Below are 128008 nucleotides of genomic sequence, written 5' to 3'. Positions count from 1 at the left end.
TTTTTTTTTTTTTACATGATTGTGTGTTTCAAACATTTTTTATATTCATTATATCTACTAGACCCCTATTCGGACATATTTCTGTAAGGTACAGGTCTACGATTTAAAAAAAAAAATTTCATGAAAACCTGTAACGCTTTTGGTACCGAAATCTAGACATCAGTGTAACGCTCAGGTGGTTAATTAGCACTTTAACATTCATAATATTGTGTGATGAGATGGCATATTATAAACAAAAAAATGTTCCAAATCTCTGCAACTAGGCCTTTTAAGACTAATGAATATTGATTACAATAATATACATTCAAACCAAAATTTTATTTAACATCATTAAAACAGACATCAATTATAGCTTTTAAAAATGTGAAGCAAATATTGTCAACCATTCCTGTCTGGGTAACCTCAACAAAATGTTACCCTGTTGGTTTGACGTGTTTCGCGGAGTGTATCCGCTTCTTCTGGAACAGAAAAGACAGGACAAGAACATCTAAAAACAAAATATTAAACATTTCACTAACACTCATCTAATTGTACCAATTCTGAACCATTCGGCATCAAAAATGTACTTTCTTTGTAATTTGGATGTACCAGATACAAGCAGCACATAGGACCCACCTAGCAGGTGAGGATAGTCGGGGACAGCGACTTTAGGGCCATTTTTTAATCAGCAATTATTTCCAATATCTAATATTAGAAAAATTGGAGAACTGACTCTTTTATTACAATGTATATGCTTTATATGAATAATTATTAAATCTAATAATTTATGCAGACAGCTGGAGAGAGGAGGCGTGCACATCACTCCCTCTCCCACATCGAGTCAATCACTGGCTACCATTTCATATACAGGGGAAAGAAAGAAAAAAAACACAGATAGGGTGCATTTAAAAAAACACCCCTTCTATGCTTGATTAAATCAGCAGCGCCACCAATAAGTCTTACAGTATGGTGAGAGGAGGAAACTAGTCTCTTCATACAAAGCAGCAACAACTTATACAATTATGGTTTTTTTTTGTTTCCTCACCACAGTGCCATCCTTTCCTATTTGAAGCGCTACTGCTGCTACCACTGCATTTATTCTGATTAGGAATTAATTTTTTAAGGAAAAAACTAGCTTAACCTTTTAGTTCAATTAAAACTGAAGTATGTATACAGGCAAGTAAACATCCATTATAGGATAAAAACAGCCCCTAGGATTTTGCTGGGTATTTAATTGAGGCACAAAAGTTGCTCATAACAAGAAGCTCATCAAAAATTATTTAAATTTATAAGGAATTTCTGATGACCATAATTGCACATCCACATAGGAAAGGACATTTGTACAGAAAATATAAATAATCAACAATTTTTTAAACAATAAATTATTTCAATTTTCTTTTTTCTGTATATAATTTAAGGATCTGTTATCTCTCAAGACACATAGTTTATTCATATTAATTAAAGCATTCATAAAGCTTTTTATACCAAGAACTTAATATTACATCAATTATATCTATTGGCATATATCGGTATAAATGTTTCTCACATGAAGACATATTCAATCATATTATATAAAAAAAAAAGGGGGGGGGGAGAAGACCGTTTGGTACACTTACATTTCTCTGTTACTGTAAAATAAATCCAGGTATTTTAGTGTTTGATACCTGCTCCTATTTAACAAAGAAGACTGTTTGGTACAGTGAAATTTCTGTCCTACTTTAAAATAAATTCAGATATTTCAGTTTTTTATACCTGTTCCTATTTACCAAAGAAGACTGTTTGGTATAGTGAAATTTCAATGCTACTGTAAAATAAATACAGGTATTTCACTGTTTGATACCTGTTCCTATTTACCAAAGAAGACCGTTTGGTACAGTGACATTTCTGTGCTACTTTAAAATAAATACAGATATTGCAGTGTTTGATACCTGTTCCTATTTCCCAAAGAAGACTGTTTGGTACAGTTAAACTTCTTTGCTACTGTAAAATAAATCCAGATATTTTAGGGTTTGATACCTGTTCCTATTTACCAAAGAGGACTGTTTGGTATAGTTAAATTTCTGTGTTACTGTAAAATATATACAGATATTTTAGTGTTTGATACCTGTTCCCATTTACCAAAGAACACCGTTTGGTACAGTGAAATTTCTGTGTTACTGTAAAGTAAATACAGATATTTTAGTGTCTGATACTTGTTCCAATTTACCAAAGAAGACTGTTTGGTATAGTAAAATTTCTGTCCTACTTTAAAATAAATACAGATATTTCAGTCTTTGATACCTGTTCTTATTTACCAAAGACTGTTTGGTACAGTGAAATTTCTGTGCTACTGTAAAAAAAATACAGATGTTTCAGTGTTTGATACTGGTTCCTATTTACCAAAGAAGACTGTTTGGTACAGTTACATTTCTGGGCTTGTTTAAAGTAAATACAGATATTTCAGTGTTTGATACCTGTTCCTATTATCAAAGAAGACTGTTTGGTACAGTTAAATTTTTGTGCTACTGTAAAAAAAATACAGGTATTTTAGTGTTTGATACCTGTTCCTATTTGCCAAAGAAGACTGTTTGGTACAGTGTCATTTCAGGCCTACTGAAAAATAAGTACAGATATTTTAGTGTTTGATACCTATTTACCAAAGAAGACTGTTTGGTACAGTGTAATTTCAGGCCTACTTAAAATAAATACAGATTTTTCAGTGTTTGATACCTGTTCCTATTTACCAAAGAAGACTGGTACAGTGAAAGTTCTGGCCTACTTTAAATACAGGATATATATATATTTTTTATCTACGTTAGCAATTTATTTGGAAATGGACAAATATACAGTATTGTATAAAATGTTCAATAGTTGAAACAGTTATATTAAAGAAACCAAAGTAGCTATAATTTTTATAATGATACATTTTAACAGACTTTGCTAAAACCCAAAAATAGAGTAGAGGCACATTGACTTTTTCTGTGCTTTTCCCCCACATAAAAAATTTACTAATAAAGTAATGAATCCCACCAGTAAGCTGATACATGAGAGAATCAATTTATTATATTCTTCTTTGGTTCTCAAAACAAAGAGGAGAAAGTGTGTAATGTGCTACGATCATGGCTTTGTTTTCTCCTATTTCACAAGGAATCCATGGCTCGTAACATCATATTCTTTTAAAGCCTTTCCTCTTCTATTTTGCTGTAGGAAATAAAACTTCTGATGTTCTTTGGGAAGCTCAGAGCATAAGTTCTCAGTCACAGCTAAAGCATCTACTTTTGCTAGGCGAGGAGCATTAGGATAGCCATCAACTAACAATGTAAAATCAGCGAGCATGCCATCCAAAATAGCTTGAAGCAAATCTAGGAGGTGCGATACTTCCAGAGCCAACACTTTCAGCAAAGTAGCAGACAATGGACGGTCAGAACACATATTAGGATTTTGCTCGATCAATGTGTGTTTGATATTCAAGGAATTTACTTGTGCAGGCAGCATATTTAGATACAGAGTCAAACATTCCTTCACAGTGGATGTTCGATGAGGAATAAAACCACCAGTCTCCATGGAAAACAAGTACACATCACCCACCTGTGTATCAAAATTAATTCAAAAACACGCCATATTGGTGTGACAAAATATCTCCTAGCCAACGACAGTCCTGGGTGACCTTTGGGATTCCTTTGTCTTCAAGCACCACTTGGAGACCATTTTTAAAGACCCCTGGTCTCATGGTGAGGATGTCAAAGAGGTAAACATGATTTCTTGTGCCCACCTGCAGCCAACACAGTTTCCCATAGCGACATATGTTCAGGCCAGAAACTCCCAAGCTCAAGACCTTTTGGTGCTGGAGATGCAGAATCTTTCTTCTGTTGTCTCTCTTTCAACCTCTTGGCCTCTTGAGACTTCTACTGGTTCCACATTTAAAACATTTTGCCCAAAAATAGCCTTGCTCCTCCCACAGCTACACCAGTCCTCAAATCTGTCACGGCTTCACAAGGCCAAGTGGTGGACCCACTGTGTCACCAACCCTGTGGGTGGAGACATGCACGGGGCGCAGGGTCTAAGCAGTAGCTTGGTCTTCTCCAGAGCCTATAGAGGTGAGGATGTTGTGCGGCAAGCTACTGCCAGTTTGCGGCCCCGTGCCGCATGCTGGAACCAAAACATAGTGCAAAAAGGAAATATAAGAGTAGTCAGACAAGCCAAAAGGTCAGGGCAGGCAGCGAACAAGGTTGGCCAGGAAACAGTCAAGAGGTTAGGGCAGGCAGCGAACAAGAGTAGTCAGGAAAGAAGCCGGGGTCAGTACATGAAGAATCTGGAACAGGAGAAACAAACAACAGGAACCTGGAAGCAGAGCCAAAGGAACTCCTTGTTCAGGCAACTTTCTGTTGCCAGGTCACTTCCTTAAGAAGGGAATGTCAGGTGATGGGCGTGGATTAAGTAAGCCACAGACATCAGTCCCACCAGCAGAAGGAATGCTGTTGCTGAGATAATCTCAGGTGTTATTCAGATGTTTGCCAGCAAAGGGAATGCATCTGCAGAATACTCTGATTCTCTGAGGCAAGGGAGCAGCTGACAGAGAATCATCTGACTTGGAACAGGAAGTTTGCAGAGTGTTGGATTCAGAGGCAGAGATAGTGCTGGCAGTTGGGAACTGCAAGGAGGGTGAGCAAAAAGGAGGCACAGATGACCTGGACCTTGCGGGGATCCGTGACAAAACCCTTGTCTTTAATCAGGAGAACAGTGTGATCTGCATGAACACCAAGTAAAACTCCTTGAAATCTTCCATTAATGGTTTTAATTTTGATAGTCTTACCAATAATACAGCTCAGAAAACGTTCACCAGAATTGGACTCCATGTAGTAATGGTAATGAAATTAATGCAAATAAATGTCAGCCTTCTGCAACTTCTGTTGTGTGAGTTAGACAGGATTGCAAACATCAGGGAGCCCCAATACAGATATTTTAATGTTTGATACCTGTTCCTATTTCTGTACCAAAGAAGACCGTTTGGTACAGTGAAAATTCCTACTATAAAATTATTACAGATATTTTAGTTACATAGTTACATAGTAGGTTAGGTTGAAAAAAGACATAAGTCCATCAAGTTTAACCACTAGGGAAATAAACATATCCCAGATATAAAACCAATATAAGACATAGTTGGTCCAGAGGAAGGCAAACAAAAAACCCTGGTACAATTTGCATCAACAGGGGAAAAAAAATTCCTTCCTGATTCCATGAGGCAATCGGATGTTCCCTGAATCAATAGTCACTGTTATTTTTACTTTAAAGCCTTAATACCCAGTTATATTCTGTGCTTCTAGAAAAAGATCCAGCTTTTTCTTAAAGCAATCTATAGTAGTTGCTGAAACTACTTCCTGAGGGAGCAGATTCCACGTTTTCACAGACCTTACAGTGAAGAATCCCTTCCTTATCCGGAGCCTAAACTTCTTTTCCTCCAGACGCAAAGAGTGGCCTCTTGTTCTTTGTAATGATCTCGAAGTGAATAATGGGGAAGAGAGTTCTCTATATGGACTGTTTATATATTTATCACAGGATGATCATATCCCCCCTTAAACGTCTCTTCTCAAGAGAGAATAGATTCAGTTCAGCTAATCTCTCCTCATAGCTGAGCTCCTCCATTCCTTTTATTAATTTAGTTGCCGTTCTCTGCACTCTCTCCAATTCGACAATGTCCTTTTTGTGAACTGGTGACCAAAACTGGGTTGCATATTCCAGATGTGGTCTGACCAATGCTTTGTACAGGGGCAGGATAATGTCTCCATCTCTGCAGTCTATTCCTCTATTAATACAATAAAGTACTTTACTACCTCTAGATATTGCAGCTTGGCATTGCATGCTGTTATTAAGTCTATGATCTACCTGAACCCCCAGATCCTTTTCCATTTCTGACCTCCCCAAATGTATTCCCCCTGGGCAGTATGAAGCATGCATGTTGTTAGCTCCCAAGTGCAAAATTTTATATGTATCTATATTAAATGTCATTTGCCACTTGACTGCCCAAACAAACAGTACATCCAGGTCTGCTTGTAGATTATAGACATCCTGTATGGACTTAATTCCATTACATTAGTGTGTCATCTGTAAACGGTAAATGGTACTTTTAATCCCAAACCCTATATCATTTATAAAGATGTTAAACAGTAAAGGTCCCAACACTGAACCCTGGGGTACACCACTAATAACCTTGGACCATTCAGAGTATGAATCATTAATTACAACTCTCTGGATGCAATCTTTCGGCCAGTTCTCTATCCATTTACAGATTGACTTTTCTAAACCTATTAACCCTAACTTGCATATTAACCTTCTGTGGGGTACAGTGTCAAATGTTTTAGCAAAGTCCAAGTACACTATATCAACTGATATTCTACTGTCTACCTGTTTACCTACTTCCTCAAAATAAGAGAGTAAATTTGTTTGACAACTTCTGTCTTTCTTGAAGCCATGCTGACTATCACTTATAATATTATTTTCTAGCAGAAATTCCTCTATGTGGCTCTATATCAGACTCTCTAGGACCTTTCCAACTATGCACGTTTAAACTAACAGGTCTGTAGTTACCTGGTAATGACTTTGCTCCCTTTTTGAAGATAGGAACCACATTGGCCTTACGCCAATCCATCCGTACCTTTGCCAGTGACTAAAGAGTCTCTAAAAATTAGAAATGGCTTTGAAATAACTGAGATCAGCTCTTTGAGAACACGTGGATGTAATCCATCAGGTCCTGGTGCTTTGTCAACCTAATTTTTTCCAGCTGTTTCTCAATCATATCATTTCTGAACCATTGTGACTCATTTAAGGCAGTGACATTGCCAATATGAATCTGGACTTGAGCTCTGCTATTTTCCTTCGTGTACACAGAGCTAAAACAAGTGTTTAGTAAATCTGCCTTGTCTTTATCCCCAGTTACCAACTCAGCGACATCATTTGAGGGGCCTACATGCTGAGATCTGATCTTTTTGCTGTTAATATATTTGAAAAATGTTTTGGGGTTTGCCTTACTTTCCTTTGCAATCTGTCTTTCATTTTGAGGTTTTGCACATTTTATCTCCTTTTTACATCTTTTGTTATATTCTTTATAGGTTTCAAATGATGAAGGTGATCCTTCATTTTTATATTTTTGAAATGCCCTTTTCTTGTTCCTTATGGCTTTTTTAACATCAGCTGTAAGCCACATAGGTTTTAATTTTAGCCTCTTAACCTTATTACCCATTGGAATATATTTTTCAGTTTTCTTTTGTAGAACAGACTTGAAACATTCCCATTTCTCTTCTGTGTTCTTTGAGGACAATATTGTCTCCCAGTCCAAGTCACAGAGAGTTTGATAGCTGTTCCTATTTACCATAGAAGATTGTTTGCTACAGGTAAATTTCTGTGCTACTGAAAAATGTATACAGATATTTTAGTGTTTGATACCTGTTCCTATTTACCATAGAAGATTGTTTGCTACAGGTAAATTTCTGTGCTACTGAAAAATGTATACAGATATTTTAGTGTTTGATACCTGTTCCTATTTACCATAGAAGATTGGTACAGTGAAATTTCTGACGATGGACTACACCCAGCTCCAGATGCCAGTTACCAATGTGGTCCCCGCTCCTTCTCAGGGCCCACTGCCTCCTCCTGCTGCTGCTGCCACCTGTCAGTACTCTATTCACAAGAATTGTTTTACACACTTCTGGGTGGCATTGACGATGCACTACATCCAGCTCTCCATGACACTTAACAATGCAGTATCCCTGGCGATAGCTGACCAGAGGCCACACACTGCTACCGCTCTCACTGACCCACGCCCTGTCTCTGGTCCTCCATCCTTTTGCCTAATGTCACCGTGCTACTTCTCTACAACTTTATGGGTGGCATTCCTAACACATGTCATCCAGGTCATGATGCCAGCTATCCATTTGGTCTCTTGCTGTTTTGACGGCAGAGACTGCTGCTAGAGGGTTGAGTTCACACATAGAACCACCCTTTCGCAATGTCATAATGTTTATGCTGCCTTCTGTACCCTGTCCATCACACAAAAATCCTATTTGCCTGCTGTCACTTTACCTGCCATTTTCTGTAAAACTACAAGGTCTTTTGGAACTTTCTCTTATCTTTTCCTAATTTTCTCTCTATTTTTCCACACAAACCTAGCAAATTTGGTGGTTCTAACATGTATAGGGGCTTTGCTATTAATGTTTACAGTCGGCCCATTGACTTTAATAAAATTCGCTTAATTGGTTTGCCCAAATTTCGCTGACCCATCAGAAGTTTGAGGAAATTTTTACAAGACTGTCAGAGGCCTTCTCGCTCATCCCTACTGAGCATGACTTTTCAAAAACTGTACTTTGGTAAGGGGCAGTGGCTCCTTTCAGTTTAGTTTTAAAGAAGGACCGTATTTGCATAAACCTCAATGTTTCTGAATGTGGGAGTGAGTGTTTTTTTCTGTAGTGTGGTAGTGTTCATTATATTCCTTCCATCCAAGGGCTGTAGAGTCGGTAGATAAATCCTTCCACTCTGACTCTCCGACTCCTTAGTTTCTGGTACCTCCGACTCTCCAACTTCTCTGTATTTACAGGGTTTCTCATTTTATCTTCACACTTTTGTATTCAAACTTCACACTTTTGCAACCAAACTTCACAAAAAAATTTAGACCCCCCTAATTATTCATAAATCAAAAAATGTATTATAAAATTAAATATAGCACAATGTTTTTTTACCATAAAAGGTTTTCTCAAGAAACATTATTAAAAATATATGAAAATAAATTGATGATTTGTCAATTATTATGTTTTTTACTTTATATAAATTTAAAATATCTTTATTTCAGGGATTTATACTAAGTATTAAAATAACAATATTATTTATCTTTTTCTCTTCAAAGTTATTAGCTTTATATTTAGTATTGCACTTACCCTTATGGCCAGAGAAAAAAAGTAATGCAGAACGTCAAATACCACTCTTTGACAGATATCTCAATGAAAGTGATGCCTCCCAGATAGCAATGGTTTTGGGTTGTAATCATACAACCATAACTAAAATTATTTGGACCTATGAATCTTTCAGTAGATTGGAAAAATTACCAAGAGGAGGTCTGAGAAATTCAAAGTTTGATGAAGCCCATAAGGAGGGACATTAGCACAAGTTAATGTCCCAAGATTGCGAGATAAGGGAAATGAAGGATCAATTATTTGCCAAATTTTGAATTAATGTATCTTTTTCAACATTAGATAGATACATTGATAAATTCCAATGGTCATTAAATAGAACTTCTTTATTTCCTGTAAGGCTCAATAATCCCACTCTCTTCAAAAAAGGCTTAGCTATGCTAACAAAATCCTTGATCTCATTGCTAAGGAAGATGGAAAAAACATCTACTTTCTTGATGAAGTAGGATTTAACATCTCAATGAGAACCAAAAGTGGAAGATCTCCTATTGGGCAATTTGTTGTGGAAGAAATAAAAATGGGACCCTCCACTTTAAGTCACAAGCACGAGCATTTAATCAAGAAGCATTCCTCAATTTTATTGATGAGGTTTTGAATGTTTTTAGTGAAAAGACTGCATGTCATCCAAATTATGGATAATTTCCCCTTTCCTAAAACTAGCCAGGTAAAGAGCTTGGTTGAAAGTAAGGGACAACAAGTCTTAGTTTTACCACTATACTCTCCATTCCTGTTGAGAACATGTTCTCTAAATGGAAAGAAGTAGTAAGAAGAAATAGGCTAATTAATTTGCTTGCTTTATTGGATTTAGTGTATTTTTAACAATAAGCGAGCAGGATTGCTCAAATTAATATACACAAATGTTTAGCTTTTTGCCTAAATACCTAAGAGGAGAAAGAATTAATGATTATTGAATCATTTAATTAATTATTACATATTTTTATTAAATGTTTCTTGAGAAAAACTTTTATGATAAAAGTACTGTGTTATAATAATTTTATAATAAATGTATTCATTTATGAATAATTAGGGGGTCTACATTTTTTTGTAAAGTTTGGTTGCAATACTGTAAAGTTTGAGTGCAAAAGAATTTTTTGACAAGAGTGAAATTTTTTTGTGAAGTTTGAATGCAAAAGTGTGAAGATAAAATGAGAAAACTTGTAATATGGTAATGTATTTTCCATGTGGATTGAAGGAAGGCAACATACACACCATTTAACCACATGACTGCTGGCTAGAAATCTGATGCTGTACTGTATTAGCCACTTTAAACAAAACAAGGTTTTATTTATTGTATTTATCACGTGGCTATAAAGTAGTAGCAAAGTATGCATAAAAATCAGGAATAGGAACTTTACCAGTTTAAAAATATGAACCACATTCTTTGGTAGTTTTAAAACAAAAACAAAGCTTAACTACATGAACAAAAACAAAAGCTTGAAAACCTAAAATAGTTTATATACAAAACTTGCAATATAGTTGTAGAGTAGAATAGCTGTTAAATCCAATCTAAAACTAACTCAACGTAGTGTAGTTCTAAGAAACAGAATTGCTACTGCCAGATCCTCTTTCATAGAAGCTTTTAAATCTGATTTGATTATTTGTAGAGCTGAACATATTCTTTAAACACTGACTTAAGTGGGTGGCATTGCTGTTATGGTTCTAGCCACATCAATAATAATCTCAGGATAAAAAAGGATGGCTTCTTCTGCAGTCAGTTTCAATGAGCGATCATACTTTTGTACTTCTTTTAATTCTTTAAAAAACTCCTTCTGGAATCTCTTAATTTGGACATTTTCTGGTTGTTTATCTTTCACGCATATGCAATGTCGTTTTACTATTGAAAGTTCCATTTTGTAGGAATCAAAGGCTAATTTTTCATTTGAAGTTACTAGTGCTTATAGCTTCATCCAGTGGTGGTGTTTCCGGTAGTAATCCCTTCATGTGAACTACTACATCATAGAGGGTTTTTTTTGCAGTATCAGTCCGGTCATCGCTCAGCAAAATTTGGCTCATTGGATTAACATAATAGCAGCTAACAAGATTTGATTATCTAGTTAGGGATTCTCTCTTTTCTTCATTGAAGATACAATGCCATCAGCTGTTAACCCTCCACTTTTGTTCAGGCAATATATCAAGCTCTTCCATTTCAAGAAGAATTTACCGGGTGTTAAATCTTCAGATTACAAACTCTTGTTGACAGTAAAGGGGTTAAAAAGTAGATTTTCCAGTGCTTTTACTTGTGTCCACTTGCTTTCAGTTAATAAAACACTTTCATTGTCCAGTTCTTAAAGCAAGTCTTTTAGTTCAAGCAGACGCTTTACCATCAAATAAGTGCTTCCCCAGCATGTTGTTTGATCCAAATTGGCTCCTTTTCTGCACCTCTTTTCAAAGAGGCATCTGTTTTAGGGGCCCTGGCTGCAACGTGTGTCAATTTGCAAATTAAAGTAGCTGCATGGCGATCTTTCAATCCATCTCTTATTGCAAGTTGCAGAGTATGAACAGCTCATGCATGTTGAATAGTAGTACACTTATGCTTCTTCAACATTGTTATCCAAAATGTCACTATTCTCTTCGCTTTCACTTTCTCCAATATTTGCAGAATTGTCCTTTAATATCTGTCTGTCACTTTCTTCATCTACTTTATTCATTTTCTCAATTGTGCTCAACATATTAGAAGCATTATCTGTCACAATACATAGAATCTGTTCCTTTTTAATTTCAAAATCTTCTAGAACATCCTCCACTAACTTCTGAAGATAGTCACTGGTGTGATGTGCCTGGGTGTCCTTTACTCCCAAGGTTTGCATTGTTTTATTATTTTCATCAACAAATCTAACATTAATAGCAAAATAATTGACTCTGTGACGTGTGCATGCATCCATTTTTATGAAGACAAAATGTCCCTTCAGACCTTTTCGTAGTTCTTCCATTTTACATTTGGCCTCTTTAATTATAAGTTTCCTTATACTTTCTATTTCCAGTGAAACACCAAGTGTTTCAGCCATTTCTCCTTTTAGGCCTAAAAAGGCTGGCTGTGAAAAGAAGGATAGTGGTACACCAGTGGTACTACCATTTCAGTAATGTGGTTTTTGAATTTTTCTGGTGTCATTGAGAATCTTCTTAGTTGTGTTTGGTCTCCAGTAGATTTCTGAACATTTTTTATCCCAGAAGTAAATGGAATATTTTCATTGATATCTTTCCCATTCACAACTTCTAACACTTTAGGATGAAAATTCTGCAGGTGTCTTTTCAAATTTGATGCTCTTGTAGGTGCTAATTTTTGCATTACATTGTTTTTCACCACCATCTTCAAGAATACATTGACACACATAATGTTTTTCACCATCATCACATGATAATGTAAAGTGCTCGTAAACAGCAGACTTTATCGTGTTTGTTGACAGACATTTTGCCATTGGAAATGGGGTGCCGCTTTTATTAAAATAAAAATATAAAATATGTTATACTAACTAGCATATTCTTTGATTTAAATACAAACATACACATAGTCCTTCACTATTGCAAACATACATACAACACGACACTATACACTCAAATAAGCTATAGCCCTGCACTAAACTTAGACATATATACTGTACACACAACACAGAGTCCCACATTTTACTCAGAAACATACACACAATATGCACTATACACTATACACTATTCATACATTCCTGCATCATACATACAAACATACACATAGTCCTGCAGTTTTATCCAGAAACATGCACACAACCTTCAATCATAGTACACACAAGCAGCCATGCAGATTTAAAATAAACATGAACACTTACAGTTGAATCCAAAAAGCTGTTCCTCCAGGTTCTTCTAGGCTCTTTTAGCAGACAGAGGAGGTTCAGCTGACGCTGCTGCCTTTATCTTTGTTTGCTGATCTTCTGCTGAAGACAGGGCAGTTGGAGGCTCCAGGGCCAGGGGGGGCCCTAACTAACTTCCTAGTATTTGGTTGGTGTGCAACCTGAACACACATCAGGCCATGACACTCACCTACACATATGTCATTACACTTGTTTACACTCAAATGAACTTGTTAAACACATTATATCTGAAATAAAATGAAAACACTTTTTGTAATGTACATAATCCAGATTACAATAATGTGAATGTCAGGTTGTATAATAGCTCAGCTGAACTTCACACTAGTAGAAATACAACTATTCATTGGGCTTTATTCTTACATCGGAGAAGTACCTAATTATGACTATTGTTTGTGAAGTAGGTCATTTGAACTTGCTATATTTTTTTTTTTATCATAATTTAATTTTATCAGGAGTCAGAGTTGGCACATTTTCATCAACTCCCAGGTACCCAAAATTGTCTCTGACTCCAACTCCACAGCCCTGCTTCCATCCTAGAGATCTCCAATGCTATATAATCCCTACACATAAGGACACATATTTGCTATTCTCTTTTCGAGCGGAATCCACATTAACCCCCCAAGCGGTATTCCCAAGTGTGACTTGGGGTGGATTTTACATGCTAAAACTGGTAATCCCCAGTCACACTCAGGGTTGGTAAAAACATAAAATAAAACACTTACCTTGTTCCGTACCTTGGTGTCCCCTGGCGTCCTGCTGGTCCCTGCAGGTCCTCGGGACGTGTCCTCCTTCTTCAATCCTCAGCCGACAACTGCAGAGACGTTCGCCAGGGTTTCCCGGTGACGTTGTTGCATGCGTCGGTGCGGGCGGGAGGATTGGCGGGAAATTCAAATAATTTTGTATTGGATTCAATACAAAATAGCTGTATTGAGTCCAATACAAAGAAATCTTGATACAATATATATATAATTATAATATTATATATATTATACATGCTACTGTACAGTTATACAGTTATAGATAGATAGATAGATAGATAGATAGATAGATAGATAGATAGATAGAAGGTTAGAAGCTAGAAGGTTAGACGCTAGAAAGTTAGAAGCTAGAAGGCTAGAAAGCTAGATAGATAGATAGTCAGTCAGTGTGTTACATACACGCAGCCAGAGGCAGGGTCCCCTCCCTGACTGCGTGCACAGTATCACACAGACGCAGTGTATACTGCATTATATAGTTTGTATACTGTGCTGCATATTACAAGCGTCACCACTGAAGAAAAGTGCTGCATACAACACAGCGCACTTGCATTTTGTGTGTCAACCCCCCCCCCAATAAAAAAATTGACCTATAAATATATCATATACATAAATAAAAAAATTTGTACAATGTCTGGCTAAAGAGGAAAGGGCAGCTTTGGCAGGGGTGCTAGCAAGCAAACCAGTATGAGTTTGTTTTTAGCTGCAGACCCAAGAACAAGAAGCGCTGCTGTTGGTGCTGCTGCCCTCCCAGTAAGTGACATTAGATGCCGGACACTAATGCCGTCCACACTTCTTCTCAGAGCCCACCGTCTCCTCCTCCTCTTGTTGTAAATGATGCTGCCACCTGCCCTCACTACCCAACTGTAGATGCCAGATACGAATGCAGTCCACATTTTGTCTCCGAGCTCCTCCTCCTGCTGTAAATGATGCTGCTGCCTGCCCAGTACCTGACTTTAAATGCCAGACACTAATGCCGTCCAGACTCCATACTCTGTCTCACGGCCCACGGCCTGTTCCTCCTGCTGTGAATGAAGCTGCAACCTGCCCAGTACCTGACTTTAGATGCCAGAAACGAATGCTATCCACACTCCGTCTCAGAGCCCACAGCCTCCTCCTCCTGCTGTAAATGATGCTGCCGCCTGCCCACTATCTGACTTTAGATGCCGGAAACTAATGCCGTCCACACTCCTTCTCACAGCCCACCGCCTCCTCCTCCCAGTCCCCAGCTCTAAATGCCAGACTGGACTCCAGCTCAACAGGGTCTTCTTTCCCCGCTGATTCTTCCATGCACAATCTCTTTCATGTGGTTTCGCTATATAGTAGGTAAGTACAGATTGAAATCTCCCTCATTCCTATTCCTGAAATCGAGTATGAAGATACGGAACATGTTTGTTTTCATTCAATCATTCAGGAAACTGGTAACGAACGCACGCGTCGAGTTATAGTTTGGTCTGAACATCTGGATCCAGAAGTTACATTCGACGTCGCTGTAGAAAATGTGAATTCCCAGTCTCAGATTTTCTTTTTTACAGATGAATATGACGACCTTTATATTCAGGTGTCACCAACTCTATTCTTCTTCGTAGAAAATATAGGGGTAGATAGATAGAAAGATCTGCTGGCTGGTTCCCTCCATGGTCATCCATTACCTCATCCTAATCAGGTAAGTACTGAATTATTTACATTATGCCCTGCAAAGCTAAATATTAGTTAAGCTGCTACACACGTCAAATTTTTTTGCCCGATAATCGGCATCGGCCAGATATCGGGCAAGAATCTGGCGTGTGTACAGCCCAGGTCGTTCATCGTCCGTGGATCCGCTCCATAGAGCAGAACGGTGCTGTATGTACAGCACTCATTCATGCATCTTGCGGTTCTTATCGTTGGAAAGGATTGTGAAAGATCCTTTCCAACAACAAGAATTGCACGTGTATATGACCTTAGTCCACTTTTGTCAGAGGGAAGGAGGCTGCTCACTTATGTACTCAATTATGAAATGACAAATAATTTTCATTCATAATGGATATGTACACTAGTGAGATGCACACATACAGAGAAAAAACGCACTTACGTTTCAACCTGCTCTCCAGGGTTAAAAATGCCACCCACTCAAATCAGCTGGCTCATCGGAAGTATAGGAAGAGCAGGAAGAGGCTCTGAGACGGAGCGGGGACCGCATTGGTAACTGGCATCCAGAGTTGGGAACTGCAGGAGGCATCAGTTAAAGCATGAGGAGGAGGCGTTGGGCCCTGAGAAGGAGCAAGGACGGCATTTAAGGTTGAGGCCATCACCCATATGGACAGTGTCGAAGCTGTAGCTATCGGAGACATGAATGGATCAACGAGATTACAATCCGTACCAACTATGTAGCAAAACCACATGAAAGGGAATGGGATTGGCGGAATCAATGGGGCAAGAAGATCCTGTTGAGCTTGAGTCTAGTCTGGCATCTAGAACTGGGTACTGGGTAGTGGGCAGGTGGAAGCAGTAAGAGCAGGAGGAGTAACACAGCCATACACACTATGTCTCATGGCCTGCCGCTGCCTCCTCATGCTATTACTGCTGCTGCCTGCCCACTGCCCAGTACCCAGCTCTAGATGCCCAGATTGTCTTTCATGAAAATGTATTTTACATTGTAGGCCTGTAATTCTTAGGCATAACTCACCCAAAAATGTCCAAACAAGGGTCTGAGTATAATAAAGTACGAAACACAAAATGATGTAAAAATTAAAAATTGAATTTATTAATAAACTTTAAATAAAAAACACAAATATCTGTTAAAACAAGGGTGCATAAATAAATCAAATGTTCTGAAACCAGTAATATAACTGTACAGTAGCATATATATATATATATATATATATATATATGTATATATACATATATATAATGATTACTTTGTATTGTATAATTTGAAATTCCTGCCACGCCCCTCGCAGGCACGGACATCACCAAAACTGCTGGGGGACCAATCAGAGGAAGAGGACACGGCCAGAGGATGAGATTGGATGGGCAGGACACAGAAGGATGCCAGGAAGACCAGGTAAGTCTTTTTTCTTTGTTTTTTATCGCTATCAGCTGTTTTTTGTACCCCAAGCCACACTCAGAAGGTTAAAATGATGGCTGTACCGCTTTTAGATATATAAATCCAGACAGAAATGAACCACCCAGGAGGTTAAATCGATGTTAGTCTCCGAGTGAGGCCATCTTTTTCCCCTCCGTTTCTCCAAAAATGTATGATAACATTTACAATTTTTTAACAACTATAGCCTTAAAAAGTAAACTCTTCATCAATTGAAGATTATTAATTCAAATATTGAATTAAAAATATTATAACCAATGCCTCAGGTTTTAAGAAACCCAAATGGAAGCAACACTTCAAGCTTTAACCTCCCTGGCGGTATGATTATTTTAGTATTTTTAAATGTCAAATCGGTACATTTTAAATTTCCCACCGGTCCCGCTCCTTAGTGCACGCCACTTGCACACACATCGCATGCCCGCCTGGCATCTGCATCCCATGGCCTTGCACCCCGTTCACATGCTGGGGATGCGAGGCCAGGGGACACAGATGCTGGGCATCACCAAGGGGACACCGAGGATGCCATGGGCTCATGGGGACCAGGTAAGCCTTGGGTAAGTGTGGCTTCGGGGTAAATGAAATTTACCCCGAATCACATTGGGATTACCTCGAGGGAGGTAAAAGACAAAAATGTTTGACTAACATATAAAGACACTGTGATTTCAACCATAATTGAAACAGTAGTATTCAGTTATCAAAAAACATCTGTTTTAAAGAACCTGATATGAATAACTGAATTTCCCAAAAATTAGAAGTGCAGAAATCCCCATCAGTAATAGTGCAATTTTAGCAATAAACAAAATATAATATCATTGTTATTGAATCTTGGTATAAGAAGGGCAATGTATTGTATGAATGTAGCAACAAGAGGCCTAATAATAAATCAAACTAAATATGTAATCAAGGCTATAAAAGATATATATGAAAAAGGGAAAAAAAAGATTTAACATGATTTACTTCCTTGCAGAACATCTTCAGAAGAAATTGGTGAGTGTGTTCAATCTCAAACCAGAACACTGGTGTGAATAGGAAACTTCAGGAACTTTTCCTGCGACTTTTAGATGAATCGGAAGCCTGTGTCCAGATAGCAAATAAAAGGGGCAGCAGCACCCTCTACTGGTGAATGACATGAGGACTCAGTGGAGATGAGGCCTATTTCTGAGAGCAGCCTTTCTCCTTCATTAAATGTGGAAAAAGCATAGAATTTATTTTGAAAGTAGAATCACAATTTGAATGGTTAAGCCCAGCTGTGTTTCAGGAGCTGTTGTATTAGCGGTTTGAATGAACTCTTTTGAATTGTGAGTGGCGACAGATCAGTTAGGATCCGTCTATAGACATATCTAAAAGCTTTCTGACCACTTTCATGAAGGCTTCCTTTGTTTGAAAAAAAGACGGTTGCACAATTACATCTTTAGGTGATCTGTCAGATCGGAGAAGTGTATTGCATCAAACCCAAGACAAGGACCATCATAATATGGCAGAAAACCTTTCATAAAGCCTTTCACAGTGGCATCTAATTCTTTGATATATTCAGGAAGGCCCCTAATCCGAAAAATGCCCCTCCTTGTTCTATTTTCCAGGTCTTCTATTTTGCTCAGGGCTATTTCTAAACAGTCCTCTAATGATGAATCCTTTTCCTGAGGTAGGCTAAAAACCCTGGGTAAAGAATCGGTATCCTTGATAGATGTAGGGGATAAAGCACCATCTCTTTGACTACTATGTATTGGAAATATGTCAGACACAGCTGTGGCATCAGAAGTAGAAAGCTGCTTACCTCCTGAATGTAACTTTTTAGTAGCATGTGACTTCATAGCTGTGGGGGATCTGTGCCCCCCTGTTTCCCAATACCTGGCTGGGGAATCTTTATGTAACCCTTCAGAGTCCTGCTGTGCTGCTGAAGACAGAGAGAAGTGCTCTGTACCTGCAGGGGATCGATATTTCCACTTCCTTGAGTTGGGATGCAGTGGATTGACTTGCTCCTAGTTGCTTGCTGGCTGAGAAGGCTGCTGCTGCCATCTTTGATTCAGCAGGACCCGACTTAACAAGATGATCTCGGGCAATAGAGGATGCCTTGCTCGGCATCTAAGAGGTGAGGAACTGCAGGGATATGAGAGAGACTGTGTGGCCGTGGATTGCTTAGAAATGCTGATGATGCCATGAAAAGGAGGAGAGGCTTAGCAACAAGTGTGCATCAGCCGCCCACCCATGTGCACTCCCTGTTTACTGGTTTGAATGTTAGCACTTATGGTCACATTTTGTGCCCTAGGTTTTTATGCAAGTTTTCAGATAAAAGTAGTGTAAAATCAATCTCCTGCTGGTCCCAGATCAGTTATCCCTCTCTCGTGGTCTCCGCTTTACAGCGCTGGGAGAGCGAGTAACAACACCATGCAAGTATGTAGTTAAATCACTCTCAAAGCTTTATTATAACATAGCGATTTATATAATCAAAACAATGGGTGGAGCATACTTGGCAGGTAGTAAAAAACAGAATATGTCATAGTTTTGTTGAGCACAGAATGTTTCAAGATTAGGGGGAGGCAGAGTTTCAAGGTAAGGGTGGAAGAAGATGTTAGTATACTGATAAGGAGGGTACAGCTATTTTTGACACAACTCAATTATCTACAAAATATAGCAAAAACACAAAAGTAATTTAACTTCAGGCTTCAGTAAAATTCCACTCCTTACATTTCCCTCCTTTTAACCTTTAACAAAGGATAACTAGGCCTCATATCTTTGTTCCTTTACATACAAATAAACAGTTTCAGGTTCTTGGGCATACATAACTCGAGAAAGATGAATGATTTTTGATTTGCATATTGACAATATTATGATTTTTTTCCGGGGAATCATAGGTTTGACAGTTATTACAAAAGTTATACGGGTCATGAGATAAACGTATATCACTTTTAGTAGCCTCAGTGTCATTTTAGATATTGCTAAAGACTCTGAGAAGTATGCTGACTGGAGTGCTGGATCGGCTGTGCCTTTTTTACTCTATCCAGGTGGGTCATCCACTGGTCAGCATGGCTGTTCCAGTGATCACTTGCCCCGTGACCGGGGGTCCAAAGGGCAGATCCAAGGATTTGTGCTTGTGCAGAGCTTTAACCAACACTACGTCTCTGGGCTTCAATGGGTGCTTAGGTTGATCTGTAGGGAGAGGAAAAGAAAGAGACATCTCCATAGTTGCTGTTCAATTTATCAATAAGTTTAGCTACATATTGGTCCTGAATTTGTTGTAAGTCCCCCGGTAGATAGTGGATAATAAAATTAAAGGGTCTCTAGCCCAGGGGGTGGGAAAAGGTCTTCCCATTAAAATTTCATATAGTGATTGCTTATTAACTGGGTTGGGTGTCTTTCTTATTTCTGCTAGTACGGCTGGCACTTGTGAAATGTTCCTCCAGTTGCTTTTCTAAGTTTGTCTTTCAGTGTCCTATTTGACCTTTTTACTACTCCAGCACTCTGGGGGTGATATGGGATGTGGAACTTCCATTCTATGTTCATCATTTTTAAAATTTCCTGTCTGACTTTAGAAGTGAATGGAGTGCGATTGTCTGAGCTTATGCTCACTGTGCATCCAAATCTGGGAATGATCTCCTTGCATAGTATGTTAGTTACTGTCCTTGCATTTTCTTTCCTGACTACAAAAGCTTCTACCCATGTGCTGGATCTATCTGTAAATACTAACATTATCCGGCATCCATTGGAAACCTTTGGCATGTTTGTGAAATCAATTTGTAATTCTTGAAAATGAAAGGTAACAAATGTTCATGTTGTCCTGTTTTCTTTCTTTGAACATTATTTCTGGCACGTTAGACAGCGGAAAAGTATGGAAGTATGGCCTGTGTATGTTCCTTTAAATTTTGGGCACAAAATCGCTTGTTTATTTCTTGTGATGTGGTTTTATTGCTTTTGTTTCCTATACCATGGTTTTGAAAAACAATGAGGGATACTGCTATTTGGGGCAGCCCTACTATCCCTCCTTTTGACCAGATTCCAAGGGAATCTAAGGTCAAACCTTCCTTTTCCCAGAATTCAATGTCCTGTGAGGTGGCGAAGGACTGTAATTGTGTTAGAAGTGTGTAGGTTTCAGTGGAAGCTGGGGTGGCAAGCAGAAGTGTATCAGGGGGCTAGTGGTGGATGTGGTGGACCAAGCAGCGGCTTTGGCATGAAAATCTGCTAGTCTGTTGTCTCTGGCATCAAAGAAATTGGAAGAAGTGTGTGCTTGACATTTGACAATGGCTATTTGGTTGGGGAGGTGAATGGCTTGTAAAAGTTTCGAGTGCTGAATGGGTTTTCCGTCAGCTGTGGTAAAACCTCTTCCCTGCCAAATGGCTGAAGTGGATGCCGAGCTAAACAATAGTTATGCAAGAAAATAGAGAGATATTGGCTCTTTACGGCAAATAAAGGTCTAACATAGCTTAAATTCACTAAAGTATTTTTTTAGAAACAACATTGGTAAAAAGGCCTTCTGACGCGTTTCGCCCTGACGGGCTTCCTCAGGGGATTACTGAGACCTTGGTATATTGACCTCAGGGGTGAAAAAATGAGAGAGTAAATCTTCAGTGTACTGCAGCCAAAGAGTAAGGAGAAGAAAATTTGGCACGATTAAAAATTTTGGACGGGTATTTGATTAAAGTGATGATAATTGTCGATCAACTATTAATAGACAGAAGTGACATCACCAGTGTCTTGAATTTTTTGATTAATTGCGTTTAAAAGTGGCTAATTGATTGTGGAGATGGGGAAAGGGGGATATGGTTTATAATATCTGTAGTTTGCAATGAGAATAAACTGGCTGAGATTTTGTTCTTCAATTCAAATTAGAATCTTCAAGGAAAACCTATAGACCATGAATGATCTAGGAAATGCTTCCCAGTGTTTAGGAAGATCCCATATGGATTGAGATAAGATGTTATACAGGAGAGTTTAAGGAAGAGCTGGTGGCAGCCATCCAAACCACAGGATACTGGTGATGTTACTTCTATCTACTATCAGTTGATCGACAGTTATCATCACTTTAATCAAATAACCGTCCAAAATTTTCAATCGTGCCAAATTTTCTTCGCCTTACTCTTTGGTTGAAGTACACTGAAAATTTACTCTCTCATTTTTTGCTGCACTCTTATTTTTTTTTTATTTTTTAAAAAGGGTGTTGCACTTAAAAAAAACACAAAAAAACAGAATTGGGTTGTCTACCATTTTGTGTAAAGTGAAAATTCTGAGTTTAGGTACTCATTAAATTGGACAGCGCTGAGAATAAAGTGGGAAACTTTTTGTTGTTTGTTGGAATTCTTGTATCAGCTTTAATGTGACCAATTTTCTTTGCACAAGAACAGTAAACGAATGTGTGATATTCAAAACAAGTTTTTAATAAAGTTTGCAATTTTATTCAAATTGTCCCCTGACAGAACCACAGTGTAAATGCCATACTGAACTGTACCAGCCACAATTTTCACAGCTTGGTAGATGCTCCTAAAACTTTATGCTGTTATACTTACAACTCATTACCCATGAGGGCTTGAACATTCATTGACCTAATGACCACCAAAGCACAAGTTGTACCTCTTGTTGGTTTTGCTCAACCAGATCATTAAGGAAACAAGCCTTTGCTTTTTTTTTACTTTATTTGGCACTATCAAGGACCCACTGCAGGATTCAGCTGTTGTTACCACAATAAAAGCCCTGTCAGAGAAACGGTATTTAAAAATTTTTAAACCCACTTCACAACCTCATATCCCCTAAATTCCCATGTGTCTGAGGCAAATCTGTAGGTTTTAATGGGAATCTGCTAAAGCTGGGTGGGGAGGATTCCCAATTCTGGGAACCACATTTTTCTAAGGCCCAGAAGCCTATTTAGCACACCATGCTAAGCAGAAGATTACTGTAGGTTAGACTGGCTGTGAGTCAGTCTGTCCGTTGCTGCAAGAGAAGAAAATATTTTTTCTACTAGCCAGGAGACTATATTTTGTTCATGGACTTTTGTTATTGTTCACAACGACCCCTACAAGAGAACACTGTTTTATTTTTGTGTATTTTCTTTTGAAATATGGGCAGATGCCCTAAAGCAAAGTTGTGTGTGGAGTTGTCTCTGTGCATATGCCTCAGAATATTTTCAAACAAAATGTAAGCCCTTCCATCATACACATAAGCCAATAGTATTAGACTACATTGTCCCTTAGCATATATGTTTTAAATTGCCACTTGTACTAAAGAATCTGCTTATATATATAAGTGGAAGGCAGTTTCTGAGAATTAGAAAAATGAAGTAATCAGGAGGTGCTAACACATGGCTATGGTGAAAGTGGTGAGCAGTGGGACAATTGCAGGTACTGGAAAGGTTTACTTTCATAGCATCAAAGGACATCTGCATGCGGTTGTAAATGATATCTGAGAGACTTTTAACATATTTTACTTGAAATTAGGTAACGCTGCTTTGTTGTGACACCTGGGAGTGAATTAGAGTTGCTTGGGTATCAAGTAAAGTTGTCTTTCATGTTCTAAGAGTAGAGCACATTGTTTAAGCTACTTATACAGATACTTGTGAGTATTTCTTTGGCTATAAGCATTTGCCATTCTTGATGTGTCAGGCATCCCTGTTCTATATAATCCAGGTGGAAGAGTAAAGTCTAGTGTAGTTGTCTGTAGGTTCTTCTGACAGCCATTTAGGGCATTGTATGTGTCTAGAGTGGGGGATTTGTTAAACTGATACGTTTTTGCCCTTGGCTTTGTAATTTGCCAAGAGTGTGTGGCAGCATATTCTTAAAGACATGTCTGCCCTATACCAGCGGTCACCAACCAGTGCTCTGGTTCGTGAGAAAATTTTGGTGGTCCACGGCTCTGGCCGGTGCGTTCCCCAGCGAGGTCAGAAGGACCCTGCTGGAGGGGCACACCAGCCAGAGCCGCAGACCATGTTCCCCGAACGAATCGCAGGCTCGGGGTGGTGGGTGGGATGTGTCTCTGGGCGGGTTCTGGCATCATGATGTCACTCTGGGGGAAGTGTCTTTCTGACACATGGCTCCCCACATATGCGCAGTCCAGAGTCCATGAAATTAGTGGTCCATAACAACCAAAAGTTTGGCGACCACTGCCCTATACAATACATGTTAACTTCTGTACGACAGCAGACCACCAGATGATGGTGCTGTGTCCTCATGTAAAGTGTGTCTCTTGCCAAATGAGACACAGCATGAGGACACAGCACAATGTACTGGTGGCAACCATTAATGCACAAAAGGGGATTTAAGATCAAGTGACCCATCCTAACCAACTCAAAAGTACAAAATCCTTTTACCTGTTAAAGGAGGGAAACAGATATACAGACTTATCCTAGTTAAATAACACACTATGGAAGTATTTATTCACTTAAATTTTGTTCCAAGTTCAAATTCCCTCCTGCCCTCCTCCTCCCTCCCTACTTTTGTTACCCCCTCTTTTCTCTGTTTACTTCATCCTTTGACTTCTTCCTTACCCAAATCTCCCCCCCCCAATTGATTTTGGGCTGCTGTCCACACTGTACAATAACCTTGATGGCTTGAATGGTTGTTGTGCTTTCAGGCGTATGGCTAGGCTACCGCTGCATTGAAGTAAGAAATATTAGGTCCTACATTTGAGGACTGCAGTATTTCAAAGAACTTGACAACCTAATACACCATAAATGCCCCCTTAACATAAAGGAATTTATGATATGCCTTCACTTTACTGTGAAAATAGGTACTGAATAGCAACTATACCACTGCCTGGTGTGGCACCTACATTTTGTAATTATTTTCATGTTGAACATGTACCCTTTCCTCTTATGTTATTTATATTTTCTTTCTTTGTGCTGTATGTGTTTTGGCTTTTTCATTGTAAACTGAAATTTACATAAATAAAAGTTTAAAAAAAAAATTACCAGTCCGTTCCACCAAAATTCCAGCAGAAAGTTTTTTTTCAGCGCGACAGCCAGCTCCAAACTTGTCATGTGAACTAGTCTTATTGAGAACAATGGTGTTTACATTGAGGTAGTACTTTGGTATGGAAGGAAAGACTGCTTCTGAAATTGGCTGCTACCTGTAATCACTGTGCCTGGATCCCCTTCCAACCAGCATGCTTTAAACCTCCTCCTGTGTCATTGTTTGTATCTGTCCATCATTTGCAACTTCTATTTGTACAGCTCTGGGTATTATGCTGGCACTTTAAAAATACAGTTTAACCCCTCTAGCGGTCGAATTCTCTCCGCGTTTCCATCCAAAATGCGTAACAATTTTTTGCATATAAATTTATTTTACATTTTAGGCCCATAATTCTTAGGCATATTTCACCTGAAATATGTCCAATATTTAATAAATTTATTATTAAATTTTAAATAAAAAAACACAAAAATCTGTTAAAAAAAATAGTGAAACGTAATATAACTGTACAGTAGCATGTTTATATATATATAAATTATATCAAGATTTTTTTGTATTGGACTCAATACAGCTATTTTGTATTGAATCCAATACAAAATTATTTTAATTTCCCGCCGCTCCTCCTGCCCGCACCGACATCACCGGGAAACCCCGGATAATGTCTCTGCAGTCGCCGGGAGAGTATTGAAGAGGGAGGATGCCCCCCCGAGGACCTGCGGGCACCAGTGTTTTTTTTTTAAATTTTAAGCGACCCCGAATATGACTCGGGATTACAGCTAGGGGGGTTAATACTAACCTTCCTACCATTACACCTTCATGCCAGTCCCCTCCCTTGCCAAACCCCCTATCCACACAACCCTTCTCTAATTTGCCAGTGCCAACTGTATTTGATGCACACTTTAGTGCTCTCTATCCCTGCAGTGATGAATATTTTTTTTTTTTTTTCAATGATTATTTTTTTTTCACTTTTTTTCAAATATTCAGTACAAAAATACAAAACGATATGATACACAAAACATACAGTACAAAGGGATCACATAAGACAAGTCATGTCCGGACTCCATACAATCCAAGGTGTGGGGAAGGGTGGTAAAAGAAAAAAAGGGGTGGGGGAGAGACACGAGGCCTAGGGGGACACATCATTCAGGGTTCTCTGTCACCAGCCAGTACCCTTGACCTCTTGAAACCAGTTTTCAAAGAGTAAGAAGTGTGACATTAAACCCCTTGGGTAGATAGTATGACATCCATAGATCCCATATCCTCTGGAAATTTTTCATTTTGTCATGTACCCTGGCCACCCTATTTTCTTGTACAAAAAAAACACTATCTTTTTTTTCACCTGTGCCAATGTAGGCGTGCTGGACCACCATGCCCGAGTAAGCAATTTGAACTGGTATCAGGTACAATTTTGGGGGCACAAAAGCAGCAACGCTTGAATTGGATCCTTTTTAATGCCCCTGTCAAGTATGGTGTATATCTGATAGACCCCTGTCTAAAATCATTTGATCCTTGGGCATTGCCACCAGATGTGTAACATGATGCCGACTGTGCTGCAGCCTCGAAAACACGTATTAGGTGTAAACTTAGCGATTCTAGTCTGCACCATGTACTATCCTAGAAGTAGCTTATAATTAGTCTCATTGAAAATCACTATAGTGGAACCATAGGCTGCTTGTTGCCACTGGGCCTCGTCTGACGAACGGCCTATATGAGATTCCCACCTGGAAGCATATGGCAAAGAATGTGTATACCCAGTAGATATCAGTGTCTGGTATACCACAAATAATGTGCCCTTGCCAGCGGGTCTCGATCACATATCAGCTAAAACCTGTGGCTCCTAAGGGGGTTTTAGTATGCTTAAGGTTTCTCCAATATAGTGGCAATATTGCAATTAGCAGAATATTTCTAAAGCTGGTATTTCGTATTTGTTCCTCAGAGAGGACCAAGAGTGTACCCCATTCATTGTTGTCATGCTTCGGATCATGTGGAATCCCTTAGAGCAGTGTTTTTCAACCTCTTTTGAACCACTGCACATTTTTTAAATTAAAAAAATCCTGCGGCACACCACAAATCAAAATGTTACAAAATGACACTCTGTAGCTAATTCTCTTGTCTCTAACAATAAACAAGGCAATTAAGCTACCTATTTCCACCCACTGACATGGAAGAGTATTACATTACTCTGCCAGTCACTACAGCACAGACACTCGACAATGGTATTTGGATAATTTCCCACGGTACACCTGAAGATCTCTCACGGCACACTAGTTGAAAACCATTCCCTTAGAGCCACTATACATCGTCAAACCCTGGTCTAAAAGCTGGGTTTTTGGTTAGAGTTGCCATAGGGATATGTGGAAAGGGCAGTACACCTGTTCTTTTCGCTCCATCCTGTACCCAGAGGGCATGTTTCAGAATAGAATTTTGGATATGTTCCCGCAGCCCTGAAGGGGTACAAAAAATTGTGTATCTGTTGCTATAGACATTATCTCTGATGCAATGTCCACCCATAACAGCTTCCTTTCTCCTGCATGGTATGCTGATAGTGGGGCTATTTGTGCTGCCTGGTAAGACCTCCTTATACTTGGGACTGCTATCCCGCCTTGTGGTTTAAATATATATTATATTCTTTTCGCAACTCCTGACCTGGATTTTTCCAATGCAAATTTCAAAAAAAAACTTTCTGCAGGACATCTAACAAGGAGGATGGAACTGCTACAGGAAGTACCCGGAAAATATACCCTTGGCAACGCTGTCATTTTGAGAGCCGCGATCCTGCCAAACTAGGAGATTTGATATTTGTCCACGTTGCCAACGTTATGATTGTTGTGCGTAGCAGAGAAGTATAATTCACTCTGCACAATTGAGTTGTACGTGGCAGATGGGTATATCCCCAGGTAAGGCACATAGCGGCTCCCAATGATGCGGGTTATTTTCCTTTTTTTGTTGTACAAGGGGACCAGGCAGGGATATATTAAGTGCCCAGTATTTACTGTGGTTGACATACAGCCCAGTTACTTTTGCAAATTGGTCCTAAATTGTAGACAAATTTGGTAGGGAAATTACAGGGTTAATAACAAACAATGACATCATCTGCAAACAATGATATTTTATGGCGAAATCCTGCTGCCTTTATGCCCTTCACATATGGACATTTCCTAAAATAGCGCTAATGGATTAATGGCCCAGGGCAAAAAGGAGAGGGGACAATAGACATCCCTGCCTGGTCCCCCTTAAAATCACCCACTTGTCGCTGTGGCATAAAGCCCGCCTGGTCCAACAACAGAAGATATACCAATTTTATTTCCCCACACCAATATTGTTGCTAAAAACCTAACATCCAAATTGAGCATATCGGGCATGACATATGGTCTGCATTGGGTTTAGGTAACATACAAATGCGTGCAGTAAGAGTGTCAGCTCCTATCCTATCCCCTTCCAGCAGCTGGTTGAAAAAAAATGGCCAATTGGGAGGCTAAAATATGTACAAATTTTTTGTAACAAGAGGCTGTAAAGCCATCTAGCCTAGGGCGCCTATTCAATTTTAAATTGCATTTGGCTCTATCTCCTCAGGTGTAATTTTTTTCCCATTGTTTCTAGCACCTCTTCTGGAAGAGAAGGTAGCTGAAGATTAGACAGAAACATTTGTATGTGTTTTGGTGTTGCAGTATCATCGATGGCATAAAGATTATGCAGACAAGTTTGGAATTCCTCCAAATTTTTTTGGGGGTTGATAGTAGGGCATTCAATATGTTAAACGATAGGGTTTATGGGCCTTGGCCATGTGCCGAAGGCAGTTCGCTAGCATAGTGTCTGTATTTGTTACCAACCCAGCGGAGGTACTTTTGCGCTTGGTTGTTCAGAGTTCCAATTCTGTCCTGACAACTTCCAATTGCTTACGTATAGCAGCTGAAGGGGTGCGTTTTGCCTGTTCAGTAAGTGTTTGGAAAAGGAGCTCCAGTTCCCCAGTTTTGCCTTTCTCATTTTCTTTTTTGCGGGACGCCTGTTGAATGAGTATGTCTGATTAGCGTTACAGAGTGTACTAGTAAATACGTAAAAAATAATCCCTCAACTGGTCTTGCATTAGGGTGAGTACATCTGGATTGCTCAAAAGAGAATCATTGAGTGTCCATTTGTTAACTTTGGGCTTATCACACACCGAGGAGAGAACGAGAAACACTGCATCATGGTCCGATCATGAAATTTGTAGAAGTTTGCACTCCAAGGAGGGAGGGAAGTGAAAACAGAAATGTGATCGATCCTAAACCATACCTTATGAGGATGTGAATAGTGGGTATATTCTTGTTGCCTGGGATGTATTTCCCTCAGTCAATAGGATTGTGATTTCACATAGTTTTAGGGAAAACTCCCTGGGCCTAATCTAGCTGCACTATATTAGGGGGAGATGAAACATGTTTCCTATCCAAATTAGGGTGCACTACCATATTGGAATCACCACACATTATCACAGCACCCTTCTGACACTTTTGTAGTTCAATCAGTATTTTGTGGATAAAAGACAATTGCTTACTGTTGGGGGCATAATAGGAGTCTAATGTCACTGGGGAGTCATTTAAAACACCCACTAAAATTATGTAATGCTCTTCTGGGTCTTTGATTTCTAAATCGCAAGTGAACGGTAAATTACGCTTAATACTGTTCAAGACTCCTTTTTGTTTGGTTGGCCCGTTAGTCATGTGTATATGTGGATAATGGTAACTGAAATATTTAGGGTATGAGTTTGTAGAGAAATGCGTTTCCTGCAGGGATATAATGTCTGAATGTTTGGTTTAGACAGCTTTAAATGTGTTTGATCTCTTTGCAGTTGAGTTTAAACTGTGCACATTAAGACTGAGAATGTTAACTGACATTTTAAAGTTTTAAAGGTGGCCAAAGAATTGGGCAGTGGGGTCAGCTCAACCCCAGGGCCCCAGTCTCCGGATCAAAAGGATAGAATTGCAAGGGCTGATTTGGTCAGGTAAAGATACACAAGGGTAAACGAATAAACTTTGTACGAACTTTGGTACAGCAGATAGTACTAAAATAAAGAAAAAGGCCATAGTTGCGATGGAGAGAACAAAGACCTGTCCATGAGTGAAGATCGAGCACTCTTGTTTTGAAAACATTGCATCCTGACATATCAGATAAATCTGATATATTAGATCTATGCTATTGTAACCATATCTCCTAATAAGGATGTGCCTAAACAGACACTTACTTATCTATCTTAAGGCAACCACAAACTAAGGCACCTAAACTGTGTGAGCATAAGGCCATGTAAAAACCTGGGAAATGGGTTCCCTTTACCAGTCCTGAAGAATATGCCCCGCAAGCGGTAGGAGGAATAATGCATGTCTAATGTGTGTCATCACCAGTGTCCTGGCTCAGGGGACTCCAGGTGATAAAAAAACAAAAAAACAAAACAAAACAAAGACAACCACTAGGTCCTGGTGGAATGTGGGTGGCCCCTACTGATAATCTGTGTCCATGTGCACAAGGCTGGACTATGACATCCACAAAATATGGATGTAATTGGTTTATGTATATGGGATGCCATCTCTCATATGTTTATATAGCCATGCTGCACTAAGTTTGACCATTTTGTTTGTTTCCCTCCCTTCTTTCCTTTTGTTTGCCCCATTGTTATGCTAAACTATAAAAGAAAAAAAAGAGGTAAATATGGATCAGAGTAACATTTTGTATGTCAGTGTATGTTTTCTTTGCTGTTGTTCTTAAATGTAAAAAAAATACTCTTTGTATTGTATTTTATTACTACCTTGACAATAAAAAAGAAATTAAAAAAAGTGTAAGGAAAAAGTCTGTTAGTGAACCAGTCTAAAACTTGACAAAGTCCACAACTTGATTGGCAAATTCCTCGGGAGTGGCTCCTTGGTACCTAATGGCGGGACCCTGCACGGTTCCTCCTCCTTGAACATCCTGGAACATGAGCGGGTCATTGCTGACCTCTGATGCACTCTCCTGGATGCGGAAGTAGCTTGAACGGAAAACCCCATCTGTAGCATATACCCTTGATCCTGACATTAGAACTGCGGGATCTGTTTTTCAGATCCTGCAACTTGTAGTACAATGTTTAAATCTCTGACTTTAGTTTCCAAATACTGTATCTTCCTCGTGCCCCTCCAGCACAGAGGTTGTATCATGTAGCTTCCCATCCACTTGGGTAGTACGGTGATATAGCTCCGTGACATCCTTAGAGAAATGATCCACCAGTCTGATACTAATTATTCAGAGCTGTGTGTAATATTTGCTGCAGCCTATGTAGAAGAGCAGGTGTCTAGCTGCTCTCTCTGTTCTGTGTCTGGGGATGATAGCAGAGCAGGAGAGCCTTGTAGAGGGGGATCTGTCTCACCTAATGGAGGATCCGCGCCCTCGCTGCCATCTTGGAGGGCGCACGCTGTAACGCGGATTTCCTCTCTGCTTGGTTGGTTCCCTTCTTCTGGGACTATGCGGGTTCCCATCAGCACTATCCGGTTTCCGGAGGCTAGAGGCGGAGGCGGGGGGGATCCCGATTGCTGTGCGGGCTGTAATCACCTAGGTGGTGCGAAGACCGATCAGGCTGCGACCATCACCTAACTCTGCACATGCGCACTCCTTTCTAATTTGTTAATTGTTAATTTGTCTAAGGTGGACTCCTTTCTAATTTGTTTAGATAATTGGAACATTTTTTGCTTAGTAATTTGTAAGTAAGGTGTTGATGTGCATATTCTTAGTACACGTTATTGGAACAAAAAATAAATTAGGATTATAGCATAAATATTGAATTTTTTTAATGTGTGATCAACTAGATAGGTGTAGGTATCGGGATTACTGTGTGTAGAGACATCCCTGTGTGAATATCAGTTTACAATAGAACTATATCCGAGCATTATTAATTTGCAATAGTGAATCAGCCTCACCCCGTGATGGGGTTTAGGGTCCCTGTTTAATAGGCTGTATAATAATACTGATTGAAGAGACAGGGTAAAATCTAGTAGAAAGAAAAAGAATTCCCTTTTTGTACTACATGTAATACACGGACATTATAGCTAGTCCTATAAAAACTTATTAGGAAAACAAATCGGTACTTTCGGATCGGATTTTCTTCTGATACCATATGGGTCATTGGTGATCCCACGGGGGCTAGTTTAGCATAATAGGAGTCCGCAACTGGCCAATCGGGAGCAGGATGCAGGGAGACGTGGGAGGAATAGGAATTAGTATGAGGGAGGGAAGAGGGAAGGAGCTAGCGTGTCTCTACTACTGCAGACAGAGTTGCAGATAACCGGGGGACAGAGAAGCAAGCACTAAAAGAAACTCCCCACACAGGTAAAACCCAACCGAGCTATATGTAAACATGGAGCAGCCGTGTTCTCTAATGGCGAAATGCATGCTGTCAGCCCTTCTGTACCTGGGATCGTTGTAGTGCACCCTTGTTTTTTTTTCTCTTAAGATTTGAAGGTGTTAGAATTGGGGTGGTGGGGCCATATTGCAGATCTTTTGAGCTGAAAGTGTTAATCACACGGGGCGTGTTCTGGCTCTGCGGTTTTGCCCTCCCTTTTAACATCTCAAACAAGTTTTTGCTGTGCACAAATTCTGCAGCATCAGCGCCCTTTTATATACCCTTCCCCCATCTGTTTTCTGAAGGCGATCCAGCGCCAATAAATTATTAATCATAGGCAGGCATTAAACACACTAAGCACTTTTAGCTGTATGCCGTTGTTGTCAAATTATTTTATGGAATCAAAACTTGAAAGAGATCCGACATCCTGAATATATAGCACGGACCGCTTAGTTGTGGGACATAAAAAAAAATGTAAGGAGAGCATGGTTGGGCTGAAATCCACACTGCAGTTCCGCATTTCCATACAAATGTGCATTTTAGTTCATCTGTATTACAGTCCAGAAAGTCTACCTGCAGTGCCTCTGCCGCATAGGTCCTCCTAGGAGCAGCACTGGCTGCTCTACTATACCTTTTCTATTGCTTCTAACATCCCTGCAATGTGTTTAAGATGACTTTCAAAAGTCGAGGATTCCTTTTTTTTTCTTTACCAGTGGTTTTCTTCTGTATTAGGCATTGTAATAAGACACTTATGGCATTAGGTTTTGAAGGGTGCTAAGAATTTTTGAATTCGTTGAATTGGAGTGATTCCAGTTTCATTTTTCGCAGAGAATACCATTGGTAGACAGTATAAATGTCTTTTAAACTCATTTTTAGGCTGGGTCTACATGATGTGGTAGTTCATATACCCATACTTGTGTACACCGTTCATCAATTAAACATTAACGCAGAGCTAGTTGAAGCCTATAGCACAAACTGACAGCACTACATTACAGTCCAGATTGATATTGAAAGGAAATGGTTATTGCATCACTAGGTTTACCTTGGAGAAATTCAAAATTAAATTGGTTTCCCCCACTACTTGCAAAACCCTATTACATTTTAGGTACTAACATTACTAGTACCCTTTTATTAAAAATCTTTGCGGATGTCCAATTATTAGCTTGTTCTTCAGGTTTAGATTATTTTCATAGACACACTGGATTATATTTGTGGGCCATAAAAAATGTATTATATTTTAAAAAATAAAAAATATTTTTTTTAGACAATATAATACAATATCCATGCTGATCTTTAGCTTTTTTTTCCACCTTACATGTATGCTAGTTTCTCATGCATAGATGCTGTTGATCATTCACAGTAAATGTCTTTAATCTATGTGACATACAAAATTGTAATGAAGTGAGAAATAAAATGATAAATGTTGTGTTTTACTTCCTAATGCAATACTATGCATCCATAAACCCTACAGTCTATTGGCAGAATAGGTTTGTAAATTTCATGCATAAAGGGAGGCAAAATTTCACACTAAAACATTATTTAAGATTTTACTAAACATTATTACTAATCTTTATTTAAAAAGCATCTTCATTATGCATTTGTACTTTTATCTGAGGCCTACAATTAACTACCAAGCAAGGCTTAGCTCTTGTGCTTTCATTCATCTTTGCTTTGAATTTGTCCTAGGCCACTGTTTTATATTTAACCCCCCACCCATCTGTCACAACACAATTATATTTCCTAATAGCCATGGTTGCAACCTTTTTTTTTTTTTTTTTACCTGTTGTCTACATATGAGCCTCAGAACCTATGTGTTGCAGTGCTGAAATTGGCATCCTGCTTAGAAGTCAGAAAACAAACGGGGTTTCTGCCATAGGAGGTTCAGAGATTTTTTTTTTTATCCTTTTTTTAGGCTGGGTCTACATGGACTTTTTTTTTTTTTTTTTTAATGCATGTAAACGTTCCTTTATATGCTTTTTTTATGCATTTTTTATTAGCTTTTTAAACAGTTTTTAAACAGTCCGTGTAGACTAAGCCTTAGCTTTAGCTTTCACACAAGCTTAAAAAAAAAAAAATCAACGTATGTTGCTGACTCCTTCTGAAGGTAAGCATTGTCTGCTAGTGTTGGGAGTTGGACTGGCCTTGGACTGACATTACATGGTGTATGCTTTTTTTCTTGGTCATCGAAGCCAAGAAAAACCAGGCAACTAATTTTTGTGAAAATTTATAAATGTAAATTAATTCTTAGGAATAAAATTTTCTGATTGATTGTGATCACATATTTTAAGTATACGAGCCACTGCCATGCTAGCTGTCTTCTTTCCATCTATAGGAATACATTAGTTTTTGTAGCTAGAATCCCAGCACTGGTAGGGTGTATGGAATCTACCCCCTAAGCTTACCATAGCCATTAAGCTTCCCATCCCCTGACCTAAACCTGCCCTCTAAAATGACAGCCTGAGCACCTATTGATAATAGGACTTTAAAGGCCACTCACTATACATATAACAAAATCTACTTTATTATAAACAATTAAAATCGTACAAAAATAACATTCAGTAAAACACAGGACATACCAGCGGATGTACCATTGGGGTGTCCTACAAGAGGTTGCACCCACTCATGTCTATACGCTTTTCGCGGATATATCCGCTTCTTCAGGAGAGTGGAGATCTGGTTTTGGTATGTAGCAACTTGGAACCAAAGCTGAAAAAAACATGAGGTATCTGGTATATAGCTGGTACACCTTACATATTATAACACAAGGGCGTCACAAACTGGGTACAGATGATCAAAGTTTTTAAGGACTTCAACCAAATTCCTATCGATTTAATACAGTTAGAAGTTTTTCTTATGCAATAAAATCCTCTGGGTACTTGCTGTTCATAGTGTCTTGGCCTCCCATGTGCTTGCTTTCATTCTCATAGGGAGATTTCCTGTCGGCATAGACGAAGCAGCTGGAAACAGCTGATCATCCATTTCCGGGTGCTTCCTATATGCTGACAGGAAAAGAACAGCATGTACCTAGAGGATTTTATTAAATAAGAAAAACTTCTAAGTGTACTACATCAGACATTAAAGTGGGTGCAACCTTTTGGAGAACACCCCAATAGGACATCTGCTGTAATGTCCTGTGTTTTACTTGATTTTATGATTTTTGTACAATTTTAACTGTTTATAATGAAGTGCATTTTATTATATGTATAGTGAGTGGCCTTTAAAGTCCCATTATCAATAGGTGCTCTTTCACCCCAGAACTTTCTATCTCTAAAATGACAGTATAGATATGATAGCCATTTAGCTCAGCCATTTTTAGGAAACCAGTCTCAATTTCTCAAGTCCACAACTGGTTACTGTTAATAGAAGCAATAGTTAGGAAAGTTAGCAAATCTGTTTCTGTTGGTCCTGATTAGGAGGAGCGAAATCAGCATCTGACGGAACCTCTCTTATCCTATTGGGAAGAATGTTCCTGTTTTGTGGTGTGTTTGGCAATGCTTCTGCCTAAACTTATGACTTTAAGGTTTATGCTGACCAATACCTAAAGTGTAAGGATAGGATAAAAAAGGCTAAATTTTAATTTTTTTTTGCAATGTGACATTTACTAATTTCATAATTGGAGAAACGTCCTGAGCAATATTAATAGCTTATGATTGCACATTACAGAAAATCAGGAGCAGTTCACCCCTTTGCTTCATTTTCTCTCTCCTTCTGTCATCACTGAGGCAGATAGGCTACCAGTCATGCCCCTTCTTCTACTAGTAATAAGGTGCATACACACGTTCAATTCTTGTTGTTGGAAAGGATCTTTTATGATCCTTTCCAACGATAAGAACCGCACGATGCATGAACATACAGCACGGTTCTGCTCTATGAAGAGGGGAAGGGGAGAGCAACAGAGTGGCACCCTGCTGCACGCTCTCCCCCTTTCCCTTGCATTAGGGTCGCTCATCGTCCGTGGATCCGCCAGGATGGATCCACGGAAGATGAACGTCGGGGGCTGTACACATGCCAGATTCTCGCCCAATATGCGATTTATCAGGCGAGAAAAATTTGACGTGTGTATGTAGCTTTAGTGTTACTGTACACATTTTATTACAGCAGGCTGAAACAAGGAAATTGTATTGTGTTTTAATGAATTCTGTATTTAATATCTACCTGGAGTTTAGTTTTAACCCCTAAAATTTATACTTTATCATCCTAAAAATGAGTAGCATATCACCTTGGTCCCACACCAAATGCTGAGATCATAACTTGAGTATTAATGCAAAGATGTTTGCATCACTGAGCATGAATCACAGTGCAGTCTATTGATAGGAAAAACAATAAATATTGATGTAACACTTGAACTGCCTTTTAAATGAAATCAATATAGCCACTACTGCATATTTGTGTAGCTTTCTCTTCTGTTCACGGTTTTATATAATATACTGTGATTGCACCTCAACCAGTTTTGTATTACTTTACCATGTATTTCCCTTAATAAAAAGGAAAACTAAAAAATACAAATTACTGGGAAAATTATAAGCCTATCTAATCTGTTTTTCCCATAGTCCTATAATGTCACAAAATGTAACCAGTGAAGTTCATTCATTTTAGATTTGGATTTTGACGTACTTGTTTCTTCCTTTGCTTATATGATCATGCTAAGTGTTTTTTTTATTTACTGGTAGGTCTGGGACATTCTGCCATAGTCTTCACAGTAAGACACACATGATAAAACTTTAAATCTTCAAAATGTTTTTGTGCAATCTGAGTAAAATTTCTAGGGAGTTTATCCTACTCACTCTAACTAAAAAAAATAGTTTGGGCTATACATACACCTTTACAAGACAAGTGAACCTATATCGGCGTACGATGACACTTCCGGTGCACCTTCATTCTGCAATGTGTTTGGTGTATTTGCATCCAAAAAATGAAACCTGAGACTCTGTGCTTTCTGGAGGAGTTCCTTTACTGACAGCAAGAGCTGAGCCTCTACCATCTGCTTTTACTTGGGGAAACAACCTCCAGTGTTGAGTTCCTCTTTAAGACTAAACTGTATTTATGAAATGTAAAGTGGTTGTGTTTAGGCAGAGAGGCCCTTTTAATTGTTCTAATGTTTTTAATTGAAACAATTCATTAGTTACTAGTGTATTTATGCATGTGCCCTCTATGATGAAAAACAATTACTTAGATTGCAGTAGCATTCTAGTTGCTGGTCTCATATGTTTGAGCTCATTGCACTAATAGACTGAAACCTTGTGCATGCAGTTATTTACATCTCAATGTCTGCTCAGCCTGATGTCAACCAGTATGTAGTATAGTCCACCAAGAACATCCCAATACTGTGTAACTCTTGGGGGGGATATAATGGATACTTGAATGGGCACAATTTTTAGGTTACTGCTAAAATGTTTTAATTGTAAGCTCAAGCTAGTTGCTTCTTTGCAATAACTTTTTATTTATTCATCACATTGTAGTCCTGCTCTTCTAGACAGAATGTGTTACAGATCAATTTTTAACAACTGTCATTTATAGAAGTAGTTGTTGATAAACAGAAAATAGATTTTGACTATTCTCTGTAAACCGTAGAGATGGTTGTGCATGAAAATCCCAGCATATCAGTAGTAGCCTAAATATTTTGACCAGCCTGCCTTGCACCAACAACCATGACATGTTTAAAGTCACCTAAACCACCTTTTTTCCTTCATACTGTTATCCATTTGAAAATCATCAGGCTGTCTTGACAATGTCTCTATGCCCAAATGTCGTTGTCATGTATTTGGTTGATTAGATAACACAGGTCAACATGCAATTTTCATCATATATAAGTTAATGTGGGCTTTGTGGTATTTTTGATGCGGATTTCAAATCTGTTTGCAGTTTTTCTCTAGCACGTTTTTGTTATGCAGCTAATTATATATTGTGTGAAAAATATGGTATAAAGAGCCTTAACATATTACAACATTTATTGACCATTTTCTTTTTTTAAGATTAGAGACCGCACTAACAGTGATTGATTTTATTTGTCATCATGCCTAGAAATTCCCTAAATGATCAAGACAGTTTCTGTTACGTGTGTGGTTCATTCACGACAAAAGCACAATGTCGCCTAATTACCACAGAACTTAAAAAGATATACAAATTATATTTCGGCTGTCCACTTGGTGACCAGGATAAATCTTGGGCTCCACATGTCATCTGTACTAGGTGTTTCAACGGACTGCGTGACTGGCTAAATTGGTATAAAGCAGAAATGCTATTTGCAATTCCGATGGTGTGGAGAGAACCGCGAGACCATCTAATCGACTGCTATTTTCCGAATCAACAAAAGTAGATTCTCAGATAAAACCAAGCACACAATTGTATATCCCAGCCTCGATTCTGCAATTAGGCCTGTTCCCAATGATGATTCATTGTCCGTTCCGATACTGCCACATGATGGACTTGTTTCTGTAGAAGGTGATGAAGGAATGTGCTGGAGCTGCAGCCAGTTACAACCCCGAATCATCTGATCCTGACTACTTGGCCGATGAAGATTCAGAATCAGAGACCTTTACACAAGCAGAGCTGAATGATCTTTTTCGTGATCTAAATCTCACCAAAGACGAAGCAGAAATTCTTGCTTCAAGGCTTAAACAGAAGCACTTGCTTGCAAAGGGTGTAACTGTAACTCACTACAGAAAAAATCATAACTTCACAATGTTCCTCACTAGGGATGGCTTACTGTGCTACTGTCATGATATAAATGCACTCAGTTAGTTTGTCACAAGAGCATGTTCCATCTGAATGGCGTATCTTCATTGATTCCTCTAAAAGATCCTTGAAAGCAGTCTTGCTGCATAATGGTAATTCCAAACCAAGTTTACTGATTGCCCATTCTGTTAACCTAAAGGAGTCCTATGACAACATGAAGTTACTACTTAAAGCAATCCAGTATAAAACACACAAGTGGAACATCTGTGGGGGGTCATTGGCTTCCTGATGCAAGGAGGATTCACAAAATATTTCTGTTTCCTATGTCTGTGGGACAGCCCATCTACGGGAGACCTTTAAGTCAAGCGTGATTGGCTAACGAGATACCTATAGGCCCAGAACAAGCAGTGTCAAGTTTCTGCCTCTGGTTGATAAAATATTTCTGCCACCTCCCCATATCAAGTTAAAAGGAAGGAGTTCAGAATCTGCTTGATTCATACCAGAAACTGGGTTGTCTTATGTCAATAAAAATATATTTCTTGCACTCACATCTAGAATTCTTCCCGGAAAATCTTGGTATAGTGAGTGACGAACAAGGAGAACGTTTTTACCAAGACATTCAGGTAATGGGGCACCACTACCAAGGTTTCTGGAATGAAAGTATGATGGCTGACTACTGCTCGATGCGGTACCGTGACAATCCAGACAGAGTACACAAGAAAATCATACTCTAAGCATTTCTGAAGAAACAATGGTAACTGACTGACACTGTTCAGTTGATCTATACTACAGTGTGCCTTATTTTACTTCACACTGAAGATGTATTAATATTCACTTCATGGGTGCTTACGTTTTAGTACAAAATACATGCACGTACAATGTTATCTATAAAAGTACTCATAACTCAGGAACTGTACGTGGGGAAAAATGATCTGATTTAGAAAACTTTGCAGTGGTTTCTGATGATTATCAAAACTATTTTTTTGTTGAACTGTGTGATTATCCTAAAATGCAGTTGAACAGATGTGACCAATAAAGTAGCTGGTGAGTGTACACACACACAAACTCTAATATTCATTACATTTTGTTTAAATCATAGGCAATCTGCAGAAATCTTAGCATTTGTTACTGATGTCATATCTTCTAATCCAATTTTTTGGAAAATCCTAGCACAAATGAGGGTTTCATAAAAAGAAGGCAGATCTGTGGGTGGTGACAGTGGTTTTGAGTTAATGGTGGTGCACATTAAGGTACATTTTGGTTAGTGTTTCATTATTAAAAATCCAAATATAACTGTGTGTCCTTTTTTACACACACATATAGCATTTAAATTACTTTTGGTTACACAAGGTCATGTGTTCAAGGCTGTACAGCATTTAGAAGGTTGTGAAAATTGGAGCCTTGATTAAAATCTTAAATGTATATGTGCAAAACAGGAGGCATGTGGATGATTAAAAATAGGATAGATACAAATAAATGAAAAATCAATGGGAGAGGACCTAATGATGCTTGTTGTCCATCAAACAATAAATTATTTGGGCTCTGTATAGCTGCTGAAGCTGTTAATGTTTTTTGTATGAAAGGTAAAATATGGGAAATTCCCATTCAGGACATGAGAAGACTCTATCAAAGTGAGGAGAAAATAGGTAAGGATGGAGTTCAATTTCACTTTTTATTTCTTTAGCTTTTTTTTTTTTTATATATAGTTCAAAATGGGATGTTTCGCTTATGGTCCTTATTATTTTGTTTCTTACATTGTGCATGTAATTTGGACTGTATGTGTACTAATCTGCATCGCCACTGTTATTATTATTATACAAGTTAAGGTTCATAAGACTTTGCAGAAGAGCATATAATTTAACCATGTTTGTTTTTTTAAGATCAGCCTGAATAATGCTTTGATCAGTCATGCATTTTTCATTTGGCTTGTATTGTAGAAAACCTATTGCAAAGAATACGAGACTAATTTGCATCAAATTTTAGGCATTTCACTAAACAAAGCAAATCTGGCCTAACATTTTAAATTGAGGAATGTTATGTATAGTCTTTTTTTTCATGCAGATACCACTATTACATTGCTTGGTAGAAAAAAAAATTCTGTAGCACTCTAATTACAACTTTTTGGCCGGTGTTATTTTTTCTTAAGGAACTTCATGCTGTAATTTAAAAGCAGCTTCTATGTTTATTAAACATGACCATGATATTTTTTTCTACTCTTAAATTTTGTCATTGATTTTACCAGAATACTCCACAGAGCTTAAAAGTACTATCAAAGAAGAGGGAAAGGGGGCAGAGTACAAGAAACAAGTAGGTGACTTATGATTAGCAATGACAAATGAATCCCCCATTCACAGTTGCCAAATTAGACCAAAAAAGCCATCTGTGATTTGGTGTCTTGAGGGTGTCTGCAGTAAATAGTGGTATCCTATCCATTGCTTGTTTTCATCAAAGCAAATGTGTTGCTTACTGGGTGGTGGGCATTTAAAACATTTGAGACCTGGAAAAACCTGAAATATAGGCAAGCTGTGTTTCAATTGAAGCTTGCTAATGATATACTACCAAGATGTAACACATTAACACATTTTCTTTTCATTTAGGTCATATTAGTATTATTAGTTAACATAGACTTTCTCCAATTTAGCGAAGCATTCAAACAATTATTTTTTCTAATATAAAAGGCAAAAAAGGTATAAATTACACTGGGGAATAATTTTGAACAAATTTTTAAACAACCCTGATTCATTTTGTTATATCTGTGGCAGTTTCACCATTTCCAGTCAAAAGGCGATCAGCACATTTCTAGAGCAAGCCTATTTGGCATATTTCAAAAAGGTAAACTTGGTGATCAAGATAAGTCTTGGGCCTCTCATAAGGTGTGCAAACAGTATGTCAAGAGTTTAAGGATGTGGACAAAGGGAACACGTGATAAGACGTCATTTGGTATACCTATGTTTTGGCGAGAGCCAGGAGATCATTTCAGTGACTGTTACTTTTGTATAGTGAAAACTTCAGGATATACCAAGAAAAATAAATGTAACCGAGTATCCTAGTCTACCATCGGCAATATACAGTGGCTCATTCAGATGAAATCCCAGTACCGCTTTTCGTTACACCACACTCTTTTGAAGAACATGATTATGATGATGAAGAGTTTGAAATTGAAGAGGATTCTGTTCCAAAGGAAATTATCAGCATGAGTTGAGTGATTTGGCACGTGATTTTGGACTGTTTTTAACTACCCAGGAACTAAGACAATGGCCAGTGTTTGACCAGTACTGACCAATAATCAACCCTTAAACCAGTAAACCAGTATTTTACCTTATAAGGTAATACTGTTGGTGATACATAATTGATATTAAATAAACTTGTGCTAACCCAACATTCCACTCCCCGGCTCACCAACGTCATAATGAAACACCAACAGTATACAAAGGCAGAACTTCCACCGTTGAATCAGTACACTTAGTTATAAAACAGAAAAAGAAACCAACACAAATATTTAGCATAACAATTACTATATACCATAAAACATGTAATATAGCTTCACTTTAACCCCTAACCCTGAAGAATCAAATGACAGGTTTTAACCAGGATTAGCAATTTGGCCATTTTAGATTTCAGTCACTCTTTTCTTCTTCCATTATATTTCCGGAGTATATTTGATCCATGTCCTGTTCAAAAGTTCCTCTGGTGGTACTTGAATGGCAATAAATGGCATAGTTCTAGATGACAATGGACTATGAGTACATATCCAGCAGTCTGTATTATTCATCAGCTGGGCATAATGATGATGCATATACAATAATTAATTTTCAAGAGTGTGCAGTATAAGACGTTGATAATCAGAATCCACTCCAGGTCATAGTGATACCAATTAGAGCCACCAAGATTGGAACTAGCCTGTGGGAAGGAAAACAAACAGGGTGAACATCAACATCCCTGAGTTTTACATTAGTATTAGCTTTTACTAGTACTAGAACTTTTACAAATACTTCATCTTTCTTCTTATGTTCCCTCCCCTATCTGCTATACTGGATTTTATCCATATCCATGCAAATAATCACATAACATTAAAAAATGTTTTGGGTCAAGTCACTGTCACATCAGTCAGGCAATAGGTCATAGTCACATCGTTTTTTTATGTATGCATGATAGAATACAGTGGTCCAGTTTATACAAACTTACAGTTTTTCTCCCACAATGGACCCCCAAAATGTCTACCTTGTCCTTTAACTGAGTTCACTTTTTAACAATAAAAACCTAGTTCAGAAAATACTTTGTCGTCCCTGACCTAACAAGTGAAGCAATGGTGTACTACCCCCCACCACCCACTGATTTAACAAAACAGAGGGTTGTGACACAACCCAAACCCAATCTATCAATGTATTTGTGGGGGTCAGCTCTTTTTTTTGTTTGAGCAGGTCATTATAACTTCAGTCCAGATGAACTTGCGGCATTTTCAGTCTTCATGTCCACTGCATGTATTTCAGCATATCGGCTAAACCCTCCCTCTCAATCTGATAAAACATTGTCTCTGTGGAGGGTTGAAAAGCAGTAGTAGTCCAAATTTGTCCATAGCTCAACCATCAGTGTATCACACAATTATTTATTCATCAGCTATCAAATGCTCCCAATCCGAAGCCTCTTGGCAAAGTTTCCCATCAATCATGATCACAGGTGCTTCCAGTTCAACAGGTGCAGTCACCAGTCCTGCTAATTGTTGATTCAAAATGGTTGATTCCTGAGCAGAAAGACCACCACTTTAACTTAACTCTGTCCGTAGCTGTTCCAGATAAGAAATTGGTGGAAGCTTTTCTAGATCTTTAGCAACCAATCTATGACAAATCATTGGGCTGTGTGGGCAACCTTGTAATAATCCAATTGTGGCATGTTGTCTTCCACCCCAAGTAAACACAAATTGATCCTGAGACTCTCCATCAATGGTGTTTTGGAAAGAAAACGTTTGATAAATCAAGTACCATATGCTACTCCCCCACTGTCTGAGCAACAGTCTCTGTGAGTGTCACCATATCCAAATCAGCAGCAGCCAAAAGATAGACCATTTTTTTAAAACCCTTGATAGTGGTCATTTTGTAGTATCCATCTAGTTTATTTACTGGAAAAACGGGAGCAATAAAGAACTGACTGATGGTCTGAATGCCCCTGCTTCCAACAGGGCCTGGATAGTCTCTGTAATTTTCTTAAGTACCCCGATATTGCTTCAAATAAACTGGGTGCTTCAGGGGTAGAATGTACACTGATGTCCATTTAGCATGATCCCTCTCAATGGGTTTGACTACAAACACAGAGAAGCAACAGACTGAAGTGCCAAACACATACATCCCTGTCATTGTATGGATAGTCTGGCCCTGTAAGATATCCATTTCTGTTATGTTGTTTGGCAATTCAGATGTAAATATGTTGGCATTAAAGAGGGGCCATTCTGGGTCTGGGTGGCTGTAACTTCCCTCTATCCTTCAGTTGTTTCAGCGCTTGAACAGATCAGTAGTAGGGATCCCATCAATGTCTGCTTTGGGAACACCACTGTTACAATCACAACATCACAAAAAAAAAAACGGTTTTCTGTTCATTTTAAACCTCCATATGAAATCTCCCTTATCTGTCCTTTTTATTGGTCTTTGCTTATGTCCTGGTCCTTTTTCAATCTCCTCTAAATGACCCATTAATGCTGCTGCTTTTTTGCACATTCCACCGCCTCCCATCCAAAGCACTTAATACTGTAAATAGTGCAGGGCGTAAATGTTGTGGCGCTGTTCTAAGAATTTTCTGTCTCATTAAAGGAGTAAATCAGGACATGTCTGGCCCCACTCAGGTGGTAGATACCCCTTAACATCCATCTAAAGGAAGGGGATCCCTAACCAATCCTGTAATACACCCAGCCTCTCGTACTCTCTGAATTCCCCCACTTCTTCCCATTTTCCTCTTGAAATCAATGCTCTAACATGAAACTTAGCCCCCTCTCTTGTAAGAGGCTGTTTTCTCTTCACAGCATTAACTACATACTTTGAAAACTGTGAAACAACTTCTTCTTTTGGCGTATCAGTATCACGCAAACACATTCTCATTAGAGATGATTGCTCTGTAACAACCTGCCAATATCTCTCTTTTCTCTGTCTTAGCTTGGAGCGCCTGAAAACTGCCATCCTACCTGCGCAGCGGCCTTCTGCTCCTTTTTGTCATACTGAGACATCTAATTCCCTCACCGACTGGCAGGGATCTGCCAATCAGATTGGTGCAACATATTTTTTACACTCGCGAGCAATTGGGTTCCACTGTCCAGATGTGGACACCCAACTTGGTAGTGGACTCGCACTCTGATCATCTTGCAACTTTCTTTTATCCCAGCTAAACAACTTCTGCATTTTATTCTGATTGCACTATGACTTACAATACAAAAACCAAAATAATAAATTAAATTTGAAGTGTACAAAGAGAGATAACACAGAGATTTGCAAGTACAATGTAAAGATTATACTATTTAATAATAAAGACAGATAGATAAAACAATGCAGCAACATAGATTTAGATCTAACAAAAATACTTAGCTGCGGAAGTGAGTTGCATTTATCCAAGGAGTCCCCTAAATTAATGGCTTGGCAGATGATCAATAAACATGTTACATACAGTTAGTTCTGGTCAAGACTAGTTAATTAGGTTTGGCACTGTGGTTTTTAACTACCCAGGAACTGAAACAATGGCCAGTGTTTGACCAGTACTGACCAATGATCATTCCTTAAACCAGTATTTTAACTTATAAGGATACCAGTTAAAGGATATGCTGCATTCCTTTAGGATGACCTCATATATGGTATACTGTTGTTGGTGAGACATAATTGACATTAAATAAACTTGTGCTAACCCAACACTCTTTTTTAAATTCTCTGGCTTCCATTTCACCTTCAAATCAACGTCAAGCTTTTGTGCTACGCTTTAAAATCCCTCCACAGTTTTTGCCCCACTTACCTTTCTGACCTGCTAGAAAAATTCACCCCTAGCCAATCTCTTCACTTCTCCAATGACCTACTAATGACTTCCTCACTCATAACCTGCTCCCATGCACAGCTCCAAGATTTTTCTAGAGCTGCCCCGACTGTCTGGAATGGTCTTCCAAGTCATATTCGACTTGCTCATTTAATAGAGCACTTAAAACCCATGTTTTCAAACTTGCCTACCCGTCTTCTTCTGTCTCCTAAAACCCTCACTACATACCCACCATTGCATATCCCCCTCCTAGTGTGTGTTGCTTCCCCCCCCCCCTCTTAGATTGTAAGCTTCTGGGCAGGGTCCTCTCCTCCTCCTGTGTAACTGTCATTTACAACCCCCTATTTAATGTACAGCACTGCGTAATATGTTGGTGCTATATAAATACTGTTTATTAATATTATTAATAATAATCTTTTTAGTTGAACAGTTTCTCCTGTACTTGGAACCTGTTTTTTCCAGGATTCCTCTTATCTGTGCTTTAGAGAGGCAATTATCTATTGGTACAAACTATTTAAAGCCTTCTTTTAAATCCCAGTATGTTACTAGGAGAGTTAGAGTAGATCAGTGGACTAAGTTTCAAACAGTGGAGGACTCCAGGTAGGCTGCCATCTAATTTGGAAACCTTTATTAGATTTGCCTTCCTGTTTACATTCCAGTTAGACCTAAACCTGGCCACAGGCATAGGGTCAAAAATGTAAATGGATCAGTAGTATTTTTTTATGTCTGCAACAATACCATGCATTAGCAGCTGACTGTCCTTGGGCTGCGTTCACACCAGAAATCAGTGTGTACCCAAAATGCAACATACTTGCCACAACTGAGCATATTTGCACAAATAATGATATTGTTCTGGATTTACATATGGTAATGTGTCCAATGTAAAAAGATTAATTTAATTATTTTTTTCAGCCAAAGTCAAAGAGATTTTTTTAATATTAGATACTTTGCCATATGCAAATTCAGTTATCTAGTTATAGTGACATTTTTTGCAAATGTGCTTGGTTGTGGCAAGTTTTTAAAACTGTTGCATTTTGGATAAGTGTTGATTACTTGATTTCTGTGTGAACCAGGGCAAAGAACAGCTTCAAATGTCTGATAACCTTGCTGACTTGATCCTAACAGTTATGACCTTATATTTTTGGCCAGGTTTAGGTATATTTATTGCTGCAACTTACTTAGTATAAAGCATACATTTATGGGTAAGGTTCTTGAATTTTAAATAAATTGTAAAACAAGGAATTGGGTAGGGTTGCCTGTGCTGACAGTCTACATCCCCTCCCTCTTCCCATCTTCTTGTTTTCTTGTCCATGTTGTCCATCTGGCTTGTCCATATTCTGGCTTGATAGGATTTCACTCTCAAAAAAACAATTATTATTCACTCATTATAAAAGCAATTCTCTGTTTTATCAAACAGATAGAGGTAAAAGGTTGTGCCTTTTCTAATAATTTTTAACTTATTTTATTGCAGAGGCTAACCATCCTTGTCTTTTTGAATCTCTGAACATTTAGCTTATGATTTTGCATATGTGTCATTGCATTAAACAAGAATAAGTAAATATATTTTATACCTTGATGTCAGCAATGTGTATAGAAATTGTGTGTTTATTAGTACATGATGTTCTATTTGTAAATAATGTCTTTGTAATGCTACTGACCTGATTTTAGAAAACAAAACCTCCTCCTTTTTACCTGATTAGGGAGTGAACAGCACACATAGTTACAAAGATACATAGTAAGCCAGGTTGAAAAAAGACATACCGTATTTTTCGGACCATAAGACGCACTTTTTTTCCCCCTAAAGTGGGGGGAAAATCAGGGTGCGTCTTATGGTCCGAATGCATATTTTTTTACTTTCAGGGGAAATCAAATGAATTTTTTTTTTCTTGTTTTCCCGTGCGGAAAACCTGGTGCGTCTTATAGTCCGGAGCGTCTAATGGTCCGAAAAATACGGTAAGTCCATCAAGTTCAACCACTAGGGACATAAAAATATCCCAGATATAAAACCCTATGGGCATAGTTGGTCCAGAGGAAGGCAAAAAAAACCCTGGTACAATTTTCTTCAACGGGAAAAAAATTCCTTTCTGATTCCATGAGTCAATCGGATGTTCCCTGGATCAACAGTCTCTGTTATCTTTACTTTAAAGCCTTTACCCCCCTAGCGGTATTCCTGAGTGTGACTTAGGGTGGTTCTTACTTGCAAAAAGCGGTAATCCTGAGTCACACTCAGGGTAGGAAAAAAAAATCTACCTGCGCCCCACGATTCAGTGGCTTCCCGAATAACCCCCGGCCGACTTCTGCATCACTTTTTCCGGGTGATGGGTGAATCGCTGGCACGTTTGGGGAGTGTGGCCGGGCGGGAAATTTTGAATACAATACAATTGCTTGAATACTGTGAAATACAATAAATTCTAAATGTACAAGTACATCTTTTAGTGCATAAATCATCATTATCCAGTGCCCTGATTTACATTTTGGACAAATTTCTGTGTCTTTGATTTGATAAAAAATTTTAAATTACATTATTGTTATATTTCATTATTTTTTATAATAATTATTTGTAAATATTTAATATAATTTGTGATGTGTTTCAAAATTTATCATACCCGGGAGGTATTCATAGGAATTTCAGGCCCACAATGAACAACAAATTTCCATGCAAAAAATTGTAACGCTTTTTGCATAGAAATACTGACATAATTAGAATGCTGGGGGGGGTTAATACCCAGTTATATTCTGTGCTTCTAGGAAACCGTCCGGCTTTTTCTTAAAGCAATCTATAGTAGTTGCTGAAACAACTTCCTGAGGGAGCCTCACACAATGCATTTCTGGGAAATAAATGCATTTAATGTTTTCAAGTTGGCAGTTTGAATGATTAGAAGTAATTTTGTTTGTAGCTGCAAGGTATACAGTTTGTGCATTTTCTGCATAGAGCTCAAGTCAGACTGCTACTGATGATTGCACTGGGCCCTCCTGCAGCTTTTGCTTACTGAATAGAAGTATTGGATTTAGGAAGATTGGAAAATCATTACCTTGTCTATTGATTTCTTCCTCCTGCTGTTTCATTCTGATGAGAAGGCTATAGTATAAATCCCAAAGCTTGTGTATGTCAGTATTTACAGGCAGGAAGAAAGTTTGACAACATTTCAACTTCATAATTGGGACTGGGAAGATTCTGTAGTGAAAAACATTAAGAAACCTGAAATATGCATTCATTATTAAGCTTAATATTTAGATTTATAAATATAAAAGATTTTGTTCGTGATCTTGTCGAATTGAAAGTAATGCAAACAAGGGATATTCCTGATAAAAAGTACAATTATGAAATCTAATTATTTTGTAGTCCTATCAGCAGATATTGTTTGAAACATTAGGTCACCTTTGGGCAAATACTCATGTGCCTGCAATGGATTTAGCAATATATTTCTGCCTGGAAATACCAATAAAATGTTCTCTAAAGTTTTTTTCCTGGCCCTACCTTCGATAAGGTGGACCTCTTGACAGTCTGATCCAATAGTTCCCCATAGTATTCATGTTTAGTCACTGCAGGGGAGGGAACTATAGCAGTTATTGAACATGCATATTGTGGTCCGATGAGTTATATTCAAGAAAAGCACAAGTGTAGAAGTCAGTGTCCTTTGATAGAGCCTTTCAGTATACTCTGCAATATTTAACAGATAGCAAATGCTGTACTTTCCAGTGGCACTAAATAGTTGCTTAAAATATAAAGCCATGCTTCACATCGTCAGTTGTGAGCTCATGAAGATCGTAAAGGAAACAGTACTATATGCCATTCTCAGCTGTGGTTTTCAAGTAGCTTTTTTAATTTAGAACAGTCATTATTGCTTATTTTATCCATGTATAATAATGTACATGTCCCTCAGATAGCATCCTTTCAATCACATAGCCTGTTTGCTGTGGTTGAAATGATTCATGTATTATTGACTTAACCAAATATGGTTTTGATGGCATCAACCTTGGATTTTGTTAGTGGGTTAATCTAAAGGCTGAAAACCCTGACTCATAAATGACTACAAATTTATAGAAGCAGCAGGAAATAAGCCTTCTATTTTAGTAGTGGAGCTTGTCAACTGGATATGTGTCACATTCGCCCACAAAGATGCGCTACAATGTACATTGTACTTATGCTGCACCAAAGCATAATTTAACTCAAAATGTTTAACATTCTTGAAGCCTTTGTAAAGATGATAGGCATTTTGGGTAGTTCGCATTCATTTTTGATATTTGAAAGCTGTGTTGAAAATGAAAAAGACTAAGGATTTATGAATCGTATGGTAAGAAAACGTGTTATTATCTAATATTAACTTGCACCTTCTTTCTTGCAGCCACCATGCACTTCAGCCTGTTTAAAAAGAAGATGGAGCCTCCTGAAACTCACACGATGCTTCCTAGCACAGAGCCACCTGTTGTCCCGCAGGAGAACTCAACTGCAGTGGCTGCCTCTGGAGACAAGGGTGCAGACACATTTAGAAAGATCCAACAGGAGCTTATGAACCAGATCAACAAAATTCCATGTGAGTATATACCTTGTAATGTGAGAGAGTAAGCAGTGTTGCCCACAAAAATATCCTGTGTGTGCAACGTGCCATGAAGTGGCTCTTTGGTTTCACAGATTTCATTGAACCCAGAAAGCTAGGGAAAGCTTTGAAACAAATAAAGTTTGCTTGCCTTTACATTTTTTTAATTTGGGTGCCCTGTGGAACATTTTTTTTTTCTTTTTTTTTTTATATATTTTTTTATTTTGCTTAGGATCTTACAACATAAACATTACACAAAACAGAAAAATTGTATTACAGTCCAAATACTGCACAGTCAGGAGATAGGGGTAGATGGGTACCTAGGTGCTCTAGGGCATATCTAGTTATAGATTTCCATAACATGACCGTTCCATAACATATGATACAAATTTGCCTCAGGGGTGTTATATTTCAAGCAAAAGGGTGAAGGACTAGACACAAATCACTGCTAAGTTGTACAAAACAACCAAAAGTCTGTATTTGTTTGTTTTTTACAACTTAGCAGTGATTTATGTCTAGTTTTGACATCCCAACAAGGTTGTAACAAAACCTGAAAAATTGAATGAATTCACATTTTTGTACTTTGAACTATATATTGTGTGATACGATCATTCAATAAAATATAATTCAGTATAAAGAGCCCTAAAAAAACACTCTACTTGCCTGTTTTTGCTATATATCTATTATTTAGGGACCGGTTCAAAACTACATAATATATGACAGAATATAACCACCACCATCCTTCTCTTGATTGTTTAGAATAATACCAAAGCCCAAAATCGAGCCATATATTTCCAGCAGACCCAGAATAAATAGCAAACTTTTCTAGGTTGGGGTAATATGGAGGACTTATTCATCTGCGTAAAAGCACTTACCCTGACCACTTAATGACTTACTTTAATGCCTTCAAATTCAGTAGAGGAGGGGATCAAGTGCCAGGTTAAATATTATAATATTGGTGATGGTGGACATCCCTGTCCGATACCTCTGATCATATGGATTGGATCTGACAAAAGACCATTAATAAAAAGTTTGGTAAAGATTTCCCTATAAATATGTTGGATACAAGATGGGAAGATCGTTTGCACGTTGAGGCAGAATTGCTTTCAGGAGCGGTTATTCTCAAAGTCGGAAGCAATTGTTGGAAGGGTACTTGAATGTTAGAGCTTTATTTCTCCCTGAAATTAAATGTAAAAACCTCTTAAAGCATAAAACTAAATATATCAAAGAGATAGTTTGGTGGGAAGACATTTGGAACAGCACCACATCACTTTTATATACTTTCCAAGTCCATATTCCAAGTTCCAGGTCCAAATTCCTATATATGGTATAAGGATTTTTTAGGTGCTTGCTATAGACAATCAAAAATAAAATTGTAAATAATACAAATTGTGTAATTTATTGTATATCATTTAAAAACATGTCACACAAACTTGCATTGATACCATAATTTCAATTTACAATTCATGTGTAACAATAATGTTGATCAATTTAAGGTCTTAAGTCCTTGACGCTTCACCCATAGGTTTCCTCAGAAGGACACAATGTTACAAACACATCAAATTACGTATATATGTTCTAAAGCAGAAAAGTAAATAAAGTGAAAAAAACACATTTACAATCCTATAATAAAAGTGTTACAAAATAATTTAATTTAAAATAAGACTCAGGAGATAAAAATTGCACCTACTTATTCAAGTTTTTGAATTTCCACATATCGTCCAAGGGAAATTGAATATATCTCTCCCCTTAAAATGTATGTAATAGGTATAAACAAGTATATACAGATCGTTTATTCATGCTGTTGTATGTGCTGTGACCCCTGGGCATCAATTAACACCACCTTTTCATTCTCATCCCAGTGTAAGAATAGCAAAAACGGGGTTTAACCTGTGACTTTTATCTTCTGGGTTCAAACTGATACAATCCAGCAGCACTCACCACCTATAAATAAAATTAATTGCCCAACTGAAATAATAATAGCAATTCTATAGATAAACTCAAATCTATCCACTGCATTTCAAAGATAGTTCCCTTAACTATTACATATCATATTCAATGCCTTATATAGGAATTAAAACTAAATTCAACCTGAATGCAACTTAAAAACTCAGTGTTCTTTAACTCTTACCAGATCTGCAATTATGATAAGCCTAGGATAGGACTGAAAATGTAGACTCCACTGTATGCTCAGTTTAGGGACCCAACATATCTGTTATCCTGTAAAAGGTAGTCATTAATACTTTTTACCAAGGTTTGTTGACCACTGTTCATAATAAATGAAAAAGGTACAATGTGACAAAGTGACCATATAATTCATAAGAATGTTTTGGTATACTTTCTTGTTTTGTATCTCTTCTTACCTGTAGTACCTCCTTGGGCCATCATAGCCATAGCAGTGGTAGCAGGCTTGCTGATCATCACATGCTGTTTCTGTATTTGTAAGAAATGTTGCTGCAAAAAGAAGAAAGGAAAGAAAGAGAAAGGAAAGGGAATGAAAAATGCACTCAACATGAAGGACATGAAAGGATCTGGAGGGCAGGTAAAAACATGATATACAAATGGGATAACAGTGGAAAATATCAAGCTCTCTCTTTACCACACATTATGCACAAACAGATTAGATATCAAAGCTCTTTTCTCAGTATATACTTTCCTGTTGTAAAACCACAGTAAGCATTAGTTGATGTTCCTATTAACATTGTGAAAGGGTGGACTAACCTGCACTGAACTCTTCTTGCAGATTTTGAGGTTTTGAAAACAAAATGTGGATAGCTTTGAAAAGGGTAGGAGACACTGTGTGTCCAACATGACTGCAAAAAAATGGCTGTTCATGTAAGCAGTTGCATCTTTTATAGACAATAAATGACATTGGCTTTCTCAAAGTTTTGAACACTGACTATCCAAGAATCAAACCTAGGATATGCCTTATTAAATGGCTAATACATCTACAAAAGCGTAACCAAACTCAAAGAACACTAATTGCACCTCCTTTTCCTCTCTTTTTCTTGCTTCCCTGTCATTTTCTACTATCCTCAACTGATGTCTATATGTTCTTCTTGCTGCATCTTGATAACTGTCTGTGTTGGTAAGTGCATATGCATGACTGGAGTGTAAAAGGAAAGAGATTTTTTTTTTTGATCACTGAAAACAATGAAAACAATATAGTGGGTGTTTAAGGATGAATAAGGGTACCTTTCTGTGCCCTAAACATCAACACACTGCTAGTGGATGTAATATTCTGAGGCAGGTAAATAGAATTGTCACATTATGTAAATACCTTTTACTACTTATCACGTTTCTTTACACTTGTACAAGCTTTGAAATGACCAATGCTTAATATACTGTTTTCAAGTTGGAAAAACAAAATAGTGCTATGACACTTGTTTAGTCACGGTTGTTAACAGTTCTCAGTTGGCTGTAGCTTACTCTTGACAACAAGGATGTTTACCAGTGAATGCAATGGATATAATAAAACGCTTGTACAAGTAGAAATTGACAGGCCCAGAATCTGTAAAGTTTATTATCTCAGTGCCCGACCTTGCATTTGATGTTTGTGAAGGGAAAATTTCTCTTTTGTAGCATGCCAATTTTACATTTTTTTTTTTCACAGCATTTTTTCATGGCTTACTAACTTAATTTGCTTATATCAGCAGTGAATTAGTACCCTTTATTCAACACAACTATGTATTTTTCTGATAAAAAGTTAATGCATAATCAAAAATATTTATTTTGGCGGCTACTAATATGTGAGTGCACGTGCATGTAATTGTTTAAGGATAAGCAAACTGGTTTAAAAATGACATGAACAAATTTGTGAACTGCAAATGCCTTGTTCCTCCATATTATAAAGATTCCTTCACAATATGGTTCCTTCATTTAAGGCCTGGAACTAGGATCTGTCATTGTGGGGATTAGAAATGTGAGAAGTTATATTTTTACCATTTGTCCATCTGAGAAAAATAAATCTGTTTTATGACATGCACAGACATGTTGCTGAGAACAAAAGTTGTAAAAGTTCCAGAGACTGGAATATGGACTGTCTGGTGCTTTATCTGCAAAATATTTTTGGATTTTTCCTGGATCCACAGTATAATTTTAGACCAGTTTAAAAAAATTATTTCAGTACAATTGCAAACAGTCTCTATCTGTTGAAAGCCAACACTTCTACAGGTGCCTTACTCTAAGTTTCCACAAGATGGTGTCCTAAGAGAGAGATAAATAAATGCTCACATATAAACAAGACTATAGGGATAGGTACCTATTGATAAAAAACCATGGAAAATAAATCACTGGAAATGGATGACAATGGCAGAATAACATTTTAGAATCTCCCTAATACACCATTTTGGCAGATCTCAGGGGGATAGTTTCGTGATGGAAACATTTTTTTCCACAATTTTCAGTATTTCTTATGTTTCTTGGGGCACTGAATTTGAAAATGACACCCATTTTTAACTTTTGTTATAATGTTTATTTATATTCCCTGTCTGTTCATATTGTACTCACACAGAGTATTGAAAACTTTTCCAATGAAAATGACTGAATATTTTCTCTTACGTACAGGAGGAGTCATGAGGGAGCAATAAATAAGACAGAGGAGAAATAATACATTTCTCTCCTCCAGATTTAATCAGTATCGCCCTTGTCTGATGCTGAGTATAACATTACATTTATTACCTAATTCTCCCATCTGCTATGCTTATGGTCCTGATATTCCTTTGCCAATCCCACTATGTTCTTTGGAGGATATTTTTCATCCCTGATAACACTGATCGTGAAGACGGCAATTCTGGTGAAGAGTTCAATGGGGATACCAATAAGTCTCAACTGTTTAAAACCATTCAAAATATCCTTCTCACAGGATCATTATGAATTTTTACAACGGACACAAACATAGGTCAAAAATTGACCTATGCAATTTTTTTTACAAACATTAAAAACATGACAAAATTATATCATAAACATACATAATACAATATAACACATGTATGTAACATATCAACTGCTTCCTTAGGATGTGGGTAATCAATAAGTATTAAGTCCTTGTTAACACCAATTGTATCCTTCCAATTGTAATTAAATCGCCATAGGAAGATCCCCCAAGTGCCAACAACAACTTTTGCCTAACAAAGCGGGTACAGGAAACTTCAATTTAATTACAACATTATGATGCCTGTATATTGTTATTGGCACAATATATAAAAAGTTTTATTTAAATGGGCACATTCACCCAGCGGACCAAGATGGCGGCATGTTGATCCGGTCCCCCAAGGAATGTCATCATTAAATTTCATCATTATCGCACTAAAGAAATGATTTTACTAGTGTCCAGAGTTAAAGATTCCCTCACTTACCAGGATTTCTCCTATCAAGTCTCTGTGGACTTATCACCATTGACTATTCAGAAGTGAAAAGCCTTAAAAACCCTATCTTCGGGTACTACGAGATAATCATGTGGTAAGCGCGGCTGACCTGTGGAAGTGTCTTATAGACCGATCCATATATCCTATGGATAATTCACCTCAATCTCCATGTTCATCTCAAGTGATGTCAACCTCTTCCCAGATCAAGATCCGTCAAAGAAGCATTTGTCTCAGGATTCCGCCCATTCCAAGGCTTTGTGATGTCTTCAATCCCAATCTTTTCGTAAAGTATCTGATAGTTGAATCCTGATCTTTTACTTTTTTGGGGTTCTTTAATGATTTGTTCGTTGTCTTCACATTTAACTACTCTATAAATTTTTTAAATCTTCTGGATCTCCTAGTCCTGCTATGTTGCAAGCACAAGTGGGTATGAATCCTAAACCAGACAAGGACCCTCTCAGTTGGGCTAATTATAAACCCATTTCGCTGCTCAATGTAGATCCTAAAATCTTAACAAAAGTAGTGCACAACAGACTAAATAGGTTTCTGCCTACTTTAATCGATAAGGATCAAGTTGGCTTTATCCCTGGATGTCAAGCTACAGATAGTATCCGTCGTACATTATTACTTAATTATCTAGCCAGAAAAAAACAACCAAAAGCTTATGCTTCTTTCTCTAGATATGAATAAAGCTTTGACTTGATATCTTGGCAATATGTAAAATTTGCATTGCATAAATGGAGTTTGGGCAAAAAAATCATTTCTTGGATAGATGCCATTTATCACTGTCTGACTGCAACAGTCAAAGATTTACATCCAAACCATTTACTATCGCTCGGGGAATCCGGCAGGGGTGCCCTTTATCCCTGTTGCTTTTCGTTCTAGCATTGGAACCCCTTGCAGCATATATTAGGCAAAGCAAAGATATTCCAGGGTTTCAAACTTCACAGTGTATTCATAATATTTTGTTATTTGCGGGTCACATTTTGTTATATTTCTTCTCCTCATGTCTCGTTGCTTTCGATATAAACAATTTTTTTCTAATTTTGAAACTATTTTTGGGCTCAGAATTAACCCTACGAAATCATTAGCTCTAAATATGTCCCTTTTGATTTAGTTAATCTTCAAGCTAATTACCCATATAATTGGGTCATATTATTTGCCCTATTTTGGTAACCAAGTATTTGCAGATCATATGGCACTATATAAGGCTTATTAGGTACCTCTTATTAGATCTCATTGTTCTCTTTTACAATCGTGGAATTTGCCTCATATTTCTTGGTTCTGACGCATAGATGCCATTAAAATGACCTTTTTGCCCAAACTTCTTTATCCAATTTGAGTTCTCCCAATATACTTTCCGTATAATATTTGTCAATCCTTGCAAAATAAAGTTTTACGTTTTGGGGGATCTGGTATTTAATGAATCAAAAGAAATATACTACAGGTAGTCCCCGAGTTAAGGATATCTGACATACAGATGACACCAGGATACAAACAGGGCTTCCCTGCTCATTCATGTGCAGAACAGAGGCTTGATGAGTGTGGAGGGGGCAGTTCGCATGACTTGCAGAAGAAGTCTTTTGCTGTTCTGCAACCTCTTGTAACTCTTTAATGACCAAGACAAACTCTTCAGTTGTTTTTTTTTTTGCATATCCAAGCACAGTTTGCTCAAGAAGTTATTGTCTAGGCTCCATAAAGTGTTTTTTTTTTTTTTTTTTTTGTGATTAACTCACAGTGAGGATTTTATACAGTAACTGACACCACGGTGCCTAATAATATGTTGAGACAAACATCTGTCCTAATTGCATTTATTAAAATAGGTGTACCTGTTCCGACTTACATACAAATTCAACTTAAGAACAAAACCACAGTCCCTATCTCGTATGTAACCTTATCAGGAAATTATCAGGAGGTCTTGGGAGTACTCCATTTGTTTTTTTATTTTAAAGCATCCCAAAGAACACCTCTCTATTCACAATAGAGGTTGTCCTTTATGGGCACTTACAGAAGCATCTTATAGTCACTTGATATCTTTACCTAATTTGATTTGGGGCCCCCCATCCCCTAGATCTAAAGACTTGAGCCCATTTATGATTCATATGTTGAAGTTATGGAATTCAGTTAAACAGAGCGAAACTTCAAAAATCAGTGTACAATGTCCATTGATAAACTTTTTTTACAATCCCTTTTTTTTCAACCAAGTCTGACTAATCGAGCTAATTATTTATGGTGTTTCCAACATATTCTCAATACGGCATTTTCTATGTTATCTTGTTCAGGGATACATACTTTTGCTTATCTTAATGAGAAAGATGAAATACCCAATAGAAAATTTTTTTATTGTTTACAAATACGTTATTTTGTTTCTAGTTTGATTCATGGATCACATAACTCTCATGGATCCCCATAACTGTAAGCACATCGAAGCAAATTCGTAGAGACATACCCAACATGACAGGTGCCAAACTTTTTTTAAAATGGTAAATTTTGACCTCCTGGTTTAATAAATCTCCATCTTATCTATCGGCATGGGAAAGGGAACTTTCTATTTTTTTTCAATAAAGAAGATACCACTAGTTTATTGCAAGCCATTCCCTAGAAAGTTCTAGAAATATACTTGCACAGGGAAACTTTTTTATGAGGTGGTCTCGCACAGGTAGCACATGCAGTTCCGTCTATGTCACTAAATCGTTTTAGAGACTGCAATCTAAGAGATCATGTATGGTGGCAATATCTTAAGGTGTCTAGATTATGGATAAGAGTGTATCATATGATTAACTCTGTATTGGGCATTAACTTGTAATCTTGAGTGTGACCCGGGGTGGAAAATACTTGCAAAAAGCGGTAACCCAGAGTCACACTCGGGGTAAATTTGGAAGCCCCTCCTACCTCTGCCTCTGCCGGGGGCATGGTAAATGGGAAATTTAAAAGCAGATTACCGAGTAATTTGCTTTTAAATGCCGCCCGGGTCCCAGCCACGCTGCTGCGCCTAATATCAGTTAGATGTGATGCACCATGCAGGATTTCTGCATGGTGCATCACATCTATCTGCAGATGCAATCACCAATAGTAAATTCCATGGGTGATGCTAGCGGCGATTTCCCGCTGGCATCACCCCCGGATTTTACTATAGCTGCTGGCATCACCCGGAGAATGTGACGCTCGCAGCCTCCGGGTGATGGGAGCAGCTTTGTTGGTGGATCTAGGGGAGTGAGCAAGGCGGGACATCCCCATCGCATCACCCAGCAAGATCTGTAACATCTTTCGGGTGATGCGGTGGAGTGATGGATTCTGGGGGCGGGAAATTTAAAAGCAGATTGCTATGTAATCTGCTTTTAAATTTTTTTTTTTTACAGTAAAAAACACATAATAAAAGTATAAATACACATTTTAGTGCAACAAGCATCATTGTCCAGTGCGTTGATTTACATTTTGCCCACTATTAGCCCTGACCTTGATCTGACCTTTTGATGGCTTATAAATCACTTCCCGAATGTATCATTTCATCACTTTGTCTTTGACCTTGATTGTTCCTGACTGTGGAGACCACATGGCATCCAAAAGGCATCTCGCCGGCGCAAGCGCTGTTTTGGAGGAGTTTGAAAGCAGCAATAGCGATTTGGAGTCCCTTGTGGAATTGAGCGATAGTGATTCACCAGGTAATTTGTCATCAGACAGCGAAAGTGAACTGAGCGACGATTTTGGACCTGAGGTCAATGCTGTGCGCACATGAAGCTCCATTGACCTTGATGTGGACCAGACAGCACCGCCATGATTTCCATTCACTGGTGCACCTGGGATGAAAATTAAGGCTGAATGCGACGAGCCCCTGGCATACCTGAAGTTGTTTTTTACTGAAGAAGTTATCGAAAAAATGATTGCAGAGACAAAAGGGTAAGCCACTCTTGTGTTTGCTAACTTTTTTTTGCTAAATTTTTTTATGCAAACATGTATGCTGCTTTGTGTTTGCTATCTTTTTACAGTTTTTTTATGCCAACATGTGTGCTGCTCTGTGCTAACTTTTTTGAAATTTTTTTGCTCATTTTTTTTTTTTATGCAAACCTATGCTGCTCCACTGAGCAGCATGCTAACTTTTTTAATTTGTTTATGCAAACATATATGCTGCTCTGTGTTTGCTAACATATTACTTGCAACCAGTATAAAAGAACATATCCTAAAATACCTTTTTTATTTTGTTTTATGCAGGTACGCTGGACAACAACAAGGTGCTCCACACCTGAGGTTTGCAAGAAACAGAAAGTGGGAACCTGTGACCAAGGATGACATTTGGCTGTGTTTGGACTTGGTGATCTTGCAGAGAGCTGTGGGCAAACTCATGCAGAAGTGGTACTGGTCCAAGAATAAAATGATTGCCCCTCGATTCTTTGGCACAGTCATGCCAAAATACTGCTTTTCCCTCATCATGAAGTACCAGCACTTCGCAAACAATGAAGAATTTGATGAGACTACCCATCCTGCACCAAAACTGAAGAAAATTTGGGAAGTGTCTCAGATGTATCTACAAAATTTCCAGGAAACCTATGTGCCAGAAAGAGATGTCAGCATTGACGAAAATCTAATGGCTTACAAGGGGACGCTCAGCCGGGTGCAGTACATTTCGTCAAAAAGGGCACAATTGGCGTGAAAACGTATATGCTGTACGAATCCTCATCTGCCTACATTTGGAATACGGTACTGTACACTGGAAAAGGGACACAGTTCAACCCCAGACACAGCCATTATAGATTGGCAACATCTTCAGTGCTATCCCTCATTGAGCCATTGCTAGATCAGAGCTATTGTGTCACAACTGACAACTTCTACACCTCTCCTGAGCTTTGAGTTCCTTCTGCAACACAGAACAGATGCCTATGGAACCGTTAGGGCTAACGGGTGCAACCTACCATCACTGTTTGCAAAAGGGAAGCTGAAGACAGGAGAAATTTTTGCCTGGCAGAAAGGAAAGATGATGGCCCTGAGATGGCATGACAAAAAAGATGTGTGCCTGATAAGTACTGTCATGGCATCCAAACGGCACCTCGCCGGCGCAAGTGCTGTTTTGGATGAATTTGAAAGCAGCGATAGCGATTTTGAGTCCCTTGTGGAATCAAGCGATAGTGATTCACCAGGAAATTTGTCATCAGACAGCGAAAGTGAACTGAGCGACGATTCTGGACCTGAGGTCAGTGCTGTGCACATGGTGTCCTATTGACCTTGATGTGGAACAAGCAGCACCGCCAAGATTTCCATTCACCGGCGCACCTGGGAAGAAAATTGAGGCTTAATGCGACGACGTACCTGAAGTTGTTTTTGACCGATGAAGTTATCGAAAAATTTGTTGCAGAGACAAACAGGTAAGCCGTTTATGCAAACGGGTATGCTGTTCTGTGTTTGCTAACTTTTTAAAATTCTTTGCTAATTTTTTTTTTTATGCAAACGTGTGCTGCTTTGCGTTTGCTAACTTTTTAAGAAAAATTTTATGCCAACATGTATGCTGGTCTGTTTGCTAACGTTTTGAAATTTGTTGCTATTTTTTTTTGTGCAAACATATATTCTTCTCTGGGTTTGCTAACATATTACTTGCAACCTTCACACTATTAAAGAACATATCCTAAAATACCTTTTTAATTTTGTTTTAAAGCCAAGTCTAATGGCTTTCAATAGGAGGCTGGGTGCAGTACAAAGCGCCAAAGAGGGCACTATTTGGCTGGAAAACATATATGCTATGGGAATCCTCATCTGGCTACATTTGGAATATGGTACTGTTTACTGGAGAAGGGATGCAGTTTAACCCCAGATACAGCCATTATAATGGCAACATCTTCAGTGCTATCCCTCATTGAGCCATTTCTAGATCAGGGCTATTGTGTCATAACTGACAACTTCTACACCTCTCCTGAGCTTTATGAGTTCCTTCTGCAACACAGAACAGATACCTATAGAACCGTTGGGGCTAACCGGTGCAACCTGCCATCACTGTTTGCAAAAGGGAAGCTGAAGACAGGAGAAATTGTTGCCTGGCAGAAAGGCAAGATGATGGCCCTGAGATGGCGTGCCAAAAAAGATGTGTGCCTGATAAGTACAGTCCATGATGCAGGCCCACAATATAAACAAAAATTTCTATGCAAAAAAAATAGGATCACTTTTTGCATAAAAAAACTGACAGAATTAGAACGCTTAATGTATCTGAAGATCCGCGGCATGCCCTGTTTCATGTTATTTTTTCCAATGTTAATAGGAAATCTGCCATTCTCATTATACACATTTTTTATGGCTACCAAACAAACTATAGCTTATGCTTGGTAAACTACTTCTCTGAATTTTTTAGAAGATAAGAATCGTCTACATGGTATTTTGGTCAAAAAATTACTATTAACGATACACATGACACATTTTTAGCTGTTTTGGCAACCTTGGTTAGATTACTATTTGCCATCTTTGCAATAAGAACCTTCTCTTTTCTTTCTTTTTGAAATGTACTTGTCCATAGGCGCATCAGGACTTTTTTTTTCTTTCTCCCTTCCTTGTTTATTTTCCTTTTCTTATTGTATGTTGAACCATGTGAGTTTCTTTTTTCCAAAAAATATATATTCATCTTTTTGTACTGTTATATGTCAATAGTCATTGTGTTGATCTCAGAAGTTTTATATTTTATTGATGATAATTTGTGCCGATTGCACACTTTGGTATTTTATTTAACATTTCAATAAAAACTTCCTTCTTGAAGATGCAGTCTTTGATACCGGGAAATGTGTCGACCCAAAAAAAGCACTTCTGCCTCACTTTACATCAAACTTAGATCATGCTCCTACTGCTCATTTAAAAGAGCACTCAATACCCCTTTTCAAACTTACCTACCCATCTTCTTCTGTCTTTTTGAAGCTGTCACTATTTCCCACTACTACATATCTCCTCTCCTATTGTGTGTGGGGCAGGGTCCTCTCCTCCTGTGTCACTGTCTGTGTTCGTCTGTCATTTGCAACCTATTTAATGACAAAGACAAAAAAAAAGGGAAAAGCAAGCCATCATTGAAATTATGTTGCCTAAATTAGAAGAAATAGGTTGCTCAATGAGCCTCAAGCTGCACTTCCTCCATTCTTGTTTGGACAACTTCCTGGAGAACTTCAGTGCAGTGAGTGAAGAACAAGGCAGCCATTCCATCAGGATATCAAATAAATGGAAAGGAGGTACCAGGGGAGGTGAATCATCAGCATGATTGTTGGCTATTGCTGGGAGCTGCAGCAAGAAATTGTGAAGAAAAAACATAAAGCAGAAGCTTCAAGAAAAGTTTTGAAGAACGGAAAAACACCATAGAGTGCATATGTAGAAACATTTTTAAAACTGAAAATAATTTACAATGGAGACTACTATATTTAAAATGAATTAATAATTTCTTTCTGGTGATCAGAGCATCTTTTTCTAGATTTGTTTCCTTGCGATTTGTGTAAAAACCTTGCAGTATGGGGAAGAAGACGTTTTTGTTTGATTCGGTGTCCTAAAAAACATAAGGAACAATTTATTATTGAAGCCTTTTCTTCAGTTATTACATTTTGTAGGCCTTTGTAATCTGTGCAAGGCTGATTTAACTATATATTTCTCCTGTTCTTCTTTCTTGCATATATTAAATGCACTCTGCAGCTTTGGGGTATATTTTTAACTTGTTCCCCTGTCAATTCTGCAGTATGTTCGCTCACAGACGTGCAATTCCTTAAGCATTTAGCACTAGCAACTAGTTTCAATTCATATTAAAACTGACTCATTCTTTCACCTAGTGACCAATTCTCAAAAGAGCAGTCACAATAGCGGAGCAGTCACAATAGTATATGATGCATCTTCTATCAAATTTCAAGACTAATTGAGGTTAAATTGGCAGGGGAATAATTTGTAAATACATTCCAATGACTTGTCGTAATATAGTATATGTGCCGTTATCTGATGTGTGATAAGCATTTTGTTCTTGCTATACAAAATATGCTCAATTTTTTCTCCTCTAACTGTAAATAATTTACACAGTCCTTTGGCTTTTTAAATTTGTCTTCTGAATTATAACCTGAGAAGCCTAAATAAAAATGTGTTGTAACTAGCAGTATGTATACAATTTGGCAGCATGAAAAGGTTTAACTGATGCAGGCCTAGAAGAATGAATAACCCCAAATATACTTTCAGATATACTTATAGCGGATAATATTCTGCCTTAAAACTAGTATACAATCCATGCAGATTTTCAGGTGCAGTTTATATTAAAAAAAACATTTTTGTTTAAAGGGGGGGTTAACTGTCCTCTTCAATTAATATTACACCATTTTTTTCAGAAGCTAGTTCTGTTTCAATAACTTTTTATTAAATTTTACAGAATAAGTACAGCTTAGAAAACAATCCATTAAAAGGGAAGGCCTTACAAACAGACCGAACACAAGATTTCCAAGGCTAGTTCAATTCTTAAAAATAATAACCCTATCGTTAAATCGCCTAAAAAGATCAGGAATGATTTGCACTTTTTGGGCAGTTTTTTTTCTTGCTTTTCTCTGAATCAGCTATGTGCAGGTTTTCTTTTTTGTTTTGTATCGGTAGTGGTGTTTTTTTTCAACATGTGAATATGTAAAACCTTTTTTTTATTCCAGAATATTTTTCTCTTTTGTCTCTATTTAAAGTATTCAAGTTGATGATTAAAGATACTATAGTCATAGTGCCAAATGCAAAAATTTGATATGAAGATTGATCATTATATAAACCTGCATGCTTCTACACGTTGAACATGCTTGGTGGTACATTAACCTAGAGTAACATGAGCAAGCATATGGAAAACATGATCAACAGTCAATAGGCATGATTGTTTCTAAACCACCTGATTTCCAGTAGTTTAGATGACAATCTTTTTGCTTCTTGAAAGCTGACAGCTCTAACTTCCTAATGAAGATGCAATAAATTTCAGCAATCTAGGAACTGTTCCACAAATATGAAGGGGGAGGGAGCTAAAAGCTTTTGAAAAGTACTTTAATAAAGAAGGTATGGTAGGGAATTTATATGAATAATGTTTGGACTATTGGGGTAAATGTTAGTTGGTAAATACAGGTTGACCACCAATTTCTTACGAACTGTGAATTTCAAGGCAGACGATTGACATCTCTTTTACTTGGCAGTTTCTTTAGGATGATGATGATGATGCAGAAACTGGCTTAACAGAGGGAGAAGACAAAGAGGAGGAAGAAAAGGAAGAAGAGAAGCTTGGAAAGCTCCAGTTCTCCTTGGATTATGATTTTCAAAATAATCAGGTACCAAGGCATTTTCTGTCAACAATATCTGTGCTGTCCCCCAGCACCCAGGATGACCACCTGTAACCTACATATTTACTGAAGCAGATGAAAACATCTGTAGCCGGTTAAAAAGAGGGAGGGGCAACACAAAATTAATTGCTCTGGGAAAAGTGTTCCAAGGCTTCCACCAGATCTGGCAGGCTATCCAGACTAGCTGACAGCTCTCTCTGCATGAAGCCAGGACTGAGGTTGGATGACAGCCAGCTACCTTTTTGGGAAAGGAAAACTGCCAGGCAATCTGCCCAGCAAATTTGGTCTAGAAAGAACATTGTATCACACAAACTGTTTTTGTTTTATTTGTTCTTTTTATATACATTAATCTACATTTCCTGAGTTTGGTTTATCTAACAAGTAATACTACATTATGCTTAACTATTTTGCTGTCTGAGCCTTTTCCCCTGTGCACACCCTGTAATGCACATTTTGTACATGTGTTTAAACCAAAGTACTTGACTTTTAATACATTGAATTCATTGAGTTTTCTTGTTTTTGGCACAGAACAAGATAACAGTGTAATATTGTCTTGTTTGTTTGGTGTACACTCCTTTTGCTTACGTTTAAACATTGTAATAGTATCTCTTGACATACACATTTGAAACGTCTCTAAATTCTAGCTTTGTTTAATTTGCAGATGCAAGTTGGTGTCATACAAGCTACAGAATTACCTGCATTGGACATGGGAGGAACATCAGATCCCTACGTGAAAGTATTCTTTTTACCAGATAAAAAGAAGAAGTATGAAACTAAAGTTCATCGGAAGACCTTGAATCCTATCTTCAATGAGACCTTTACTTTTAAGGTTTAGTAAACTTTTTGGGCCATTTTGTGTATGCAGGGCTGTATTTAGCACAATTATGCTGGGTTCTAGGGCATTGTTGAAGCTGAGAGAGCAGCATAAATCAAAATGTTTCCAGTTTCCTGGATCTTGTGAGACTACCCTGCAGGACCCTAGACAATGCCTAGTAGCAGTGGGTGCCCTGTGCTTGAATACTCTGCATTCCAGCACCATGCACCACTTGAGGGGGCATTAAAAATCTGCCTCTCTCTAAAGAACAGCAGCTACAGACCTTTTGGGTTTATTTTATGATTTATGATTATTTTATGATTTTCACTTCACCAGAAATGAAAATACATGATCTCGTAATGTCTAATAAGTAAGTGGAGGCTTTTCACACATTTTTGAAGTACATGTACATTTTTTACATTCTGGCACTGAAATCACATGGATTTACCCTGAGTAGGTGGACAAAAAGCCATCCTCCCAGAAAAATTTGTTACTTATAGATTTCTTCGGAAGTAGGAAGCTTTTTCCAGGGAGGCAACATGTTCTTCCATAGGAAAAGAAGAATCACCTGTGATCCAGTGGACAATGGAGAGGCTGCAATATTATTAGTAGGGTTGTAGCTTCAAAGTAATCACTGATTACAATCCACTCAACAAGTTGAATTGTGTTTATTTTTTCAAATGATAGGCTAGGAAATGCCAACATGAGGTACTTAACTCCGTCTCCTTCAGTTGGCAAAAAGTTAACGAACTGCTTCATCAGACACAGTTTCATGTACAGTGGCGGGTATATAATATTTTTTCTATCAAAAAGTGGCTCATGTAGAATTTTTAGATCACCTGGTTTTAGGGCAGATCTTGGAGGCCGATCCTTTCCTCTCATGAGCTCTGCTGTCCCACATGCACAGATAACCGGAATACTTTGTGTAACCGCGTTGCTGACCAAGAAGGAAGCATACCATTATAAGGTCAACACACATGACCCAATTGTGTTGGTAATATTGCAACAACTCAATTACTCACTTTATGTCTGCATATTCTTCACAAAGAGAAACTGAATGACCAATTGGGACTGACCCAAATATATTGCCATTGTGAAGCAGGACACACTTTAAGCTCAGCTTTGAGCTATCAAGAAATAGTCGCCATTCAGTTGAGTTAAAGATTGGAATTCCCAATTCCTCCATTTAACCAGGTATGTTATGGCAACACACAAAGCCACTGTCAGTAAGTTTTTCTCACGCAGTCTTGATGCTAGGAGTTCTGAAGCCTTCTTCGATAGTCCCAAATCACTCAACTAATGCTGATCAAATCCCTTACGAACAGAGTCCTCTTCAATTTCAAACAGTTCATCACTGTTGTCACCTAGTTCATCACCATAATCATGTTCTTCAAGTGAGGGTAGTGTAACGAAAACTGGCACTGGGATTTCATCTGAATGAGCCACTGGGCGTATGTATAGCCGATGGTAGACTAGGATACACCGTTACATTTATTTTTCTTGTTATATCCTGAAGTTTTCACTATACAAAAGTAAGAGTCACTGAAATGATCCCCTGGGTCTTGCCAAACCATAGGTATACCAAATAGCGTCTTATCACGTGTTGCCTTTGTCCACATCTGTAAGCTCTCAACACACTGTTTACACACCTTATGAAGGGCCCAAGACTTATCTTGATCAAGTTTAACTTTGAAAAATGCCAAATAGGCTTGCCTTACAAATGTGCTGATGTTAGCCCTTTGACTGGGAATGGTGAAACTGCCACAGATATAACAAAATTAATCAGGGTTATTTAGGCACTTACAATGAAAAACAGCAGAGCCAGACATGATCTGAAAGAAAGGAAATACGTGTTTAAATACAAAAATACATTTTGCTTATTCACTACGTAGAGCAGCGCACAACCTGTGACCACACGGTCTTGCGTGTAAATGAAAAGCCTATACAAATCCACATTAAGGTAATGGCATTAATATAGGCGGTAGAGAAAAAACCTGACGTGATAGAAGAAAACTAACTGCACTTTCAGAATCAACATACCTGTTATAGTGTAAATAGGCTTAAAAATTGAAATCAACAAAAAAATTGTTCAAAATTCGTCCCCAGTTTAATTCCTTCTGTGTGATCTCCTAAACCGGCAGGTGCAAAAGCCAAATCTTAACTTCACCTGTTAGAGTTGCATTTTAAAATGTATATAAAATACAAATCGGACATCAAATACTAGTACAGGTTGACATTCAAAAATCCGGCAACCTCCGGACCTAAGGAGTGTTGGAGCAAGTTCTCTTGGCGTCAACTTTGACTCTGCCCTCTCATTTACCCCCCATATTCAGAACATCTCCAGGTCCTGTCACTTTCATCTATGCAAAATCTGCCCCTACCTGTGCCCTGAGACCACCAAACTCCTTGTACATGCTCTTATCATCTCTTGTCTGGACTACTGTAACCTCCTCCTCTCTGGTATTCCACTAACCTCCTCTACAATCTATTATGAATGGTGCAGCCAAACTCATCCATCCTTACCACCGCTCCTCTTCTGCTGCATCTCTTTGTAGTTCTCTACACTGGCTTCCATTTCACCTTAGAATCAAATTTAAGCGACTGTGCTTTGCCTTTAAATCCCTCCACAGTTATTGTCCCACTTACATTTCTGACCTGGTAAAAAAGTACTCCCCTAGCCGCTCTCTCCGCTCCTCCCATGACCTACTAATGACTTCCTCACTCATAACCCCATCACGCGCATGGATACAAAACTTCTCTAGAGCTGCCCCAACTCTCTGGAATAGTCTGGAATGCTCATTTAAAAGAGCACTCAAAACCCATATTTTCAAACTTGCCTACCCATCTTCTTCTATCTTTTGAACCCACCACTACATATCTCCCATCCCATTGTGTGTAAATTCTCCCACCTACTAGATTGTAAGCTCTTCGGGGTAGGGTCCTCTCCTCCTGTATCACTGTCTGTATTCATCTGTCATTTGCAACCCTTGTTTATTGTACAGCGCTGCGTAATAAGTTGTACTATATAAATCCTGTTTATTATTAATAATTATAATAATCAATCATTTTTGAAAATTTAGGATTTTATTTTTTTTATACTCCCCTCCACACACTGGCCTAGTCTTCCTCTCGCAGCACCTGCGGACATCTGGCACAGTTCCAGAGAGCAGGCAGCAGGGAAGTCTCAATTTAGTTAAGCAAGCAAGACCTAACAGCATCTAATTTCTGCTGAACAGCACCATGAAAACATTAGTGTTCAAACAGTGTACTGCAGTCCCTGTATTGCAAATGCGATTCCTAAATTCATGCCGGGAAACTGAGGGATCCCGATTATCGATGGCCGGATTTTCGATTCAACCTGTATATTACAAAGTGACATATTACAAAGTGTCCTAGGTGACATATACCTTAGATACCTGTCTTATTTAATGTATATTTATGTGTAAATATATGCTGGTTTACAGATTGTGAAGCCTTGTTTAATATAAATGTGAAATTACCCTAGATAATTGTCTTTAAGGGTGCATTTGCTGGAAATTGTAAAACCCTCTATCCCATGTGCAACCACATTTCTCATATTTTTAGGTTGGTTTGGGAAACACTGAACAACCCTAAACAGACTTCTGGAAATAACACAAGATTCAAACAGTTGGGAGCTCAAATTTTACCAATAAAGCTACAAAGTAGTACAGAGAGTCACAATATGAAGGCTCATGACTCTCTCGACTTGCGACATCTGCTAATGCAACTCTCTGCAGCATTTATATCATTTTCCTCTATGGTTTTGGATATACCACAGACATGTTTTCTTAATAAAATCATGCACTCTATATTCAATGCTTTTTAGTCTATAAACATTTTGAGCTGGTGGATTAATGTTTTAATAACATTTTGTATTCTCCAGATTCCATATCAAGAGCTTGGTGGAAAAACTCTAGTCATGGCCATATATGACTTTGACCGCTTCTCTAAACATGACATCATTGGAGAGGTGAAAGTCCCAATGAATACAGTAGACCTTGGTCAACCAATTGAAGAATGGAGAGACTTGCAGAGCGCAGAAAAGGAAGAAGTGAGTTTACTGTTAATGAGGTTAAAGTCCCTTTATAACCTCATTAACAGTTGTTAAAATATTTGTCTAAATAACTCAAGTATGAGTTAAATAAGCTCAGCTGAGCATGCTGTTATATATACACTGCTTGATGTTTTAAGGACAGATTCTAGATTTACATCAGCAATTTATTTTGTAAATTAGGACCGGATTCATAAAACTGCCTTTGACTTCAGGTGTGAGATTAGGCTCTGCTTCAAGAAGATTGGTTTTGCATATCTGATAAAGGTATTCATCTTGAAGAATGACCTAATTTAATTGGAAAGATTCAGCCTTCTAACTGTTTTTTTAAGGGGAACTTCAGACAAATGTTATATTCTTCTAGTTATGGATAAGAGGTAGCTGTGGGTTAGAACGTATGTTAGGGTCAGTTTTTCATTACCACATAGGTGTTCTTCCTGAAGCTTGTGCTTAAGAATTATCTTTCTTTCTGTATAGACAATTACATTTATGCTTCAAAGGCAGATTTGAATCTAACTGACAGATGTCAGACATGCTTCAATATTATGAGATTACTAATGGTAGGATAAACTGGTGCATTACAACAATTCATGACATGCACATTAATTTTAAAAAACCTTACCAAAATGATGATCATTTACCTCCAGAAACAATGTTAAGATATTGTGGAGTACAAAACAAGAAAATAAACTGTGAAATAAAAATGTGTTTGCTTCTCTCTACCGAATTTTACCTTTAGCCTGAGAAACTCGGTGACATCTGCATTTCCCTACGATATGTTCCCACTGCTGGGAAACTGACAGTCTGCATACTGGAAGCCAAGAATCTTAAGAAGATGGATGTGGGTGGTTTGTCAGGTAACCACTACTCAGATTTCTAAACTTTGTAGCAGCTACAAATATCTGACTCCTTGCTATAGAAATGTTCTATGTAAATTATGCATCTACACATCACTGATGTGTGATGGTTCTCAGCAGCAGTGGATGGAAAGAACCCTAGATTGTTTTGGTATATCATTGTCTTGGGGATGTTCTATTCACACTGTTCTAGCAGCTTCTATTGTCTGAGCTAATCCGTTGTCATGGTTGTTCGGTGTCATCCTGGTATTTATGGTATATGGTTATTTTCCTGAGAGAGAGAAAGTTGAGGCCTTGGTTCTATAGCTGTTTACTGTTGGCTTTCAGTTTATGTGGTAACAATGGCATAAAAAGAAATGTTTTTTTCCTAATTCAATGTTTTGTGTTTCTCAGCCTCACTGAGGTATAAAACTTTACTTACAATATTTGTTTTGCTCATAAATTTGTAGATCCCTATGTAAAAATCCATTTGATGCAAAATGGGAAACGTCTAAAAAAGAAGAAAACAACAGTGAAAAAGAAGACATTGAATCCATATTTCAATGAGTCTTTTAGTTTCGAGATTCCTTTCGAGCAGATACAGGTATAAATAAACATTCACTTAAAACATTCATAAAAACACTGCCTAGTATGATTTATTTTTATAGCAGGTGGTTGGAAAAATATACTTACTAAAGAAGTTTAATTATGCCAACAACAAGTAATACAGCTCCAGAATTACTAGTGCTAATTAAGTTAGTCACTATGTTAGGTCAGTAAAGGCAACATTTTCTTTAGACATTTAAATGTTCTGGTTTATTTCACACCATTTTTTTTTTTTTTGTATTTCCCCAAAAAGTAGTAATTTGATGATATTTTTATTTCTACCATCTATAAACAATATTCTTTCTTAGATCACTGCTATATTCATTCATTCAAAAACACAAAAATAGGAGAACAAAGTCATGTTTAGAGAAATATAGGATCTGCCATTGCTGAACTCTGAAAATGCCAGTTATCTGGCTGACATGCGGATCCTTAAAAGCTAATGCTTTCCATTTCACCTACCTGAAACAAGCAGCAGAAGTGAAGTATAAATCAGGACTTTTGAAATCTATGCATATTGTTACTGGTCCTTCAAAACAGTGCTGAAACCATTAAATCAGCATGACAGTCAGAAAACTAGCTTTTCCAAAAGGATTAAACAGTAATGGCACAGATTTCCTAACAATTGAGTTTATTTACTACATAGGTTCAGGGTGTTGCAAATACCAATTGCAAGAGGCTTTCTACTTGGCTCAGTGACTGCTGAGTGAGTGGTAAAAATTCCCTTCACCCAAAATTACTTTTTTTTTTATCTTTTTCACAGAAAGTACAAGTTGTAATTACAGTTCTGGACTATGACAAACTGGGTAAGAATGAGGCAATTGGAAAGATCTTTGTTGGATGCAGTGCAACAGGAACAGAGCTCCGACATTGGTCAGATATGCTGGCCAATCCACGTCGCCCTATTGCTCAGTGGCATCCACTTAAACCCGAGGAAGAAGTGGACCTTGCTCTTGGAGTAAAGAAGTAAATAAAATCACACACACAACACACATACTTCCCTTTAATATCTTCCCTCCTTCCCTCTCCCTCTGCTGTGCATACCTAAACATACAAGCACCTTCTGCTCACCCACTAGCAACCCCAAACGCACAGCAGACAGGACTTATGGAACACATTTAGGGGTGGCATTACATTACAAGGCTGTTAAAATATTTACCCACAACATTCAGAAGATAAACAGTTTTTCTCTTTTTCAAGTGATCCCAAACCAATGATTTCCTCTTTTGTGTGTTCTAGAAAGACTTTATATTGTTAGCATACATTGGTGGGTAAATACCTGTAAGATATGCCCGTCTTCCAACAATTAGTAGTAGAGAGCCACTGGGTTATTGACAAAGTATGTTCTCTGACTTTGCTATAGGTTGGTTTATCAATTTTAAATTAACCGTGGTATGAAACTTAGATTTATACGTATTATTGTAGGTATTTATTATTCAAGGTATTTTACTGTAAAAGTCTAGTATATGCTGTTAAAGGTGAACATATTTCTTCACAAATACTCTTAACGTGTTAGAAAAATTTGACATACACATTGTATTTTTTCCTTATACCTGATAGAATTAAATTTTTCTTAGTTCTTGTGCACATATTTTTTAAAGCACTTATGCACATATGCAATCTCCATATCTATAATATAATCCCTAGCATCAATGGAAAGAAGTATAATGAGTATTATATTGTTTTAATGAATGGTTTATCAAGTCTTCACAATCACGTCTTCCGTTTTTTCTAATGTAGACATCTACTCTAGGATCTTGCCAAGGAATAGTTATTCGTGCATCTAGCTTGTGCAACTTAATTTTTTTAGGTAATTATATCTATTTCTTTTGCTACCAAATGCAGGTGTAAGTGGTAGAACAAAATTGATAGCTTTATTTGTAGGGAAAGAATGGAAGTAGTGAGATACAAATTTGTGGAAGGCAGCATAAATCTTACAAAAGGCTTGTAGCACTACTGATACCAAAGCGATTACCCAAAATATTTTTTTTTTAAATAGCCCCAAGAGTAGGGAGTTGGTGTGCTTTGTAAATGCTGTTGACTAAATGAAATCTTTGAGGGATATCCCTTATAAAAAGTTTAATGATGAGGTAATTGTAAAACACAGAATTGTGACCTGTAGTTATAGCTTGTCCCCTCTTCCTAGAAATCCACTTACCTGTATGCTTTTTATATTCAGGCCTTTTCTGTGCTTTGAGCATCTTTGTTCGTAGAGATGTTCAATTTTCTGTTACTTAGACGCTGCTGTGGAATGCAAATGATTATGTATTTTGGGAAACCTGAACATAAGGGGAACTTGATAAGTATTAATAGGGTTGCATGGCTCCATATTCCTGGGGCCAAGACTGTCAGTGAATCACACATATATAAAATGTATACAGTCTTCTATTTTAAGGAATAGCTTTTTAATCATATTTATTGCTGTATTTCCAGTGTCTTTTATTTATTTTTTTTAAAGAAAAAGTTTATATTATAAGGATTATCAAAAAATAATCGGAAATAGGATATGTTATAGTAATAAAGAAGCTGGATAAGTATATATAAAGAATGGGAAAAAACATGCTATACAGGGTAGTTTACAGACCAAGACAGATTAATGGATAGCAGCCATATTAAGTTTGAGAAATTTCAGGAAATCATGTTTACTGCATGCCCATTATGATCAGAGGCCTGTATGTGTGCTCAGATATATGTGTGCCTGCTCAGGATATATGTTAATCTGTACATAACATGCATGTGACTCTGTACATACCAGCATGGGGGATAATTGTATGCTCGTAAGAGTGAGTGAATGAATGGTAGGGTATGTATTTTTGGCCTCCTTACACACATGGCAAATCTGTTTTGGTAATTTACATTTACTAGTAATATAAGAAAACAAAAAGTTCACCTTTGTATTGTGATTTTGCAAACAAGCTAGTTTCAATCTGATTTTCCAATGCTTTTTGTTTTGCCATGATGCAAATAGGTTAAAAATAATAAATAATAAGTTATGATATATTGGGTTTTTCAAAAGGTGTGCCATGTTTTATTGGCAGCAAATCTGAACCTTTTGGGATATATCTTGATAAGGGTTTTTGTCTTACACTTTTTTTTTTTGAATGTACGCATGCTAAAGAGGAAATTAAAGTACATAGTCAAAGTTATTAGTACAGAAAAATATAGATAAATATAGGTACATATGGAAAGGGGCTATGTGTTTAATGAAATTATTTTTTCATATGTGTGTGTCCTGTTGTCCTATAACCTGCTAAATGTTGACGGATTTTTATCCATGCAATAGATTATGGCCTTTACCCTGGCATAGGGGCTGACCCTTCTTATGTCTTGTGCTGTCTGTATTATAAATCTTTGCCATGCTGAGATATAAAAGCCATAATTTCTGAGAACAGTGTATCCAGGTGGGGTATACTCAGACTAAATATGCATGTATTCTGTCTTTGTCTCTGTTTTCAAGAATATATAAGGTGGAGTTAATGGGAGGTGGTTTCCTGTTCAGCCTACCTTGATGTGTTTGTTTGTGAAAGATAATTGTTGTCTTTGTTATTTTGTAAGATGTCACCTTAATAAAGAAACATTGACTCAGTTGTCGTCTTTTGTAATCTTTCAAAACACATAATTATGCCACAGATCTCCCAAAATACAGTTCTGAATAATCAAACAAGGCAAAAACAGTAATGGTAATAGGGCAGAATGGGAGGTTTTTAGATAACATTAATACCTGTAGAGATAGCCCTGTATGCTCCGAGAAAGGATATATTTGTTTGGTTAAAAAACCTCTTTTGCAGGGCTTCAGGAATAGTTCAATTTTTTTTTAATCATGTGTTTAATGCAAATGCATTTAAATCCAGGAGAATGTAGATTGATGAAGAAAATCATATTGTCATCAATGGTAATGTACTGCATATGACTACCACATGTACAGGATATTAAAAGGTTAGGAGATATTAGCAGCTGAAGTATTTTTTCCCCTTTTATTATAATAATAACATTTGGAGACCAGTTGGGATGGTGGGAGGAGGCAGATGAAACCTTTATTTAAATCACAGTTGTTTGCAAATAATGGCAACTGCATATATTTCTGGATTTAATAGACCTAGCACATGGTTATAAAATTTGTAGTGTCAAAAGTTCTTGTTTTTTTTTGTTTTTGTTCTTTTTAAATAAATTCCCCAACGGAAAAGTAGGGGACAAGCAGGATAAGCTCTGATTCTCCCATAATGGTAAGCATTACCTATATAACAAATAGTATTTGTCTAAAATATGCTTTAGTTGTAGAATGTAGGACGGAGATAAAGACTGTAATGTTATCATATATGCATGCTGCAAACCAGACTTTGATTTCCTTAGATTTTTGCCACTTATTTATTTTCCTAATGTGTTAAATTGAGCACTACATTTATCTTTGAAAATTTAGCATATCATTGTGAATATAAATTGAGGCATGCTGCACTTTTGGATATGGCTATTTAGCATTTTATGCATTTTAGGAGCATAATTTTATCTTTGTAATGCCACTGTACTATAGCCTTGTATTTACCACTATTGTATAGGAGGTCAGAGTGGAATACTAGTACACAAAGGTTTAATATTTTGCATTAGAATCATTGGATAAATATAGGTCAGGTAGAAATAAATAAGTTGTCCGTTTATTATCGATGTGCAAAAATCACACATTTAAAGAGTTGTGTTTTTCCTAAAAAAACAATCTGGGTACAGACATCTGACTAAATTTACAACTATGGCATTAACATTTTTCATTAGGACATAATCTGTATTTTGTAAACTGCAAAAATATTCACCAACTTAATGCTACCAAATTTGTATCTTGTTTACACAATAAGGATGCAAATCGAAAGTCACATTTAATATGTAATACAGCCAAATTTTTTTTTTTAGAAAATACTTATCAGAATAGTTTGTTGTACTGTTTAGGTGTCAACAAAGTTAGTACATGAAGAACAATATACATTTGTTTGTCTTAAATTTGCCACACGTTGCAATCTAACTATATTATGTTTTATACTTGCTAACAACTATGTAATGCAAAATGTTATATGAAAATAAATGAAGGCATTGTTCATGCAGCTTCAAAATAAGTGTGTTATCAAGTCTTCACAATCATGTCTTCCATTTTTAGAATTCCAGAGTCGTTCCAAGGAATAGTTATCGGTGCATCTAGCTTGTGCAACTTAAATATTTTTTTCTTTAGGTAATTATGTATATATTTATTTATTTATTTATTTTATTTTTTTGCTACCAAATGCAGGTGTTAGTGGTAGAACAAAAAATTGATAACTATATTTGTAAGGAATGAATGAAGTAGTGAGATACAAATTTGTGGAAGGCAGCATAAAGCTTCCAGAGGGCTTGTAGCGCTACTGATACAAAATGTTATACAAAAATAAATGAAGACATTGTTTATACAGGTTCTACATAATTAGTCTATGGGCTAGTGCTTACAAGCTATTGCTCTCTTACAAATACACATCTCTCTCCATACAGGCTTGTGGGAATTAGATTGCCCACTCTTGATTCTGAAGACTGCAATTGGCAAGTCAGTACTGCACTGCTGATTATTCTTGAGGGCCTGCTGTAGAGGAAACTGTTTCGTAATCTGCAGCCTAGGCATCTGCTTGCTGGCAGTTTGACACGAGGATGCAAAGCCCTGCCTCTGCTGAGATACCTTCTTAATTAGGTAATAAAATGCATATTGTGAAATGGCCGTGCAGAAAATACTAGTTGCAAGGAGCCTGCAGTCAATGCTATTATTTTGGTACACGTTCCTCAGTATTCTGTTTTTACTACAATATAATCAATGTATCAGAAACTTAGGTCTCCATGACATATATATTTAAAAAAACAGTACATACAGCCCTTGACTGCAATTATAATGAAAGATGGAGTTGAGTTGTATATATTTATAACTCCCCTCGATTTAAAAATAAAGGTCGCTGTGCTCTTGGCTAGGTTTTTGCCCTGATATGCATTGTCAGCTATGAGGCTTTCTATTAAGGCGTGTGCCTTTCCATATCATGCCCAATCAATTTCATTTACCTTACATAGACCCCGATCAAGGTGTAGAAACATCTCGACAGCAATCAAGAAAATTGGGAGGCATCTAAGCTAAATTTTAAATGCAAAAATTCTAAATACTTTTTTTCTTTTTAATAAATTTACTAAAATTTCTAAAATTCTGTTTTCAGTTTGTCATTATGGGGTAAAGAGTGTAGAATAATGAGAGGAAAAAAATATTTAACACTCAGGCTGCAACAAAACAAAATTGAAAAAAATGAAGAGGGTCTGAATACTTTCTGAAGCCACTGTAGCTGGAATTGTAAAGTTTGAAACCAGCCAGTACAAATGTAAGCAGTTGAAACTTTAGACCCAGTGTTCTGTTTTCCCCATTCATTACATCTAAGTAAAGCATAGTGTCTTAGAAAACTGAGAGTTGCAAAATGCTATTAGTGTGCCAAAAATGTAGTATTTGCCATTTCTATGTGAGGTGCAGTGTAAATGTTAAAAAGTCTTGCAAGAGATCTATAATTAAATAAATATCTTTTGTCAGACTAGGGCTAAATTCACACAAGTGCTCAACACCGAATAATTTTTTATGCTTATCAGCACTATCATGTTTTTACAAATACTACATGCAATGTCCAGAGGCCTTGACATAAATTGAAACTACTTGTCACCGCTTGCATTGACACGTAGTTGACAAGCCATTTTAACTTTTTCCCAACAGTTCTTTTAAAAACTAGTTTCTAAAGCAAAAAAAAAAAAAAATACCAAGTAGAGAAAGAGTTAGCCCCCCCCCCCCCCCCCCCCCCCCCCCCATTCGATGTTTAAGAAATTAATGTCAAGCCACCTCCAATGAAGAAAAGACTTGTGTGGCACAACAATTACTAACTAAATAAAACATTGTATGTGTGTGTGTGTGTGTGTGTGTGTATATATATATATATATATTTTTTTTTTTTTTTTTTAAATAAAGTAAGGTCTCAAGTACATATTAAAAATGTATAACATATGCTTAAGCCCAAACCTGTGGTTATTGATACTTAATGAAGGCGTAAAAATTCTGTCGCGTTTTGCGGAATACCTGCTTCTTCATGGAATATATCTCATATGAAAAACCATATGTAACCTTAGAAAAGTCTAAACTGGGCCAAAATTCAAACGCCTAGGTCAAAACAAACCTTCCAATAAGGAGATGAATCAGGATAATGCTATACTTCAGCAAGACAGATAAAGAGTGTACATCCAAAGAGACAACTAAAACTGGGCATTCGGCATTATGGAACCATTTACCATTAGTGACATGTTAAGACTTTGGATTAACTTTTTAGCCAGATGGTACATGTTAGCTTTGAAACCGCTCTGTTCTTTAGATGATATAGGTTAGCTCCTACAGCAGAGCTGTTTTTAAAAGGATAACAGTATTTTGATTCATCTTTCTTATTGGAATGTTTGTGTTGACTTTGGCTTTAGGATTGCGGACCAGTTTAGACTTATGGTGTTTCATATGAGATATATTCCCTGAAGAAGGGAGTATTCTGCAAAACACGTTAGAATTCATACGCAACACCTTCATTAAGTATCACCTTACTTCCTTTACCTTACTTTATTTAATGCAAACATTAAAAACACAATAACAAAATGTATACAATATTTTAAATAATTAGTATTGCTGTACCACACAACTCTTTGCTTTTTATTGGCCCCATCATGTAAAACACAGTTTAGCTAGGCTTTTGCAAATGCATGCACACACATTTTCAAATCCGTAGTTGTTACTGCCTGTTAATGCTCCCAGGAACCTAGCAGTTGCTAGTTAGACAGAGAGTGGTAAAACACGGCATGTTTTAACCACCAATGTAAACTAAGCCTAAATGTCTTTTATAAAGTGCCTTAAATGAAAGAAAAACATTAACATTACTGACTATGTATGTTGTCTTAAAATGTGTAGAATAAAATAAGTACAACTCATAACTATATTAAACCATGAGCAGTATCTGCTAACTATTCCCTATACCATTTTCCTATGTGTAGATATGAAACACACAAATGTATAAAACCCAATAAAAGTGGGATAAACATTTTGAAATCAAATGGATAGTGGGTCACAAAGACAAAAACACCTTAATGAAAATAAATCTAATCTTTGTATATATTATTTGCTTATCCATGAACCCCTTAACATTTTAATTGCTCAATATTTCATCACACTAACTTATATTTTAGTATCGACCTGGGAAAGGAGAAACTGTAAAAGGTTGGTCTGACTATCTGCTATGTATATTTATTACATAGCAGCTGTAATCCAGTGATTACACAAGATGGCAGGAGGTAGCTTGATGGCCAAGTGTTAGGACTACCTAAATTACATGCCTAAAGCATTCATATGACCTCTGGTTGAAATTGGTGCAGATTTCCCACTAGCAAATGGAAATACTGAGATTGCCATTGCTGTCTGCCCAGCTAGTTGTACTCTTTTAGCGGATTCAATGTATCTGGTCTCATAGGCTTGAACAGATGATATAAACATTTAAGGCGTTTCTACAGCCTTCTAATATTGTAAGCTGTTTGCATAAACTTACTCCTTATATACAGACTTGTATGTATCCAAAACATGTAGAGCCATCTTTAAAGTGGCAACTCTTCAGAGGTGTGAATAGATTTTATAGCATGGATACAATATGGATTAAATATTGCCCTTTCACTTCGACAGTTTGCTTATTACTCGAATCAAGGCTCCATTTTCATCCTTAAGACGTTGGTTGTCAGATTTTAGGTCTGTTAGAACCTAAAACAAAAGTAATAAAAAGTTAAGATGGCACAACAGAGCACATAAATAAAGATATACTGCAAAAGGTTTTGAACATCACATACAATTGTTTTCAGAATAATAGCAGTGTTCTTAAGTGAATGAAGCTAAATATCTATAATCCATCCATAATCGAAAAAAAAAAATAGCTTTTATTTCCATACACACAATTGCTTTGCACATTCTATTCCAAATCAAAACATAAAGATAAAATGTATCCTTTACAGGAAGTGAAGAAAAGGGAATATTGGGTGATTAAACAAATAGCAGTGTCTGCATTCTTCTTTACAAACTCAAACATAAACTAAAAAAGTTTCACGATTTTGCTTTCTGCTGAATCACTGAACTAATATTTAGTTGTATAACTGTGTCTGAGAAGTGCTGCACATCTTTGTTGCATGGAGTCGATGAATTTCTGGCACCTGTGAACAGGTATTCTAGCCCAGGAAGATTGCACTACATTCCATAAATCTTCATGGTTTTGCCTCAGAAACAGCATTTTTTTGTCACCCCCCCCCCAATTTTTAATTTTGGATTAAGGTACAGGGACTGGGCTGACCACTCCATAACGGCAATTTTGTTGGTCTGAAACCAAGACATTGCATGTTTACTTGGGTGTTTGGGGTCATTGTTATGTTGAAACACCTATTTCAAGGGCATTTTTTCTTTGGCATAAGGCAACATGACATCTAGTATATTGCTGTATTCAAATCAAAAATGGTTCCTTGTATGCAATAAATAGGCTGAACACCATAGTATGAAACATCCCCATATCATGATGCCTGTGCCATCATGCTTTATTGTCTTTACATTGTACTGTGGCTTGAATTTAGTGTTTGGGGGTCATCTGACAAACTTTACTCTGGCCCCTTGACCCAACAAGAACAATCTTGCTTTCATCTGTCCACAAAATGTTGCGTCATCTCTTGTAACTGTAACCTCTTCAGCATGTCTTTATTTCAACATTTGTACTTTTCAGGGGCTTCTTGCCAATAGCTTGGTTTTTTATAGGCGTCTTCTAATAGTAACAGTACTCACAGGTAACTTTAGACCATCCTTGATTTTCCTTAAGCTGATCATTGACTGAGGCTTTGTCATTTTGGCTATTCTTTTATCCATTGGAATGGTAGCTTTTTTTTTTCTTCCACATCTTTTAGGTTTTGGTTGCTATTTTTAGGCATTTGAGATCATTTTAGCTGACCAGTCTATTCTTTTCTGCAGTTCTTATATGTTTTCCCCTCTCTAATCAACTTTTTAATCAAAGTATGCTGTTCTTCAGAACAATGTCTGGATTGATCCATTTTATTCAGATTTTCAGCGAGAAAACCACTATAACCAGCATGTACAACATTTGCTGCCCTCCTTCCTTAAACAAGGGCTGTAATTGGAACCTGTGTTTTCACAGAATGAATTACTTCACTAATTGAACCACACAGCCTAATATTTGCTTTTCTAATATTTTTGTGAAGGAATTCACACAAGTGTGTGTATGTAAATAAAAGCTATTACAAGGATTTTGAGGTTTATTAACTTTTTTAAACACACTTGTAAAGTTCAGAACACAAAGTATTATATATACTCAAGTATAAATCAACATTTTTTGGACCTTCAAAGTGTCAGAAAAAATATCCTGGTTTATACTTCATTTAGCTGCATGTTCTAGTGACACAACTGGCTGCATAGATTTAATGTCTGCAGTTGTATTGGATGCTAATCTTATTAATTTGCTCTGCTTCATATCTTAATAAAGTTGTGGGTTTCAGGCACTTTAACCCCACTAGCGTTCTAATTCTGTCAGTTTTTTGATGCAAAAAGTGATCCTTTTTTTTTTTGCATAGAAATTTTTGTTTATATTGTGGGCCTGTAATTCATTAGATTAACTCCCGGGTATAATAATTATATTTATTATTTTATCATCATAAATTATAATATATAATTATAAATCATAAATATAAAAAATAATGAAATAGACCACAACAATGTAATTTATCAAAAAAAAATATTTTATCAAAAATTTCTCACTGAAATTTTCCAAACAAGGGTGCAATATTATTGATAAATAATATTATAAATTAAATGCAGATTTTAGAAAAAATAATATTTACATTTTTAGTAGACATTTCGGGTGTGGTAGATTTTGAAGCAGGGTGCTGCACAAAGTCCAACATCAGAGTCACGACAGTAGAACCTGGTTTCTTTGCGTTTCTTCCTTTCTCTATCATCGGTCTTGACTATGGGTTTGGAAACGTGCAAAATGAAGTCTGAATGGTTCACAGGCCTCTGACTATTTTTTTTGTAAAGAATGTAGGCACTGCTGACCTAGATGCCTGAAAATCTTTTTGTAGTAGCTTCTTTGCTGTTTCCTCATCGCTGGGTAGAATGTCATGGCTTGGTCAGGTGTGTCGACACCTCCCAAGGTGGTGTTGTAGTCAATCACCACCTGTGGCTTCATCACTTCTTTCCCACGTTTTGTGTGTACCAGAACGGTGGAGGCATCATGGACAGTACTTATCAGGCACACATCTTTTTTGTCACGCCATCTCAGGGCCATCATCTTTCCTTTCTGCCAGGCAACAATTTCTCCTGTCTTCAGCTTCCCTTTTGCAAACAGTGATGGCAGGTTGCACCGGTTAGCCCCAACGGTTCTATAGGTATCTGTTCTGTGTTGCAGAAGGAACTCGTAAAGCTCAGGAGAGGTGTAGAAGTTGTCAGTTATGACACAATAGCCCTGATTCAGAAATGGCTCAATGAGGGATAGCACTGAAGATGTTGCCATTATAATGGCTGTATCTGGGGTTCAACTGCATCCCTTCTCCAGTAAACAGTACCATATTCCAAATGTAGCCAGATGAGGATTCCCATAGCATATATGTTTTCCAGCCAAATAGTGCCCTCTTTGGCGCTTTGTACTGCACCCAGCCTCCTATTGCAAGCCATTAGACTTTCATCAATGCTGACATCTCTTTCTGGTACATAGGTTTGCTGGAAATTTTGTAGAATCATCTGAGACACTTCCCAAATTTTCTTCAGTTTTGGTGCAGGATGGGTAATCTCATCAAATTCGTCATTGTTTGCGAAGTGCAGTTACTTCATGATGAGGGAAAAGCAGTATTCTGGCATGACTGTGCCAAAGAATGGAAGTGGTACTGGTCCATTTTATTCTTGGACCAGTACCACTTCTGCATGGGTTTGCCCACAACTCCCTGCAGGATCACCAAGCCTAAAAACAGCCAAATGTCATCCTTGGTCTCAGGTTCCCACTTTCTGCTTCTTGCAAACCTCGGGTGTGGAGAACCTTGTTGTTGTCCAATGTACCTGCATAAAACAAAATTAAAAAGGTATTTTAGGATATGTTCTTTAATAGTGTGAAGGTTGCAAGTAATATGTTAGCAAACCCAGAGAAGCATATATGTTTGCATAAAAAAAATAGCAACAAATTTCAAAAAGTTAGCAAACAGACCAGCATACATGTTGGCATAAAATTTTTCTTAAAAAGTTAGCAAACGCAAAGCAGCACACGTTTGCATAAAAAAAAAATTAGCAAAGAGTTTTAAAAAGTTAGCAAACACAGAACAGCATACCCGTTTGCATACACGGCTTACCTGTTTGTCTCTGCAACAAATTTTTCGATAACTTCATCGGTCAAAAACAACTTCAGGTATGTCGTCGCATTAAGCCTCAATTTTCTTCCCAGGTGCGCCGGTGAATGGAAATCTTGGCAGTGCTGCTTGTTCCGCATCAAGGTCAATAGGACACCATGTGCACAGCACTGACCTCAGGTCCAGAATCGTCGCTCAGTTCACTTTCGCTGTCTGATGACAAATTTCCTGGTGAATTACTATCGCTCAATTCCACAAGGTACTCCAAATCGCCATCGCTGCTTTCAAATTCATCCAAAACAGCACTTGCGCCGGCGAGGTGCCGTTTGGATGCCATGTGGTCTCCAGCAATCAGTCAGAAACAATCAAGGTCAAAAACAAAGTGATGAAATAATACATTCAGGAAGTGATTTATAAGCCATCAAAAGGTCAGATCAAGGTCAAGGCTAATAGTGGGCAAAATGTAAATCGGGGCACTGGGCAATGATGCTTGGTGCACTAAAATATGTTTTTATACTTTTATTGTGTGGTTTTTATGTGTTTTGTACTGTAAAATACATAGCAATCTGCTTTTAAATTTCCCGCCCCCAGAATCCATCACTCCTCCGCATCACCCGGAAGATGTCACAGATCTTGCCTTGTGATGCGGTGTCGGTGTCCCCGCCCTGATCTCTCCACTGAAACCACCAACGAAGCTGCTCACATCACCCGGAGGCTGCTAGCGGCACATTCTCCAGGTGATGCGAGTAGCTATAGTAAATTCCGGGGGGGATGCCAGCGGGAAATTGCCACTGGCATCACCCCCAGAATTTACTATTGGTGATCGCATCTGCAGTTAGATGTGATGCACCATGGGTTCATCGCATCTAACTGCGGATGCGAGCAGCAGCATGACCGGGACCCTCTGATGGACAGGCGCCCTAGCTTCACAGAGGGAATGCCTGATCGCCGCTGGAGCGCAGAGGTAAGAGGGGCTCCAAAAATTACTGCTTTTTGCATGTTTTTTCCACCCCGAGTCACACTCGGGATTACCGCTAGGGGGGCTAAGCTATGAGTCAGAATGGATAGGGGATCATTTAGTGGTTTGCAGTATTTACAATAATAATGCTATATATTTATTATATAATATAAATGCCAGTGACCAAGATACACATCATCTTTCCAATTGTCTAGTATAGCCATTGTTAGAAAACACAACCAACCCCTTCCCCAGGTGATCACAATAGCTGGCACTACTGCTGGCTGTCCTGGCTGGGTTTTTGAAGCTTCTGCATTAAACAGGAGTACTGGGTGTGAAGAAAGGCCCCCTCAACATTACCTTTCACCATTAGGCTGTGCTTACCTTGAGCCTGTAAAACAGACTTGCCAGTATGGGTTATAAGCAATTGTGAAACTTGCTAATGTGGTGGTAGTTCTATAGGTGGTGTTCTTTCCAATCACCAAGTTACACAGATCACAAAAACATAATATACATCCAGACTACAAGCTGGCTTCCTTGTAGTATATTGTGTGGTGTTCATGTTTTGGTGAGCCCAGTGCCATCTGTTATAGCTGTATAGGTATAGCTGATCTTCTCCTTTGACTACTAGACTGTGTAGACTACACATTTTAAATATGTTGTCTGACTGAGATATAGTCTGTTTTATTAAAGTCAAAATTGATGAAAGTGTATCTTCTGTAGTCTTGGAGAGCTTTAACCTCCTGGGCGGTTCATTTCTGTCCGTTTTCTTATGTCTAAAAGTGGTACATTGTTTTCCATGAAAATGTGCTTTACAATATAATATATTAGTATGAGAACACACAAAACCATGTCAAAATAATAAATCAAATGAATAAAAAAAATAATAATATACCCATACTATTATATTATACTGAGGAAGCAAGGAGATGTGAAGGACAAAGGAGAACACCGGCGGATCAGGTAAGGCTCTATTTACTATTACTTATCACTGTTTTAGTGTGACTCGGGATTACCACATTCAGCATCTTTTTTCTACCCCGAGTCACACTCAGGGTTACCGCTCAGGAGGTTAATAAATCAAGATGTAAATGTTGCAACTTTGGTGGTTTAGGCTTATTTGAAATGTAAGATGTGATGTGGAAATACTATAGCAAAATCAGGAAATGGTTGAATGCACAAACTAAAACTGTAGTTTTTTTTTTTTTTTTTTGGACATTTTATAAAAACTTTTTAAACATTTAACAAAATGTTTGTTACCTTAAGATCATCTTCCATTTCTGTCATCTTGCGCTCCAAAATCTTTTTGTCCTGTAACAGAAAAAGTTAACTGTATGGTTTGTGGCTTTCTTGTAAACCAATACTTGTATAGGCATTTGACAGTGAACACTTACTCTCTTTTCAGCCTCCAGCAAGCCAGCTTGACTTGATGATTGGTCTTGTTTCTGAAAATGTCATAAAGGAAAAAAAATACAAAAAAAATATATTCCTTTTTCTTCACAAATCATATATCCATGCAAATTTTTCATTACATTATTAAATGACTGCAACTAATATATGAATCAAGTAGAAAAGAGACAGTGATTTTTGGCAGCAAATTAGGTGTATTTTCCAAAAACAGTACAACATGAGTGACACATATTTCATTATATCAGTGTGAGAAAAGCAAACATTGTAAAATCACAGTTAGACTGTGAAGGCATCCATTGATAGGGATATGCCTTGCTTTATAAGTAAAGAACGTCTAAGTGTTGCAACAAAGGTACATAAAGCTCACAAATCTCAATCCCGACGCGTTTCGCCAGATGGCTTCATCAGGGGATGTGCAAGGAGAGTTAGAGAGTCTATACAGTAAGGTATAAACAAAAATAATTATGACTATTGTAATGAATTATACATAATAATAACACAAGAGTGACAGGTCAGATCAAGATTATATAACTTATGACTAAGCAGGTGTACCTGCTTAATGTTCCTGCATCATGTATAAATCAATATGTCTCATTACTTTATATTGATACGCACAACATATATATTACTCATATTTAGTATTCTACATATGAGCACAAAATCATTTGTCAACCAGCAAATAGCAAAAGAATACTAGATCTTCTCCTTTCATAACAAACTTGACATGATTTTGTGCTTATATGTAGAATACTATATACGGATAAATATATACCGGTATGTTGTGCAATATAAAGTAATGAGACATATTGATTTATACGTGATGCAGGAACAATAGGAAGGTACACGTGCTTAGTCATGAGTTGTATAATCTTGATCTGACCTGTCACTCTTGTGTAAATAATATGTATGATTCATTACAATAGGCATAATTATTCTTGTTTATACCTTACTGTACAGATGCTCTGACTCTCCTTGCACATCCCCTGATGAAGCCATCTGGCGAAACGCGTCGGGATCGAGATTTGTGAGCTTTATGTACCTTTGTTGCAACGCCTTCACAGTCCATCTGTGATTTTACCATGTTTGCTTTTCTCACACTGATATAACGAAACATGTCACTCATGTTGTACCTTTTTTGAAAAATATACCTTAGTTTGCTGCCAAAAATCCCTGTCTCTTTTCTACTTGATTCATACCTTGACTAATTACAGGGTTGGCCAGTATATTTCCTATTATCATAGATAGGGTCCCCTCTTTTGTTCCTTGCATAGGTTCTGCAACTAATAAAAATGCATTTTGTACCGAGTTCTTACTGGGTTTCTTTAGTAAATACATTTTAATCTAGTAAATAAGACAGAATCTTTTCTTGCACATGTAATAAATTGGTAAATGTAAATAGTAACCTAAATCTATTTACTGGTTTGCCATGCATATCATTCTCATCCTGATATTTTTTTTTTTTTTTTCAAAAATCAAGATTTTATCTATGAATCATGACTATAAAATGAAGCCATGGGTCTGATATAACTAAGGATTTCTAAGAATTATTAAGAAGTCAATGGGCCTGATTTTATAAAGCTCTCCGAGGCTGAAGAAGATACACTTTAATCAGTGAACCTGGGTAAAAATCAGAGTGGGCGTGGGCCATGCGGGTCCTGCACAGCACATGCACACTATAATGACGTAGGGGATTCCCTGTGCAAACATGGGGACTCCCGTCCTGCCGACTATCTGGCACTAATGTTATTCCCAGAAATTTAGATCTGATTCAGGGTTCTGAGCGGTAACCCAGAGTGTGGCTTGGGGTAAAAAAAAACGACTGATAGCGGTAACCCCGAGCCACACAATATAAAATACCTGTATTGAATCCATTACAAAGTAATCGTTATATTTCTGGATTGCTACAGTAATTGTTACAGTGCCCTGCCTGTCTACCATTACCTTTACTGATCTTTGCATGACCTCTTCTCTGCCTGCCCTGACCTCTGCCTGGATTCTTACCACGTCTCTGCCTGCCCTGGATTCTGACGTTTCTGCCTGCCGCCAGCTCTGACCTCTGCCATGGCTTTGAAAAGGCGTCTCTCAACTCGAGCTGTTTTGGAACAACTTGAAGACAGCGAGAGCGACTTGGAATCGCTAGTGAAGCCAAACGAAGTGATTCGCCTGGAGACCTGTCGTCGGACACTAAAAGTGACAGCGAAGATTCTATCACTGAGGTTAGATGTGGAACACAACCCCTTGGCGAACCTGGAGTTATTTCTAACTAGCAACAATTAGCTGCTACACATAGCAGGTTTTTGAGAAGCAGGAATTGGGACCCTGTCCCTGAAAAGGACGTCTGGATTTTTCTGGGCCTAGTTATTCTCCAGGGAGTGGTGGGGAAACCCCTGCAAAATTAGTATTGGTCCACGAATAAACTACACTTTTTTTTTGCCACGGTCATGTCAGAATAGAGATTTGGCTTGATAATGAAATATTTACAATTTTCAAATAATGATAAGACCACTCATCCTGCACCTAAGCTCAAGAAAATTTGGGAGGTCTATCAGAAGATCCTAAACAACTTCAAAAACAGCTATGTGGCACAAGAGACATACGTATAGACGAAAGTTCAACAGCCTACAAGGGGAGGCTCTGCTGGGTGAAATAGGTAGTATTCAAGAGAGCACGGTTCGGTGTAAAATCGCTTATGTTGTGCAAATCAGCAACAGGCTCGATTTGGAATTCTGTGATATACACTGGGAAAGGCATAAAAATGTAGCTCCAGATTCAGCAGCTATGGAGTGGCAACATCATCTGTCCTGTCACTTATTGAGCCATTGCTCAATCAAGGCTATTGTGTCAATACGGACTATTTTTTCAGCTCCCCTGAACTATTTGAGTTTCTCATCCAGCATAAAATGGATGCTTATTGAACCGTTAGGGCTAACCGGCGCGAAATGCCATTTATGTTCACCAAACAGAAACTCAAGACTGGGGAAATAGTTGCCTGGCAGAAAGGCAAAATGATGGCACTGCGATGGCGTGACAAAAAGAATGTCTGCCTTTTGAGCACAGTGCATAACACCACCACTGTTATGACACGAACAAGAGGTGGGAAAGAGATCCTGAAACCACAAGTCGCCATTGACTATAATAGCACCATGGGAGGTGTTGACAGAGCTGACCAGACGATGACTTCTTATCCGGCCGTTAGAAAATAATCAAAAAAAATACTACAAAAAGATCTTCAGACATCTTGTGGAACAATGTTTGTGGAATGCCTACATTCTCTTCAAACAACAAAATGACAGGCTTGTACCTCACCCTGAGTTCATTTTTAAGGTTTGTGAAGCCATATGTTTGAAATACCAAACACCACAAATGGATACAGGTCGAGTTGGACAGTGTGCTACTACAGTGGTGAACCCAGAACGCCTGACTGGTTCTACTGCCCAGATTGTGACTTTGGACTATGTGCTGTCCTTTGTTTTAAGATGTACCACACCTGGGATGTTTATTAGTTTAATAGATAAATATGGTCTGGTCTGCTACTGTACAGTTATATTACAGGTTTCAGTATTTTTGATTTATTTATGCACCCTTGTTTTAACAGATTTTGTGTTTTTTATTTAAAGTTTATTATTAAATTTAAGTTTATTTAAGTTTATGATTTTGTGTTTCAAACTTTATTATACTCAGGATGTCTATTAGACCCTTGTTTGGACATATATTGGTGAGTTATGCCTAAGAATTACAGGCCTACAATGTAAAATAAGTTAATGTACCGCTTTTAGACATATAAATCCAGACAGAAATGAACCCCCCAAGAGGTTAAAGTAAATACTGGATATTGTTTATTATTACCGTTCAATAATCAAGCACTAATAATTTGTAACTAGTAACAATGTCACAGAAGGAATGTACCTAACAAGTGCCCCTCCTATTGTGTGAGGCTCCCCCCCCCCCTCATAGATTGTAAGCTCCTCGGGGCATTTGATACCCCTATTTAATGTACAGCGCTGCGTAATATGTTGTCGCTATATAAATCATGTTTATTAATGATAATAAGACCAGTGCTTCTCAACCAGGGTTGAATGGATCCCTAGGGGTCCTCCAGAGGCTGCTAGAGTTTCCCTGAGCAATGAGCACTTTGTACCTCTTAGTACAGTTTAACTGACACCATGAACTTTTTGGCTTTCTGTAGGCATCCGATTCTACCTGCTGGCCAGCAATTTAGAAGGCATTCTACTGATCACCACGCTAATATACTGAGCTGTAATGTGTGAGATATGGATAAAGTAATTGCCAGGGGTTCCCTGAAGACCTGAATATTTATTTCAAGGGTTTACACATGTTAAAAAGGTTGAAAAAGACAAAAAGTTTCCCGTTCTCAGAAGACTTGTTGCAAGCATTTACACTGCAACTATAAACTTTGTAAATACAGACTTCTTTACCTTAGCAACTCTTTCCAGCTTAGATTTAATATCCATAAGCTCCAGCTGAGCCTCTCGAAGGTTGCTTTTCAGCTTCTCATTTTCATTGTAGGCGCACTCATATAGCTACCAAAAAAAAAAAAAAAAAAACAGTTTAACTACTTTTTTTTTAAAAAGAGGTAATCTATAAAACATTTAAACATGCCCATTGTATCTAATGTTCATATTTCCTCCTTTACAGAACCTTGCCTTGAAGTCCAATTAAAGTAGGCATAAGGATTCATTGTACTGCATTTAGGCAGCCCAGTAAAATAGTGTGCCAGTGCACCCTCCTTTCCCTGCAACAAAAAAAACACAATGACCCATGTACTACAAAGCAGATAGGTTACCTAAATTAACTATCATTCAAATGTAATGAGATTGCATCATAATATAATTATTGCTATGGGTTGCAGAAATGTATACATTACCACAGTGCAAAGATCCAAAGGGCCGTTACTATCATCCCTTAACATGGAAAATTGGTGTGGCTGGGCATATCTGCCCAAAGGTTTTCAGTTGGGTCAGGCTGTAGGATAACCCTACCAAAAATTTGGAAACCAAAACTCTGTAATCCAGCCTGTTTTTTACAAATGTTCCTTATTCTAAAACCTATGTATACCTTTGTTAAGGTTTTAGCTGTTACATTTTATTAGCATTACTTCCAAAAAGCCATATGGGCCTCCTTTTACCTGTAAAACCCATCAGCTTTTAACATATACTTCAATGTTCCTTGTGTACACATATTGCCTGCATGTGTGTTCAAAAATTATTTTTACATTTTAGGCATGAAGGTAAATTATAACATCCTTTGTTCTGTATGCATTTAACATTTTCTAGGTTTTTCCAAATATGATTTAAATGATGTAGACATGTTATTTTATCTTTTTTTAATGGTTTTAATACATATGTGTTTTATAAATACACACTTAATAAATGGTTTACCTATAACACCAGATTCACAGAGCGTGACAGGTTGTATAATAGGAGAAGCACAGCAAAGTGTTTTCTTTTTCATACAGTCACTCTAGAAATGACACACCATAGCAGAGAATTATACTGCAAGGTAAAGATGTTTATGTAAACCCCAAGTCTAAATTCTGCAAACTGAAAAAAACACCCTTTAAATCCAAAGCTATTTTAATAAATAAAAAAGGGTTAAAATTTAATGGGCTGGATGCACAGGGTGTTAGGAGCAATAATATAATATTTGATTGCTGTTACCATGCTAGTCACTGGGTTTTTTAAAGCACATGTCCAGAAAACTCCTTTTTTCCTCCAATTACATGGATTTAAGCAAGTGAATTTAGAAGGCTTAAATGGCCCCAGGTTGTTATTATATTAGTCAGTTATATTTCTAAATGATGCTCTTCATATCACTTTTAATTTATACCAAGCTAAGCTTGTTGAATTCAAGTGTATCCAACCTTTTTAAAATCTTTCTGCGAGTCTTCATCAGATTTACCACTAAGTAATCCCAAGCGATTTTCTCGTTGTTGTGTGTATGCACTCTGCCGAGCAGCTGCACGGTCACTTGCACTTTCTGATGAGGTTAGGCCTAGGCCACCAGAATCCATCCTAAAATGGGAGAATGCAAATTTAAATCTGTTAGATAACTTGTTTGGAGTATAATTAATTTAATTCTAATTTTCCAGCAATATAGTGAAAAAGGCAATAAAGTATAGCACACAAAATGTTTCAGCTTTTATTAGTTTAGTGTTTGGTATTCAAAATGTTTTACTGCTACATTTAATGTACAGCGCTGCGTAATATGTTGGCGCTATATAAATCATATTTATTAAGGATATTAATAAAGACCAGTGCTTCTCAGCCAGGGTTTAATGGAACCCTGGGGGTCCTCCAGAGACTGCTAGGGTTTCCCTGAGCAATGAGCACTTTGTACCTGTTAGTTCAGTTTAACTGTCACCATGATCTTTTTGGCTTTCTGTAGGCGTGCGATTCTTCCTGCTGGCCAGCAATTTAGAAGGCATTCTACTACTCTAGATTTATTATCCATAAGCTCCAGCTGAGCCTCTCGAAGGTTGCTTTTCAGCTTCTCATTTTCATTGTAGGCGCACTCATATAGCTACCAAAAAAGGCACGATTTATCACAGTTCTCCAAGACTGGAGATGATAGACTATCATGGGAGAACATGGATGATCCAATAACACTGGAATGGATTTCTTAAACTCATTTGCTATTTGGCAAAAGTGGTCAGTCCAGGACCAGATCCATTCCAGTTTTGCTGGATCATCTAGGTTCACCCATGATAGTCTGGATTTCTACTAGTAGAGTAGAATGTGTTTTCCTTCCTCCCCTTATATGAATCTATGTATGACAATTTTTAAGGTGAGCCACCTCTAAAAAGTAATTTAAACAAATAAGTGGACGAAGAAAAGAATGAGGTTTGAGGCTCAAATACTTATTTGCCAAGAGTGAAGTGTATTGATAGAATATTTTATACATACACTATCTAATACACAAAAACAAATAATGTTTTTTTCTTTCCTGTCCTGTTGGTTTTTCACAAGACAAGATGTAAGTACATATTATACACAGTACATTGCATTAAAGGTAATAAACGTAACCGTACAACCGTTCATATGACCGCGCCATGGCGTGCAAAAATCTGATGCGTTTCGCCACCTTTGACTTCCTCAGGGATTTAAATTAATGCGTGCTTAACAGTCCGTAGTTAGGAACAAATCCCACAAGGGGATATATATATATATTGGTGGTGATATTGCTGAGCATAATAGCCTGACAGGCTGCTACACTCTATAACCCTACATGCTGACTACTATACAAAGGATACTGCATCCATTCACCTAAAAGCTGCTTATCTCTACAAATTGAACTCGATGTGCAAAGTTGATTTCATCCCATCGCACCTAGCTTGATCCAAAACCTCTATATGTAGGGTTTATACTAGATTTCTAGTAATTACCTTGCAAACCTATATTCTTAAGGAGGATAAGGTCTCACTTCACTTACCCAAACCACCGCAAAGTACCCCTAAAAAAATAGGCACACTAACATTTCTTGAAAAGGATCAAACCGATATACCCAACTTTTGCAATATCACCACCAAGGATCCCTCACATACAGCACCCCTTTGTGGGATTTGTTCCTAACTACGGACGCATGCATTAGATGATGTATGAATTAAATACACTTCACTCTTTGCAAAAAAGTATTTGAGCCTCAAACCTTTTTTTTTTCTTCATCCACTTATCTGTTAGGATTTCTACTACCCTAAATAAAATTTTCCCCACAGTATTATCAATTTGTTGGCACTGTAACCAAATGAGAGCTGTGATGCTTGACATTTTTGAGAATATTCTTTAATACAACCTTTCTGGGCTTCAATATGAACATTGACTTTAAAAATTGACAGGTGTCTCACTGGACAATTACAGACAGGTGAAAAGAAATGTCCCCTATGTCACTTATAAGTTACGGTAGAAAATAAAGAAATAAACATTCTAAAAATATGTTAAATATCTGTTAAACTAATTCACCCCAAGTCTCTTGTCAATGCCTGAGTAAAAAGTTTCCCTTTTTGATGGTGTGGCTAACCCATTGGGCTGTAACCTGCCTCTTTCCTCTACCTTATGGATGCTTTTTTTCTCTTTTTTCTTTTTTTTTTTTTTTTTTTTTTTTATTCTTTTTCCTTTTACACCCTATTTCTCTTTTTTTATCCCTGTCGAGTCTGTACTTTCCCCATCTATAACACAGCTCAACAAAAAAAAAATGTTTTCATTTGCCAAGGATTTTTCAGTATATTTAATGTATTTCAGGTCCAGAAATGCAGAATCCAGAAATGACATCAGTTAAATTGAATTGGCTCTAGCTTTTGTGATACAGGAATCGGAATAGATGATTTTACCAACAACAAATGTTAACACAGCATATTATTATCAATCTTTGTTTACACCGATGTTTTGCATTACATTAAATGTAAGCATTATTTTCATGAAACTTTAATTTGCCTTTTTTTTATTCATACATTTTCTTTTTTTACAGAAATATGAGTTCTTCAAGAGGTTGTTTAAATGACCCCAAGGTATGTATTTTGCTACATTTGTGGTGAATATTCTTCTTCAAACATTACAGAATTTGTGAAACAAGCATATCTTGCAAATTTTGGTATTAAACTGGGGGACCCAAGATAAGTATTGGGTTTCCTATATGGTATGCAAAACTTGTGTAGAATGTCTGCGTCAGTGGAAAACTGAAAAGTTTGAAATTTTGTGTACCTATGGTATGGCGAAAGCCCAAAAATCATCATAATGATTGTTATTTTTGTGCTGTGAATGTAAAAGGTTTCAATTGCTACAAGAAAAACAAGTGGGAATACCCTAATTTGTAATCAGTAAGACGACCTGTGCTGCATGGTGCTGATGTTTCCATACCAGTGTTCAGTACACTACCTGATATTCCTGTATCCGACATTGAAGATATACAGGGTTTGGAGTGTAATCCAGGAGTTAGCAGTGGAAGTGAATATGGAGGAAGTGTTTCATCAAACCAGCAGTTCTCCCAAGAAGAGCTCAATGATTTAATACGTGACCTACTGTAAGTGAGTCAAAACAAGCATCTGAACTTTTAACATCCAGGCTAAAAGAACTGTCTGAGACCTGAAGTTAAAAAAAACAATTTACAGGACAAGAGAGGTGACACTCCTACCCTATTTCAGTGAAGATGGAGACTTTGTGTACTGTTGTAACATCCCTGGACTACTAGCCAATATGAGAGTACTAGAATACCAGGAAGAAGACTGGTGGCTTTTCATAGACAGTTCCACTCGAGGATTAAAATCTGTTTTACTGCATAATGGCAACTGCTATGCATCAATTCCAATTGGTCACTCAACAAAACATAAAGAAGAATATGAAAATATCCAAATGGTCTTACAAAAGCTTTGCTATCATGAATACCAGTAGTCCATATGTGTTGATTTAAAAATGGTGAACTTCCTACTTAGACACCAAAGTGGATACTCTAAGTACCCATCTTTCATCTGCTTGTGGGATAGTAGAGCAAAGCAGGATCACTGGAAAAAGTGACATGGCCTCCAAGGGAAAACATGAAAAAAGGTGCAGTGAACATCATTAACAAGCCAATGGTTGACAAAGAAAAAAATAATTCTCCCTCCACTACACATAAAGTTGGGATTAATGAAGCAATTTGTTAGAGTGCTAAACAAGGACGGTGATTGCTTCAAATAGTTTGGTAGTTTCTTCACTGAACTAAGTACTGAAAAATTAAAAGCAGTAATCCTTGATGGACCCCAGATTTAGAAAATGATAAATGATTCAAATTTCACAAGTTACATGACTGTTACTGAAGCTTCTGCCTGGCATAGCTATGTCATGGTTGTCAAGAACTTCTTGGGTAACCATAAAGCACAAAATTATGAGAACAAAAACTTGATCCTAAACTTTAAAAATGTGGGTGTACTATGAGCATAAAGGATACACTATCTCCATAGCCATTTGCAAAAATATCCAGAAAACCTTGGCAATTTTAGTAAGAAACAAGGGGAGAGGTTCCATCAGGATATAAAGTTGATGGAAGAAGGGTATCGGGGCAGATAGGATAGACCAGGGGTGTCAAACTCAATTACACAGTGGGCCAAAATTAAAAACTTAGACAAAGTCGCGGGCCAAACTTGAAACTGAAATAGCGCCGGTACTACAATTCCCTGCATCTATAAAACAGTCCATTGCGGGGCCACGCATAGGCAGAGAGGCCGCTGGTCTATAGATGCGAGTGATGCCGGGAATTGTAGTAGCAGCACTATTTCAATGCAGCAGTGGGCCAGCTGCAATTCATATTAAGGATTTTTTTGCAGGCCAAAAAAAAGGACACTGGGCCAGAGTTTGACACCCCTGGCATAGACACATCATGGCAGACTACTGCTGGGCCTTCAACGTGATTGTCCTGATCATTAGCATAAAAGGAAATCATACAAACAGAGTTTTTCAATGACTTCTTTGTGATTAGTTGAGTAAATATACTGAATATAGAATATATTGACATTAAATATTTCAAAAATGTAATGTTGTATACCTAGGCATATCTAGTTTATTTTGCTTAATTTGCATGTTTCATTAGTTTTCTATGAAGTTATTATTGAGGTCAAAGTTTCACAAATTAGAGCAATCTAGCAAAACCAATACCATATTTGAAATCGGTGCATCAAACATAACCTAAATGTTGTTGACCAATGTAATACATTGTGCTTCTAAACCTAAATTTCCTCTGAAAAACTGTAATGTTGCCCCCGTTAGTCCCCCGTTATTCCCGGTTAGGCATGCTGTCATAAGGCTTCTTTACATTTTGGGCCTCATTTTTATCCCAGCTGTCAGTTTAACCTCTTGGGTGGTTCATTTCTGTCCGGATTTATATGTATAAAAGCAGTACATTGTTTTTCATAAAAATTTATTTTACAGTATAACATATTATGAGTATAATAAAGTTTGAAACACCAAATCATGTAAAAATAAATAATGAAATACATTAAAATAAAAAAAATAAATAAATAAATAATTTTATAAAAAAAAAACAATTCAAAAATTGTTATACTATTATATTATAAAAAAAATTTCATGAAAGAATGTACTGCTTTTACACATATAAATCCAATGTATTACATTCAATACAGGTATTTTGTATTGAATGCAATACTAATTTGAAATGAACTACAATAATTTGAAATTCCCGCCTCGAAGCAACAGCTGCACGTACCCACATCATTGGGAACTCCCGGTGACTCATCGTATGCAGAGAACACCTGCCAGGGGAAGTGAGAGGACGGGGATTGTGAAGGTGGACGCTGCCGGATTAGGTTAGGCTCTATTTACTATTGTATTGCACTGTTTTAGCTACACCAAGTCACACTCAGGGTTACCGCTTTCAGCATCTTTTTTGAACCCCGAGTCACACTCGGAGTTACCGCTCAGGAGGATAACGCAGTCCGGCATTGTGTTAATGCACTGCTTGCACAGCCTTATGATTGTAAGTGGTTGTACACATTTTTTGCAATATTGTTAAATGTACAATTTTAGAGGGATGTACCTTTTATACTTTTTAAAAGTTTAATGTATAGTGTTCTGTTTTCTTATGGCATGGCATCGTTTGTAGAATGGATGTTCTGCAATCTACTGACAACACACTTCATGTATGTTTTTTACAGCCTGAATGGCAATTTCAAAAACAGGTCCCTTTCCTGAATTTTACTAGGCATGCACCTGATAGGTTAGTAGTATTTAAAATCTAATGCTTACAAGTACTAGGCACTTCCCACTGTTATCCCCATAGTTGTGCTGAGTTAATGTATGTTTATTTTTTATATGGATCGATGCAAAAAAACAAAACTGTCACTTTTGTTAACTGTAGCTGTCAGAATATGTATTTCCTTTTTTTGAAAGTACACCAATACTATTCTCTCTGAAAGGAAAGTAAGAGCATCAGAGAAAAAGATTTGAAGGAGTGTCTACTTTGTTGGGGACATTTATCAAGCCAATTAGTAACACAATGGGTCTTAAAATAGGCTGCCTCTCCTTCAACAGGCTCTGCAGCAGGTTTTCAGATCTTTCCTTCTGGGCAGCTAAGTGAGACAGCTTGCAAGCTTCTAAGATTCGATTTATTACTGAAGATAAGCAGTGGAAGGGTAACATGGACAGTTGATGGAAGGAATTTATGACTCAAGCTATAAATTTTGTAATAAATAGGTGGCATAATCTGTCTCACAGCTCATTTAGCATGGTCTTGCAGTGCAACAGAATTGATAAATGTCCCCTTGGGAATCTGGTTTCACATATTGATTACAGCAGACATTTTCTTTAATAACAAACATTTTTGCACTTACAAATTGTAAATATTAAGGCATCTAATATTGCTCCACATGGCATGTCCCCCATTCTGCTTACCAAAATTCATCCCTGTGTATCCAATTGTTTTCCCCTACAATCTTTCTCTGATTGTGTATGGTAGGTCTCCCATTCTGCCTGCCAAAATTTATCCCTGTGTATCCAATTTTTTTCCCCTACAATCTTCATCTGATTGTGTATGGTAGCTCTCATATTGTAGATGAACTTATTGCACCAACCTAAATCTTCCCAAATATTTATCTGTTCACTATCCCTGAGTGCATATTGATATTTATTGCATATCCCAAACTAACTCCCATCAGTCCATCCATATTCAGGGCCCAAAGCACTTCTATTTAAACAGGCAAGGTCACGTGCCAAAGTGCAAAATTGTAATGGCAATGGGAATTAATCCAGGGAATTGAAGCTGAAATTGCAACAGAATTGGACAAACAATTACACTCAACAATTGGACAAACAATTACACTCTGCAACATTAGATGCCTTTGGACTGATCTGATTCATCCACCTGGACTCAAACACAACCTCTACTGCTGCCATTCTGAACTGCTATTTCACCAAGCTATATCTGTGACTGACTCATCCTATCCCATTCCTGGAACTCAACAAGCTTATACACCTCACTACAACCCATATTACAGGACCTGCTCTCATAGATTGTTTGCCAAATTGTTTAATGTACTCATATGGTTCACAATTATCTGTATTATTCACCATGTACTACCTTTGCTGGCTCTATTCCCTCTCCTCCCCAGTCTAATAGCTCATTGTCTCTGCTCCTTCACTCTCCTGCTCTCTCTGTCTGTGCTCCTGCATCTTTTTTCTCCACTACTTTTTGGTGACATCTCACCCAACCCTGGTCCACCCTACAGCCTCTCTCTCTCTCTCCCTCTCTCCCTCTCTCTCTCTCTCCCTCTCTCTCTCTCTCCCTCTCTCTCTCTCCCTCTCCCTCTCCCTCTCCCCAACACGTTCAGAAAGATACTCCCTTCTCCTAATTTTATCCCCATTCACCCTACCCATAAGTTCGTACCCCCTTTCTCAGGCAGTAAATGAATGTCAGATCTGTTGGCAATAAATTAACCTCTATACACAACCTTCTCCTCTCGAAATCTTTAAACTTCCTGGCTCAAACTGAAACTTGGCTTTCCTCCTCAGACTCTGCCTCTGCTGCTGCTCTCTCCTATGGAGGTCTGCACTTACATATACCCCTGGACCTAGCAACAGAGTGGGTGGTGTGGGTCTCATTCTCTCATCTAACTGTACATACAGAGTCCTTCCTACCCCACGGGTTTTCTTTTCTCTGTACATCACCTTTCTCGGTAGTCTCATATTCTACTTTGGCTTACAGTACCATCTGTATGCTGATGAAGAGAACCGGTCCAAGGACTGACCCTTGGGGAACACCTACAGGGAGGAGAGTTGGAGCTAGAGAGGTACCATTGAAAGAAATTTGAAAAAGTGGTCAGACAGGAAGGAAGTGTAAGGAACTTACCTGTCCAGGGAGCCCACGGTGTCCCTGTGGATCTCAGCCGCAGAGGGAGACACCACTGCAGCAGGCAGCATGGCTGAGGCTGCTGCCCTGCTCGCACCGTGTCTCTCTCTGCAGGCGGAGGGATCCGTTCTAGCCGAACTACTGTTCGGCCAGGGGGCATCCCCAGCATCTCTATGGATGTGATTATTAAAAGTCCTGTTCTCAGCACTCCTGTGGAGGTGCAAAGTAGGGCATGTCCCAGGGGTGCTGTTGGAAGAGGTGCGCGTGCTACCACACGTGCCTCTTGTACCCCCCCAGGGCGTAGCACTCGGCTGCCACGCCGTGGGGCGGGACATAGTTTAAATTCCCTGCGGCCAATCGGCTGCAGGGGATTCAGTTACCCTCCTATCAAATGGCGCCAGGTGGCGCAAAGTCATTGGTCACTCTGGCCATTTAAGGAGAACCTGTCCTGAACACCATTGCCCGCTATAAGCCTCTGTGAATACAGTGTGCTTGGGTGTGTTCTTTGTGTTGGTTTATGTTAATCCAGTTTGTCATTACCATAGCGACCTGGTCTGAAACCTGATTCTGCCTTAACTCTGCCTGCCCTGACCTCGGATTGTTTGTGACCACTCTTGCCTGCCCTGACCTCGGATTGTTCCTGACTTGCGTTTGCCTTACCCTCCTGTACTAAGCTTTTCGGACTTATCATCTGTAAATAATCCTTGTCTTGTTTTATGATGGTAATAAAACTTGATAAAAGGATTCTTGGAGTGTCAAACGCAGAGGAAAGATCAAGGAGAAGAAGGAGGGAAAAAATACCTTGAGACTTAGCTCTCTGGAGGTCATTGGCCACTTTAGTAAGGGCTGTTTCAGTGGAGTGGGCAGCTCTAAAACCAGACTGGAGGGGGTTAAGGAGAGAGTTGCTGCTCAGGTAATCGGTGAGTCTTTTGAAGACAAATGCGCTCAAGGAGTTTGGAAACATATGAGAGAAGGGAGATGGGACGGTAGCTAGAAGGTAAGGAAAAATCTAGTGAGGGTTTTTTCAGGATAGGGAGAATAATGGCATGTTTGAAAGCAGAGGGGTAGATACCAGTAGAGAGGAAAAGGGCGGGAGGCCAGTGATGATTTACAGGTGGAAGGGGTGGATATGGTTGGAGTGGCCCGATGAGCAGACATCATGTCTGATTTTGTCAATTTTATCTCTAAAGTAGGTGGCTATGTCTTGGGCACAGAAGGTAGTTGTGGGAGGCGCAGATGTGGGATTTCAATTATTGAGAATGGGCTGCGTGAGAAATAATTTTGAACTCATGACAGTGAGTTCAGTGTTAAAGTGTTGTAGTCTGCCTTTGTAGTCCATAAAGTCAGTGGTGAGGCCAGATTTCCTCCACTTGCGCTCAGCTGCACGGTACAGTCTTTTGTAAGTGTTTGGTGTGATTGTTGTGCCAAGATCGGGGGTTGGCAGGGAGGGGGTAGTGGAAGGTGGCAGGGGCAACTTTAACATAGATATTAAACTCCAGCAAAAATGCTTAGTATAACCGAATCATGACTTCTTCTTTGTCGCTAGGCCAGATACAGCCTAGCCACTAGGTTGTTCTGGCCCAACGCCCCCCTGGCCGATCCGCCCTAATCCCGGAAAGGGAAATCCATCTCCTCCGCAATGCATATGGAGGAGAGGGATTTCCCTTCAGGGGGCATTCCTGGTGGGGGGTGGAGCCATTAGGGCGGTACTGGAAAGACAGTCCGGCCTAGTGTGCTCCTGCCCACCCCTGAAATGGCCTAGTGGCCACAAAAGTTTGCCTAACTCTGATCTAAACAAACATATTGGGCATGCAGTGTGAGCATTAAACATTTTAATATAGAATAATTTCAGGTATTTACCTCCTTAGCAGTAATCCCGAGTGTGGCTCGGGGGTTAATTTCTGGTACCAAAAGCGGTAATCTCGAGCCAGGGAGTTTAAAATGCTTACCTGGTAAGTGGTGCCCACGCCGTCCTCCAGTTGTGCCTGGCATCTTCTTCTCCTGGCAATGCCCAGCCAGCATCTGCGTCCCTGGCATGTGAATGTTAATGACGCAAGGCCAGGGGAAGCAGGTGCTGGCCAGGTGAGCAAGCGTGTGGCTGGGGGGCAGGACTAGGCAGGAAATTTAAAATTCTAAGTATTTTTAAATGTATCACTTTTACATTTAAAAACTCTTAATATTCTTACCGCCAGGGAAGTTAAGGATGTTTTCTTCTTACAAGTGAATGACCACTACCACAACACAGACCCATTAATTCTGTTTGAGGAACAATCTTCCTCTGTAATCCAAGTTTCATATCAGTATTCATACCTAGAAAAATTAGGATTTCTAAATTGAGCTTCTCTCCCAACAGCCAGATTCCTGTACAGAACTCTATGAACATATCACTGTAGCCTGCCCTTGCATATGATGTTAAACCTCTAGGATTGAAAAAACTAAAATACAATGAAGAAGAGGAGAGGGCTGAAATTAGAGTAAGAATTTTCAGTACAGAAGAGATTGTGCAAAACCTAAGTGGCAGTAAACACTGTTGTAACTGTTGTGAATGTTTTTGCCGTTTTGAAGATAGAGAATGTCATTACCACACATGTGGTCAGTTCTGTTTTTTCAAACACCCTATTTCTTACAACAGCTTTCTGTCATTTTTCTTGAGAACAGGTATTTATTCAGTTAATGTGAGTTATGCTTCTGATCCCTGCTTTTTATTACAGTGCCCCAATTCTTAAAATCCTAATCACCAGGGAACAAACCTGGTCTTCTCTTTTTGAAGTATACATAAAGTTTGTCAGTGATTAAATAAGTCTATAATAGTGCCTTGAATATTGGCAGATGATTATGCAATTGATGTAACCAGTCAACAAAAAAATATCTTACCTTGCACATCTGTCATGCTGTAAGAAAGATGTAAACAGTTTAGTACTGGCAAGAACAATTATGTCAAAGAACAAACAAAGCAGATCTCAATTAGATTTTCATTACTATATTTGCACCATCACCATTAAGATAAGACAATCAATAAGTAGCAGTATACGATAATCGTATGAATATTAGTACATGTATGAGTGAGGTGACTACTTCGTACACATATAAAAAACGTAAGCAAATTTAGAAAGCTGGGAGGAGCGGAGTTTGGTGAAAAGCCACGTTCCCCAGTGTGATACCTTGTGTAAACCTCTCCTGCAATTTCCTATCTATACAACCCTGACACATCCATATTCAGGTTCTTATACACATTTTTACTGATTCTGTAACCGTCCTGGACCTTTCAAGGCACAATCATAGGCCAATATAGTAAAGTTTAAAAAAAATCTGAACACAAGAAATTGCTTAAATGTTTGCATTAAATATGCAATCATGGGAAAAAGCCATTTCCTTTTCCCCTTGAATAACTAACCATGTGCCAATGAAGACGTTGAAGAGTACAGAAACTTGCTTTGCACATATTTGGAAATGTGAAACTCTACACAGTTTGATAAAAGATTTGGTAAATCAGCCTCTGTGTCATTCCCCTTTTAGAGCACACAGACAAATCAAAAATTGCTCAACGGTTTTTTTGCCATGTCTAGTCTAGTGCCTAGTTTTGACTCTTGTCTATGGTATAGCCTAGGAGTACTTGTTTACCAACTGTATGGATTTTTAATATTACAGTTATGCTTTAAAGTGTAATAACACAAAAACACAGTTACAAAAAAGTGTTTTGCATGGCTAGGTGAATGTATAATCTTATCAATATACCCTGGGTTGCAATAAAGCCAGGATTACAATTTATGGAACAACAGGTTTGCTTGCTGCACAGCAACAAAAGTGTCTTCTAGCATAATGTTATGTGGGCATCTGGACTGGATATGCTGCAGCCCCAAATTTGGAAGTTGAGGATGGAAGAAATTCCATCCTGACCATTGAAACTCAGCAGTCTGCAGTAATGTCTGTAGGTCTAGTCCTCCTACAAAGATTAAAGAAAAAAAGACTGCTAACATTTTTTTTATGTTATCAGCTAAGTAAAACGTTACTTTTCTTTTCACTAGTAATAGGTTTTAAAACTTAATTGCACATTTTATCAATTTCCTTGGCATTACTGCAAACAAATTTTAAGATGAACAGTGCCAAGCAATCTGAGACTTATTCAAGATTGGATCATTAAACTAAGAGTTCAAGGATGCAATGCTATCATTGGCAAGATTCTTTGGTCATTTATAAAGCAGTGAATCTGACATTCACTGAAACATTCCCTGGCGGAGAATTAATTATTGCCATTGAAACACATGGCCTTGAAAATTCTCCACCAGAAGATATGTCAGATTCACTGCTTTAAAAGTAGACCACTTTATTTCAGATGATGAAGTGAAGCACCAAATGACTACAAGGGTGGTAGTTTTTAGTACCGAATTTGTTAATGAGCACTGATTGGTTTTAAATATGTCAAATTAATACAATGATTGCTGAGCACACAAGAAACTACAAGCCAAAAAAAAAAAAAAAAAGGCAAACATGCGCATCTCCTCTGCTTTTTGTCCTATACTAATAACAAAAATAATACAGCAGTTGCTAAAATTAGAGTCACTAAGGGCAATGAGTGATGAAGCAATACCCTTTTAGATCCATGTGTATTTTCATAACCATCCTCCTCCTTTTCTAGATCCTCTGGAGGTCTTTCAACGCCTTTTATTTTTTCAAATAGAATCCCTGTGATTTTGAAGTTTCTGGTAAGCTTACTGTATAGAAAAGTTCCAAAATGTTGGGAGCGGGAGGAATGCCAACAGTATTGGTGTAAATAATATTTAATTAATTATGAAATGCAAAGATAAAAATCAAACATATGGGGGGAGGGGGGGGGTCTGCCTTTATAACACACACACAGATTCATTTTCAAAACACAATATGGACATTAGATCAATCGCCTCCTATTCACAAATTTAAAACCATACTAAAAAAAATGACAGGTGAGGTTATAGAGCTCTTATAAGATATGAGCTTCAGATTAATGTAATGAAAAATTGTTTGGGGTGGGGCACATGTCCACAGTGTCTGAAATTCAAATGACAAAAGAAAAATCAAAGCCACAAAAGAAAGATTGTGGATCTGCAAATAATATCCCTGCTTTATTATTATTGGTATGAATGACTCTGACACTCTGGTTTGCTCAGTGGATAGCACTCTTGTTCGTGGATAGACAGGACACTATCTTGGAAGGAGTTTGTATGTTCTCCTCATGTTTGCATGTCTTTTCTCACACATCCTAAAAACATGCAGTTACGTTATTTGGCTTCCCCTCAAACATGGGTCTTGGACATATTGTGTTAAAGACATATGACTTTGGTAGGGACATTAGATTGTGAGCCCCTTTGAGGGACAGTTAGTGACATGACCAGTGCTGTTTAATACGATGGCCTTTAAATAAATACAAGTTATTATTAACTATTGTTACCCTTTACACTACTTAACCAATGTATGTGATTAATGTTTGATTCAGACATTTTAGGTTTATTTTTATTGTTTCAGGTCATGACTGCACAGTACCTTTAGGTGTCTTTGTACTACAGATTGGATTGTTGTAGAAACATATTGTAAAGCAGTCCACTACATAGCTTTGAATGCCCCTAAGAAGCAGAATAGCAAAGCCTAAATGAGAATCATCTTATGCCCAGGTATAAAATGTGAGCTATTACAATTCTGAAAGCTTAAACAGGAAATGTTTTATCATTTTTTTTTAATTTTCATATGTTTAAAAAACCACTGCATGCTTAAGGATGAACTGCAATTTTACACTTGGTAATAGCTGCTCATCCTAACAGAGGGTATCCTTACTGTGGCTCTTTCAGGTCTATTATGAGTAAAGCAGCTCCAAAACAGACTTACCGAACATTAAAAAAAAAAATCATAATCACAATAAGGCAGCAATATAGTTAGAAGATTTGAAGGGGTGGGGGTTGCAAGCATATCCTACTTTTACAAGACATAAAAAAGGTACACTTGGACATGCTCTTGCCCTGTCCAAATCCCTCCCTAGCTGCAGCCTCTCAAGCCTAAGACTCCTTATGTAAATCCTTCCTTCAAATCCCTCCCTAGCTCCTAAGACTCCTGTTTAAACCCAATGTGATCTTGATCCTGAACTTCATCACTAATAGATAAATAACAAAATAAAATACAGGCAGATGGAGTAAGAGAGACATATATATATATATATATATATATATATATATATATGATTATATAGTAAGGAACATTATATAAATATTTCAACAGGTCATTCTAAAAATCAGAATATTTTTGCTAACAAAATGACCATAGGAAGCAAATGCACACTGTGGCTGATGGGGGTGAATGTCAGTGGATCCCTTCCAGATGTTATCTCCAGCTGCCAGACACTGATGTAAGAGCCAGCGCCTGATCTGGAGAAGGAAACAGGTGCTGTGTACCAATGAGGCAGGAGCTGCTGGTGGATAGGGGAAGCCATTTTCGCTTTAGGTGTGCTTGTTCCTGTCCTGTGGATTGTATATTAGCAGATTTAAAGTTATGTTTAACCCCTCAAAGTAAAACCTTTATGATCAGACCAAACTTTGCAACTTACGTGTTCTTCAGCTTACCTAAAAGACCATTATCACAATAAATATTGTTTTTTTAATACCTTGCAGTGTTACATTATATTCAGTATAATAATCAGTTTTGTTTCACCTGGTTTTAGTTTTAATTTGTTCATTAATTTGTTTGTGGGGCTAAATTTTCTCGTTGCGTGCAGTGGAAAAATTAAAACTTGGCCACAGGGGTTTGTGCAGTTGCATGATTTGTTATCCTGCTGGCCAATCCAAGCCTGGGCAATGGACCACATAGGGGATTGGGATTCATTACACTATTTGAAGGCCAAGCCAATCCACATGCAACATTTACAGATACGTGCCATTTGGCCAGTGAACTTGCCTGTCAATGGGAAAACTAGTACACATTGGTACTGGCGCTCCGGGCTGGTGCAGAGACTAAAAAATTGGTACTGAATAATAGAAATGCCTGGTTGAAGTATAGATCATTTTAATGAAATCCACTGCTGATTTAAAGCTTATTTCTGTTCCTATTATGCTAATGGTTTCAATACTGGAGTCTCTTCGCAATCTTGTTCTAGGTCAGTGTGGAAAAATAATGATGCAAAAGACAACAAAGCAACTAGCATTTCTCATAAGGGTAGCTGTGTTTTCTTTAAGGTCTTATATTCAAACATCAACTATTCTTTAAAACCATTGGTGAATTGTGTGGGGGAATGGGAATCAAAGCTTCATTAGGAAAATGTAGTATGTACATATCTGAGTTGTGTACCTATAAATCAAAGGGACATTAAAAAAAGGATTGCTTATTATATATAATATATTATCAGTTTGTAAAGAAAAAAAATATTACATTTGGATTCATTAGGGCAATGTTCTACTGCAATAATGTACAATGCAGAATGTCAGACATTAAGGCCCAGTCTGCAAGGCTTCTTGTATGCTTTTAAACATACTTTAAACTTCAATTTTTTTTATTTACTTGAAAACACTGTAAACTGCAACGGTGATTGTTATATAGGTGTAGGGAACCAGTTCTTTGTAAACTAAAGTCTCTACACACTGAGGCAGAGGCTGAATGTAATGTCACTTCTATCATTACTTTCAAATGCCTTCATCCCCAGCTGCACACCATAGTACCCTCAGTGGCTGCAATTTAATTAAAGGACAGTAGTGGCTGGTGGGTGGAACCACAAGTGGGTGTTGCATGCTGAAGATTCTTCCACCACCATAGCTCCCCAAGACATTGAATATAGTCACCACCCACCAGATTTGAAATTATCTGTGAGTCCTTGATGGAAAAAAAAGCTTGAGTGGACTAATCCTATATGACAACAGCTACCTATATTTTTTGAAGACTCAAGTGATATGCCCACTGTAATTGAGTTCCTGAGTGTGTGGCTAGGGTAATGATGGGATGTTTCTGATTCAGTTGGATTTTTTTTAAAAAAAGGATAGTTGGGACTTCTTGCTGGAAAATCTTCCTGTAGGATTACTCAAGATCTCAACCTCCCAGGTTCTACTAATAACCAAATACATGACCTCACCTTTTAGAATTATTTATTAAAGGCCACCAAAGTGATCATTTTAGCCATTTCCCTTTTTTCAGCTACTATTGCTCAAATAATGAATACTACTGTGAAAGATAATTTTGGCTTGTTGATGCTAGGTCCAAAAACATTAACATAATATCCAGGCACTTTACAGGTCCTAAACCAGAGTTAAGCTGCAAAAAAACATTTCTTAATGCAGTTTATACATCAGACATGTCTTAAGGATTTGTAAGACAAATGAATGTTACTACTCTGGAAGGTCTGTGCTTACAATGTAAAACTGCTTAAACAGATAGGTCCCATCACTGAGTAGTACAGGCTCTGCTAGCATGGGATGCTGAATACGCTTTCCTTCATAGAACACTTAACAAGCAATCTAACCAAGAAGCATCTACCAAGAAAAATCACTTTATGAAGTAGATTGCATTTTAAAAAAACTAATTATTCTAGCTGTAAAACAAAGCACAATACAAGTTCTTGTTAATGGTATGTGAGATCAGCTGTGGGATCAAACAAAATCCAGGGAGCATTGCTGGAATCATGTCTCTGGCAATTCCATATTAGGACAAGAGACAGCAAGCTGGAGGAGAGAGAAGAAGTGGGGGGGGGGGAATTATAGCAGAGACTTCAGACAGTGATCTGTGTGAAAAGCGTGATGTTATGGGTGACTGTCACAAGAAGTGTTCAAACAAGTGCAGTTCATAATGTGCATTTACAACAAATGTAGCAACCTTGCACCTATTAGAAGACACACAGATCAGGGAAGAGGTGAAAATTTCCGTACACGTGAAGTCTTTGCTGTCGGTGAAGGGGAAGAGGGTGGAGAGTCCGAGTGGGATATCCGCGACTTTGGAAAATCCTTAGATGATCGGTTATACGCTGAAGACATGTTGCCTCCTAAAGATCTGGGTAGCTCAATTCGTCTCCAATACGTCTTTCCTATAGAAACACTAGATGACTGTACACGACCATGTATGCTCTGACATGTAATCCAGCTTTTCTATCTCTCTTTTCTTTCTCAAACAGCACCAATGAAATGTCCAAAGCAATCTTTTTTTACAGTCAGAGGGTTAAAGCCTTCGCTGTAGAAAGGAATTACAGTCTTTGGTAAAGTACTGGGAGGACAGAGCTCTGGGAACAAGCAGGATACAGGAAGACTTCCAACTAGACAGCATTCTACTGGGCAGGACGCAAAAAATAATAAACACAGACATATAGGGCTAGAGACTCCTGTTATGGCAATAGGTGGGAAGGACCTTTATTACTTGCATCGGACCTCAACTAGATACTTCCAATCCCTGCCTAAACACTGTGCTCAAAAGACTAAATCCAGGAATGGACACAACTGTTCAGTAACAATAGAAGAGCAATACCAAGATTTGGTTTAAAACACTTAAAAAAAAGAAAAGTAAACACAAGCTCAGAAATCAGATTTCGTCTGCACGTTCTACTAATTCCCCACCCTGTAATTATCTGATTAGCCATAATAAAATGTATGACAATGCCCACGATGCACAAAGACTCCCAACCATTTTTCAGTTGTCACAGTAGTGTAGATATTACAGCTGGCTATTCACTAAAAGACTCATAACCGGATTTTAGTTGCAATACACACAATAATATACTACTTGATAAAACTAACAAAACATTAAACATAGAAAAAATACTTGAGGTGACTTTAATAAAAAAAATACCATCATTGCATCACATAGAGTAAAGGGAATGAAAGTTACATAACAAATAAACATTCACCTTTGTGTATATTGATTTTGCACCCATGTACTCCACAGAGTTTCTGTGTGTCGGAATTGCTTGTCTCTTCCCTGCCATCCAAACCTCTTGTATGATGATTGCAGGTTCCACAGCCATTGTTGTTCTTTTTTTTTTTTTTCAATTATTTTTATTAAAAGATATCAAGGTACATACAGAGAAAAAAAAATAAAGTGGTTGTAACATACAGTTCAAAAAAGAACATACAGCAAGGTTAGGTTCTAACAATACATATCTTCAAGCTTGTGGCTTAACGGCCAACCGCATAGAAATACAAACATTGTAACCAACCCGTTGTGCTGTATCAGTAGCAGGAACCATGATATCTTAAGGTTTTCAAAAACATTTTTATAAGAAAAGAAAAATAAAAGAACAAACAAATTAACTAATTAAAAAAAAGGAGTTAGGAATAAAAAAAAAAAAGAAAGAGAAAGAGAAGGAAGGGGGGGAGAGATGGGGGGGGGGGGTTAAAGGGGGCATTGACCAGCTAAAGAATCAATCACATCTCTGAAACAGTGGCAGAATGCAATTAGTCATCCATCCCAGAATACTCAGGTATCTAGGGGGGTGGTCGTAACAAACGGCAATATTCCTCAGTAGTGATAAAGTGGATCCAGTGGTACCAAGTCTGTGCTAATTTTTCTGCTTTCTTAGCGTCAGAGGATATTATATCCTCCATGTGATATATATCAGCAACCCTTTGCAACCAATGTGTTACCGTCCGAGGGGCAGTATTCTTCCATAAGGCTGGGATACAGGCCTTAGCTGCATTGAGAAGGTGTCACAGGAGAGAGTTACTATAGCACCTGCGGGACATGTCCAAAACATGAAGAAGTGCCAGGGCCGGATTGCCCCTTATATCCACTTCTGTAGGCTTTAAGATAATATTAGCTACCGAACTCCAATATAATTGCAATTTTGAGCATTCCCAGAAAACATGCAGTAGTGTACCCTGTGTGTCGCCACATCTCCAGGAGGTGTTATCCGACCCCGGGAAAATCTTAGCAAGCTTCACCGGTGTCCTGCGAGTGGCCAACTTGTAGTTGGTTTCCTGATATTTGTTGCAAATGGATGCCTTATGACAGAAATGAAGTAACATATCTCTCTGGGCTTCAGTAAAAGAAGTGCCCAAATCAGCTTCTTAATGGGATACAAATAAAGGGAGTTCTGGCGTATATACAGATAACAGGGTTTGATAGGCATGGGAAAGTGTGCCCTGTACAGGTTGACCAGTTGCACACAAGTCCTCTAGAGGAAGAAGGGCTATTGTATTGGGCCGCGGCAAGGATCTTAGAACATAAGTGAGTTGTATGTGGCGCCAAGGCGACAATGAAGGGAGATCCCTTTCCGTTTGTAGGGTCGGAATATGTTGCCATTCCCCATTGTGCATGAAATGGGATATTCCATACACGCCCAAAGCACGCCATTGGCGAAATATTGGGTCAGTCTGGCCCGGGGGGAATCCAGGATCGCCTAGGACGGGAGACATTGAAGACGGGTACATTGTTACATTTTGAGAGGAGAAGTACTTAGTGACCACTTTCAAGGTCTCGCCAATCAATGGATGGATGTACATTGCCGTCCTGGCCACCGCTGTTGTCCAGGCCAATGCGGCAATGGGGGCAGTAGAGCATGCATCCTCCAACCCAACCCACAGTTTGGAGCAGCTATTAGTGCACCAATCCAGCAGCCTAAACAAGTGCACTGCCTGATGGTATAAAACTGGGTCAGGGAATGCCATTCCTCCGTTGGCTTTGGGGAGTCTCAGTAATGTCATCCTAAGCCTGGGCTCCCCATTAAGCCAGATAAATTTTACAAATTCCGAACTGAATTTTCGAAGGATAAAAAGCGGAATGTGTATTGGGAGTGCTTGCAGCATATACAACAGTCTAGGCATAACATTCATTTTAAGCACATTGCACCTCCCAAACCATGTAAATGCCACCTGTCTCCACCTCTGTAGATCTTTTCAGATTTTATTTAATAGAGGGATAAAATTGAGATCTACAATTTGCGTTAGATTAGCAGGAATCTGTGTGCCCAGGTAAGAGATAGCTGAGTTAGACCACTTAAAGGGGAAAGAAGGGGCCAAGGCCTCTCTAATTTTTCTGGGATGAGTAACACTCAGTGCCTCCGACTTTTGCAGGTTTACTGATAAGAAGAGTACAACTAGTTTCAACATAATTCAATCATCTACAAAACATAACAAAAGCACAAAAATAATTACCTTCAAGACTCAGCAAATTCCTCAGCTCCTTACATTTCCCTCTTTTTATCCTTCAAAAAAGGATAACTACTTGGCCTCATACCTCTAGAGGTTCCTTTACATACAAATAGACAGCTTCAGGTTGTTGGGCATACATAACTTGAGGAAGCTGAGTGATTTTTCCGTAGGACTGTCATCCTACAGTGGGATATTTCAGAGGGGTTACAAGTAATATGGTATCATACATCTCCCTGGATAATATTTATAGTATGTGTAAATATCATACATTTTTCCGGGGAATCATAGGTTTTACAGTTGTTGCAAAAGTTATACAGATTATGAAGTAAACGTATATCACTTTCAGTAACATCAGTGTCATTATAGATATTGCTAAAGACTCCAAGCAGTATGTTGACTGGAGATCGATAGATATTGCTAAAGACTCCAAGCAGTATGTCAAACAAGATGTTAACATATCTTGGGTACTATGCATATCAGATAAGAAAAAACTAGAGCTATTATATATTTCTTTGGCAAGACGTTCCCATATGTTACCACAGAAGTCAGTCCAGTCACTATATTCAAATCCTCGCTGGTGCATAGACAGGGTAGAGTAATTCTTTAGGCTATGGCTTGATTGGAGACAAATAAAGGGCAAACCTTGGGAGTGATAGTGGCAAGTTGTTGTGACCCAAACAAGGCAGAATATGACTATCAGGGCTCCAAAACTGCAGAAAAGCGTCCGGGCTGGTACTTGTGGATCAAGAAGCATCCCCTTGGCGCTGGATCGGCAGTGCCATTTTCACTCTTGAAGCGTGTATCCAGGTAGGTCCTCCACTGGTCAGCATAGCTGTTCTAGTGATGGCTTGCCAAAGGGTGGATCCAAGGATTTTTGCTTGTGCAGAGTTTTGACCAACACTACGTCTCCGTGCTTGAATGGGTGCGTCGGTTGATCTGTAGGGAGAGGAAGAGAGGGAAATATCTCCGTAGTTGCTGTTCAATTTTCCAATTAACTAAAATTATTGGTCCTGAATTTGTTGTAAGTCTCCCGGTAGTAAGATAAGGGGTTCTTTGGCCCAAGGGGTGGGGAATGGGCGTCCCATTAAAATTTCAAAGGGTGATAGCTTATTAACTGGATTGGGTGTCATTGTTATTTCTGCTAGCACGGCTTGTAGGTATTGGTCCCACTTATGGAATGTCCCTCCAGTTGCTTTCCTAAGTTTGTCTTTAAATGTCCTATTTATCCTTTCTACTACTCCAGCACTCTGGGGGTGATATGGGATGTGGAACTTCCATTCTATGTTTATCATTTTTGAAATCTCCTGCGTGACTTTAGAAGTGAATGGAGTGCCATTGTCTGAGCTTATTCTCATTGGGCATCCAAATCTGAGGATGATCTCATTGCATAGTATCTTAGCTACTGTCCTTGCATTTTCTTTCCTGGCTACAAAAGCCTCTACCCATCTGCTGAATCTATCTGTAATCACTAACATTATCTGAAATCCATTGGAAGCCTTTGGCATGTGTGAAAAAATTAGTTTGTAACTCTTGAAATGGACCCTGTGGAGGTAACAATTGGTCATGTTGTCCTGCTTTCTTTCCTTGCACGTAATTTCTAGCACATGTTAAACGACGGGAAAGTATGGCTTGTGTGTGTTCCTTTAAATTTGGGCACAAAATCGCTAGTTTTTTTTTTTTTGTGTTGTGGTTTTAATTCTTTTGTGTCCTATACCATGAATTTGAAAAACAATGAGGGGTACTGCTATTTGGGGCAGCCTTACTATCCCTCCTTTTTACCAGATTCCAAAGGAATGTAAGGTCAATCCTTCCTTTTCCCAGAATTCAATGTTCTGTGGGGTGGCAAAGGACTGTAATTTTGTTAGAAGTGTGTTGGTTTAAGTGGAAGCTGGGATGGCAAGCAGTAGTGGTGGGTATGGTAGACTGAGCGGCGGTTTTGGCATGAAAACCTGCTAGTCTGTTGCCCCTGGCATTGAAGGAATTGGAACAATTGTGTGTGCTTGACAAGTTAAAATTATTGCGGAGTGCTGAATGGGTTTTTCGCTGCCAAATGGATCCAAAATCATGTACGACTCCAAACGCATAGTGGGAGCTAGTGAATATGTTTACAGCTTTTCCTTACAGAATTTCACAGGCTCTGGTGAGTGCTATCAATTCTGCAGCTTGGAAAAGTTAAGAGAGTGGGGCGGCTTCAAGGACTGTGTCTGGGAGCTGTACCACGGCATATCCAGCTAAATAAGTTTTGTCAGAAGGTCGCGAACAAGACCCATCTACAAAAACATTTTCTGCTATAGGAATGGGTGTTGTGAAAAAGTCTGAACGTGGTGTTGATGTATTATGTGTTTCAGTGATACATGAGTGTGACTCTGACACTTCATCCTTCGGCCCTTTAAGACCTAAGAGGGCATTGAGCACAACAACAGGTAGAAGGAGCATATTTTACACTTAATCCTACAGTGGATGTTAGGATAACTTCATACCTAGACACCCTTTGTGCTGTTATGTTTTGAGTGGTTAAATTTTTAAGCAAGTGTAGTACAGCATTGGATGTGTAAAGTATTGTCTCGTGACCCAAAGTTAGAAGTGAGACACTTTCTACAGCCATTGCACATGCTGCCAGCACACGCAGACAATCTGGCATGCCTTGCAAAGTGTCTTAGAGACATATGCCACAGTCCTCAATTTACCTCCATGCATCTGAGCAAGCACAGCAGCCATGGTTTTACAATTCTCTCTTGCATACAATACAAATGGAACATTACAATTCACCATTCCCAATGCAGGGGCAAAGGTCAGGGATTCTTTTAACACCACATATGCTTTAGTCATTTCATCAGACTATTGAATGTTGTTAGGGGCACTGGAGGTGGTACTGGGACAGAGCTGTGAGTCCCAATACAAGCAGTCACGAAACTATATCTGCAAAAATTGATCATGCCAAGATAGCTGAGCAGGTGTTTCTTTGTCTGTGGGTAAGGCAGACTGGTAATGGCATGTACACGGCTGAAGGCTAGCAGCCGGGACCCTGGGGTTAAAAGCATTTCCAGGAATGTGACCTGTTGCAGGTGTAGCAATGTAGTGATTTCACTGCCTGTTAAATAATGTACAATAATGTATTCTATGATAATTACTGCAATGTGTGTTTTGCCATGTTCCAAGATGGCTGCTGTGTCCTCTGCACTTTGGGGATGAGGTCATCAGTACTGACCTAGCCTGGAGCAGGGATTCTTGGGTAAGCTCTTGAGAAGGACATGCTCTGGAGAGTGAGAGACTCAGATTCTGTTGCACACGCAGATAAAAAATAACTTCAGACTGTAAATTATGGCACAATCCTCTCACTGAGACATACTGAAAGGACAGTATGGAAAGTCATTTTTTACACTGCTGCTGTTTGAAGATTGCAAAGTTTGATGTTACACAGGATTTCATGTTGTTACTATTCAATACAGAGACTCTTTCTTCTAATTTAGTGTGGATTATTGTCTATGAGTATACTATTCTCAACTGGGACTGCACTTGTTACTCACAAGAACCAATTGAGTAGAGGCAGCGCGCTTATGAGAGATTTCATCCTGTTTCCACAGATAAAGTAAAGGCTCTGCTCCTGTTCTTCCACATAGGTTGTGCCACAACACATCAGTAGCCTGCAGAGTGGGTCAGAATAGGACTACTTTTGGAGGCACTGCTGAGATTATCTTGGATCAGGACAGTATTGTGTTTACCATGCCACTGTTATCTACAGAAGCTGGATGGCAGTGGGCTCAGGAGAAGGGATTGTCACATAAAAGGACATTTGCTGTATCTTGTGTACCTATATCTGTGAGCACCCACAGACTACAGGAGGCACTAAAAGCTAATGAAACATGCAGCATGCATCTCTTGTGGATAAAAGAGAGGATGATGATGGATATGAGCTCTATACCCAATACCCATGTCTCAGCGAGGTGGATCTAAATCCAGTTAAAGAGCCCTTTGGTATCTACCCCAAAGGAGCTGAAGATGTCGGCTGTGCTAAAGTTTTTCCACTAATTTCACCTTCAGTGAGGAGAAGGCTACCAGCCCTGCCTGTAAAGAGTGAACCATTGAATTTGTGTGTTTCTACAGAAGACACTGATACAATTTCTGCTACAGTCACTAAGCAGGAGACCAATCTTGAGCATTTGTTGTTAAAGGTCACTGAAGTTATATCTCAAAATCTATATGCTGATTCTCATCGCAAGTTAAATACTTTTTCAGGAGTACTACCTGTTCCTGCTGGTGAGGAGAGGTTTGAGGCATGGAAAGATTTTGCACAAGTAATGGAGGAATGGATCTGCTCAGGAGGAAAAGAAAAAATAACGCATTATTTCCATGGAGCTTCCGAGCTCCAGCATCTACTATTGTTAGAGTGTACAAGGACACTCATGGGAGTACCACTGCTCAGGATTATATTTATCTTCTGACAGAGGCTTATGGACTGTACCATGATCCTGATCAAATGCTTGCTGACTTTTAACAGACAAAGCACAAAGAGGGAGAGGATGTTTCTGTATTTGTAAGAAGGCTAGAGGTACTTCTAGGGAGATTGCTAACTGAAAAGGTGATCTCCCCTGCAGATGTTGACAAACTAAGGACTGCTCAAATAATAAAGGGACTGTTACCCCATCACCCTATGTCGCCAGTCCTCAGAATTATTTTGAGAGAGAAAGACTTTACTTTCACGGAAATTAGGAGAGGTAAAGAGGCTGATATGCGTTTCAATACTCCAAATAGGAGTAAAACTTAAGTAACTTCTCTGGATGAGCAGGAGAGTGAAACAATTGCTAAGACCAAAGAACCTGCAGCCTAAAGCTCCATCTATTGACAGGAAAGCGTCTAGCGATAAGTCTCTTTTTCCAAATTAGGTGTTTTCGCTGTGGACAGGAAGGCCATATTGTTCGTCAGTGTCCATTGCCTGCTGACAGACTCGAAGTGTACAGTAAAGTTGGACAGTTGAGTAGAAAAAAACAGAGAAAGCAGCAGAGATCAAAGTTCATTAAATTACGTGGGGTAGGCCGCAGATGCACATTCGAACTATTTGTTAATAATGTACCCACAACTGCTCTATTTGACACTGGGTCTCGGTTGACAATCATATACCGATCTTTCTACCAACAACACTTAAGCCATCTTCCCTTGCAATGTGTGAACGATTTGCCTGTTTATGGTGTGGGAGAAAATCCTGTTTTTATAGATGGTTGTCTAGAAGTGGAACTTCGCATTCCTGGTGTGGTGGCTGATGAGGATCCACCACTCAAGGTAATCGCTTATGTGAGCCCCCAACCTGGGGGTAATGAGTCAGCACCTATGATTGTGGGCTCCAATGTTGAAGCTGCTTTTATATGTTTTCTTCAGCCACAGCAAGGGATTCCACTGCCTGCTCTATCTGTAGCTCTAGAATTGCAGGATATATGTCAAACGTTTGCTCCTGATCTTCCTGGATAAAGTGTAGGGAATCCCTGGCGTTCAATACAGCTTGCACCAAGGGAAGTGAGAAACCTACAGGTTTATGTAGAAATCTTACCAGGGGGAAATAGAAGCTTTTTCCTGCTATAGACTGATTCAAAATGGCTGGAAAGAATGGCTGGGAGATAATACCTGAAAGGAAAGACTATCGTTTTAAATGTCCTAGAATGGATGGTGTTACTGTTCAGAATATTACTACATACCCAGTCATAATACCAGCCTGGCAGAACGTTACCTATTGTTATTCAGTTGAAACCATTACTTCCTACCCTGCCAAAGTTGAAAATGAAAAAACCAAATTAGACTTTCACCTGGAGGATGCTGACAGTTCTCCAGAGCACAAGCAAATATTCGGTGAGCAGCTAATGGAGTACAGTGATGTTTTCTCTACCAATGAAATGGATGTGGGATGTGCTAAAAGCATTCAACACACTTTTCGCATGACAGCACCCCCTTTAGAGAAAGATGCAGACAGATACCTCCCAGAAATTTGGATGATGTTCCAGAGTGTTTGAAAAAAATGAAAGATCAAAACATCATTGTTGAGTCTAAAAGTCCTTATGCATCTTCAATAGTGGTGGTCAGAAAGAAAAATGTTGGGGTGTTGATTACAGAACTCTGAATTGGCGTACTGTTGCCTGTTGGGGTTTTTCCAGTTTGCTCGTATGCCCCAGGGAATGAATGGTGCTCCTGCAACCTTTCAGCGTTTGATGGATCAAACTTTGGGAGACCTTTGTCCCACTTAATGCATTGTCTACTTGGATGATAAAATTGTGTTTGGCTCAACCCTGGAAGAACACGACCAGAGACTGTTTAAAGTACTTGATCGTTTAAGAGCAGAAGGCCTGAAGCTCTCCCTGGATAAATGTTAGTTTGCTCACTCTTCAGTAAACTTTGTAGGTCACATTGTATCTGCACAAGGGATAGCAACTGATCCTGCTAAAGTGGAGGCGGTGGTGACCTGGCCTCATCCCACAAATCTGACTGAATTGAGATCCTTTCTGGGGTTTTGTGGCTACTACCACCGCTTCATTGGAGGTTATTCCAAGATAGCACACCCTCCTAATGACCTACTGAAAGACTCCTCTGTTACTGACAAATCTGGCAAAACTCCTTTCAATGACAAATGGACCTCCTCATGTGAGGAATCTTTTTTACGGCTCAAGAAAAGGCTTACATAAGCACCTGTGTTGTCTTATGCAGACCCACAAAAGCCATATGTATTACATGTTGATGCCAGTTACGATGGGTTAGGAGGAGTTCTTCATCAGGAGTATCCAGAAGGACTGAGGCCTGTTGCATACATCAGCCGAAGTCTTAGCCCAGCCATTGTGGACAAGCTGCATGATTACCTTTACAGTGTTCAGTTTCAGGTGTGGACTGATAATCCCCTTACTTATGTTTTGACTACAGCAAAGTTGGATGCCACTGGACACAGGTGGCTTGCTGCATTGTCTAATTATCAATTTATGCTCAAGTACAAACCTGGGCCAAAAATATTGGGGCTGATGCTCTTTCCAGACGACCTGGATTGCCAATGAATATGGAACAAAGTGAATGGGAGGAAGTACCCGGACCTGCTGTGGGTGCTTTCTGTGCTACAGACGCTGTGCAAGAAGATCACATTGCCTTTTCTGATCTGCGAGTTGTGGACTCTTTTGGAGCTGGAGAAGAGTGTGTTCCAGAGATGTATTCCTGCCATACCACTTTAGGGGTACCTGGGAATATCCAGCTACAAAAGGAGGATATGATGCTTTTACAAAAGAGAGATCCAATAATCAGACATGTTAGAGAAGCTGTTCTTCGAAAAGACCCTAAGTACATGAAAATAAATTTGCCTGAGCAGAGTACATACTATCTCAAAGAATGGGATAAGCTAAAGATAATCAATGGGCTACAGGGTGCACTTGTTCCATGATCATCCTGGAAGAAAACAGCTCGTGCTCCCTCAAGTCTACAGAAATACTGTTTTGAGAAGTCTGCATGACCAGAATGGACATCTTAGAGTTGAGAAAACATATGGACTGATTCAAGACCGTTTTTTTGGCCTCGAATGAGGTAAACTATTGCAGATTACTGCAGGTGATGTGTCTGATGTTTGCAGAGAAAAACTCTACCAACTCGAGCTGCCCCTATGGAACACTTGAAAAGTTCTGGCCCAATGGATTTAGTGTGTATGAATTTTCTGTGTATTGACAATGACAGTAGTGGAGTGGTCAATGTTTTCATTGTGACTGATCACTACACTCGCTATGCTCAAGCATATCCCACCAAAGATCAAAAAACTGTGACTGTAGCTAAAGTGTTGTGGGAAAAGTTTTTTGTGCATTATGGACTTTATTCTGACCAGGGGATAGACTTTGAAAGTCAGCTCATTAATAAGCTGTTGACATTGCTAAACATTGACAAAAGCCGTACTACACCCTATCATCCTGAGGGTGATAGGGACAATATTTCAATCGGACTTTATTAGATATGCTAGGCACCCTACCTGATGGGGCTAAGCATACTTGGAGTTGGCATGTTGGGGCTATGGTACATGCCTACAACTGTACCCGGCGTGAATCAACTGGTTTCTCCCTTTACTTTCTCATGTTTAGGAGAAAAGCCCGTCTCCCAATTGACATTCAGTTGGGTGTCTCTACTGATGGAGTTGAACATCAAAGTCATCAAGAGGCCTATCGAATGACTGAGGAAAATGCTGCTAAATTAAACGCTGCCAATATGATGCTAAAGTTTGATGCTAAAGTTTGGTTCAAAGACTTGCAATCAGGTGATAAAGTGTTCCTCCGCAATTTTGGCCCCTCAGCCAGACATAAATTAGCTGATCGTTAGAGAAAAGAGTTGTTTGAAGTTGTAGAAAAGTTGCCAGGAATTCCTGTCTACCGTATTCGAGGACCTGAAGGTCGCATTAAGGCCTGGCATAGAAATCATCTACTTCCAGTACCACAAGCAAATGTTGATGAGGAGCCACAATCTGATTTTTCTCCATATCCTGATGTTATGCCTTCTGCTGACAGTGGAGACCAGAGCAATGAACGTGACTGGTTTACACCTCCATCTGAGTCTCTTTTACAGAATCATTCACCTGTTGTTAATGGTGGCCTTCCTCAGAGGGGGCATTTGAATCCTAGTTCCCCTCCTTTTGAACCAAGAGCCCAAGACTGTAGACCTACAGTTCCAAGCATGGTTGGATCACCAAGTTATCCTGCTGGCTCTATTCCAGGACCCCCTGGATTATTACCTGGAGAGCTATGAAGAGGAGATCGTGTCTGACGACCCCCACCTGTGCCCCACCATGACAGTTCGGGAAGACCCTGCTACGCTACATAAAGCTGTGCAACCATATGCTGTTATGGACATGATTGCTGCTCATTCTAGGCTTGTTAGCATGATGCCTGTTTGTTACTAATTCTGTTTTCTTTTCAGCAATTCTCTGTAACATACTACTTATGGAAACGTATTCTGTACAAGGCGACAACGATGTTAACTTTTGTTATGAGATGTTTTATAGTGTTTGCTATCCTTGCCGGGCCGGAAGGATTTTCAGCAGGGGAGAATGTAGCAATGTAGTAATTTCACTGCCTGTTTATGCATTAATGTATTCTATGATAATTAATGCAGTGTGTGTTTTGCCATGTTCCAAGATGGCTGCTGTGCCCTTGGCACTTTGGGGATGAAGTCATCAGTACTGACCTAGCCTGGGGCAGGGATTCTTGGGTAATCCCTTGGGAAGGACATGGTCTGGAGAGTGAGAGACTCATGTACGTCAATCCCCTACTGCCGCCGCGGCACTTAGCAAGATCCAGCGCCAACAGAGGCTTCCACCGCATAGACGAATTTGTGACACTGTGACTAGCTGAAACTCCACCCTGCACATGTTTCAGCAACTGTGTGAGCAAAAGCTAGCCATCCACCATTACTTGGTCAGCATGGTGCATGGAGGCGCGGGGCCCTTGGTACAGCCACACAACTGAGCTATTTTACCAGTGACCAGTGGCTGCAGATAGAGACGCTGTGCAAGGTACTGGCCCCCTTTGAGTAGGCCACAATTGTGGTGAGTTGGGAACGGTCAGGCTGGAACGATGTCATTCCCATCATTTTTCTGCTTGATAATACCCTGTGTGGCCTGATGGAAAGTGGCGATGGGAGAGGAGGGAAAGAAATGGGGGAGGAGGATGAGGGTGACATTACACAGGGAGCATCAGGAGGAGCAAGAAGGGACACTGGCCAGCATCAGGAGGTTCAAGAGGAGAAGGAGGAGGATGATGATGATGAAGACCATGTTGGGGCTGCTGGACAGGACCTGTCCAAACTGCATTAGTGCTGTCACGCTCCAGGCATTGTGCGCCCCAGGCACTGCTGCAGCTTGAAGAGAAGAAGGTGGGTGATGAGGAGGAAGATGTTTTGGCGCCTACTGAAGGACAGAAGGGAGGATGAGCCCAGGGAACCCCTCTTTCAAATGTGTGTCCACATGTTGCGATGCCTGCAGCATCAAAAACCTGGATGGTTACTGGCTGGCTACCCTTCTGGATCACTGCTACAAAGACAAAATTTCACAGTTTCCACCCAACCCGGCGCAAGGGAAAGAAAAGGTGACCCACCTGAGCAGAATACTATGCGACCGGCTGTGTGAGGAGTTCCCCGCACCACATTCCACACGGAGCTCAGGCAGACACCGCCTCCACCCTATCCTCCTGCTGCGGCGGCAGCAGCATCAGCAGTAGTGGCAGCAGGCCGCACACATTCAAAAGGCAGGTGGGATTTTTTGGATGCTTGGCGAAATCTGATGCGGCCACCTCAAACAAGTGAAGTGCAGGGGTAAAACCATTGAGAACATATGAAACGCATAGTACACGATTACATTGGCCCTTTTCTGGCTGTCGGTGGTGGTGTTGACGACAGCAGTATGCCATCAAGCTTCTTTCGTGCTTGATCCAGTGTTCTGTTCGAAAGAACCTTCAGTGGTAACGGCTGGCGGAGTGGTAACGGACAACCGATCACAATGCCTGAAAATGTAAATCGCCTCACCTTTTTGAAAATGAACGAAAGGTGGTAAAATCTATCAAAACCCCACTGCAGATGTCACTATCATATCCCCACTGCAGAGACACAAGGACTCACCAGGCCAACCAAGATGCCTCTGTGAACCCACACTGCTCCTGTGCTGAGTCTGTGGCTGCCTATTACCAAACACCCTATCAGTTGAGACTGCCTCGGTTGAATTTTTCCGCTAGTTATCACAATGTCCAGGGGTGGCATTCAGTGTCAGGCCTGCCATTGTGCGCACTAGCAATTAACTTGACATTTCTGCTGCTTCCGGGAGGCCTACAAACTGCAGATGAAAACCCCCAGTACTGCCACACTGATAGGTAATATTGCCTTTGCCTAATTTTTCAGCTAAGTATTGTAAGATTGAGGGTTGGCTCTCATGTTATCCACTTCATGATGCAAACTAGCAATATCGCCTACCTTCCTACCGCTTCCGGAACCACAGACCACAGCAACAGTGCTGGCGCATCTTGGTCTGGCCCTTCTACGTTTAATCACAAATTTCCAATATTTTCATTACAGGGTGGTATTGACGATGCACTACACCCAGCTCTAGATGCCAGTTACCAACGCTGTCCAAGCCCTGTCTCAGGGTCCACCGCCTCCTCCTCCTGCTGTTGCTTCTGCTTCCTGTCAGTACTCCTTTCACTATAATAGTATTACACACTTCTGAGTGTCATTGATGATGCACTACACTCAGCTCCAGATGTCAGTTACCAATGCGCTCCACGCTCTGTCTCAGGGCCCACCGCCTCCTCCTAATGCTGTTGCTGCTGCCCCCTGTCAGTACCCCATTTACTAGAATTGTATTACACACTTTTGGGTGTCATTGACGATGCACTACACCCAGCTTTAGATGCCAGTTACAAATGTGGTCGACGCTCGGTCTTAGAGCCCTCCGCCTCCTCCTCCTGCTTCTGCTGCTGCTGCCTTTCAGCACCTATATTACTAAAATTGTACACTTCTGGGTGGCAATGACGATGCACTACACCCAGCTCTCCATGACTCTTACCAATGCGGTCTCCCTGGCGATAGCTGACCAGAAGCCACACACTGCTACTGCTCTCGCTGACCCACGCTCTGTCTCTGGTCCTCCATCCTTTTGCCTAATGTCACCGCACTACTTGTCCACAACTTTATGGGTGGCATTTCTAACACATGTCATCCAGCAATTATTATGCCAGCATGATGCCAGCAATTATTATTATTATTAAAAATATTAAGCATTTATATTTATATAGATTTATATGGCATTAAGAAATAGGGGTGCGTACACTAAATAGCAACGCGTTTAACTGCTGTTTTGACGGCAGAGACTGTTGCTAGTGGGTTGAGTTCACCCTTTCTCAATGTTCTAATGTTTGTGCTGCATTCTGGAGACTGTCCGTCACGCAAAAATCGTATTTGCCTGCTGTCACTTTGCCTGCCATTTTCCTGGATAACCCCAAGATGTTTTTTAACTTTTGTATTTTTTTTCTTGTTGCCACTGTTCTCTTACACTTACATAGCAAATTTGGTGGTTCTAACATGTATAGGGGCCTTGCTATTAATGTTTAAAGTCGGCCTATTGACTTTAATGTAATTCACAAAATTGAAATTCGCCAAAATTTCGCAAACCCACCGGAAGTTCGAGGAAATTTTCACGAGACTGTCAGAGGCCTTCTCGCTCATCCCTAGAACTGAATCTATTCTCCCTTGAGAAGAGACTTTTAGGGGGGGATATGATCACTTTGTATAAATATATAAATGGTTCATATGGAGAGCTCCCGTCCCAATTATTCACTTTGAGATCATTACAAAGAAAAAGAGCGCACTTTTTGCGTCTGGAGGAAAAGAAGTTTAAGCTCCGGGTAAGGAAGGGATTCTTCACTGTAAGGTCTGTGAAAATGTAGAATAGGCTCCCTCTTGAAGTAGTTTCAGCAACTACTATACATTGCTTTGGGAAAAAGCTGTATGCTTTTCTAGAAGCACATAGTTTAACTGGGTATTCAGGCTTTAAAGTAAAGATAGCAGAGATCCAGGGAACATGCGATTACCTCATGGAATCAGGAAGGATTTTTTTTTCCCCTGTTGAAGCAAATTGTACCAGGGTTTTTTTGCCTTCCTCTGGACCAACTATGTCCGTAGGGTTTTATATCTGGGATATGTTTATTTCCCTAGTGGTTGAACTTGATGGACTTATGTCTTTTTTTCATGTAACTATGTAACTGCTGCTTCCTTCAGTCTTCTGTGCGATATCCCAGTCCCTTAAAAAAATTCTTCAATCTCTTGTTTTACCTCTCCATCTACATTTCCTTCCTCCCCCGAAGGCGACACCCATGCACATTCTGTTTCTGTCAGTAATTAGCAGTAGCTGGAAGAACGCTGCCTTTTTGCTACTCCCTCTTTGATATATGCTCTGACTGTTGTGTTGTCTGTTATTGATCCCTCCTCTCACTTCTGACCAAGATATTACTCTTACTCCACAGCATGGATTGTGTTATCAAAAAATGCACAAACCTTATCCCTTTAAACCTTTACAGAAATTTCCTTCTGTTCCTTTGTTACAGCCACTACATAGCATAATATCCTGTATAAGCTCTGAGTTTAACACTGCTCAGTGCAATTGCCTGCGATGTACATGCACTACACCACAGTAGAAGGGCACATACCCAGAACCAATAGATATTTTGCAGGTGCTACAAAAAGGAGAGAACTGTGGGAACGCCCCATGGAATAAGTTGAGAAAATACTTTACTGAGAACTGGTCTAGTCGGGGTGACAAAATCTTTTATAATGATAAGGCAATAATAAGGATGATGCTTCAGAGCCTATGCTTGTTGGCAATAGCAGTAACAACCAACTGACAATATGTATTTTTTGTGAGCTGTAAGCATATTAAAAGCCTTTCTTTAGTTTCAAATCAGTCAAATGCCAGTGAAAAGTAAATATTCTTCTAATAGATTTAAATTGTTAAAATGTGAGAATAAAAAATGTTGGTTTCTTGACATGCATGTGACAAATACATGTTACAAATAAGTATGTATTTAATTTTATATACCTTTTACATTTTGTATTTTTCTTACTGTGCACATATGGCTTGTCAGGTCAGTAATTGCAGTCTCCATATTTTTTAGTAGAATTTTACCATAGTTTAAAGGAAGTTCTAAAATGACTTTTGAAAACATCTACAAATTAAGTTTAAATAGTACCTAAACCCACTGAGGCCACATTCAGTTTTCCTTATGCATTTTTGTATATAAGGTTCAATAAACTAAAATTAAAAGAACTAGCATAGGTGTGTTTTTTTCTCTAGAAAATAGATTATACATAATTAAGGTAAAGTAAAATGACTACATATATTTCTAAAAGGTTTGTGTTATGCTAATGTGCACAGTGCACAGTTTTTATGTGTTCTATAAAAATAAGAAAGTAAAACACACTACAGTCCTACACACTATTTTGCATTGTGGTAAAATGCATTCCATGTTACAGAGAACGACACTATTATCATCCAGTATTTTTTTTTAGTTAGACCACACTTTCTGTTTGCAATTCATTCCTTTATTACTGGCAGGAGAACAAGCTTTGTTGGGGGAATACCTTACCATATTTGGCCTCCTGGCAATGACATGGGAAAGATTTGTCTGCCTCTGACTTTTACCTAAAAGAGTAAATGCCTGCTGCTCTCTGCAATCCACTAAAACTGGATACTAGAATCAGTGAGATCCAACAGCTGCTATAAAGCAGCTTTGCAATATTTGTTTCATCAAATCATACTAGAGTTATCAGCCTTATAAAGGTTGCAATGTAGGTTTCACAAAACCTCTTTCATACCGTCTTTTCTCCATTATTTCACTCCCACTTTGAAATCTATTTAACTTAGTGGAAGTGGGAGCTGAATAATTTTCTGACAGGGTAGTAATTCTTTAATTATTAATATTACGGTAATTATTTTGCTAGGTGATATTTCTTATTACACCTCAAAGTTGGTTCACTGCAACTTAGTGTGCATCCTTTTCAGAGTGTTTTTTATTGTGTGACATGAACAAGGATGGTTTCACTGTTATAAAAATTAAAAGTATGCAAAATGTTGTGCTTTCATTTGCAATTAAACAGTTTGTACAGTTTTAGGGAACTGTGTTTATCAAGCACTTGGTGATAGCCCGTCAAAAAATAAAGTGCACAAATAGGTGTGCATCCATTTCCTTTTACACAGTTTGTGCAATACTAAAAGGTGCTTAAGGTTATTAAAGGCTCATACTAATAGAAAAGTCTGAAAAAAAAAATTTTAGGAAGGTATTACTGACGTCGCATGCAAACCAAAGCACGTTATGGAGGAAAGTGTGAAATACCAACATGCAGTATAACTGTTGAGGATCCCATAAATAACCCATTGGGTAAGACCTCATTCTGTAACCCTCTAAGCCACATAAGATGGCTCGTGCCTACCTCTGCATGTTTTTAAAATACGAACAGTGTTAATTTCCTTTTTTTTTTTTGTTGCACTTTGCTACTTTACTTACTCTCCATATAACATAACCATTTATAATTCCTCCCCCCATTTGAATCAATGGTGTTTGTATTGAAAGGCAAATTCAAGCAACAGCAATATCTAGTTCTGATTCAGTCAGTAACTGTAAATTTTATAATAAATCTTGTAATTTATGAAAAGCTGAGATATAATTATTACATATTACATTGGTAATCAAAGAGTGATCTGAACCCTTGATCTTAACATCAGTTGTATACAACTTTTGATGTTTTACTATATTTTCAGTTGTTATTATACAAGAGTGGTTTAAAATATAATTGAATTTGATGGATTTATGTCTTTTTACAACCAGACCTACTATAACTATGTAACTGCTGCTTCCCTCAGTCTTCTGTAAGATATCCCTGCCCCTGCAAAAAATCTTTAATCTCTTTTGTTCTACCTCTCCAACTAAATTTCCTCTCTCCCCTGAAGGCAGTACCCATGCAAATTCTGTTTCTTCATCGTTAGTAATTAGGCAGTAGGTATTTCGGTAGCTGGAAGAACACTGTCTTTTGCTACTCTATTTAATATGCTCTGACTGTTCTGTTGTCTGTATTGATCCCTCCTCTCTCTTGGTGGTCATGGCATATGTGCATCATTCTGACCAAAATATTACTCTAACTCCACAACATGGATTGTGTTATCTAAAAAAAAAAAATTCACACACAAAAAACACAAAAAAAAAAATTTGAGCATGAGGACCAAACTCAAACTTTATCCCTTTAAATCTTCACAGAAACTCTCCTCTGTTCCTTTATCTGTTACAGCCACTACGTAGCATAATATCCTGAATAAGCTCTGAGTTTACCACTGTTGAGTGCCTAGTGTAATTGCCTGCAATGCACTACATCATAGTAGAAGGGCACATGCTGTCACATACCCAGAAACACTAGGCTATACTAGCACACTAGAATAAATTAAAAAAACTGACACTAATCTAAGATGTCTCCTTTTACATCTGTAATAAATATCACAACACCGTCATGACAACCTTGTCAATTGTAACATAAAGTCAATATGAGAGAAGTCATTAGTGCTTGGGGTATACCCAGAATAAGCTTCAGGCTCTGGTAAGGTATATCCCTAAGGGTTTTTCAGTTCTATTTGTTAAAGTCTACCAAAATTAGGTCTAGGCCAGGGGTCAGCAACCTTTACTATCAAAAGAGCCATTTTGCCTCCTCTTCCACTAAAGAAAAATAGTCTGGAGCCGCAAAACATA

At 38.5% G+C, this 128008-nt stretch overlaps 2 protein-coding genes and 1 long non-coding RNA gene across 4 annotated transcripts; 1 reads left to right on the top strand and 2 right to left on the bottom strand.

The window, feature by feature from the left end:
* Nucleotides 1–18988: 18988 nt before the first annotated feature.
* LOC140338808 (uncharacterized) lies at nucleotides 18989–31300 on the bottom strand. Its single transcript, XR_011922327.1, has 2 exons — nucleotides 30854–31300; nucleotides 18989–19741 (listed from the first exon to the last, which is right to left on the bottom strand). It is a non-coding gene; the product is annotated as an uncharacterized lncRNA (long non-coding RNA).
* A 421-nt stretch (nucleotides 31301–31721) lies between these two features.
* On the top strand, nucleotides 31722–95632 carry LOC140338781 (synaptotagmin-2-like). Of its 2 annotated transcripts, XM_072423090.1 has the most exons (10): nucleotides 31722–31809; nucleotides 49846–50034; nucleotides 52407–52579; nucleotides 64556–64678; nucleotides 65352–65519; nucleotides 69409–69576; nucleotides 70316–70433; nucleotides 70883–71016; nucleotides 71782–71984; nucleotides 94294–95632. In XM_072423090.1, the coding sequence occupies exons 2-10, from the start codon at nucleotides 49851–49853 to the stop codon at nucleotides 94358–94360; spliced, it is 1338 nt and encodes a 445-aa protein (XP_072279191.1). In that variant the 5' UTR covers nucleotides 31722–31809; nucleotides 49846–49850; the 3' UTR covers nucleotides 94361–95632. The 2 variants fall into 2 exon arrangements, with proteins under 2 accessions (XP_072279191.1, XP_072279193.1); XM_072423092.1 differs by lacking the exon at nucleotides 94294–95632 and having other exon boundaries at nucleotides 71782–74603.
* Nucleotides 77863–108925, bottom strand: LOC140338799 (protein phosphatase 1 regulatory subunit 12B-like). Its single transcript, XM_072423105.1, has 7 exons — nucleotides 108528–108925; nucleotides 102532–102548; nucleotides 91694–91844; nucleotides 90249–90353; nucleotides 85797–85847; nucleotides 85663–85713; nucleotides 77863–79824 (listed from the first exon to the last, which is right to left on the bottom strand). Exons 1-7 carry the CDS (start codon nucleotides 108630–108632, stop codon nucleotides 79738–79740), a joined length of 567 nt encoding a protein of 188 aa, XP_072279206.1. The 5' UTR covers nucleotides 108633–108925; the 3' UTR covers nucleotides 77863–79737.
* Nucleotides 108926–128008: the final 19083 nt, after the last annotated feature.

Source organism: Pyxicephalus adspersus, chromosome 1 (assembly GCF_032062135.1).
Source record: "Pyxicephalus adspersus chromosome 1, UCB_Pads_2.0, whole genome shotgun sequence".
NCBI classification, from domain to species: domain Eukaryota; kingdom Metazoa; phylum Chordata; class Amphibia; order Anura; family Pyxicephalidae; genus Pyxicephalus; species Pyxicephalus adspersus.
This window is presented reverse-complemented; position numbering and strand designations above follow the sequence as displayed.

Bases quoted from the DNA above. Each gene is read 5' to 3' on its own strand.
- LOC140338799 (XM_072423105.1), bottom strand. From the start codon at position 108,632: ATGTCTTCAGCGTATAACCGATCATCTAAGGATTTTCCAAAGTCGCGG. The intron at 85,848-90,248 runs GTAAAGAAGTCT...TGACATTTTCAG, and splicing joins AGCTGGAAAGAGTTGCTAAG to AAACAAGACCAATCATCAAG. The intron at 79,825-85,662 runs GTAACAAACATT...CTTTTGTTTTAG, and splicing joins AAATGGAAGATGATCTTAAG to GTTCTAACAGACCTAAAATC.
- LOC140338781 (XM_072423090.1), top strand. From the start codon at position 49,851: ATGCACTTCAGCCTGTTTAAAAAGAAGATGGAGCCTCCTGAAACTCAC. The intron at 50,035-52,406 runs GTGAGTATATAC...TCTTACCTGTAG, and splicing joins CCAGATCAACAAAATTCCAT to TACCTCCTTGGGCCATCATA. The intron at 65,520-69,408 runs GTTTAGTAAACT...TGTATTCTCCAG, and splicing joins ATGAGACCTTTACTTTTAAG to ATTCCATATCAAGAGCTTGG.